The following is a 144,179-nucleotide window of genomic DNA, read 5'->3' as shown; positions in this document are numbered from 1 at the left end:
GCAACCTTGTTAGATCTCCCACTGTGACCTCTGGTGCTTCAACAACTTGTGATTTGATGCTAGCTGCTCAAAGAGCCAATCAAAAGCAAGCCAGCTGGACCCATAGTCTCTTCCAACACTGTATCCATATTTTCAGATACAATCCTCTTGTTCTATCCCCATTATTACCTTGTCTCTCCTTTTTGAAAGGCAATAAATAAGACTGTTCCTCTCTAATCTATTCCTCCCTCCCCAAGCCATGAAAAGAATGTATTAATATTGCTTTGATATCTCCATGGAATGTGGAATGCACATTCTAATGGGATTTTCTAAGCTTGGTGGGGGGAATATAAATGGGAGCAGACTCCAGGAGGATGGAATCTCTGTTCCCTCCAGGAGGCAAGAATGGAATTTCATTTGCACCACACTTTCATTCTATGATTTCTACCACTTCTGCCAGGGTTTTGTAGCCCAATATTAAATCATTTGTTCCTAACCACAGGCCAGTGTTAGTGTCTTCTAAATGACCTTGGGATAATTAAAAAGGAAATGCACTAAGCTTTCTTCTCTTTTTCTGGGAACTGGAAAAGGGGTGTCTATAGGCCAATGTAGATTATAGTTGTATAAAAATGATTAATATGGGTAAATCTTTATTATTTTATTAGGGGCAATTACCAGAAAAAATAATGACATCTTTTCTTAATAGGTATGTGTATGATGCTAATTACATAAATAGAATGAAAATTCAGATGAACTGTTTTTGTTTCTCTTTTGCCAAGTTTTTACATGTATTGTGAAAATGACACATAGGATGAGGATATATGTCACTGGAAGTGCCTTCATGGCATTCAAATGAAACGTTTGAAGTAGGAGCCGGCTGTGCATTTTGCTGGTTGGCCTGCCCTCACAATGTCACTAGAAACCACTCCCAATATAGGCTTGCAAGGTACCCACAGATGGTCAGCTGACTGGCCTGGCAATTTATGTCTCTGCCAGCTGGTTGCCACATGATCAGCAGGAGGGGACAGGCTGGGGGAAATGGGCATATGTGTGCCTGTAGCCTTGGTCAATGAAGTCCGTTGTGTGACCCAGAAGTGACAGTATTGTGGTAGGGCTGATTCTTTAACATTTGTCCCAAAACATCAAATTTTCACTGTATCTTGGGCTGAGTGTTACTGAATCAGCCCTGGCATGATGCTGATGAAATCAATTCTGAGTTATGCCGGAAGTGACATCATCAACCAGGCCATGTGCACATGCATGGGGGTAAGTACCCACCACCCCACCACATCCTGCCACTTGCCACAGGGGACATGGCAATCCTACCCCTATCAATCTCTAGAGAAGTTATGTACCTTTATCAAAAGTTCCCTTTTCATAAATTAATACACCTGGTCTACACATGGAACAGAATGAAGTAGAAGAGCTCTGAGGGACGGTATCACTTCCAACAGTACATGGGGAGGGTTATTTATTTATTTATTTATTTGCTGTCTGCCTTTCTCACTGAGATCCAAGATGGATTACACAGTGCAAGTGAAATACAATACAATCAACAGGTAGAACATTCACTGAACAACAGTTAGTACATTCAGTGAAAACAGATAAAATAGGGCACAGTAGCAGAAAGTTTGAAGATAAGCATAAAATCAAGCATAGAGATAACAAAAACAACAACATTCGATTTATATACTGCCCTTCAGGACAACTTAAGAGCAGTTTACAAAGTATGTCATTATTATCCCCATAACAATATCACCCTGTGAGGTGGGTGGGCATGAAGTATTTCTGAAAGTAATTGAAGTATTTCTGAAAGATGAAGTATTTCTGAAGCAACTCCATTTTTAATGCACCTCACCAAAAGAGTTGCTGCAATTTTTAAAAAAATGACATGTGGGAATAATATTCCACAGCTTTCTGCCTGCAAGGACTTATTCATGTTGTAGATCTTTGGAAAATGTAGTATTTCACCTACAATTTGGAGTGATATAAACTGTTCACTGCGTTTCCTGATGCTCACTTGTTTCTTTGGTCTTGGTGATCAGAGCCAAATAGTATTAAATGGAACATTTTTTAAAAAAAAACAGGGAATTTCATGTCCAGCTGACAATCTAAGTCATTATAAAAGACCAGGTCACAACGTTGTGATCTTGGCTGACCATTTACATAGACTTTCTTCTTTCTATTGGCTTCGAACCCATCCTCATTATTACCCCTTTTATACTTTATTTCTTTATTTGAAAAATGTGTACAGTCAGATCCGTTCCTTTCAACCACTTCTTTGCTTTGCAGTCAGTCAATTTGCAATGTAATCAGTTTGCTTTGCAATATAGCTGATTTAGCATCGCTAAAACACTCATTAAAATCACCATCATTGGAAGAAGCCTATTTTATACTATGGGACCTCTGAACATGCTTGAACATGCCAAATGATTTTGCAAAACTGGCCACAGAAAATGATAAACTGTGAAGAGTATAAAGGATAACTGCTGGGCTATGGATAAAGTTTTTAAAGGGAGTTTTCATGTAAGCTGATTTAGGAATTTTTATTAAAGCAATACAACTTGTAGTAGGCTAAAAGCGGGGATTTCCCCTTCCTCAGAACTATGAGCAAAAAACGCTCCCAGTCATCTTGGTAAATACAGCATTATTAGAAGAGGATAATGGGAGGTACCTCCTAGCCAGGAAATGCTGGACTTCAGATTGCTCTCATAGGCCTGGTGGCAGTCACAGTATCACCAAAACATGCACATAAGCTCCTTGTTAAATCAGACCTGGGAATTCACTGCAGTAGATCTCTGTAGTTGGGTAATAATAGTTTCAAAGCATGAATAAAACAAAACAGATTCAGAGCACCAAAGGCTGTGTTTTATTTGCCGGAGCCCGTCCCTGTTCCTTTGTGAATGTCAGTGGCACCTTTCCTAGTTATAATGAGCCAGCTCCTAAACTTCTTTTCAGATTTCTTCCTTAGGCAAATTGCTATGACGTCAATGAGTTATTTTTTTTCTCTTTAGGGAAAAAAACAGAACAAAGAACCAGGCATGTTGTCATTTTTGTGTCAATCAATAAGTAATTGTATCTCATTGAAACCTGTGCTAGTTGTTTGCAAAACACGTAGCAGATGTGGGTAAAGATGGCAATTGTATAATGGACAGAAATAGCTCTATAATGGATAGGCATATCTTCCATGCTGGGGTTGAGCTCTGAGGCAAACTACTGGAATAGAAAGTTTCATTGAGTAGCTGAAGAAAGCTGATTCAGCTTTTGGGACTCTTTCACTCAGACAGACCCCCTAGCTGTGGAGAACAGCTATGAGAGAGACTCAGTGGAAAAGAGAAGAAGGAAGCAAGGTGTGCAGATTACAGCCTGAAACACATGACTGCCCCACACGTTTACTAAATGTGAGAGGAGGGAGAATGGGAGTGGGCACGCTGGCCTGCCACCTGCTTCAGCATGATCACCTGGTTATCTGCAGGAGTGACCACGTACAGGAACTGCTCATGAGAATTCTCCCTCCTCATGATGAGGGAAGTTCCAAAACCAGCATCACAGAAAATGAGGAAGGAGAGTTCACACAGCCACTTCCTCTGCGTGGGCAACCCTGCAGACGACTGGGAAATTGCCCTGAGGCCTGGGGTGGGGCCAGTGCACTTGCTTCCACTCTCCCTCTCTGCATAGTCGATGAATGAATGGGGCTGTCATATCCCAAAAACTGAAGTTAGAGTTACATTATTTGGGGTTTGCTTTCTCCATTTGCAATGGCAAATTTGTCACAGGATTAAGTGGAGCTATAGATGGTTTGCGGGGTGGGGGGAAGAAAAAATAATGCCCAGTTTTACTCAGACTAGTATTTGTTTTTAATAAGTAATTCCAGCTTACCATGGTATAACGTCTCTGTGTAAAGGAATGCACACCTCTGAGTATGTTCATCATAATATTTTTTACTCACCAATAAATCACCACTGTCAAGCTCCTTTCTTTATCTTCCTGCCTCATAAAAAAAACAGGGATTAAAGGATTGAAGAGGCAGGTTTGAACTCCAAAATAAGTACATTACCACAACAAGCCAAAGGACTGAGAGGGTGTAATATCCAGGCAATCTTACTACTTTTCACAACACAAAAATAAGGTATTGGGAGGATCTAAATAAATCTGGCCAAGAATAACCAATTATCTAAATGCCTAGATCAAATACTCTGTATATGTGTAGCTTCTCCACAGTAATCACAAACATCTATCAACCTATCATTAGAAGATAATTTCTAGGCCTGAAGAAGTGATTTGCAGTCAGGTGTCATTTAGGAATCTCCTATTTTAGTAATTAAGGCATTGATTAATTAGTATCTCCTCACCCATCCACAGCTTTTCCAACACAGTACTGAATCCTCCCTACCTGTTTATGCAGAGCATATCCTAAGGAAAGCTGGATTAGATCTAGGAGAAGCTGGAGTAAAAATTGGTGGAAGGAAAATTAACAATTTTGAGATATGCAGATGATACTACATTACTGGCAGAAAATAGTGAAGACTTGAAACAACTACTGATGAAGGTTAAAGGAGAAAGTGCCAAAGCAGGATTACATCTAAACATCAAGAAGACAAAAATAATGACTACTGAGAAGTTACACAATTTTAAAGTTGACAATGAGGAAACTGAAATTGTCCAAGATTTTCTATTCCTTGGCTCAATCATCAACCAACAGGGAGTCTGCAACGAGGAAATCAGAAGGAGATTGAGACTTGGAAGAGCAGCTGTGAGGGAGCTAGACAAGATGCTTAAAGAGAAAGATGTCTCTCTGGGAACCAAGATCAAGATAATCCAAATAATGGTATTCCCCATTATGATGTATGGATGTGAAAGTTGGACAATGAAGAAAGCTGACAGGAAGAAAACTGATTCATTTGAAATGTGATGCTGGAGGAGAGTTCTATGAATACCATGGACAGCCAAAAAGACAAATAAGTGTGTACCAGATCAAATCAAGCCTGAATTCTCCCTAGAAGCTAAAATGACAAAACCGAGGCTATTGTACTTTGGTCACATTATGAGAAGATAAGATTCTCTGAAAAAGTCAATAATGCTAGGGAAACTAGAAGGTAGTAGGGAAAGAGGAAAACCTAAAACAAGATGGCTTGACTCAATAAAAGAAGTGATGTCTTCCAGTTTACAAGATCTAGGCAAGTCTGTTAATGATAGGACGTTTTGGAGGTCTTTCATTCATAAGGTTGCCATAGGTTGGAGGCGACTTGACAGCACATAAGACACACAACACTGAATCCTAACCTGTAGCTTTATGCCCTGCAACATCTCTTCAAAAAAGAATGTTAGGTGGTACATTAATGAAATCATATGCATGCTTGCCTATTTGTGTAAAATGGAGGTAGCCAGTATAAATTGGCAGTAGAAGGCAATAATTCACATTAAAAACTCACCTTCATTTTATACTTAGCACATAGTTATTAGTTAATGATCATATTTTTATTTTTCAGCAGGTAAACAGCCCATCTCTTCAAATCACGTGGTTGTGACTAGAGGTGGGCACGATCCAAAAAAAATTACTGATCAAGCCATTTGTGGATCCAGGCTGCCGCCGAACCCAGGTCACCGATTCTAACTGATCAAGTCCTGTTTCCAATCCGGAATTGGGAATCGGGGAGGCCAAAGCGGGAAGGCACCCCGCTGTTTCCAGCGATATCGGTGGTTGGAGGAACGGTGGTTGGTGGTAGCGGCCGCCAGGCCTGGCGGGCACGGGGAGGTGGCGATGAGCCGCCTCTCCTCAGGGAGGGAGGGGACGTTCACACACACACACACACACTTAGAGCAGAGGAGGGGGAGTTTTTAACCTGGCAACGAGCCACCTCCCCTCAGGGAGGGGACATTCACACCAGGGCCGGATCTACGGTTGCCAGCACCCAGGGCAACCGTAGTCAGGCTCTTGTGCGCGCGCGCTAATGGGTCGCCCCCCCCGCTCATGCAGCAAGCCGTCTGTGCCGGTGCGCTGCGGAGCTGGTGGCAGCGCGAGTGGCTCAGAGGCTGCCTGCACTGTTCACCTGCCCCGCAAGACAAGGGGCGGCCGGCTTCTCCGCATGCCTCTTGTCCTGGGGAAAGGCAAACGGCGCAGGCAGCCTCCCAGCCTCCCGCTCTGCCTTTTGCCTTTCCCCAGGACAAGGGGTGGCTGGCTTGCCCGCACGCCCCTTCTCCTGGTGAAAGGCGAATGGCGCGGGCAGCCTCCCAGCCTCCCGCGCTGCCTGTTGCCTTTCCCCAGGACAAGGGGTGGCTGGCTTGCCCGCGCGCCCCTTGTCCTGGGGAAAGACAAATGGCGCGGGCAGCCTCCCAGCCACCTGTGCTGCCTTTTGCAGAGAGTGACAGACAGAAAAACACCCATTCCTCCTACAAAGCCCCGTTTTTTAAAAAAGCAAAAAACCTTTGTGCCCATGGCTTCAGAACACCCCCTTCCCCCTCCCTCCCCTGGGTTGCTGCTCCATGGTTGGAAGGAAGCCTGCTAATCAAGGAAAGCTGGGCTTCCATTCGGTTTTCCAGAGTGACAGAAGGAGGGCAAACACAGCTCAGGCATTCCCCTGGCTCCGTTGCTAGGGGAAAAGATTATTGGCGCCTGAGTGTCTGGCTCTCTGATTAGATCACGATGGCCCCCCCGATCAAGCCCCCCCCCAAATGCTGGATCGGTTGCCGTGGATGGAACCGATTAGCTGAGTCCCGATGGCTCAAACGCCATTATCGGGGTTTTTTTCACATTGTGATTCCGATCGTGCCCATCTCTAGTTGTGACTACATATAGATTTTGTGTGATAGTATCTAGTGGAAGAACCATCATAAATAAATACTATTCAGTTTGATGCCACCAGACCCCGCCCCAGGACATTACTGGACCATCACCTGTGACATCATCATGAAGATTCACTCATCATGTCTCAAAGTTTAGAAACTATGAGGACTTGGCAACTCTAGGCCCACCCTTCAGTGTACTCATGCCCTTCACATAACATATCTACAGGACTGATCTGCTATATCTGTCATTCTACAAGGCAAATTTATATGAATAATTCTAGTGGTATGAAATGGTTTGCAGAGCAATGGTGTATCCTCCTCTACTATTTGACATACTTTTCCAAACTAGTATTCTGATTTGAAAACGTGAATGCATTTTCATTCTTCCCCCAGCCCTAATTTTCTTCAGCTCCAAGTTATTTGACTGCTAAAAACCTGAAGGTTTTTTCCTGTACGGCAATTATGAAGTATCTCTTTCCCCTCATTCTACCAATGGAAGATACGTAAAATGATGGCTGGCCATCTGAATGTTGTCTGTGTTTGGAGCTTCAGAAGTTGTTTGAAAACTTTAGAAGTACGCATATTTCTGAAGTTTTATTTCAGTGCTTGGCTATCTTTTATCCAGAAGTGCAGTGTTTACTTAAACACTACAAGTTCAGTGTTGCAGATTAACGAGCAGTGTCATAAATTAGAAGCTTTGGCTTTAAGCTGTTGCATTGAATGTTCTAATTAAAAACAGCTCCACAAATGTTTTGCTCTTCAGGACCAGTTTTACAAAAATATCTATATATTTCAAATAACAAAGCTCCCAAAGCAGCATTAGATGTACAAATGCTAAACCACAATGTATATTTTTCAAAAAAAATTGGTTTTTTTACCAACCAAACGTGGGGTGTTGGATTGTTGTTGCAATTATGCTTCCAAGAAGTTCTGTTTGCATTTCTGGAAAAGCTTGGTAGAACAATTATTTAGCAGAATAATTTAGTGCGTGGTCAAACAAATCTATTGATCAACTCATTTGGCTCCTTATACAAGGAGAGTTGCATCCATATTATCTATTAGAATATGCATTGCTCTCAGCAAAGAGGGACAGAAGAAATGATGTATACTCACAAGTAAACTGAGTATCATTCTGTATGGGTTGCTTGTACCTTCAGTCCCACTGATTTGAACTCATATCTTTGTGTCAACTAACTTCCCCCTGTGCTGTCGCATTTTGTATTGTCTTAAGTCTGGTGAAGGTAAGATCTATGGAGCAAACATTTTCTAATGCACAATAGAGTCCTGTACAATATGAGAAGAGCTCTCCCATTCATCCAATAGCCTTTACATGTACCTAAGACAATTGATGGATAGGTACATTGATAATTAAAGTACCTGTGAAGCTTATTTCCAGGATGGTTCTGCTTCCATATAATGATTAAACTATCAAAACCAGTTAAGTAAATACGATAATGCCATTCATGAGAGGATCAATTTGCAGCAGCAGCAGCAGCTGTCTCCCTGGGTGATTTAAAGTCTCTTCCATGCAGAACCCATCACTTGTCAGCCAGCCCAGAGTCCTCACAAGCTAATCTTATCCCCTTAGTTTTAAACTTGACGCATATATCATTTCTGTGCACCTTAGCATGGGGCAACCTAAAACTAACAAAGCAACACTGAAGCTAAATTTTCAGTAACTCACTGCTATGTAAAGCTCCAACTCTCGTATTCAAAGGAACTATTCAACATATGAAATTCACATGATAAATTCTCCCTAGGGTGATCTTATCTTGTTGAAATGTACTGTGTGGATCTGGTTGTTGTAATCTCAATGGAGAAGGAAGGCTGCTTTAGTGGAAATATATCTTGTGTCATGAACAGTTCAGTTATATATTTATACTCTATTTGACTGGTACATCTTATAATCTGTTGTAAAAGCCGCCCCCCCCCCCCCGGTAGACAAATATTAACTAATGTCATTACTCAAGTTCTTATTGAAAGGGAAGTGTCCTGAAATGAAGATTTGTGTTCATTAATTTTTAAAAAATAATTTTCAAAAGTCCACAGTATAAATGCAATTGTTACTTCAATTTTTAAAAAATGAGTCCATATTTCAAAAAGTCAAGGAAGAAAAGAAAGTCAGTTTCTGTGATGGATCCTGTCTCTGAGGCAATTAACTCATTCACAATGAGTATTCTAGTAGGCAAAGAAAGTACTCCTTGTACCAGATTTGGTGAAACATCCATTGGATCTACCCACAAATTACAAATGGTGTGAAAGGAACCAAAAGTTCTTCCGTTATCCCTTCTTTTGCTAGGCTATGTGTATGTGACAGGGGTGGGGTGGGGGGAATCAATGGACCTCACAATCTGGATAAAGGGCAAAGTGGAGGCAGGGCTTTTTTTCAGCTGGAACGTGGTGGAACGGAATTCCGGAACCTCTTGAAAATGGTCACATGGCTGATGGCCCCACCCCCTGATCTCCAGACAGAGAGGAGTTTAGATTGCCCTCTGCGCCACTCAGTGGTGCGGAGGGCACTCTAAACTCCCCTCTGTCTGGAGATCAGGGGGCGGGGCCACCAGCCATGTGACCATTTTCGCCGAGGGCAACCCACTGAGTTTCACCACCTCTTTTCCCAGACAAAAAGCCCTGAGTGAAGGTATGCCCTGGGATGGGGCAACTGGATTAGAGGCATCTGTCTTTTTGTAATACAGCATCCCCCTCTGTCATAATGGTATCTTGCAGTCCTTTAATACATTACATAAAAATAATCAAGGACACTCTTTTTCTTCTTCACTTGCAAATTATGTGTTAGGGGCTGGTACTGTGGATATTTTAAACTTTTATTTGGAGCAGTTAAATTTAATGAATAGCAAAATCCATGGTCATTCTCAGCTACTGCAGAAATGAGTTCCATACCAAGTTCTGCCAAAAACCTCACTTCAAGTTAGCTATAAATTCTTATGGTGAGGTTCTTGTTTCTGGTGGAGATTGGGAAAAAGATAGTTTTGACTAAATGATAAAGCCTAGTTTATGAGACAAGTTTATTACATTAAACCTGAAATCGGAGAAATCACTTTTATACATTTGCTGCTCTTCCCATATTTTCATTTTGTATTGTTTTATTGCTTGTTTTGGCCCCTCGCCAAAAGGCTGGATGAAAGTGGAGGATTTCAGGAGGCAAGCAAATATACTTTTGCCACCCAGAGAAACATGCCAGACAGCTTGGAACATGGAATGTATAAAGCAGGCTAAATCTTTCTCATAAACATTACTTTGTCAAGCAGGGAGCAAAAACCAATATCATCATCAGCAGATTGGTCAGCCTGTTTCTGGTGATCTGTTGACTTCTGCCACTGAATTTGGAATGGACTAGTGTACCGTTACGAGAGGGGCAATGGAAACACCATACAGGGCAGGGGTCATTCTGTAGAAAAAGAGCTGGAGGAACTCATTAGCATAGCTCATTAGCATAACTCATTAGCATATGCCACACCCCCTGACATCACCTATCCTGGCTGTTTTGGACCCAATCCTGGCCATTCAGGGCCAAAATTGGGCCCAAAATAGCAAAAAGGGGCTGAAAATGGCCAAAAAGGGGCCCAAAATGATCAGGATCAGGCTGCTGCTGAGTGGGAGAGTGATCCACCACCCATCAGAGGCCTGATCCGGGCCATTTTGGCCCCAATCCAGGCTGAAACGGGCCCAAAATGGCTGATTCAGGTGGGTGGGGCCACCTGACATGTGACCTCTTTGGGGAACTACTGGAACTGCATTTCTGCGCATTCCCCCTCGAAATGAGACCTGATACAGGGTATGGTTTCCTGTTCAGCAGCCAAATGCCTATATGGTGCTGATCCATCATTCTATTGACCTACATCTGATTTCTTATCTTCATCTACTTCTCTAAATGTTGGGCCAACTCGTTAATATCTCTTTTCAACATTTACTGAGTGAAATATTTCATATTTAAATGGTTTTATCTTAGGCTGGAGACTCAGGGCTAAAACATCCACGACACTCCGGGGTTCTTGAGAGTATCATCCCATTAAAAAAAAGATTAATGTTACTTATGGGAGTTCTAATTTGTGTTGGGTCATAATTAGGGAGAGATGGGGTTACAGTTTTACTGACTGAAATCAAGGGCCCTCCATGTTGTTATTAACTCTGAAAAGGAAAAGACAAGCAAAGACCTTTCATGACTTGGGTTGCCAGCCTCCAGATGGTTGCTGGAGATCTCCTGAAATTACAACTGATGTTCAGACTACAAAGATCAGTTACCATGGAGAAAATGGTTGCCTTGGAGAATGGATGCTATGGCATTATATTCCACAGAGGTCCTCCCTTCCCCTCCCCAAACCCTGCCCTCCCCAAGCTCCACGTGCAAATCTCCAGAAATTTCCCAACCTTATCCATGCCAATTACATCATGTGGGTTGTGGTGCTAAAGCTACATGGGTGGAGAAGGGTTTAATATTTAGAAATGTCACCTCATTTTTTAAAAAAGTATCCTATTTAAGCATTCAACAACATTCCTCATCTGCCTCTATTCTGCCCCTCTGATCTGAACTGGGGCCCTGAACTGCTGATATTTCTTTTTATGAAACATTTGTAAAAATCTTATTAAAGATCTTTCAGTGTGTTCTCTGGTTCAGCCATAACTATAGTTTTTTTCTTGCCAGATACCTGAAAATCTGAAAAAGAAATAACTTCTTGAAGTGTGTTCACATGTCCCACTTTCACCTCAGATAAACAGGTTCTTGCATTGTTTAGAAAGCCTGTAAAAGTTGTTTTTATTTATTTATTTATTTACTTCATTTATATCCTGCCTTTCTCCCCAGTGGGGACTCAAAGTGGCTCACATCATTCTCCTCTTCATTTTATCTTCACAACAACCCTGTGATGTAGGGTTGCCAGCTCTGGGTTGGGAAATTCCTGGGGATTTGGGGTGTGTGTGTGTGGAATCTGGGGAGGCTGGGGTTTGGGGAGGGGCCGAAGCTCAGCAGGTTATAATTTCATAGAGTCTACCCTGCAAAACAGCCATTTTCTCCAAGGAAACTGATCATTGTTGCCTGGAGACCAGTTCTAATTCCAGGAGACCTCCAGACCCAGCTGGAAGGTGGCAACCCTACTGTGAAGTGAATTAGGCTGAGAGACTGTGACTGGCCCAAGGTTACTCAGTGGGCTTCCATGGCAGAGCAAAGATTCGAACCTGGGTTTCCCAGTCTGACACTCTAACACTGCACCTCTCACACACTGCTTGACAAGATTTGATGCTGGGGCGGAAGAAAGCATTCCCCCTTCTCTCTCACACATCACTTTCAACTTAAAAAGAAATAAGATTGTCTTCAGCCTTACTTATGCTCTTAATCAATCCAGCAAAAATTAGGAATCCCCTGCTTCCCTTCAGAAATGGTAAAATTTTTTTAAAAATCCCCACCTAAGAAAGTATTTGATGGCAACCACTGTGGAGACATTGAGCCCCTGAGGACCAGAGATAGAAGGATGACAAGCCAACATTACACAGCAACTTTATTGTATCCTTTGCATTTCACTTATCAAGAGAACCCTGATTTAAGGCGGCAGTCAAATGAGAAACATACACCAAGTTTCAGTGGGTGTGGTGCAAATTAAAATGCCATCCTTTGTGAGACTTCAAAGATAACAACCCGTTCCCAGCCCACAAAAGCACAAAATGGAACATAAGACTGGGAGATCTCAGTAGGAAGCTCACTTGTGATTCTTGAGACAGATGGCTGGTGTGTACAAAATGGCCACTGCAGGAAAACCTGTGGTATTATACCCTTCTAAGTCTGTTGAAGTCAATGGGCTTTGAAGGGTATAACTCTTAGGATGGCTTTGTCAAGAATGTGACTAAGTATTTAAGGAAAGCACCTAAGGATTCAATAGGAAAACTGACTGAGCCCAGCTTATTGTCCAGTGCTCATGTGAGGTCTGAATTTTATTTACCACATGTTTTGAAGCTCTTTTCTGAATGGCAGGAGGATAGGAAGAGGAACTGCATGTAAAAAAGAACGAGACGTAATGTCTCCTATTGTAGGATGGCTGCTCACTGTCCCATATGTGGTATAACAGATAAAAGCCACTACCAAACCCATAACAAGCAAGCCCAACAGGGCGGTTTAAAAAACAAAAAAAGAACATTACCCAAATATATTATTGTTCAAGAGACGTTAGCTGCTCCCTTCGCTGAAATGATGTTTGACAGGTCAGTAAGGAGAAACAAAGGGCGAGTGCTTTTGAAAAGGACTCCAGACAATTTAATGCAAATAAAGACACAGAAAGATCAAAGCCCAAGAGCTGTATCCATTGCACAAGCTTTAGGAGTTTATGTTCTCTTTTCAGAACTCAAGCATGTGTGGCAGAGAGTGTGGTTAGGGCTTTTAAGAAAGGCTGAGGAATTTTTTCCAAATAGTCCTGCCATGGAAGACAGTTGCATGAAATCTGTTTTGAAGAAACCCAGACATTTCAGGGTCAAGCTACATATGACACTCAGTTGCATGTCATTCACCCTCCCGCATAAAAGGTTTATTTTTGGCTTTTTTTTTTTTTTACAAAAAGCAGCTGCAGGGCAGCAAATTACAAGGAAAATTGGTCCAGGGCAGGAGGAATATTCCCTACCTGAATACAGAAGTAAAATTTTTTAAAATCCCCTAGAAAATAAGAGTAGTAAGAGCAAAATTGGGAGGGCGGGGAGAGAGCTGTATTCATTTTTTATGCAGAATTGTGCTGAGAGATGCTGAGCCCCGTGAATGCCCCTCGACCCAACAGCTAGGGTGGGAAGGAGCGGTATATGCTAAAACCCATCACCAGCTTGTTCTCTGCTTGTGAGAAGACATATGTGAGCATCCATGTTTTCTTCCCTGAGGGAGAAAGGAAAGAACTTGGGGGAATTTAGTAGGGGGGGGGGGAATCTACCACAGTGATTATAAGCAGACAAACCAAAATCACTGCAGGTGAAAGGACTAAGAAGTCCTCCAGGCTTGCCTCCACGCTTACCCATAGGGTCGCCACTCGCCAGTCTTCTGGTGGGGCCTGGAGAACACCCAGAAATACATCCCATTGCTAGACTACAGAGATCAGTTCCCCTTAAGGAAACAGCTGCGTTGGAAGGTGGAATCTATGGCAACTTATCTCACTGAGATCCCTCCTCTTCCCAAATGCCACCATCTCCAGGCTTCACCCCAAAATCTCCAGAAATTTTCCAAACCGGAGTTGACAACCCTGCCTTCCACTGCTCATTGTTTTCCATCCACCAGGATCTAATTTCCAACTAACATATGCCTCGTTTCTATCGGTGTAAACCAGATATGTTTCCAAACTACCTCGAGGCTGTAGTGGCTTGAGCCCCATCTATTCTTTGTCCGGCGTATCTAAGCGTTTGATTAAGCCCCTCATTCCCTGGATGCAGCCTGCAGAAGGGTTTTTAGTGATGTTACAAGACATCTCCAGCAATTTCTCCCTGATATTTTTTGCTAGATCCGTGGCAGTACACACTAAGCTTTTGTTAGAGTCCTCAAACACAGGGATATTGATTGAAACAGGGTGGGGTGGAACTGATTAATGTTATGCAAGATACTCCATTAAAACTCCCCCCTCCCCAAATTGTACACTTATAGCCTAGAAGGAGACAGGAGGTTGGAAGGGGAAAAAACCTTTTTTTAGAAAAAGAAATATTCTACCATTAGAAAAGACCTAGTCTAGCTGCAGGAATCTCTCAACGCAAAAGGATACTTTCATGCGGGTATAACTAAATATATTATGTTAACTGTTCTTCACCAAGTGGTGAGATGTTCAAAAGATGTTGCATAGCTGTGCTTGTTCTCTTTGGGGGTGAGAGTCCTTGAGACTTATGCTATCTTTGAACTATTTACAAATTCACAAGTAGAGGAGAGGTAGCAGTGGATAGGCATTTCCATAGGGTAGCAGATATATTACCCCAGATCCCCCAGAGAGATCTACAGCCTCTCGGTGCTTTAGCCAATTCCCAGTAGTGGGTAGGGCCAACACAAGGCTGGTAACTGTAGGGAGATTTAGTCTGGCGGTCGTGACCTCACTGGTGATACAATTGCATCACCAGCAATGCACTGATGTCACTTCTCATGTGCTCAGAAGTGATGTCAGCACATTACCAGGGAAGTTTTAGCATTTGGACAAAAATGTACACTAGAACAAAACTTGTGTTAGTGCATCCTTGGTGATATGCAGACATCACTTCCAGATGGATGGGAAGTGATGTTAGCATGTTGAGATTAGAGATGGGCATGAACCTAAATATGAACCAAAAAAACCCACAAACCAGCCCGGTAAAGTTACTTTATCAAAGAAGAATACCAGTATCAAGACAGTCAGACAGGATCATTGGATGGCATGACTCAATGTAGCAAAGCAAGGTTAATCATAAGGCAAAGTCCCTGCCCCCTCCCCACCCCCAGTGGGAAAGAAAGTCTGTTAGGATTTTGGTGCACTGAGCCAGGGAGTCAGGGAAGAGGGGAGGAAGGAAAGGATGAGCTCTGCTCAGAGCCAAGCTACAAGTGACAAATTACACTTGCCTGGCAAGTGAACAGACTCACGTGTATTCCTCCCTGTTCACTTGCCATTCACTTGCACTCCAGTTGATCAAGTGGTGCGCAAGTGAATGGCAAGTGAACAGGGAGGAATACACGTGAGTCTGTTCACTTGCCAGGCAAGTGTAATTTGTCACTTGTAGCTTGTCCCTCAGTCTCTTAGGAGGTTGGTGCAATCTCTACTGGAACTTCAAGGCCACGTTCTCAGGCCTGCCAGGAAATTGTAACCAAAACACCTGCAAGATAAGCAGCTAGCAAGTAGCAACCATTCAGCAAAACAGGTTTCCCTCTGTGTGTTCTTAGAGGTACAGTACACACTGCAGCAAGAAATCCATAACACATGACAGATATGCTGGAGGCGTATCTGACAAGGTCTCTGGTGCAAAGGCAAAATAAGAGAGGGAATAAGGAGTCTCTTGGGAAACACAGGATCTCAAGAATTTGAATTTTAACTATGGCAGCACATTGTGCCCATGTGACATCACAATATATATATTTTTAGGGTGGTTGTGGATGATTTATCATCTGATGGTATTTTATTTATTTATTTATTTATTTTCGATTCTTATTCTTCCCTCCCCACATTTCCAGCAGGCTCAGGGCAGATTACAAAATAGATCAAGGTTAAAATATATAAAACAGTTGTTATAATTAACAATTCTAAAAACATCCAATTTACAGTTAAAATGCAATTATAGTTTTTCAAAAGCAAATACTGTAGGACCACGTACCATAGTGCTCTTTTCTGCATAGATATTTACAATCCTTCCAGGCACTAGGGATGCCTTCTGAGATCACATTATTTTAGAACAATTGGAAATGAAGCCTTTGATGGTGTTGCAGAAATATAATTTGGCAAGAAGAGGTGAAGATGAAGCTTTTGGGAACTCTTAACAATACTGTTGTAGCGTCTAGCTCCCATACATGACATCCCAGCACACCTTCAGACCACAGATAAAACAAAATTATTACAGATCTCCTTTCTATTAAATGATTGGCTGGAAAGGGTGATCCAGTGTTATTAATGATTGGTGCTTGGTCTTTGTGAGAAGGCTGGATAGATGACCTCTAAAACACCATCGTCTACAGCTCTATGATATCCATGAGTTAATAATACAGTTGCGGTCCAATGGCCCTGACCACCGTTGTTCACTTAACTAGTTAGATATAGTCATTTCTGGAAAAAGATCAACCATTCCAAGGATATACTCTGACACTCCACTGTAAGGTTCTTCTACTGCAACCACTTATTGACCCCAAAGTGGCCCACAATATTGTGCTGTAACACCTCCTTCCACCATCCAGATACTGTTATGGATGATATGGGCACTCCTTGTGGACACTTGCTCTCATGGATACTTGCATGCATTTTCCCTCTTTGAAAAAGGTAGATAATCACAGTAATTCCCCCCTCTCTTCTCTCCTATGTTTCTGTGTTTGGGAGACCTTAAATTCAAGATCCAACTCACTGTGACGTGATCTGAATGCACGCATATGGGAAAACTGGTTTGGATTTTAAAACTTTCCCAGACTTTCATAAGAAATCAGTGGTAGAGTTCAGACCCATAACCTTAATTTTTATTTATTTATTTAATTGTTTAATTCAATTTATATTCTGCCATCCCCACATCAGCAGGCTCAGGGAAAATTACAATCAGTATAGTAATTTAGAATACATATAAGTTTAAAACCGATAAAACCACATAAATATTTACAACACATAGCAGCAGTCTTCTCCAATAACCACCACCCAACCATCTCTAAAGTATTTAACAGACTGGGTAGGTAGGGGGGCATGTTTTCCTCTAGTCAGCCAGTGGGGAGGCCCAACCAGCATCAACCATATACCTGGTGGAACAGCTCCGTCTTGCAGGCCCGGTGGAAGGATAACAAATCTGGCCAGGCCCTAGTCTCTTTAGACAGAGTGTTCCACCAGGTTGGAGCCGGGACCGAAAAGGCCCTGGCCCTGGTTGATGCTAGGCGGGCCTCCCTGGGGCCAGGGACCATTAACAGCTGTTTGTTGCTGGATCGAAGCGTCCTCTGGGGCTCATATACGGAGAGGCGGTCCTGCAGACCATCTTGATACTGGTATTCTTCTTTAATAAAGTAACTTTAACTCATACACCTAAGTGATGCAGTGAAGTGCTTGGGGGGAAATACCTGGCAAGACCTGACAGTCCTGCCCAGATGAGCCTGATCTTGTCAGATCTCAGAAGCTAAGCCAGACTGGCCTTAGTTAGTAATTGGATGGGAGACCTCCCGCAAAGACCAGAGTTGTGGAGACAGGCAATGGCAAACCCTGGCAGGCAATAGTAAATGCCATGAAAAGCCTGCGAGGGATTGCCATAAGTCACCACCACTTGACGGGCAATCTCCACCACCACCACCTTTGTCCCATCAAGCAAAAAGGTGGGATCACAAAGTGACAAATGATAGCAGGACAGGACAACTGAGCAGTAGAGAAGTACTGACTTAGCAATGCCAATGTAAACTGAGATCTGATATTGTTGAACATGTCCATGCATGACTCTAATTTCTAAGCAGTTGGGCTGGAGTGGGAATCTAGGCATTCTTATACCCTCCCTGCCTGCGTCACTCAATGCAAATCTTAAAAAGCATCCTTAAATAAGGAAATTGCAAAAAGCTGTTTTATCAGCTATAAGGAGAGAATGCCAGAATCACACGGTCAGCAAAGTAAATGACTGTAAGAGATGTTGACAGAAGAGCTACTCAAGGCTGGTGTCTCCAATGAGGAAAAAAGTGAGAATGGGAAAGCTGTGCATGTTTCTGGAGGCATGCACTAAATTCTATGCAAAAATGGGACTGGAGCCCCATACTGCTGACATATTTATGGCTCTTCATTCACACATGTGTGGATATTGGCCCATAAAGGGAGACGGTATGTGTATGTACAATTAATCTGGCTTCTAGTAAACAAACAAATAAAGATTCCTGTGGTTTTCTCCCTTGGATGTGAGCTGTAGGAGTAGTGGTCAGTGAGGAGACTTTATCTGTTCAGTAATGGATAGTTGTCTCTCCCTTGCCAATAAATGTATCTCCTAGGAGGAGGAATTAACTCTGTTAGAAATGGAGAGTGTTGAGCCATTAAGTCAGCCCTTGCAATTTAAAATGGCCTATTTAGAGTATAAATGAGTTATAAGGCTTAAGGGAGGTTTCAGTGCATTTAGATATCATTTCCCATGTACTTTCAGCAGGGAAGTCGAGAAAGAACTCCCTTGTTTGTTTTCTCTCCATTTTGTCAACCTGAATCTCTTACAGGAGCCCCCGGACTGAGAAACAAGAGGTCACCCCAAGGACATACAGAAGAAAAGGAACAACTTTAGAAACATTTTTTAAAGAATGTCTTAAGACTTTCCTCAAAAAGGATTGCTTGGCCTCAAACACAGCAGGAGCATTTTAAAGTGTATCCGTGGAGTTCTTCTCACGCAGGCCAGAACCTTTTCTATATGGCAGCTATTTTCACATGATACGCTACTGGGAGAACCTCATTTCCCAGTGAGAGTAGTTCCTGATACGGCAGCAGCACCATATGCTTCCAAGCTGATGAACTGATGGATAGAAGGGTCCTGATGGAATCTGGGTCAAGGTTGGCCCTCTGTCAGGGATGAGATTATTATGAGCAGCAGCTAGGCAGAAGCCAGGACTGGGAGCTAGAAGCAATGAACAGGGGTAAAATAACCAGAAGATCAGAAGCTGAGACTATATCAAATCATAAGCCGGGAGCCATGGTCACAGAAAATCAGTTGCTAGAAGATCAGAAAGCTGTGATCTTGCCAGATTGTAAACCAAGAACTGAGATCATGACCATATGTCAGAGTGCTGGAAAGGACAGAAGTTGAGAATATGTCAGAGAGTAAGCCAAGAGAAAAGGTCACAAAGGAAGTAAGGGTTAGTGATTATGAATTCAGCATGAATTATGGAATATCAGGACAAGCGGGGATTCCCAGACTTCCTTGGCACTTCATAGCTGTTTTGTGCTTCAGGGGGCTCTATTGATGAACGAAGCCTTGGAGGGTTTTTAATGTTCCTATAGATCCTGGAGCTGACTCATTCATGGCCTCAGTGGGGTAGTAGAGTTCCTAATCCCACTTGCCAGTTCAAATCCTCTTCTTGATTGTGTCTTACTTGGAACTAATGACCCTGTGTCTTATGGAAGAGAGGAATGTATACATATATAAGACTTATACCAAATGAGACCATTGGTTCATCCAGTGTAGTATTGTCTCTGACAAGTGGTAAGATCTCAGGCAAAATAAGGTCTTTCTCAACACTTGTTATCCAAGATCCTTGAACTGGAAAGTGCTGTGGAATGAACCTGGGACCTTCTGCTTGCAAAGCATGTACTCTAATATAGCCCCTCCCAAAGTCACAAATGTAATTTCAATTCCAGCACCTGACTGATAGAGAGGACAAGAAAGAAATGTATTTAAAGTTGCTGATAAACAGGGCTTTTTTCCAGGTGGAACACGGTGGAACGAAGTTCCGGCACCTCTTGAAAATGGTCATATGGCCGGTGGCCCTGCCCCCTGATATCCAGACAGAAGGTAGTTTAGATCACCCTCCGCTCCACTGGTGGTGCGGAGGGTGATCTAAACTCCCCTCTGTCTGGAGATCAGGGGGCAGGGCACCGGCCATATGACCATTTTCACCGAGGGTGATTTAAACTTTTAAAAACTCCCCCTTTGTTCCAGCTGACCCAAAGTGACGTCATTGTGTGGTCCTGGGAATGTGCATACACTTTGCGCATGCGCATGTGGTACCAGGGGCACCACCTCCCACCAGGAGTTGCTCCCTGTGCTGGCAACCCACTGAGTTCCACCACCTCTTTTCCCAGAAAAAAAAGCCCTGCTGATAAGGTGCCTTCCATGAGGAGAAGTTCATCCATGTTATCATGGGAATTTGAAGCCTTGGAAATAATGTTTTATACTGGAAATGTAATATTTGACATTTAAGGGAAATGTACATGGAAAACAAATACTCAACACACAGCCACACGCCATGGTGATTATTATCATATTGGACGACTCATCCACAGATTGTTTATTTTAGGGGGAAGGTACAGAGATTTAGTCATATGCTGTTGTTGAACATTGAAGCCAGAGCGGAATAAATTCAATGTGTCTAAAATTGAGTGAAAACCGCACTGGCCAGCAATAACAGCAGAAAAGAATTACAATTGATTTGGGACAGCAGAACAGTGCAACCAAGTGCTTTAGGGAGGTGCTGTAATAACGATTCCCTATAGTTATGGACAAAATGGATCTCAACTGGAAAACATAAAATCTTTATTTTCTCCAGAAGTAAGCTGTATTTATGTGTAACATTTGACACGGAGTATATGATATGTTTAATTTGCCAGTGTTGGTTCAAAAGGCTGGTTTGTGGAATGTCCAACACCTTAGTTTGCCTCTGCTTCCACTGGAAAAAAAACAAACACCCTCACCTTCCATTGAAAAACCAAGCTTCTAGTTCTCATGGATCTTGAGAAAAACACTATCTATCTGCTCTGCTTCTGAAAACAGACTCATAATTCTGAGGCATAAACTTTGATCTCCTGAGCACAGTTCTCTAGAATCTAGCCACATTTAGTTGACACGTAACTCAGTAGTTTAGACATGCAACAGACTGAAGCGGTAATGAAATGGCAAAGTGCTGAAGTAATAGAATGCATAGGAGTTCAATTATTCGTTCCATTCAATTCCATTCCATTCCTACCCTGTCTTTATCCCCAATGGAAACCTGAAGTGGCTTATGGTAATTCTTCTCGCCTCCTTTCCCCCCTCACAACAACCCTGTGAGGTAGGTTGGGCTGAAGTTGTGTGACTAGCCCAAAGTAACCCAGCAAGCTTTTGTGCCCTAGGTCCCAGATCCTAGTCCAACATGAAGTTTCCCCACATGTAAGCAGAGGACTAGCATATCTTGTAAAAAGAACTAGGCTACTCTCCATAATTTTTCGCCTTGCCTAAGCTATGAAATGGAAGTGTGTTTGGCTGTGTAAATGGCAATTAGGAATAGGGGCTATGGGAGGTAAGCCATGTGAATTGGGGGGTTGGATGCATTATTCCTTATCTACACATCCTTTTTGCTGTTACCATTGTGTTCCATCTTCCTTTCCCCACATGACTGGGGCAGTTCTGTGTTTAAACACATGTGCTGTTACCAGAAAGGCTTCCCATGCTACAGGTGGGGCTTGGAGTTCTCCTGGAATTATGACTGATATCCAGACCACATTGTTCCGTTTCCGTGGAGGCTGGACTCTGCAGCATCACATCCCTGCCAAACTCCGTCCCCTCCTTAAACCCCACCATCCCCCAGGAATTCCACTACCTGGAGCTGGCAACCCTATTACCAGATCAGTGTGACCCTCAGAATCATTTGTGTGATATTTCAGGATTTTTTTTTTTTACTTTTTCTGGTGCAAGCAGTTTGTGTGCGTGTGTGTGTAGGGGGGGAGCAATAACAATAGGCTTCAAAAACACAGAAGAGAATGTGTTTGTTTAATTATGCACGCTTGGCTCTCTAGACCCTCATGCATTTGTGAAGCAGCCAGTAGTGAAGAATGAGTTGCCTGAACATGATAGAAATAATATCAGATTGTTTCCTCTTCCTAACTTTATAATCTGGAGTATTTGGAATTTGGCTCAGGCCAAAAACTTTCCCTAGCAGCCCAAGCATTTGTTGTTGATAGATACTTAGAAAACATTGTGATATACTTGCAGGTAGTTAACATGGGTAGAATGAAACATCTTGAGCAAATCAGGCATAGTGGAAAAAATATTTTGGGGAGAGTACAATGGTGATTTGAGGAATGACAGCATGACTATTGACAAAAAGCATCTTTTCTAAGGGCTGCAAATGGAATTATTTTTACATGAATGCATCCTGATAGCACAATAATATTTAGCCTATGTGTAGCTCTTTCAGTGTTCAACGTGCTCTACACACATGATGTAGTCCTTACAACAGCTTGGTACTGTAGGCCAGTATTACTATTCTTATTTTGCAGATGAGGGGAGGAATTGAAATTGAGAGAGAATGACTTGCCTAAGGCTACCTGTTGAACTCAGGGTAGAAATAAGATTCAAACTATGGTCTTCCTCAATCATAGCTTATAGTCAATATAGGAAGCTGTTGCTGTTAGTATTATATTTTTTAAAAATACTGCCTTTCCCCTCTTCTATTGTCTTTTTGAATTATCTTTCCTATACACATCCCTCCTTAAAATGTTTAATGTGACAGCTAGTTGCTTCGCTATCCACATGATTTGGCCCATGTTTAATGTCTTGTCTAGCTTTCAAAAGTTTATAACGCCTCCCAGTTTTCAGAGTTGCCAACTCCAACTTTAAAATTCCTGGAGATTTGAGGTGGTACCCAGGGAGGGTGAAGTTTGAGGGAAAGGGAGGAAGATTTGATGTTAATGGGAATGCAATGTCACTCTAGTACTTCTATTTCTCCTAGACTATATGGTCTAGTATATATATGGTATCGTCTTTGGTATACCATATGGTCTGCTCTCCAAAATTACCATTTCCTCCAGGGGAACTCATCTCTGTAGTCCGGAGACTAGTTGTAATTCTGGGAGAACTCTCTCTGTCTTGAAGTCAACAATCCTACTTGTTTGCATCATTGCATAATAATCTGCCAAAAGAGACACAGTAAAGTAGTTTTAAATGTGCTACTGGACTCTTTACTACAGTAGTGAGTGACACTAACTTTGGGGAAAATGCTTTGGATAGACTTGCCACCAAAATATTACCCAGAGAAAAATTCAAGTTACATTTGTAGGTTCTTCCGTCAAAACAATTGGGAAGTTTCAGAGGAAGCAAAAAGAGGTTTAATAAGATGTATTTGAGTGTATATTGTGTTTTACGCATCTGAAGGGTGTTGCCCAAAACCACTTGAAGTGCAATTCAATTAGGGATGCCATGAATTTTGCAGAAAACTTATTTGACTGTCAAGTTTTCTTGGTTCACTGTCTGCAGTCAAGGTGAGCTGATTCCCAGATTTGTTCAGCTCAGCAGCAATCGGCTTGAACAACTTGCAGACTGGTTTTCAGCTTAAACTGTGCTTGCTAGCATTCGGTCACTTGAACATATGAAGGCAGCCAGTCAGAGCAGTCTTTGTTCATGTTGCAATTGGCGGCCTTGTAGAAACTAGAAAGTGTCAGGATGGGCTTTTCTGAAACACACTGCCTTTCCCAGCATATTTCGAGTGTATTTCAAAATGTTCTTTGTCAATTTGGTATAGTGGTTAAGAGCAGTGGAACTCTAATCTGGAGAATCGGGTTTGATTCCCCACTCCTCCACTTGAAGCCAGCTGGGTGACCTTGGGTCAGTCACAACTTCTTGAGCTCTCTCAGGCCCACCCACCTCACAGGGTGATTGTCCTGAGGATAATGACAACACACTGGCCATTTCCACATGTCTTACCTGCCTGTGGAACATCGTGCAAAGGACCCGGAAGATAGCATCTTCTCGCACGAAATCGCACCAGGAAGACGCGATTTTGCAGTAAACTCCCAGATAACAGCATCTTCCTGTCGCAATTTCGCGCGAGAAGACGCTGTCTTCCGGGTCTTTCATGTGATGTTCTGCAGGCAGGTAAGACGTGTGGAAACGGCCACTTTGTAAATCTCACTGAGTGGGCATTAAGTTGTCCTAAAGGACAATTTAATAACTAAGTTATTATGTTATCATTTTGACCTTTTAACATTTATTTTTTAAGACATGAAAAACAAATGTATGTATAATGTATGTGTGTGGATACTGTAGCTGCCATGACGCTTTCCCATACTGCATGTGTGTGAAGCCCTTCTGATCCAAACACCCTAGCAGCCATTTGCCATTGCTAAAGAATACAGACATTTCCTGTAGCTTATATGCATGGTAATCGATGTAATGCTGTGTTTTAGCTGCAGAGCAAAGCCTTATGCAGAACTGACTGGGGTGGGACTGGGGGACAGTTCCACTAGGAATGTGTGAAACCTGTCATGCTGTATTGTGCTGGGAGGGAAAGAGTACAGCAACCCTTTGATCAGTTGCGAATTATTTGCAATCAGTTGAACCAATCATTGAAAAATCAGCTGCCTGATCCTAACTGTGACCAGAGTGCAATCGGAACCAAACCTAAATTTAATGTGAATCTGGAAGTTCTGAGAAGTTTTGAGGAAGGAGACTGAAAAAATTATATGACAGTAACAAAATTTCTCAGAATTTCTCAGAATTTCTCACATCACAGCCTGTAAAGTTTTGCATTTAACAAGACTTTTACATTATGGAAAGGGATCTAGTAATTTTATGGAAATGTTTTGGGCAAAAATTTCTAAGTAAATATTCCTTCCCCCCCCTACTGTATTTTAAAAGGAAAAGGTAAAGATAGTCCCCTGTGCAAGCAACCAAGTCATTACTGACCCATGGGGGGGATGTCACATCACAACGTTTTCTTGGCAGACTTTTTGTCAAGGGGTAGTTTGACATTGCCTTCCCCAGTCATCTACACTTTACCCCCAGGAAACTGGGTACTCATTTTACCGACCTTGGAAGGATGGAAGGCTGAGTCAACCTTGAGCCGGTGAACTGAACCCAGCTTCCACCAGGATCGAACTCAGGTCATGAGCAGAGCTTGGGCTGCAGTACTGCAGCTTACCACTCTGCTCTGTGGGGCTCTGTTCCTACTGTATTTTACTATACTGTTTTGTCCTAGAAAACTATTTTGAGCTCCTGACAATAAAGTGAGATAAGAATTCAGTAAACAGGTACATTTTTAAAACATAGTATGCAAGCCTATATCTGTGTAAATTATGGCCAACAAGCTACATGACAGGGCTCCTAGGATGATTTTATCAGTCCTGCAAGAGCTTGGGAGGTTCTACGGAAGCCCCTTCTCTTGCCAAAACAGTAACTTCTTCATGGGCGGTAACCTCCAACTCTTCATGAAACGTAGAGTGTATAACTGTGCAGAGTTACTCCGGATACTTAAGCTGAAGAAATTCAGAATAGGAGTGCACTGTAGCAGAGCAATTCTAACGATACATTCCTGGGAATAAGCCCCATTGAATAATATGGAAATTGCTTCTGAGTGGACCTATTTAGGATTGCTCCCTTAGCCTCTGAAAGGAAATGGCCCCAGCATTCCTGGCCACCACAATAGTTCTCTCCAAGGATGCCTAAATGAATACATCCTAAGCAGTTGTACTAAATTACATCCTCCCTGAGACTGAAGAAATTTTGGCCAAATTGTTAATGAAGATATTCAACATCTTTTTACTATGCAGAGGAAAGTTGGGGGGGGGGGCGTTTCTCTGAAGGAGGTCTATTTAACTGTGTAGGTCTGTGATTAAGAATGTCAGGGCATGCAATTTCCTGAGATAATACCTAACAAAATCATTAGCCTTGACTAAACACATATTTTTACCAAGTCACTGTTTTCTTTTAAAGCTGCTAATATGATTAACCACGTTCTTTGACATCCACTTGGATGCTACACCTTAGAACCCATTTTTCCTTACTAGTCATAAACATTTTGATGAAGATATTTCAAGGAAATGATTTACTTCATTTACAGAAGGCAGGCATTCCTAATTTGCTTTTCAGTTGGATGTCAGCAGTTAATTCCAGCCAAATGCATTATCTAGTTGTGTGCAAACATGAAACGAAATGACTAAGGCTTACACACTTTCTAGAAGATTTTTTTGCTGATACAAAACAACTGTGTACTGGGTCAGATGAACAGTGTGGAAAACTAGAGTCCAATCCCATTTCAACCAAGAAGTTCACTGTGTGACCTTTGTCAAGATTCTATTAGCCTGTCCTACCTCAAAGGGTTGTTGGTTTGAAGACAAAAAGGGTGAAGAAGAAAATGTGTGCCACTCTGAGGTACCTAGAGGAAGGGCTAGATAATTTATTTCTGGTGCATGGAATTATTCTTTGCCATTATGTGTTTAGTGTATTAGGACTTTCATATTTGCCCTAGAAACTGGCCTTGTTGAAACTGAAATACAATTATAAATGTCATGTCATATGTGAAAATCATGAATATTTCCAACCCGAGAATGTGCTGTTGAGAGATAAGAGTATTTTCAAAATTCTCATAGCAATTTTTTTCCCATTTGTAAAAAATAGTTACGTAAGCACGACTTCTAGAAACAGTAAAAAGATCCAGAGGTAATGCTTGTGTTGAAAAGGAGAGAGCACTGATGTCGCTAACCATTTTTGCATTATTTGTATTGTTGACCAATATACAGCTAAAGCCACAGGGGAAGGAAAAGAGACACTCCTATGGAGCAGCAAATCCATAACCCCAAATCAGATCTCCAGAGAGAAAAATCCTGCAACCCTATTCAAAGCAGTGCCTCCTTGAACACTTAGCAAACTAGCGCCTAGGCCCAGGCTTAACCTCTTGAAATTATGAACTACTAACTCATGGACAATGCGAAGGGAAAGTACAACCAAGTTATGCTGCATATTCAAAAAGCAATCTAAGGCTATTATTATAGGTGATAATTTTTCAGAGACCTGAGGCTGGTCCAGTGGAGCAACCGTTGCCTGTGATTACATGTTAGCTTAACCTATCCTCACATGATCTGTAGTCAAACAGGTGTTTTGATGTCCTACAAAACTCTGTAACACTTCTTTGGCCTGAAATTGTAAGGGAATAGATTGAAAATGAATGTGTGAATCCATGAACACTGATCGTTCTAGCATACCATATTATGACCATATATGACATTCTCTTTTGTTTTCCCAACTTCCACTTACCTTCACAAGCAGCCAAGGTAAGCTTCCCATATGGTATGAAATATTTGTATGAGGGAACAGCCTCCATTTTTAAAAAGGATGTATTTATTTAGAACATTTCTCTGCCATCTCTTCCAAGTCCTGCTTCAGGCAACTTACACAGTTAGCAGGGCTTTTTTTCTGGGAAAAGAGGTGGTGGAACTCAGTGGTGGAACTCAGGACCACACAATGATGTCACTTTGGGTCAGCTGGAACAAGGGGGGAGTTTTTTAAAGTTTAAATAGCCCTCAGCGAAAATGGTTACATGGCCTGTGGCCCCGCCCCCTGATCTCCAGACAGAGGAGATAAGGGGGCGGTGCCCCCAGCCCCTCTGTCTGGAGATCAGGGGGCGGGGCCACCAGCCATGTGACCATCTTCAAGAGGTGCTGGAACTCCGTTCCACCGCGTTCCTGCTGAAAAAAAGCCACGACTGTTAGACTTACAACAGTATAAAACAGTATAAAAACAAGCCGTTAAAAAGCTGTTTTAAAAAACAAGACTTTAGACATAAGCGGCATAAAAGCTCTCCATAAAACAGAAGAAGACCATTCAAAATGAAAAGATAAAACTGGGTAAAAAGAGCTGTTTTTACATATTTTACATATGAGCTGTTTTTACATATTTTACATGTTTTACATATGAGCCTGAAGGGAAAAGGTGTTTGAATTGTGCCCAGAAACCTAACCAGAGCAGATCTTTCAGCAGAATAGTGATACAGTTCCTCTAATTCACCCCTGACAGTAGCCTGGTTGCCACATTTTGGACCAATTTAAGCTTCTGAAGCACTTTCAAAAACAGCTCCATGCAGAGTGCATTACAGTAATGTAATTTCGATGAGCTCAGACCAGGAGCTGTGACCAGGATCACACATTATATAACCACATAATCTGATACATGTAAGCAGAACCTTCCACAATTATTTTAGATTTGGCCATCTCTATTAACAGGAGAGCTATTTCAGGGGAGATGCAAATAAATAAATAAAAATTGTGGGGCGGAAATAAGATTTACTACTAGCTTTAAAGAAGTGGTCTTTAATGTATGACAGATTAACAGTACAATCCTAAATAGCAATAACCATCTGAAGCTGTTGACGTCAATGGCGTTAGAATGATGTAACCTGATTTAGGATTGTATTGTCAGTAGTCAAACACAGTGTGTTTTATGAGCAGTTGTTGAGGTTACTTTCACTTTGAACATACATATAGGATGGCCTTATGCCAAATCAGACCACCGACCCATTAATCCCTAGGATTGAAAGGTCTTTTCATACATCAGACATTTGAGAACCTTCAACTAGATGCCAGCCCTTGAACCTAGAACTTTTGCTATGCAATGCAGGCAGGGCTTTTTTTCTGGGAAAAGAGGTGGTGGAACTCAGTGGGTTGCCCTTGGAGAAAATGGTCACATGGCTGGTGGCCCCGCCCCCTGATCTCCAGACAGAGGGGAGTTTAGATTGCCCTTCACACCATGGCGCGGAGGGCAATCTAAACTCCCCTCTGTCTGGAGATCAGGGGGCGGGGCCACCAGCCATGTGACCATTTTCAAGAGGTTCCCGAACTCCGTTCCACCGCGTTCCCACTGAAAAAAAGCCCTGAATGCATGTAATCAGCAACTGGGGCATGACTCCTCCCAAGAGCTACCTGACCTGAAGCCATGTTATTTCATTCACTTTACTTCATTCTAGACCTGTCCCTGTGTGGAGATAACATCCTACCTGTACAACTACAAAGAACTGCACTGATGAAGGACTGTGTACACCCTCACGTGACATAACATTCCTCATCATGTTATTCTGTGTTCATTCACACCAAACCCAACATTAATTCAGTCTGACAATGGCATGCAGATGGCTTTCTGCAGAAGAGTTTTGTTAAATTGTATGTTCTATGGTGTGTGTTTGTTTTTTTAAGAGTCTTTCCCCCCTTTAGCAACAACAGAAAGCCTTTCCTCCATCTGATACTAACGTTTGATGGTGGCTTAAGATCACATCATAAAAGTCAGGGTGGGCTCCACCAGAAAAAGTTGCATTTAGCAGAACATTTGCTATTGATATGTTGGGAAAGTGGCAGACTTGGGGGGATGGGGTGGAGTGACTGGAGAGGGCTTGCATGATCCATTAATAAGAAACAGTTTGGCACAGTCGATTACTAAAGCATGGCTAATCTTGACGCCAAAACCCGCACATTCTTTATTTTTGTTTCCCAGCTTTTTGGAGCTGGTACAATATAGAGGAACTGGGGAATTAAATCTTTGAAAGTAAATTTAGAGTTTAGAAACTCTGAAATGAAATTAAAAGCACAAGACAGTGAATTCCCATTGGATGTTATTTCAAATGGCAGGATGAAAATAGGAAGATGCTTGTCTTTGTGAGCAGAACATATTGGGTTGGATCCAGACAGCTTTTTAACTCCATCTCACTCAGTTCCCTAACTACTACAGGCCCTGTCCCACATGGCGTCTATCCATGCAGGTCCCTCAGCATAGCCAATTTGTTCAGGTAGTCAAAGGGTTAGGATTAACCCTTTTTCACCAATGGAAAAACTGGTTGAATACAACCCACCATGTTGTGAGAAAAGTAGAGGTAACCTGTGCTTAACTAGGAATTATTTATTGACAAGATGTAGTTAGAAGTTCCAAGGTAAACATTATACAGGTGCAGTCAAGTAACAAAACACTTATCTTTATCCAGCCTGTTTCTGGGGCTAGCTAACAAGTGAGTCCTTAGCTACTGCTGATATGAAGCACATTGATGAAGATGCAATAAGAAACAACAGAATATACACTTGAGGAAAAAAATAATTAAATCAGGAAGTTCTGGATTTTTTTGCATGCAGTTCCCCATCTTTCAAGGATTCATCTCTCCCCTTGCCTGGCTGCTTTCTGCCTTGTCTTGCAGGGCATTCTGCCTGTCTCCCAAAAGTTCTAGTAGCTTTCATTGTTGAAGAAACACTTTGCTAAAATTCGACTTCCAGTTTGGGATTAATGGCGATCTGAAGTAGCCTAGGGAGCTGAGCTATCCGAGATACTGTTTTTGGGAAGTGAGGCGCTCGAACACTTGCTACCATCCCCCCTTCAGGGAGAAGGGGTCTTGAACGCTACGTGGCCCCGAGAGTGTGTGATCTTGGTGATGGGGGGCGGGTTTCTGAATCAAGGATTCTCCCCACCACCTTGAGGTCCCCTCAGAGAAGGGTGAGCTATTAACTCTGCAGTACCTCTGGAGTCATTGAACTGGCATAATATCATCAGAAACCAAGCCTCAGTACCAGATTTGACCAACTAAAAACAGGAAACAGACAACCCAAGAAAGCAGCGTAAGGTAAAGATTGCTATCGGACTTTTGAACAGAAAAAGCAGAAAAAAGACCAGATATTAAAGTAATAAAAAGACTTAATTAAATAGAGGAAACAATAAGGAACAATATTTGAGTAAGAAATCCCTAATTTGGCAAGTTTTTAAGGACAAAAAGAGCGATACAAAGGATTGTTTACGCATAATTGCGGTTTGAAGAGAGATAACTGCGTGAGAGAGGAGGAGGCAGCTGGGAAATAGCGTTGAAACATCACGGGAGGAGATGAGATTGGGAGGGGAGGAGACAACGTCTGCCCAGAGAGGACAAAAATAAGCTGGAAACAGGAAGAACAGTGAAAAGAAAGAAGACCCGGAAGCAAAATAAAGTAAGCATCACGAGAAATTGGGACTAAAGGAACAGGAAATACGCCATTGTAGCTGAGGGAAGAAGCAATTCCAGTTACCATAGAGAAATTGTGCCCGACATTTTGAATCCAAATTGAAAAAAAATTCTTCTTTTATTGAAACCAGCAAAGTGAGTAATATTAAGGGGAAAACAATAAAAAATCAAAACGGATTTAAGAAAGAGAGCGGACACGTGGGTGGGCAGTAAGCCAAGTCCAAGTATGGCAAAAAAATTAGATAAAGAGTGGCAAGCCTCAGTAGACGTAGCGATTGAAGGACTGGAGAAGAAAGTTACAGAAGGTTATAAAGAACTGAACCAATCAATACAAAAGATCCATGAAACATTGGTAAAAGATTTGAAAGATGTAATTAAAACGGAGGTGGCAGAATTGGCTAAGAATATGGAGAGAATTAGAAATGAACTACAAGCAACAAACAATAAGGTGCAAGAAGTGGAACAGAAGACTAATGATTTAGCTACAAATGTGAAGATGGAAAATCAAGTGATGCAGGAGAGGATGGCAGCGATGGAATGTAAGGCAACGGAAAAACAACTAAGATTTAGGGGCGTTCCAGAATCGATGGTGCAAAATGTACAAGACCAAATGACGGATATCTTAGTAGAATTTCTGAATAAACAACCAGAAGAAATTACTGCAAATTTGGATCTAATATACAGGGTCAACTCTGCATATGCACAACAAAAGAACCTACCAAGAGACATTATTGTGCAGTTAATAACGAAAAGAATGAGAGAAGAGATTATCCACAGACATTTTGTGAATCTCCTATCACTGGAGGGAAGTAGGATCAAGATAATGAAAGAGGTACCTAGAAGAATTCTCCAAGAGAGGAAAAAATATAGAGAATTGACCCAGAAGTTGAGAGAGAAAGACATTAGATACAGATGGGAAATACCAGAAGGACTGAGCTTCTACTTTAATGGTTTGAGAGTCATAATTAAATCAAGACAGGAAATGGAGGAGTTTCTCTCTGAGAATGTAAATGACTTTTCTAGATCGGTAAGAAAATAGAATGATGGAGTACAAATTAATATCATGGAATGTAAATGGACTAAATTCGCCACAGAAGAGAAGAACTATTTTTCACTGGCTAAAAATAAATAAATAATATAATTTGTCTACAAGAAACACATATTAAAGATCAAGATGTCAATTTCTTAAAAAATAGACAATTAGGAAGAGAATTTATTGCATCGGCAAAACAAGAGGAGTAGTGATGTATATTAAAGAAGATTTGGATTCAAAATTAGTATTTCAAGATCAAAATGGGAGATATCTTGCTGTGGAAATCAATGTGTGTGATAAGAAGACTTTAATAATAGGTATATATGCACCCAATGGAGCTAAAGGCCAATTTTATAGGGAATTAATAGACAAATTAGATCAAGATGTATATGAACAGATTGTAATGATGGGAGACTTCAATGGGGTTGTAGATTTGCAATTGGATAGAAAAATAAGAGGAGGAAAACAGAAATCGGGGAAGCTACCAAAATCATTTTTTGAACTAGTAGAACAAGAAAAACTGGAGGATATTTGAAGAAAAAATCCTAAAGGCAAAGATTATACGTACTACTTGGCGAGACATCAATCATTTTCAAGAATTGATATGATTTGGAAAACCAAAGAATTGGCATTACGGACAAAAAAAGTGGAAATAATACCAAGGGTGAGCTCGGATCACAATCCATTGCTTTGGAAAGCTGCAATGGGACAGAAGAAATTACGATGGAGAATAAATGAAGACTTACTGCATAATCAAGAAAATATGGAATATCTACAGAAAGAAACAAAATATTTTTTTCAAACTAACAAAAATAATGAAGTCTCAATCCGGATGGTATGGGATACATACAAAGCAGTAATAAGGGGAATATTAATTACTTTAAACAACAGTGATAAAAAAGGAAGCAGGAGAAAGCTCAAGAAATTCAAGAGAAATTACATAAAAAAGAGCAAGAATTAAAGAAGAAACCAGTGAAAAAATCAATAGTACAAGAAATTAAAATATTGCAAGAACAAGTAAGAGCAATGGAAAATAAAGAATTAGAATGGAAATTGAGAACATTGCAACAAAAATCATTTGAAGGAGCGAATAAGCCTGGAAGGTATCTAGCCTGGCAACTAAAGAAAAAAAGAGAAAAGAAAATAATTAGCAGAATAATTGAAGAAGGGGAAGAAATTAAAGAACACTACAGAATTAAACGAGTGTTTTATAAATACTATGCAAAATTATTTCAAAGGAAAGCAATACCACAAGAGAATATAGATCAATATTTGCAAAGAATAAATTTACCAACCATATCAACTAGCATGAAAGAGAAGCTGAATGCTCCAATAACAGATGAAGAAATTGAACAAGCTATAGATGCGGCAAAGACTGGTAAGGCACCTGGACCGGATGGGATTACAGCAAAGTTTTATAAAGCAATGAAGAAAGACCTAGCTCCAGCCTTAAGAGTTGTAATGAATGATATACTGAAAGGAGAGGGCCTTCCAGATACGTGGAATGAGGCAAATAATACCTTGATACCAAAAGAGTCACAGGAACTGACTGATGTTAAAAATTACAGACCAATTTCGCTAATAAACAATGACTATAAAATATTGGCAAGAATACTAGCAGATAGACTTAAAATATGGTTAATGGATTTTGTAGGAGAAGATCAGGTGGGGTTTTTACCGAACAATTATTTATTTATTTATTTATTTATTCAATTTATAAACCGCCCATCCCAGGGGCTCTGGGCGGTGAACAGTTAAAATTGATAAAAACAAAAACTAAAATCAATATACAAATAATAAAACAAATTAACAAGGTGCAGTGGTGGGGAGAACCTTCCCCACCCCAAAGGTGGGAGGCCGACATGGCACCGCCCCCTTCAATCACCAAACGCCTGGCGGAACAGCTCTGTCTTACAGGCCCGGCGGAACGATAATATGTCCCGCTGGGCCCGGGTTTCCATTGACAGAGCGTTCCACCAGGCTGGGGCCAGGACTGAAAAAGCCCTGGCCCTGGTTGAAGCGAGGCGGGCTTCCTTAGGGCCGGGGACCACAAGTAAATATTTATTCGCTGATCGGAGCGATCTCCGGGGAACGTACAGGGAGAGGCGGTCCCGAAGATATGCCGGTCCCAACCCACTCAGGGCTTTAAAGGTAAGAACCAACACTTTGAACCTGATTCGGAATTCAACTGGAAGCCAGTGCAGCTGGCGCAGGACAGGTGTGATGTGTGACTGGTAAGGTACACCAGTCAGGACCCGTGCCGCCGCATTCTGGACCAGTTGTAGTTTCCGGATCAGGCCCAGGGGTAGCCCAGCGTAGAGTGAGTTACAGTAATCTAGCCTGGAGGTGACCGTTGCATGGATCACTGTAGCCAGGTCCTGGGGCGTCAGGTAGGGGGCAAGTTGCCTGATCTGACGAAGATGGAAAAATGCAGACTTGGCAACCGCCGTGACCTGGGCCTCCATCGATAGGGAGGCATCCAGGAACACACCCAGACTCTTTACCACTGGCAAAGTTGCCAGTGGTGTCCCATCCAGGGCAGGGAGCTGGATCCCAACATCTGGCAGCCCCCGTCCCAGCTGCAGGACCTCCGTCTTCACTGGGTTCAATTTCAGCCTGCTCTGTTTCAACCATGCCGTCACAGCCTCCAAAGCTCTGGCCAGATTGTCTGGGGCCGTGTCTGGCTGGCCGTCCATCAACAGAAAAAGTTGGGTGTCATCCGCGTATTGATGACAACCCAGCCCAAACCTCCGCACCAACTGGGCGAGGGGGCGCATATAGATGTTAAATAACATTGGGGAGAGTATCGCCCCTTGGGGAACCCCGCACACCAAAGGGTGACGGGCCGATAGATCTCCCCCGAGCGCCACCCTCTGTCCCCGACCCTGGAGAAAGGAGACCAGCCACTGTAAGACTGTCCCCCTAATCCCCACGTCGGCAAGGCGGCTGGCCAACAAATCATAGTCAACCGTGTCAAACGCTGCTGTGAGATCAAGTAACACAAGCAGCGCTGACCCGCCTCGATCCAGATGCCTACGAAGGTCGTCTGTGAGGGCAACCAAGGCTGTCTCCGTCCCATGGCCAGGACGGAAGCCAGACTGGAATGGGTCCAGGACTAGAGCATCATTCAGGAATTCCTGCAGTTCATTCCAGGGAGATGTTAACAATGGCCTCCAGATGGTCCCGTAGCCCCTCCGAGCTGGCCTTCACCAGCCAGGATGGGCAGGGGTCCAGAGGACAGGTGGTTGGCCTCATCCCCTGCAGGATCCTGTCAACATCGTCCTGGGAGAGCAGCCTGAAATGGTCTAATACGGACCCAGAAGACGGCCAAGGGGTCTCCAGTTCCCTTACAGTATCAACAGTGGGTGGCAGGCCACGGCGAAGGGACAAGATTTTACCCGCAAAATAGCTCGCAAAAGCCTCGCAGCCAATAGTTGAATTAAGAATTTGGTGGTCTCCCTGAGAGAGGGAGACCAAGGACCGAACTGTTTGAAATAATTGAGCCGGGCGTGAGCTAGCGGATGCAATGGAAGCAGCAAAGAAATCCCTCTTTGCTGCTTTCACTGCCACCTCATAGGCTTTCATAAACGTCCTATAAGATGTTCTTGCCTCTTCGTCGCGCCCCCGCCTCCACACTCGCTCTAGTCGTCTCAGAGACCGCTTCATCTGGCGAAGCTCCTCGGTAAACCAAGGAGCTACCCGTTTGCGGGCTCGGAGAGGACGGCAGGGGGCAATAGCGTCGATGGCTTCGGAAAGACGGCCATGCCAATCATCCACCAGCTCATCTAACGTACTGCCAGGGGGCATCGGATCCCGCAGAGCCGCCTGGAATCCAATTGGATCCATAAGCCTCCGCGGGCGAGCGTAAATCCGCTCACCGCCCACCCGGGAAAGGAGCGGCATGCTCAGACGAGCCTTCAGAACAAAGTGATCTGACCATGGCACTGCATCATAGGCATCCAGGACCACCATCATCCCCGCCCCAAAAATCAAATCCAGCGTGTGACCTGCTTGATGCGTGGGAGCCGAAACAAACTGGGAGAGTCCTAGGGCCGCCATGGAGGACACCAGGTCAATGGCCTGCATGGAGGCATCGTCGTCAGCATGGACGTTGAAATCCCCAAGAACCAAAAGTTTCGGGAATTCCAAGGCCCAGCTGGCCACCGCCTCCAAGAGACCAGACAGGGAAGATGCAGGTGCAGTAGGCGGTCGGTACACCACGCATATTGCCAACCTCTCCTCGGCGTCCAACACTAGGCCCACACAATCAATGCCAGTAATTTTTGGGGTGGGGAGTGGTCTGAAGGAGAAAGACTCCCGAATGAGCAAAGCCACGCCTCCCCCCCGACCACTTGTCCGGGACTGGTGGAGGACCGTATAACCTGGGGGGGCTAGTTCTTTCAAAGCGACCGTCTCGCCCTCCCTCACCCATGTCTCGGTCACGCAAGCCAGGTCCACATTCAATGCTGCAAGATAATCTTGCAGCGTTTTGGTCTTATTATTTATGGACCTGGCATTGCACAGCGCCAGTGTCGGAGAGTGGTTTAATATCCTAGCCCCACAACAGGTATATCTTGGGATGGGACGCAGATTGGAAGGGCACCGAGCCCTACCATGTCTCAATGCCCTTCCCTTCCATAATCTGCTCCCACCACCATACCTCCCGCGTCCCCGGATCACTGGGATCCCCGACCCCAAGCCGGCCTCCTCACCAATGATCATAGTGCTAACCCACCACCCTCACAAAATCAACAGCCCACCAACTATCACAGACTAAGCTATCAAACATACACAAAACCCCAATACCCTACCAAATTAACAACATAGACTACAGTAACTAACACACACAGTATAAAAACAATAAACAGTAACAAGGCGAGCAGTCCCCTAGCAGCAGTCTTATAGGCTGGAGCAACAAGGGGCGGGGCCGGGCAGATGGAAAGCCCAGCCCTTGATGGAGCAGCTCCCTTGGCAGCAGCAGCAGCAGCAGCAGTGCAGGCTACAACAACCTTTGTAGGCTGGAGCAACAAGGGGCGGGGCCAGGCAGATGGAAAGCCCAGCCCTTGATGGAAACAGCTCCCTTGGCAGCAGCGGCAGCAGCAGCAGTGCAGGCTACAACAACCTTTGTAGGCTGGAGCAACAAGGGGCGGGGCCAGGCAGATGGAAAGCCCAGCCCTTGATGGAAACAGCTCCCTTGGCAGCAGCAGCAGCAGCAGCAGTGCAGGCTACAACAACCTTTGTAGGCTGGAGCAACAAGGGGCGGGGCCAGGCAGATGGAAAGCCCAGCCCTTGATGGAAGCAGCTCCCTTGGCAGCAGCGGCAGCAGCAGCAGTGCAGGCTACAACAACCTTTGTAGGCTGGAGCAACAAGGGGCGGGGCCAGGCAGATGGAAAGCCCAGCCCTTGATGGAAACAGCTCCCTTGGCAGCAGCAGCAGCAGCAGCAGTGCAGGCTACAACAACCTTTGTAGGCTGGAGCAACAAGGGGCGGGGCCAGGCAGATGGAAAGCCCAGCCCTTGATGGAAGCAGCTCCCTTGGCAGCAGCGGCAGCAGCAGCAGTGCAGGCTACAACAACCTTTGTAGGCTGGAGCAACAAGGGGCGGGGCCAGGCAGATGGAAAGCCCAGCCCTTGATGGAAACAGCTCCCTTGGCAGCAGCGGCAGCAGCAGCAGTGCAGGCTACAACAACCTTTGTAGGCTGGAGCAACAAGGGGCGGGGCCAGGCAGATGGAAAGCCCAGCCCTTGATGGAAACAGCTCCCTTGGCAATATGACAATATGAGAGTGGTTATAAATGCCATTGAATATTATGACAAGCGTCCAGACAAAGAAGTTGGGGTTTTTTTTGCGGATGCAGAGAAAGCCTTTGACAACTTGAATTGGGATTTTATGTTTGCATCGATGGAAAAGATGGATTTAAGTAAAGAGTTTATAGAAGCTGTAAAAACAATTTATAAGAACCAAAGAGCAGCAATTTGTGTTAACCTGACGGAGAAATTTGAAATAAGGAAAGGAACAAGACAAGGTTGTCCACTGTCGCCGCTGTTATTTGTAATGGTCTTAGAAATATTATTGAGACAGATAAGAGAAGATGAAAATATAAAAGGGATTAAATTAAAGGGGTCTTCATACAAGCTAAGAGCTTTTCCAGATGATGTGAGGTTTATAGTTGAAGACCCAGTACAAATTCTGCCAAGACTGTTAGCAAAGATCAAAGAGTTTGGAAATTTAGCAGGCTTTTATATAAATAAAAAGAAGTCGAAAATAATAACAAAAAATATGACAAAGAAGAAGTAAAAAGAATTGATGGAAGTAACAGATTGCGAAGTGGTACAATTTGGAAGGCTATAACAAACTTTTTGGATGGCATGCATACTTATGGTATGATAAGTATAAAATGGACGCAATGTTCCAGCACCATTACTTGAGAAGAAATTTACTGTCAACTTGGTTAAAATCCAAAAAATTTATAGAGCAAGAGAAACCAATGTGGATTGTTCCTGCAGAAGTAATTAACCCAAATTTGGAATATAAAGGAGATGAATGGCTTACTTATAAAGAATTATTAAAAACTGAAAACAATGAGTTGAAACTTAAATTGAATGAAGAATTACCATTTAAATACGGTTGGCTGCAGTATCGACAAATTAAAGACTTATTTGAATTAGATCAAAGGAAGGCAGGCTTCAGAAATAAAAACCCAGAATTAGAAGAACTTTTATTGGGGGATAATAATAAAATAATTTCTAAAATGTATAAATTATTGTTAAAATGGTATACTGAAGATGAGACGATTAAGGTTCAAATGGTAAAATGGGCAATTAATTGTAATAATGAGATTATGATGGATGCATGGGAACAGTTGTGGAAAAATACTCTAAACATTTCAACTTGTACTAGTATCAAAGAGAATGGTTATAAAATGATATATAGATGGTATTTAACACCGAAAAAGTTAGCCATTGCTAATAAGCAGCTATCCAATAAGTGCTGGAAATGTAAAGAGCATGAAGGCTCTCTATTTCATATGTGGTGGACTTGCGATAAGGCTAGAGACTATTGGACTAAAATATGTACTGAAATGTCTTTAATACTCCAAAATAAAGTAGTTAAGAATCCAGAAATGTTATTGTTATCCTTGCATTTAGAGGACATTGATAGAAGGGATAGAGTAATACTGTACTATATGATAATGGCAAAGAGACCACACAATACCAGGCAACCACTGTAGCAAATGTAAATATATTCCTATCCGCATATAAAAGTGCAAAGTGCAAAGTGCGATGTGTTCAAATATACAATACAGGAATACACAGTACAATTATATACAGCACATATATCATTCAACCAAGTCTTTACAGTCCGTATAGTTCCTTGCTTTCATTTAAAGTGCAACATGCAAAAATTTTTATACGGAAGCCCATGGAGAGAATCGTGGAAGATGTTCTAACATTCCCAGTCCCAAAATTCAAGATTTGTCCAACAACGCCGACGGGGATGTGCAGGCAATTGTCATTAACCCGTTTCATGAGAGAAAGCTCACTTCATCTTGGGCATGAAAAAATTCAGACTGGATACAAGAAAATTGTAAGAACCAAACTCATTCTCTGGGGGCTTGAGAAGAAGGTGGTGTTACCTCCGTCCTGGGGGGCGTCCTGGCTTAAGAGCTCTCACCTGCAGGGCAGTGCTGCACCCTGTTGCAACTCAAGGTCCTTACGTCGTTGTTTGAGGGCCTGAAGCCTTGCACTTCGCCTCCTTTCCTGTGCAGCAAGACGCTGTCTCCCTCTGCGCTGCCTATCAGGATCAGGGGAGCTGGGTGGAGATTCTGCCCTGGACTCAGGAGCTGGTGCAGGTAAGGGAACAGCCTCTGTCCCTGAGTCTGCCCTGGATTCCTCAACCTGCTCTGGCAAGGGTTCCTGCTGCTCCATTCCCTGCTGGTCTTCCAAGCAGCTGCCTCTGGAGGGGCTTGGAATAGTCCCACTCCTGTCGTCCTCCCGGAGGTCTTCATCCTCTGAAGACTCAGAGGCCACAACTCTTCCAGGTTTTCAACTGAAATGATATCAGAGCATTGGCAAAGCCATTTTTATCCCCCAATTTCTTCCTGCCACCACATTTATTGGGCAATTAGGTGTGGTAATGAGGGATTGCCCTCAGCTACCCAACAGCAGACAACCCGAAACTTTGTTCATCTGAAGATGCCTCCCTTTAAATAGGTAAGATCGTTGCCTGCATCCATTCTCTGTTGTGACTCCCAGTCAGTGTAATGATCTTCCTGACATCAGGAAGTAACATATTCCTCTATCATTCCGCAGAATGTGCAAAATAGAATTGTTTAGGAAGGCATTTTTATAAAGGGAATAGGGTTGTACCTGGAGGGTGCAGTAAATGGCATTGCTCAAGGGGTACTTTTTAAAATAAAGGGAATAAAGTTGTAGTTTATTGCACTGCACTGTTTATAGTATATAATTTTGGTTTGTACTATAATGTTTTCTAATTTTTGTAATCCAGTTGTAGAATTATTTATGTTGGTTTCTTTAATGGATTTTTTTCTATTATCTATTTCTCCTTGAGTCGAAGGAAGGAAGGAAGGAAGGAAGGAAGGAAGGAAGGAAGGAAGGAAGGAAGGAAGGAAGGAAGCAAGACTGCCCGATTTCGTGATGCATTTTATTCATGCTTTCAATGTACTATCAGAGATAATCCACCAGTTTAGCTCACATCCTCCTTACATATTGCGATCACAAGAGCCCAAGTTTAGCAGACTGTTTATCTGGATTGGAACAGTTGAAATATGTCCATCTCTAGCAGTGTCCCCACCAACCCATCTATGGTTTCATCCTCCAGGTGGGGACTAGAGTTCTGGAATGATGACTGACCTTCAGATTACTGAGATCACTTCCCCTGGAGGAAATGACAGCTTTGGATGGCAGGCTGCATGGCATCACTTCTTTGTTGAGCCCCCGCCCCCCCCCATACACACACACACCTCCACCCTCCCCAGACACTGCCCCAAATCTCTAGGAATTTCCCAAGCCAGAGTTGGCAATCCTAACCACATCTGATAGTGCCATGACCATGCAGCTAGGGTTGCCAGCTCCATCTTGGGAAACTCCTGGAGATTTGGGGGCATTTCCTGGTGAGAGCAGAATTCAGGAAAAGGAAGGTGGTCAGCAGGGTGGCGATGCCGTAGATTCCACCCTCCAAAGCTGCTGTTTCCTCCTGGGGAGCTAATCTCTTTAAGTCTACAGATCAGTTGTAAGAGTTTCTGACTTTATGCAAGTCTCACCAAGCCTTCCTATTGAACATTGAATGAATCCATCAAAAGCAGGAGGTTTCAGGATTCTGAATGAATGGAATCACAACCCATTGATTTTAAATTTTGTCAGCAAGTCTTATTATTACCTCTAAAATTAGTGCATTGATTGGCCTATAAGTAGAAAGGCTATCGGTCCTGTAAATATTGGTGTCCTGTATGAATTGTAACACAAATATCTCACTTTGCTTTTCTGTGGCGTTTTGCAGTGCAGTCCTATGCAAGGTAACCCATGCTTAGACTAAAGAGAACTTCTGTGTAGGATCACACTGTAGAGGCCTACTAATATCACTGGCTCTTTGGCAGATTTCCTGCTTCTATGTTGCTTTAAAATGTTCTTATTGTTCATTTATGTTTGTAGCGGGTTACGCCAAAATTCCCTCTTGACCTACATTATTATTAGTGTTTTAAAAACTTATTTAACTTTTCAGAGTTTATGTTCCCTTCTGCTTTCCTCATTTGGATTTTTTTTTTAAAAAAAATTGCTCCCCAAACTTCTAGTAACACTTCAATTTGCTCCTAAACCACATCTTTCTAGACCCTACTCATATGGGCCATTTCCCTAAACAGGCAATTCAGTCAGTCTTCCCTGATGTATAATTCATTTTATTTTTTTTAGGGAACTGTGAAGAGCAATAAGCAAGAAAACATGGAAAGCTGAACTAGAAGAAGTGTGCAGAAATGTATGGGGGCGGGCGGGCAGGGGAGCAAGTAGGATATTGCAGTAATATTGTTCTCTGAGGACCCAAATCACTGCCTGACTCTTTAAGACCCTGGGCAGGAGATCTAAGGTGCATTACTAAGGTCAACGGCTGCATCGTATCATCTAAAAACTAAATGGTTGCATCTCAGTACAGGCGAGCTCATTCCTACTGATTTCAGTTGGACAAAGACAAGAAGCACTTGCAAGTGAGTCCCACTTAATTAAATGCTTCCATGTTTACAATTAGGGTTGAAATGATCTCCTATTGAACTGGTTTGTAAGCAACCTTCAGTGTTAGTATGCCAATTTAAATAGTTTGTGGATTCTGTTTGTAATCATGGTGAACAGTCGCTGAACTATTCCCTTTTAGTAAAAGGACACTGTGGCGTTAGGCCATTCATGATATCTGATATTTGAATGTCATCTATAGACAAGCCACCATTGTGAATGCATTAGGTACAGCTGGGAGATCAATTGGCATACAGAGAGATACATCCATCAGTGGCTACTAGCCAGAACTGGTAAATTGAACCCAGGGCAGAATGAAGGCTTACTGATACCCTAAACAATCTCAAGTTTAAGAGGCCCCCAAAACATTATTGTAAACAATAACTAAGTAATTTCAGTAATTTTCTTCTATTTAAAGTCCTCTCATAATCTGAGGCCCTAAACTAGTTAGTTAGCCTGTACATAAATTCAGGTGGGTAGCCATATTGGTCTGTAGTAAATGAATACAGTTTGAGACCAATAGCACCTTGTTAACAACAACAACAACATTCAATTTATATACTACTCTTCAAGACAACTTAACACCTACTCAGAGTGGTTTACAAAGTTTGTTATCATTATCCTCATGACAATCACCCTGTGAGGTGGGTGAGGCTGAGAGAGCTCCAAGAAGCTGTGACTGACCCAAGATCACCCAGCTGGCTTCAACTGGAGGAATGGGGAATCAAACCTGGCTCTCCAGATTAGAGTCCTGCCGCTCTTTCTTAACCACTGCACCAAACTGGTTCTCTTTAAGATGCTACTGGACTCAAACCTTGCTTAGTTTGTGCCTAAGCTCAGTTTTCCAGAGGCCTTCGAAGAGCATCTGGTGGTTGGCCACTGTGGGAAACAGGATGTTAGACAGGTCGACTCTGATCCAGCAGGGCTCTTCCTACATGCTTATGTACATTTTTGTTCTCTAGCCATACTCTTTGCTTGGTCCATTATTATTATAGACAACTTGGGAATGGCTTAATGATACCAATATTTCCCAGTAAGTAATTAAATAAACTGCCAAAACATCCCTGCAAGAGAATGCTAAAAAGGATGTTTCTTACTATCTTTGGTTTATAAGAGTTGCTGCATAGGATGGTAGAAATTCATTGCAGCTGGATAGGTGAAATTGTAAAAAAGCCTCAGTATTATCAAACAATAGACCTTTATTTTCAGTAATGTCTTTCATTCCATCAGTGCCTCCAAACTTCCCACAGAAATTAAAAACAGATTTCGTTTATGTAAAGGGGAATAACAGTATAGAATCTGAACATGATCTCCTACCTGTCTGAATTGGGAATGGCTACATTTGAATGATCTGAGTTTCTAAAGGTAAGACAGTTGAAATTAGATCAGATCTACACATGAATCAGAATAAGGTGGTAGAATGGAATGTATGGACAATGCATACTACATATGAATGTTCTCAACTGATTAAAAAAAAACCCTTTCATAAAGTAGAAAACTAGCATGTCAAGGAGAGGACTATACTGAACTCTGTCCCCTAAGCTAGTTTTCTACATGCAAAAAAAAACCCACAAAGAGGAGAGTTGTGGTACCATAAAAACTAGAGAGTCATCAAAATATGAGATTGGGAGGGACACAGCATGCTTAATCAGATGTATGCAATGAATTTTCAGTCAGGTAATATTTTTATATTTTTATATATTTATATATTTTAATATAAATATTAAAAAAGTGAATAAAATGTCAAGACCAGACTGCTATAATGCACTTTTCATAGGTGTCCCCTCAAAGACAACTTGGAGACTCCAGGTGGGGCAAAACACCACAGTTCAGTTATTATTATTATTGCTTCCATGCTACAGTCGCTCCATTGGCTGTCTATCAGTTACTGGGCTCACATCAAGTTATTGGCTATCACATGCAAAGCCCTTTATGGCCTCGGTCCCTCAGATCTGCAGGACTGCCTCTCTCCCTATTCTCTGTAGTGGCAGCTTTGCTCATCTGAGCAGGGCCTTCTCCAGGTGCCACCCTAAATATTGGCAAAATCCACAACTTCCTGCCTGCAGATATGCATTCTCTGTGGTGGCTACCACCTTATGGAATGGCCTGCCTGCTGGGCAGAATTTGAGCCAGTTGCACCTCAGAGACAAACAAGATTTTCAGGGTATAAGCTTTCAGGAGTCAGAGCTCCCTTCTTCAGATACCAAGTCTCTATCAGTGGCTCTCAATACTGTAGTTGACTATTGTCATGTGGCGTACAGGATGCATTCCTAGGCTTCCCTCTGAGATTTTCTTTTTCGGTCTTTGCTTCTCACTGCTGCAGCTTGCATCTGGCTAAGATTTGCTGGTAAAGTTTTCAGCTGTTTCTGGGTAGAAGGCAATATTGTCAACGTTCATTCTGATCTAATCTCTCTACAATCCTGGAAATTCAGAATGCCATCCCTCCTTCAGAAATACTTAGAAAGCAATACTTTGAAAAGTCATTTTTTACAGATGGTCTCGTGTTATTCCGAGGAATTCACCCTCCAGGGCAGGAAATCATTTCTAGAGGAAAAAGAATTTTAAGGCTCAAGGACTCCACTTAATCCACTGTATAATTTACATCCGGCTGCAGAAGAATGCGCGTACCTATTGGAAGCACCAAGGCAGGTGATCAGAAGTGATTAACGTGTTCCACTTCTCACGCTTCTCAGAATTGTGGGTCTTTGTCCTAAAAGCGTATGCTGAGGGGGATATAAAGGGTCCAGGATCATTTCATCCAGTCCGTTTCCTTTAAAATAGCATACCTTCATCTCTCAGGTATGAACACCGTGTGAGTGAGTGAGTGAGTGAGTGAGTGAGTGAGTGAGTGAGTGAGTGAGTGAGTGTGTGTGTGTGTGTGTGTGTGTGTGTGTGTGTGTGTGTGTGTGAGAGAGAGAGAGAGAGAGAGAGAGAGAGAGAGAGATCGATCCTTTGGTTGATCATTAATTATCATCTCAGCATGATCTTTCTTGCAAGGGCCCCCACAATAGTGATCCAGACCCCATACTTGACATTTGTGAGGCCCTATACTTAGACATGGTCCATTACAATGACAACTACGTTTTTCAGCCCTCTCAAATCCTTTAGTCACAGTGTTTGGCCAATGCCCATGTCTACTTTATCTCAAGTCGCTTGACAGTTCTTAGAAATAATTTTAATTTTCTTCCCTTGGAGGACAGAACTACAAAAAAAAGTCTATGAGTTGGATCTAGACTTTGGCAATTTCTCCTGATACTTCCTTTCAACTTCAGACCCCCTCATGTCATCCCTCATAGTTCACTATCCCCCAGAAGCAGCATTTCATGGCGATTAGTGGTCTGGATTCGGAGGAGGAGGCAGGGAAGTTCCATTCTATCATTAGAAAATTTAGCCTGGGTCCAACCCTCATTCTAGAATGAGTTTATAACATCCAATCCAATGTTGTAACTCTCATATGAAAGTGTATTTCCAAATATTAATTGGTCTGCTTTTCATCATGTATAACTATACCAATATGTTTTAATTCTGTTTTCTGAATATTTGATGGATATCTCACCTTATTAGTATTTATAAATTTCCTTTTCAAAGTGAAGGGTTTTTAAGTGTTATGTTTCTGTTTGGGCAAACTTGCTTCATTTAATATTGCTTTAATTTGGCTCTACAAATGGAAATTATTATAATCCAAGCAACTTTTTTTAAAAAAAGACATTTTGGAGGATCCATGCTTGGAGCAGTATTCAAAAAATTGTCCCAGAAATGTTCGTTCACTCTTGACCTGGTCTGAATCAAGTGTTTTAAAGATTTTCATCGGTCAACATTAGTACTGGCCAACATTAGTTGAGAATGCCTCTCTTTTGGTTTACTATTTGTACAAATACTTCTACTAAAATCTTAGTTCTGTCCATAAATGGATGAAGCTAAAGTATTTTTGAGTATTCTGAGTTACTCCATTCTAAACCCATTGATTTCAATTGGCTTACCCTGGAGTAACTCTGCTTATAATTGCACTGTATATCATAACTGCTTTGACTAAATAGGATCAGCAGGTGCCATGAGTACAACTGCTTGTAAAGTCCTAGTGCTGGTCCAAGTTACTGACATGCTGAACATTATACCGTGTAGCCAACACTGGTTGAAAGTGCAGGGCAAAGTTATTATGTGGCATTGTTAAGACAAGATGGAAGTTTGTGGCATACTATAGTATGTATACTAGATTGCAAAGGTTGCCTATGTCTGAAATAATATTACTCAGCTGCACCAATAGTTTACTGCACAATCAGCCCCCAAAACATTTGACAAGGATGTTCTGAAAAAGGGAAGGGCCATATCTAGTTAATGGAGCCTATGCAGAAGGTTCAGTTCTCTGCAACTTCCATTAAAAGCACTCAGATAGCAAAAGCAGACGGAGAATTTTCCCTCTGTGGCCTTGAAAAGCTGCTGCCATTCAGAGAGGTCAATATTTTACAGCCAGGACCAAATGTCTAATTTAGTGTAAGATAGCTTCTTGTTGTCATGTATGTTCATGTGGAAAAATTCCCTAGAAGATCCAGAAGATACAGAAAACAAGAGTAGATTTGGGTTTAAAGGGCTTGGAAATTTGCATGAGATCAAGTAACCAAAGAAGCACACTTGGATGGACAGAACAAATGTGTACACCCTATGTGTACATGGGTAAAATATAGGGTTTCCAACTATGGGTTTGGAACTCCCTGGAGATTTGGGAGATGGAGCCCTGAGATGGTGGGGTTTGAGGAGGGGAGGGACCTCATTGGGACATTGGGACATAGGATCCTCCCTCCAAAGCAGCCATTTTCTGCAGGGGAGCTGTTCTCTGTTGTCTGGAGATGGGTTGTAATTCCAGGAGATCTCCAGGCCCCACCTGGAGGCTGGCAACCCTAGTAAAGCAGGCTCTATAGGCCCCCATGTGTACAGAATAACGAGTCAAAAATGGTGAAAGCACAGTCTCCAGACTTGGGTATCTGTGGCTTAATCTTGATAACTGAATCTACTGGTGCTGATAACATTTCGTTATGTGTGTATTTTGCATATGTCATTGTTTAAATTATGCAACATTGGTTGTCGTATAAATAAGGAGCTAAGGAAACAGGCATACTTCTACAAGGACTCAAGGAAGAGTGACCAAACCCACTTTTCAATTGCAAAGTGAAAAGACAAGCTTATCTCTTTACTCCACCTGTCAAGAAGAGGCAGGCCAGACCTCAGCTCCAAATCCTGGGAGATATGACAAAGCAACCTCACCCCCTCCAAAAGTTCAACCACAAATTGTCTCATAAAATACTTTACCATTTTACTCTGCCTGACTATCAGGTGGCAAATCTGGTATTACTACTTCAGGGTTAAACCAGATGGATCCTTGTATTAAATAGCTATCATAATTCAGTTCTTCCAGGAAATACTATGGAGTGTTGGCCTTGCAAAAATGCCATAAACAAAAGGTGGATTCTTTTGCAGCTGAGAAGATGAGAAAAGTCAGTGTTTAAATAAAGATTGATTCAGCATTGATTAAATCGTTGGAGGACATGGTCACACCTGGAGAACTGATTGGATCTTGATTAGGTTTCTAATCAGCAATAGGATTAGCGATACGAACAGCTTCTTTTCTGTAGGTTTATCTCCTGGAGAGTTCACACATCTATGACTCATGATTAAGATGCATTTCAGTAATGGCTGTATGGGCTAACCTGCTGCAAAATGAAGGGTAAACGTGTAAGGAGTGTGATATATATGCAAATGTTGACTTTGGAGACAGTAGATAAATGATTTGGGGGAAACGTTATTCATCCATGCAAATTACTTGAAGCTGTTTTCCAGTCTCAACAACCTTGTCCAGGAGGTTAGGCTGAAACTGAATAGGTTTCATGGCTGATGGGGATATGAACTCCATTATTCTCGGTCCTGCTCCGATGCTATCCTTCTCCCTTTCTTCCTGTGACTCCTGAGTTCTGCTTCCACACATAGTGGCTAGGTGGGTCTGATCCATTAACAGGCAGTCCAATATGATTATGGAAAAGAGGCAAATGATTATTTCCCCCCCTCCCAACTCATTCCCAATTAATATTCTCACCTGTACAGATCAAGTTGGGCAAATGATACAAAGCAGATAGGAGAGCATCTCTGATGAGAACAGAAATTGGGTGCTTCTCTTTGCAAATGTTTGTGTTTCTGATTCTGAACTTCTACTTCAGTTGCTCGTGGCCACAAGAGCATATAATCAAGAATTTCTCTTAAGTTGTTTCCTTTGTTCTTCTAGGGATATATCCATAGCCATTCCAGGGGTCTGGCTCCCTCTTCTATACCCCTATCCCTCAATCATATGTGACTGCCTTATACTGGGTCAAAGCATTGGTGCAGCTAGCTGCTGTGACTTGGCAGCAATGCTTACTTCCATTAAATGTAATGGAATCTTTCTGTGTAAATATGCTCAGGATTACTTTGCCCCTCTTTTAGCTCTTTTCCATATAGGTGTGAACAGAGCAGGCTGAGTAAGCAAGAAGCAAACTTTGTATTGTCGAAGGCTTTCACGGCCGGAGAACGATGGTTGTTGGGGGTTTTCCGGGCTGTAGCAAACTTTCTTCAGTCAATTAGCAAAGAGCCCAGTAGCACTTTTAAGACTAACCAACTTTATTGTAGCATAAGCTTTCGAGAGCCACAGCTCTTTTTGTCAGACGCATGGAGGGTATGAAGAAACTGGCCAGAGATATACAGGTGGGGAGGGAAGAGGGGAGAGGGTGCAGGTAGTAAGGGCCATGTAAATGTAAATAAGTTCATGAAAGAGGTGGAATGCACAATCCCGGCTGGGTGTGACCCCTCCCCTCCATGGCAGAATCTGAATAGAATGCCTGAAGGCAGTTTCTTTGGGTAATGAGATAACCATTCATAGTCTCTATTCAATCCACTCACTGACTTTCTTCAGTCAATTTTGCTACTACAGACTAACATGGCTAACTCCTCTGGATCTTCAGTCAATGAGTGTCAAGGTACTAAGCACCCCATTGGCTTAGGGCTACTACATTTCATTTTGTTTAAATGGCCTAATGTACATATTAGACTAACATGCTGTTAGATTTTTTGCTAATTCACAATAACTAATGTGGAAAACATTTGTATATGGCCCCATCAGTTTAGGACACGGGACTGCCATTTGCTCTTCTCATTGTCATTCCACACCCTCAGTTAAGCCAGGTGTAAACGACCTACGAGGAAATGAATTGTAAGCCAGCGAGGTTTCTTTCTCAACTGTGGCCACTCTCTTCAATGAAATGCTTCCCCATCACAACCCTCTTGAGAGAAATTACTCTCAGGGTGCACATTTTCTGTCAGTCGGAGCCCCTTCCTCTCACTTCCAAACACAGCAGGATTACTTGGAAGTTAGTCGTGCTGAAAAGTTTGGGAAGGAAGTTTTTTTTTCCTTAGTGCTCATATTCCTCTCCCTTCCTGTTGGAAAAAGCCCATCAATTTCATAGCCTGTCTTTGAGCATTTCCCCTTTTCTACCAGAACACTGATTGATTCGTTTCAGCTTTCCTGAAGATGGAGCTTTGGAAATCTTAGTGCTTTGCCTTTTGGAAACCCAGCCCGCTTGATAGTCTCTTGGGTGAAATTTAAACTATCGTAATGTAGTTGTGTGTGCGTCTTCCTCAGCATTAGGTTGACTTGTGTGTAGCTCAGCTCTAATGCAACCAGTGTGGTTAGGGCAGGGAAGTTCAGATCAGATGGAGATTAGCACACAGTTCATAAACCTATTTCCTTTGAAGTCCCATTGATTTCAATAGAACATACTACCAGGTAAGTCTCTGTTCACACCCCAACCTTAACTTTCCACTGACTTCAGTGGACTTTACTTCACTCTGCCATCAGTGAGCAAGATCCAAGTTCAATAGTAGCTTAAAGACCAACTAGATTCCCAAGGTATGGCTTTTGAGAGTCAAAGCTCCCTTCCTCAGATGCCACACTCTGGAAATCTAGTTGGTCTTTATGGCACTAGTGCACCTGGATTCTACTGCAAACCAACAGGGCTACCCACCTGAAACTATTTGCCACCAGTGAATCTGTAACCAGGTACTCTTCCACCTGCCTTGATCCAGACCCACTGACCCCCCCCCCCCAAAACCAATGAATTTTGTCCTTTAAAAATTCTCTGATCCAAACATTGACAGAAAAAGGAGATTGAAAATGAAACCAATAAATGTGCCGGAACTGAATACCCATCCTCAGAAGTTCCATTGAGATAAAAGGAATTTATTCCCCACTCAAATGGGCACATCAAGCCATCTTGTCCTGAGTTAGGCTATTGCCCTGTTACGATCACTGTGGTCCATTCTAACTGACCGCAACTCTCCAGGGTCTCAGGTTTCCTGTGTGTGTTATGTGCCGTCAAGTCACCTCCAACCTATGGTAACCCTGTGAATGAAAGACCTCCAGAATGTCCTATCATTAACAGACTTGTTCATATCCTGCAAACTGGAGGACGTCGCTTCTTTTATACAGTCAAGCCATCTTGTTTTAGATCTTCCTCTTTTCCCTACTGCCTTCCATTTTTCCTAGCATTATTGACTTTCCAAATAATCTTGTCGTCTCATGATGTGACCAAAGTTCGATAGCCTCAGTCGTGTCATTTTAACTTCTAGGGAGAATTCAGGCTACCTGATATTTTTGAATGGAGATTGGGGAAGGGGGGGCGAGGTTGCATGCAAAACCGATTCTCTGGGGCACCCTAATCACAGCACAATGGAGAGAAAAACTGGGGCCACCGCTCAGCCTCCCTGAGCCTCACTACTTCGAAATCATGGTCTTTCTATTCCCCCGCGGGCAGCTACTCTGGGATCTCCCCATCCGCGCCGTCTTTCCTAGCAGCATTTCCACGTGGCTTGCGCTCATTACCAGCCCCAGGGACCGATGCTTTGGAGACTTTTGGCGGGGGGGGGGGGTACGCGGGTTGCCGGCTCCCCCCTCCCTCCTCATTCCTTTTTGGGGAGGGAGATGCGGCTCTTCTCCCACCGTCCGATCGGGAGGTCCGGGCGAAGGAGCCTGGAAAGATTCTCGTGCGATCATCAAAGCAAAGCACCAGAATCTAGGAGACTCCTCCGAAGCGAATCTGTTTACAGGAAGGGAAAGAAATCGACAAGAGGAGCCCTTCGCTTCCCATCGGCAACCGCCAAGGGAAACGGGTTGCAGCGAGCGGGCAGGACGAGGAATGCAAGCCCGCTCGCTTCCCTCCCCTCTTGCCCCCTTCCTCCCTCCCCAGCAGCGGAGTAGATTAACAGTTGAAGCATAAACATTTCACACAAGGGGCTGGGGAAGGGGTGCTAGATGTAAAAGAATACAGACAGTTCCAGGAGGAAGCACCTGAGGCAATGCAAAAGGGACTCCCAGCATAAATAAATCTATTCATTTGCAGGGGCAGTGAAGTAACTGCATAGGATTCGGGACTCAGCCGCGCTGGTCTGCCGTAAAAGAGCAAGATTCGGGTCCAGTTGCACTTTAGAGAGACCAACTACATTTCCAGGTAGATTTGCTGGAAACCTAGTTGGTCTCCAAGGCGCGACTGGACTCGACTCTTGCTCTGCATAGGATTGCGCTGCGAGTCAGATTCTTCTGCAGCATATAATCGGGGAGGGGAGGGCGAGGGGGAGATGCTACGGCCGTCAGGCCAGACAGCCAAGCGAGGAGCTCGTCCCATTCTGCGACGCACAATAGAAGCAAGATCCGGACAAGAAGCAAGATCCAGACACTTTTTGGGTGCGGCAGGCCACTCCCAAGCGGTGCCAAACAAGTGTGTACTCAGGAGGACAATGACCTTCTCAGCCGAGTAGCCATGCCAGAGAAGGAGTAGCCGCGCCACAGCAATCCCGTGGCGAGTGACTCCATTAAGTCTACTGATTTCAGTATGCTCCGATTGGAGTAATCCTGCACAGGTTTGCACTTTCAGTCTGTTGTAGCAAAAAGGAACAGGAGCCTGGTGGCTCGGTAAAGACTAACGCGTTGCTGTTTTCTACGGCGCTACCCACGTCTAGCCTTTATAGTCTGTGTACTTGGGGAAAGTCATCTTTTTAGCCCAGGGGCTGTGGCTCAGCGATAAAGCCTCTGCTCGGCATCAGAAGGTCCCAGCCAGGTTCAAGCCTCTGGTTTATAGGCTCTGGTTAAGTGCGTGATGCAAAAGACTTCTTCTACCCAGGACCCTGGAGAGTGGCTGCCAGTCAGACTGCACGATACTGATTGTAGTGGACCAATGACCTGACTAGCAGCCCTGTCCTTAAGTCACAGTGAACTCACCTACAACCTTGCATGTACATGTGAACATCTGTTTGCAAGCAAGGGCCAAGCTGTGTTCCCTTTGCAAAAGAAACCAGGGACCAACGGTTGCATAAATGTGGGGTTTACATGCAACATGAGAATTGCTCAAGTATAAGGCGGCTTCGTGGGTTTAGCACGGACTAGATGCATACAGGCGTCATGACTGTTTTAGCCCAATGTACCAGTAACAAAGGAAGCACGTTGCACTCACTGGGACTACTCTGGTGCTTACCTGCGTGCAACATCACAGCTTTTGCCAACCCCTAACCATCCCGCCCAACCCGCATGTGAAAAAGAACGTGCCTCTGAGCGGCTACAGACTCCCAGTTCCGCTCCCAGATCAAGAGGGAACTGACTTCCAGGCAAGCCGCGGCCGCAGCGTCTGAGAAGCCCAGTGGCCCCAAAAGTTAGTTTCGGCGAGGGCTGGCAGCCCGGAGAGCCGGGCTGCCAACCCGGATCTTTTAGTTGAGCGCAGTCGAAATCGGTGGATCCGAACCAGGGGAAGGTTCTGTTCAAGCTCCCGAGACTAGACCTGCTTCCTATATATTCCTATATTGACGCAGGAGCTCCGCTGGTTTCAGTATACCTGGAAGAAGCCGATTTCTGTTGGTCACAATGGCCGTTGTTTTAGGTGGGTCTGCAGTAGGACGGCAGGACTGGACTGGAGTTCGGGGCACCAGCAAGATTCGAGAGTCAGAGCTCCCTTCTTCATATACCCTTCAGGTATCCTTCTACTTGAAGAAGGGAACTTTGATTCTCGAAAGCTCATTCCCTGAAAATCTTGTTGGCCTCTGTTCAGGTGGTGCCACTGAATTCAAAGCCTCGTGTCTATTCCGTATTTCGCATCCTTGTGCCAACCGAGTTGCCGCGAGCAAGTGCGCCTGAGACACAGAGAGGCTTCAGGGCGCCAGGCACATGGTCCTTTTGACCAAAATGGTCCTTTATTGACCAAAATCGTATGTCCAATACTCGCCAGCTTTCAGAGTGACACAGAGCTCTGGGCGCAGACTGGAAAAGCGGTGCGTGTGTGTGTGTGGGGGGGGGGATGTGTGTGTGCACACATCCAGTAGTTCAGACCGACCTTCGTGCGTCCTCTTCTCTTTTGTTTCTGGACTTGAATTTCTAAAAAAAGTGAACCGAATGCCTTTTAACGCGGCCCGTCCTGGACCCTCGAGCGTGGAATCTCCTTACAGCAGCCGGAGTTGTTAAGTGGCAAGAAATGGAAGTCGGTGGCCCGGTTGACCGAGGTCTTGGGGGGCCAGCATGGCAAATCATACCGATGCTTTGGCCGTGTCTGTTTCGGAGAAAATGCGTGTTTAATAATAATAATAATAATAATAATAATAATAATAATAATAATAATAATAATAATAATAAATGGACTGTGATGATTAATGATACTAATGACACTCCCAGACCTATGTGAGCAGCTACCGAGGAGGGAGAAGCACTCTGGGCACGCTCAGAGTCCCCCTTTCCCAGGGCACAGCCGGCTCCAGAGCGGATACTGGGGCTCCCCCTCGTCTCCCAGCAGGGAAGGCCGCCGGGTGGGAACTGGGAGGAGAAGTGGGGAGTGGGCGAGTGAATGAGTCAGCTTCCCTCGCTGTCACTCCGCAGCTTTGGGGGGCGGAGGAAAGCGCGCTCCACCGGGGGAAGCTATAAAAGCGAAGGGGGCAGAAGGAGAGGCGAGTCGAGCGAGGCTGTCGCGGACTGAACGATCGACGGACAGACAGACGACGCGGACGGGAAGGTGCCTGGCCGGGCGGGGAGCTGGCTGGCTGGCTGGGTTTGTGGCTTGCCTCCCGTCGGGATGTCCGGGGCCAGCTAACTGAAGGGAAGGAAGAGGAAGAAGGAAGAGGGGGTCGCGAAAAGAAAGAAAGGAAGAAAGAAAGAGAAAAAGAAAGAAGCCAGAGCAGCGCTCGCCAGCCCAGTCGTTGCTCGGAGGGAATCCGGTTCGCGTTTGCCCCGCTGGCTGCTGCCGCGGCTCCGGAGGAGGCAGGGGCCGACCCCGGACCGCCTCGCTCTCCAGCCCCCGCAGAGCTTGGCGGGCGGGGGGTCCTCCCGGGCTCCCGCCGGCGCTCCCCGCACGGAGCGCTCGCCCGGCCGCTTCCCTTCCGCGCCCGGGAGGCTCCCCGCATGGCACCCTGGAGACTTTGACCGGCTCCTCTGGGCCTCGCTCCCGCCCGCCCTCCGTCTTGGCAAGCAGCCCCGGGAGCCGCCGCTCTCGCCCGCCCGCCGCCCCGCAGCAGCGCTTCGTGCCGGGCGAGGCGATCATGCGGAGCGGGAAGAACGCCGCCGCCCGCCCGCTCCTCTTCCTGGCCGCGCTGCTGGTGGCGGAGAGCTCCCAGCTGGACGGCACCAAGGTGAACTCCATCAAGGCCACCCTCATGGGCGAGGCGCCCACGCAGCCCACCAACCGCTCGGCCGCCCTGCCCCACGCGCTGCCCCCGGGCGCCGGCAAGAAGGGCAAAGTCCTGGGCCAGGGCGGCAAGGCGCTGAAGCATTTCCACCGGCAAGGCGAGGTAGGCAGCTGCGCCGCGAACCCCTCTGCCCTGCCCTGCCCTCCCCTGCCCTCCCCTGCCCTGCTCTCCGCTTGCCGCCTGGGGCACGGCTTTCTCTGTACAACCCCTGCCCAAGAAGAGTCCAGGACCCCCTTCCCAAGAGCACAAGCTAGGGCCGCGCTTCTGGCAAATAGACGAAAGAGGCACCCATTCTCCGGCCCTTTGCTGACGCGGGCATGCAGGGCTCAGCTGAACTGCCTCTAAACATGGAAGTTCTTTCATTCTACAGTCTCTGAGCTGTAGCAAAGTAGCATCAATTGTAGCAGAAAGGAGTGTTGCTCAGTCCACACAGCCCTTAGCTCGCTGGATCTATCTATCTATCTATCTATCTATCTATCTATCTATCTATCTATCTATCTATCTATCTATCTATCTATCTATCTATCTATCTATCTATCTATCTATCTATCTATCTATCTATCTATCTATCTATCTATCTATCTATCTATCTATCTATCCATCCATCCATCCATCCATCCATCCATCCATCCATCCATCCATCCATCCATCCATCCATCCATCCATCCATCCATCCATCCATCCATCCATCCATCCATCCATCCATCCATCCATCCATCCATCCATCCATCCATGAGGGAATATAGCCGGGTGTTTTTTCCCCCTCGATGGGGACCCAAATAGTTTACAGTGCCATTCTTCCCTCCTTTTTATCCTCACAACAAGCCTGTAAGGCAGCTTAGGCTGTGAGTGAATGGCTCAAGGTTGCCCAGTGAACTTCCATGGCAGAGGGGGGATTTGAACTGGGGTCTTCCTGATCCTAGTGCGACGCTCTACTTAACACTGGCAATTCTCTTTCTCTCTGCTTCTAATACACACACTGGACATGGTAGCAGTAACACAGAAGTGATGGCTATTAAGTAGTTGAACGATCATGTTGAATCATCCTGCTATTTGCTATGTGGCGGAAGCCCTTCCAGTTTGATGAGAAGGTGCCAAAATGCAAAGTTCAGAGCAAAACCACAATATTGGCAGTGAATAAAAAGCGAGGACTGACTTCCAAGCACACTTACTTGGAAGTAAGCTCACTGGAAATCAATGGGAAATCCTTCCAAACAGATGTGCAAGGTTTGCGTTTCAGATTAGAGAAGCAGTTGTTGCCGTCCCAGTTGCGGATAATGTAGCAATGCTGACTCTGAGCTTGGGGACCAATAACTGAAGGCTTGGAGTCCAAATCCTGTCCTCCCTGCTGCTCCTACCCGCATGAAGTTCAGGGAAGGGGAAGGAAGGAGGTGCTGCAGTTTGTTCGTTAATAATGTTTCTATCTCTGTCTTCCTTCTGGCTGTGCAGAAAACTTGAACAGGCAGTTTTTAACTAACGGAATTTGTTTCCAGCACTCCATCTACTGGAATAAATCCTGTTAGTCTTTCGGGTGCCACCAGACTCCCGTTTCATTTCGCTGCAAGAGACTAGCATGATGAGACGACCCCTCTTGGACAGACATGCTGATTAGATTAAGTTGACCTGGCCTCTTTGTTTAGTCTTGTTGTGTTCTCTGCTGGAGGGTCATAGGTGTATTGCAGTCTAAGAGTTATGCTCAGGAAGTTAGGGATTGTTTTTCCCCGAAGGAATATTCCCACCTCCACTGATAGCCTCTGTCACACTTTGGGCTGGATCCGCATATCTGTTCCCTTAAGGACGGCGCCTTCCTCCAAGCACGAAGAGCCTTCCTGTGACGCAAGAGGCTATTAGTGGAACAGATCTGTGGGACACAACCTGATGCTATGGGCAAGTTGCAGACGCAAAAGATTCCACATTGACTGGGCAAATAATAAGGAGGCTGTTTCTTAACCGGCATCTTTCAAAAAAGAGAAGGAATCTTTAAAACGATTGGTTTGTGCCTTGTTAACCAACTTCACAGCGACTTCTTAATAAAAGGATTTTATTAATTTATTCACAGCAAAAACCATTTGCTGTGAAGGATACCCTGCCCAAAGCGAGCGGGGACTCTGTACTGTTTTACATGTAAAACCCATGTATCTATCTGGGAAAGGGCTGTGGCTCAGTGGTAGAGCATCTGCTTGGCATGCAAAAGGTCCCAAGTTCAATCCCCAACATCTCTAGTTTAACGATCAGGCAGTAGGTAATATGAAAGGCCTCTGCCTGAGACCCTGGAGAGCTGCTGCCAGTTAGAGACGATGATACTAACTTCGATTGGCCATGGGTCTGATTCAGTATAAGGCAGCCTCACGTGCTTGCCATGAACCCTTTCCCACTTCCATTAATCTTAAACCCATCACATCGAGAAAAGGGAACTTTCTGCATAGATTTAATAGCAGGTGATTCTTTAGTTGAGGCTATGAAATCTGCAGTCATCCAAAATTCAGCTCCTTTCACTGATAACGGAAATGATGTGATAACACTCTTGAGCAATTAAAGTTTCAGAAACCTTGTATTTAAAACTGTTGTTCTATGAAGACAGGGAACACTTGTCATTAACAGGGATAGTTACAGGATGAGGGAGAGCAATATTCTGTATCCCAAACAAGTGAGGAAAGGTAATGCTAGAATTTAGTTCAGAGCAATGTACAACTAACAGGCACAAGTCAATTAAATCACACTTGTGATTCTTTTCTGTGATTCTCTGATGGTAAATAGTGAATTAGATATATTTTGATGACTTGCCAAACCTTGGTATTATCCCAGCAAATATGTGGTGCATTGAAGGGAGATTTCTTTAGCACCCCAAAGGATCCAACAGATTAAGTAAAAGGAGATCATGCTTATGCTGCCATAATATCATTGGCTAACCTCGCCTTTCTTCTCCCATTTCCATCTCCTTCCCTTACACCATGCTGCCCCGTGTGGTTGGAATGATCACCTTTTTATTTATCAAATGACCTGTGAACACTGGAAGCTGTATTGTACTGAACTGACTGCTCCATTTCATCTGGTATTGCCTACTATGACTGGCAACTTCCTGAGATTCCTCTCTCCAAGAACGTTTCCTTTCTATTCTTACTTGTTATTCTTGCTCCGTAATCACTTTTCAGGAACGCCTTTCCTGAGATTCCATCCTAGCCCCCTTCTGCTTCTGTTGGGTCAGCTAGTAGGTGATATAAAAGACCTGTATCTGAGTCCCTGGGGAGGTGCTGTCAGTCAGTGGAGTTAATGCTACTTGATAGACGAACGGTCTGACCCAGATTCATGCATTCATGTGTTTGTCTAATATTCTGTTATTTCACCACTACTTGTGTCAGTTTCTAATTTTCTGTTATCCTTGTTTTCTACACTTAATGTACATTGAGTATAAGGCACGCTACATGCTCCATATTGCCTATAAAGTTGACATCATGTAATTATAGGGTGGTGGTAGAAGTTGTGATGCAAGCAGCATTCCCGAATGTTGTTTTTCTTTTTGTATACTCACCAACATTCCCCTTTCCATAAATCAATAGCCAGGATATCATTGATTAAACTATAAATGGGTCTGGTAAAGAGATACATTGTATGCTATAGGTGATCTCAGAGATTTCTGGAGTTTGAAAACTCACTTGCTACTAGGGTCTTGCCTTTAAGGAATAACCATTTGTGTAAGCCAGCTTTAATACACAGAATTACTAAATGTGATGCATTGTGTTATGACAATACGGTGATGGCAAAGATATCATCTGCTAGTTATCGATTCAGTGGGTCTGCTCTGAGAAATGCTACTGAAGTCAGTAGCACTTACATAGAGATGGGATTGTACTTAGCGGCTAGGAACCTTACAATTTGTATCTCATTGTAAGCAATATGAATAATACCATTTGTTCATTCCTCTCAATCAAACAATGAGACTGCTCTGGAGAATTATCCCTACAAGCTTCTGGGGTGTAACCATCTTCTTGACCTCCTCAATCGATCAGAGTTCCTGGCCTTACAATATTAACACAACAAGGAAAAAGTATTCAATCTCACCTCTGCTCAGACATTCCTGTCTTTCCACATGGAAGACTTCTTTTTGCAGAGGAAAAACACTTGTCATTAACCTGCAGTCTGAAAGAGAACGACCCTCCTCTCCATTAAATTGGCCCTTAGAAAATGCTGTGGCAATCGGAAGTTCTTCCAATGTGAAATGTTGAATGAGGTTCAAAAACAGGTCCTTAAAAGATGGGGAACCATGAGGAATTTGAGAAACAAAGGTTGATGAGGAAATTTCATTTTCCTCTAATCCAAATCTCCCTTTCCAACATACCATACTCTTTTAGGGCAGGGCTTTAAGCAATTTCCCCATTCCTGTGTTTCCTTTCCCACTTCAGCTGATGCTCGATTTTTCTCAGTATTCAGTGCTTGCTAGCACCTGTTCAGTCTTCATCAGACTTTTCCTTTGAGTTTTCTTTCAGTTTACAAAGTCATGTTTTTCTGCATACCCAGGGAATGTTATGAGAATGTAGAAGCTCCTTCCTGGTCTGAAGAATGCCCCGTTTCAATGCCTTACTGACAGAAACTTAACCAAGAAACTTGGTATTAGAGGAAACAAACTCTGTGTGGGAGGATTAACAGCTTGTAAATTCCCCCTCTCTCATACACTTCTAATCTCCCTTAAGAGTTGAACAGGCCAGTTTCTCCAACCGTCCCTTAACTGATTCCTATTTGCCCTCAATATTCCATGCAGTTTAAGGCATGCTTAGTCCTCATCAGGCCTTTGGGGAGTTAATTTATAGAACCATATTTTTTTCTGCATATCCCTTGTCTGTGAATGGCTATCTTAATTTTGTGATTTACATAGAGATCCGCCATTTTACTATACTGATCTTGATTGTGTGTGTAAAGTGCTGTCAAGCCATAGATGATTTATGGCCACCCCATAAGGTTTTTAAGGCAAGAGACAAAGAGAGGTGGTTTGCCATCGCCTGCCTCTGCATAGTGACCCTAGATTTCCATAGTGTCAAAATTGGGCTAGCCTGGGTTTGTCCAGATCTTGATTTTTCAAAGGTGCCTGACATCTTTCCACTGCTCACTTGAAAACAGAAAGAGGGGTTTATTGCCAAGAAACAGTACTTCTAAGGATCAGAAACAAAGGAAGTTGCTTGTGGCAATAGGAAATCCTTGGAGACACATGCCCCATAGGAAACACATAAACATCCATGGGAAGCTTTTGAGCTTGCCATCTTATATTACAGCCAGAATACTTAGGACAAGTGATGTGATTTTCCTTCAGTTGCTCCAGTTGATCCTCCTTGAAATCAGTACAGCTTTAATGTTGTTTCCATGCCGCTGGGCCCTCTTCTGCTGATAGCACATCCTGTTGATCTTTGTGGCTTCAAAGCTGGAAAGTGGCTGTTTAAGAACCATGGCTTCAAATATTCTCAACACTCAGTACATGACATTTTAATAATTTTGTTTTAAATGGACCTTTATTAGATTAGTAGCTTTCCTCAACCTGTTTAGACTGGAAGACATTGTTTGTGGAATACAAGACCTTGTTTGTTAAAAAGAGCCCGTCTTTCTACTTCTTTCATTTTGTGTGTTTTTCGGCTTTAGGAGAATTTATTTATTTAGTAGTGTTACAATATTCAAGATTGCCTGCTTTACAATGAGAGACAATGACCTTGGATACGAATGAGAGCCTGGCAGTAGATTAAAGTTTGGCTTGCCATTAGAAAACTGCACCTTTATAGATTGGAAGGGGTCTTACAGCCCACCTAGTCCAACCTCCTTCTGAACACAGAAAATCCAAAGCTAGGGCACCTCTGATGGAAGGCTGTCCTGTTCCTGTTTCAAGATCTCCACGGAGGGATAATGCCCCCCCCCCGACAATTGATTCTAGATTACATTATTAAAAATCAAGCTGGTCGGCACAAGATAATATTATACAGTATATGTTGGGGATAGGCTGAAGAATCTGCATGCCTGCAAAACACTTCTTTGGTAGATGTCGCTTGTGTGAAACTTGGTGTGTGTGTGTGATCTGCTGTTGATAAAGCAGGATAAGACATAATCTGTACTGCGTTCCATGATCTCATGTCTTGTACTCCTCTTACATGCTGGTGGGCGGGCCATTCTACACATTTTGCCGCAAGAAACCCAGGCTTCCTTCAGAGTTTGTACTCAACACCCTAGTCAACACTGCATGCAGCCATTTTTAATTGTAAATTTTGGAGTGTTAAACGGTCTCATAAAAACAGGGATTGGAATGATTCATCAGCAACAGACTAAGTTGCTCTAATAGCTGCTGCCCTTTCATTTCATTCACCTCCTGTCCATTAGGAGGAGGAGGGAGGATAGAGAGTCCGCAGGGACATTATCTCCTACTGCATCACTAACCTTAAAAGTAAAGTCAGAGTCTCTTGTTACCCTATTTAGATGGGATCAGAAATCAGGACATCCCCATTTAAAGCAACATGACAGTTTGGCCATAGGTAGGGTCCCAGCTGGCTAGGAGGAAGGAAAACACCCTGTCCTGTCCCTTTAATAGATACTTCAGCTCCCACTCTCCTGACTTTCTACAAACTACGCAAAACTGAGTTACTCAGGAGGGCTTTCTATTGAGATTATATGGCCATGTCATAGGAAATACCTCAAAGAGATGCATTGGTAAGGGATAGAGACGAGGTTATACTATGCTATTGCCTGATGTAGATATGTTCCTGCTGGGTAGTTTCCACATTGATAAAGATGTTAAGTTAATTAGTTATGCTTTGTTTCAGAAAGGTTTCGTATCTGTGCTCGGCTTTATGCTTCTTTTCAAATTTCCTGCTGCCACATCCTATTGTATCTGTTCATTGAATGTCCTAATTGTGGATCCTATTGGATTTTGCTCAATGAATGAACTAGCTGTAGATTATATTATATTCACTTACATTGGGTAATCCACCCTACGTCTCATTGAGAAAGGTAGACAGACAGACAGACAGCTAATTTCTGATGTTGATGTAAGGCATAACTACACAATAAGCCTACCCTGACCTGGATTACCCAGGGAAGCCCACTCTCTTTAGATCTTGCAAGCTAAGCAAGGTCGACCTCGGTTAGTAATTGGATAGGAGACCTCTAAAGAAGACCAGGATTGCAGAGGCAGTCAATGGCAAACCACCTCTGTTAGTCTCTTGCCAAGAAAACTCCACCGGAGTCAGCTATGACTCGAGGGCATGCTCCACCATCACCACACAATAAGCCCATCATGTGCCGAGTCTGATGGCTCACAGTCAGAGATACATCAGGAGAAGTTACTTCAAAAAGTGTTCGGTTGCTTGGCAGTTTGTGACCGGGCTGTCAGGCATACATTTAAAAGCATTTACTCGCTTGGCATTGCAGGGTGGGAGAAGGAGCTTCTGGTTTTCCTCTCCATTTTGCGCTGGCCAAAGCAGGAAAGCACGGTGGAGAGGGAATCCAGAAGCTCCTTCTCCTGCCTTGCAATACCAAGCGAGTAAATGTATGCCTGACAGCCCGGTCACACATCCATGATCCAACATGTGTTGGGCATATTCTATAGCTTGGCCCTTAGGGTTGTTACAAAACTGTCTGAATTTTTCCTCCACATTATTTACATACTGGAGAAAGCTCCTCCGTCTGAACTTCTGGTTGTTGTGTGGCTATTACAAGTGCAGGATGCATTAAAAGAAAAGAAGGCCAGGGAGTCTTGATACTGAGCATATGAGGTGAGAACTTGAATGCTGAGCATCTGAGATTGAAACACATTGGTGCATCTAGCCCAGTATAATCTACTCAGGGCCAAGCTACACATGACGAAAGACACTTGCCTGGCAAGTGGATTGAATGGAGGGCAAGTGAACAGGGAGAAATACACTTGCTGTTCAAGTGTCATTTGTCACTTGTAGCTTGGCCCTCAGATTAACGAGTGGCACTCTGGCAGTAGGTTCTATGCAGTGTTACCCCAGTTTCAGACTAATGAAAGGGGGAGGGTGATTTTTGCCATCCCCCCACCTGCTGCTGACCCCTTTATGCTGTTCTTGGCTGTCTTCCAGGAGAACTATTTGGGGGTTATTTGGTGTTGCAACAGGAGCACAGAGGTGCAGCATTCCTACTTTGTCAATGCAAATACCTTCCACTAGAAGACATTCACTGCAGGATCCAATCCACTAAATTCCATGGGCTTCGACTGGAGTCACCCTGCACTGTGGAGTAGCAGGCACTACTGAGCTTTTTCAATTTGAGAAGCCAGGAACTGAACTTATCACATTCTGTTTGCAAAATATGTGCTCTGCTGCTGAACCACACTCATTTCCTTTGCTGGGATTGCAAGTAGTAAATAAGTTCATAGTATTAAAGAGGTGATGGACTCCCATTGAGACAGATAGAAGCTGGAAAAGTAGCTCCCTCATTTATTACTTTTGCTTAGGAGGTTTTCTCTATCATCCATTGATCTCTACAACCTCCTGGAAACTAAAGGCTTTAAAGCAGCAACCCATAGGTCTAAGAAGCAGCATATAAAGCTAGAGGCCAACACTGGGCAAATGGCATAATTTAGAGTCTCTCTATAAAAGACATCTTACACAAGGACTCTCAAGTGGAAGATCTTACACTTGTTCTCCCATTGTGGATACACAATGTTACACTTGTTCTCCCATTGTGGATACACATGTACTGCTAGGGAGACAGAGTACACTTGGATATAAGACCACACAGAAAATAAGTGACTTGAGCGTCCCCATGTAAGATGTCTTGTGCAGAGAGACTCTTAGAGAGGTTCCCATAACTAAATGTACAACCTTTCTCTTTCCATATAGGCCTCCATGTTGGAAGCAACACAAGTTTATCTCCTGCTGTCTCTGCCCTTTTTTGAGCATCCATTGATGTCAATGGGCTCAGAAGGGTGTAACTGTGCTAAAGATTTCACTGAGCAAGATCCTTTACCAGAGTGGGGGCAAGCTCAGTCTGCAAATGCTCCCCAACTGCTTCCTGTTTACCAGGGACTTCACCCTGTGCCTGTTTTTGCAGTTTGGGGAGATGTAAGCAGTCTTTAAGGTATATATATTTAATTGCACACACATGAACATTAAGCTACTATGGGATCTGTCATAACTCATAAGTAGGTCAGTTGGGAAGTAACCCATTGAGTTAAATAGGATTTATCCCCAGCTAAGCATGCAAAGGCTTGCAACCTATGTCATGCAAAGCCTGCCATTTGCAACACATTGCAGGACATTTGATAAGAGAGTGTGGCATAATTATGGGCAAATCCACATGCCCTCAGAGCATCCTGGCGTTGCTCTAAATGTTCGCTAAACACCCGGAAGTATAGCATCTTCCTAGTGTGATTTCTAAAATCGCTCTAGAAAGACGCTATACTTCCGGGTGTTTAGCAAACATTTAGCGCAATGCTGGGATGTGCCAAGGGCGTGTGGATTTGCCCTAAGTTTATCTAGTTTATATTTAATCAACAAGAATGAACATCTCCTTAGCTTTAAATAACAACAACAACAACAACAACAACAACAACAACCATTCAATTTACATACCACCCTTCAGGACAATTTAATGCCCACTCAGAGTGGTTTACAAACTATGTTATTATTATCCCCACAACAATAATCTACCTGTGAGGTGGTGGGGCTGAGAGAGCTGCTAAAAGCTGTGACTGACCCAAGGTCACCCAGTTGGCTTCAAGTGGAGGATTGGGGAATCAAACCCGGCTCTCCAGATTAGAGTCTTCCTGCTCTTTAACCACTACACCAATGACTTTTAGTAACTTGCTCAGGCACTGGTCCTTGGTCTGAGTACAGGAGGAATATAAACATGTATCCATTTCATTTGTGCAATATTAGTGTGGGGGTGACTTTTATGGATCCTGGCTTCCCAGTATGTCGAGGCAGTCTAATGTAGGGTTATCCTGCTCCAGACATTCTCAGAATGTCATTCAAAGTGATAGATTCTGCCCTCACTAAATTGTCTTCAATTTAGGACATTTTAAAAACCCCACTCCAAATATGTGACTACATATTTGAAAATGGAGGGGGGGGGACTCTTTTGGAGCCACCCTGAGAATATGAAATGCTGTTGCAAAATTAGCTCAAAGTAAGGAGAACGCTGTGCCATGAACTTTCCTTATGGTGACCTTGGGCCATTCACTCTCTTTCTCTCAGCCCAATTTATCAAAAGGGTTGTTGTAAAGATACAATGGAGGAGTGGTGAAGGACGTATGCTACCTCTCTTAGTTGATTTAGAAAATTTCTATGCCATCCAGAGAACCTGTTCAAGACATTTTACAACTAAAACATAATAAAAACATAAAACACCATAAAAGTTCATAACAATTAATAAATTATTAAACATATAGCATTAAAACCTCAGCATTAAAAACCCAGCCAGAGCATTAAAAAACACATTAAACACTGAGCAGTTAAAATGAACCTCATAAAACAATTTGCATTCTAGAAGCTGATTTAAGTTTCCTGAAGGAAGGACCAAATAAAAATGTACTTAATAAATAAATTCAAAGAAATTATAACATTCAATTTATATTCCACCCTTCAGAACAACTTAACATCCACTCAGAGCTGTTTACAAAGTATGTTATTATTATCCCCACTACAAACACCCTGTGAGGTGGGTGAGGCTGAGAGAGCTCCTAGAAGCTGTGACTGACCCAAGGTCACCCAGCTGGGGTCAAGTTGAAGAGGGGGGAATCAAACCCGTTTCTCCAGATTAGAGTCCCGCACTCTTAAACACTACATCAAAGTGGCCCTGTAGATGCATAAACACCAGAATGGGCAAAAAGATGTTAACTGAGGGGCGGAGTAGGGAGACACTAACTATGGAAAATGGAAAGGTGGCATAAAGATCTATTTAATACATGTTTTTATTTTATCCATGTCATATATTTATCCATTCACTCGTAGGACTGCAACGTTCTAAGGAAGCTGTGCAGTTGGTGAATTTAAACCTGACTCTTTTTGTTTCTCAAACTCATACCAGCTTTTCCTGAAATAAATGTTACGCTTTTGTGACATCTTCAGAAGAATCACTGGATGGAATTTCATACCAGTGAGCAAATAAAAGTGCACAACGTTGAATAATTGACCGCAGTGTCCCGAGGCTCTGGCAGTAATAAGCCTTCTTAAATGCCAGACATGTTGACTACAGCATCTCAAATAATTAGCAACCCGGAGAATACCAAAGACGTTAACACAGAACGAAGGCAGTTCTGTAAACCAGAAGCAATTACCATTTTCAATGAACAGTGGGAGCTATTCGCCATTGTGCTTCACTTTATAAAATCTAGGTGTTTATTACAAAAAAATATGTTCCTATTGCCTCTTCCCTTTCTCTTTCTCTCTCTGTTAGAAAAAGCAGGCACTGGTGACTGCACCTTCTCATATGGAGCCACCTTTGATTTATTGCATTTTTAATATGCTAACTTGAAAGGGGAAAATGCCACGATGTCTTTTATTATCTCTTCTGTAATAAGCACCAGCCTCTAGTCATTATCGGAGCTTTTCGTACTTGGCTGAACCATCGACGAAACCTACTAGGACGGGATGATGTTTGATTGGATGGTCTTGTAATTCAAACCAGTAATACAGGGGAAAGAATGAAGGATTGGCAGGATAATAATTCCTCCTTTAAAGCAGAACTCCATTTTAAGAATGTAAGGCCCCAGCAGCAAAAGAAAGATAGTTTTGTGACAGTTTCCCCCACCCCTGGATCCATATTTTGAATCAGAGCCAGTCATGAAGGTATACTGAAGGCTGGTACTTAGGGCAGCTGTCTTGAACAAACAGTGTGATCCTACACTAGGACTGCCAAGTCCCCCCCTGCTGCCTGCCAGCTGATAGTTTAAAGGGACCTGCCACTTGCAAGCAGCAGGAAAGGGCCCTTTAAACTATCAAATGCCCCTTTCTCTGCCATTGCTAAATGGCCAGAAAGGGGCATTTAAACCCCACGAACTGGTTCGTGAACTTGCCCCAGTTCGTGGGGGTTCCTGGTGTGTGAAAATGCCACGAACCAGGAACCCCATGGTTCTTTTTTTTTTTTTTGTGGTTCGTGCCAACCCATGTCTACTGCCAACTCAGGGCTGGGAAATTCCTGAAGATTTGGGGTGGAGCCTCAAGAGAGTAGTGTTTGGGGAAGGAGGGATATAATGCCATAGAGTCTACCCTCCACTGCAGCCATTGTCTCCAGGGGAACAGGAATAATTCTGGATATAATTCGAGGTTGGCAACTGTATCTCATGCAGTTATTCCTGTCTACGAACATTGGCTTCAATTGGCTTAACCTGAAATCAGTCTGCATAGGATTGAATTGTATAGGATTGCACTGCCAGGCTGCATCCACAGATCACAGGAGCTCATGAAGCTGCATTATGCATCGGTCCATCAAGGTCAATATTGTCTATTCAAACTGACAGTGGCTCTTCAGCATCTTAGACAGAGGTCTTTCAGATCACCTGCTCCTTGAGCCTTTTAACTGGAGATGCAGGGGACTGAATCTTGAGCTGTCTGCATGCCAATCAAATGCTGAGCCACAGCCCCTCCCACATCATTGGGTCTGGTGCTAACATTTATGATACCGTAATTATCTGTGACTGTATTTTCCTTTGTGGACAAAACAACCCAGATGGAAAAATGGCTTGACTGCAATGGCCAGTGATGCATGGATGCAACTCCATGGAAAAATATTTATAGTTATTGCCAAGCAAAGGCCGTTAGCACAAAGTGTGATTTGCCAGTCATCGTGCCTTTGAAACAAAAAGCTTGCATGCACAATTGCTAGGAACAAGATGGTGAAAAGTGGACTAAAAATTCTTTGTTGATGAGATTAAAATGATACAAGACCATCCTACTAGAACAGGAAGTCACTACATTCAAACCAGACCATATGTTTGTATATGCATCAAAAGCATGGAATTTGGTTGCAAAGCTGGGATTTTAAAATCTGAATAATAAATGCTTCCACTCCATCCCAGTGACAGGATGTGATATTCCTGCTTTTGAAACGTAGGCTTTGGTTCTCCAGGCTGAGTGAGCTGAAGGAATCTCTTCTGCAGTACCACAGATAGACTGAGCCCTGTAGTGAGGCATCCTCTCAGAACAATCAGATTAAACGGGTGGACTTTTATTTTCTAATTATCTAGAAGAAGGAGTTGGAAGTTAAGAGATAAGGAAACTGTAGATGGAGAGAATATGAATTGAGCTTTGACGTCACTCTGCTCCATGGCATCAGCAGATAATACTGTGATACTGATATTGCAAACTTTCTTGAGGTTCACATCTGGATCTGTATGCGCCCTTCTCTTACAAGTCTTGCTCTGGAGTCTGGGTGACCATTTCCTTTAGAACATGGGCTGCGCTGTCCACAGTGTGGCTGTGAGGGGAATAGCAACAAATATTTGAGAAGAGACAACTAGAAGGTCTATGAGAGCCAGTTTCGTGTAGTGGTTAGGAGCAGCAGGACTCTATCTGGGGAACTGGGTTTGATTCCCCTCCTGAAGATCGCTGGGTAACCCTGGGTTAGTTACAGCTCTTCCAGAGCTCTCTCAGCCCCACCTACCTCACAGGGTGATTGTTGTGGGATAATAATGACATACTTTGTAAACTGCTCTGAGTTAGTGTTAAGTTGTCCTGAAGGGCAGCATACAAATCGAATGTTATTATTATAACAGGACCATTAGCTGTGTGTGGTTTAACAGAATTATTTTAGTGCTGCGCTGTATTTGTATTTCTAAATCTTTATATTGTATTTATTGTGTTTTAACTGTGAATTTTAATGTGCATAAATGTAATCTGCCCTGAGCCTGCCAATGTAGGGAAGGCAGAATAGAAATCGAAACAAACAAACAAAACAAACAAACAAATGACGTGCAACACCCCCTTTGGGGCACAAACGATTATTTAGTATGATGGAAAACCTTCAGCCATTCAGTGAGATGTCCTATCACATGACTTACTCAACGAATAAGAAACTTCCAGTTCCGACCCATGAACAATGCCATATAACAGTGAGTTTACTATCCGCTTATGGGCTGGACATTTTGTCATCCCAGGTTTTTGAGGAACTCATGGCAGTAACAAATAAAATTATGAAGATCAGGAAGGATTACTTCATGAAGAATCGGGGGACTTCATTTGCAACAATATTATTCACAAAGAAATAATTTAACCAGACCAGTGCTATTCTGAGAGGATCTGTGCTGTACTCTATGTAGGGCTCGTGTTCGTGCAGAATCTATGGAGTCCTCTCCCCCCCACACTAGTGGCCCCCATTGTCCCCAAAGGGAGCAACAAAGTAGAACTGGCCACACGCCCTCTTTTTACAGTTCCCAAAGCAAAACCTAGTGATTTTTTTGTTTTGTGCCTCATATGCATCTTGTTAAGGGTAACGTGTTCACTGAGGCAGAACAGCTGTCTGTCAAAAGTTAGGTTAAAAATTCACTCTATATTAAAAGTTTCATTGGAAGGACTATGCTTCTTAACTCAGTAAAAATGTTTTTGCTATTGTTTGAATTAATACAGTGCTTCCAAAATGCTTTTTAGGAGTGCTTGTAAAATTTTGGGCTTGCCCCCCCCCCCAGTTTGCTATCTTCCAGAACTTCCCTTGCAAGGAAATGGCTTTTTAACTAAAAGAATCCTCTTGAAATATTATTTTTTTTCCAAGGGGGTCCCTACCACAGCAGCTGCAACAAATTGCAAGTGAACTTTAGTCTCAATTGGATCCTTAGACTTAAAAGTACAATGGACCAAGTAAATATAACCTATAGGACAACGGGAATCGGATCTTATGACATGGAATTCTACCAGCAAAACAGAACAACAACCATTATATACATATTTATCATTGGCTGTCTGACGCCAGGAGGTTGGAGAAATTGCTTCCCTCAGCTGAATTCTGTTTTAACTTCTCTTTTGAACTTTTCCTGTAAGATTTGCCTGGAGTTGTAGTCCTGATAACTTTTTGTTTTTGCCTTAAATGCTCCGATTCCTCTTTGAACAAAAAAGTACAGAACGAAGGAGCGGTTGCACTTTCAGATTAGCATATAGGTCAGTCACACTGGTTTAAGTCAAAGGATTTACTGTGCTTTTGACATGCATACCAGGCCACAAAGCCATTTAAATGTTTAGAATAATAGCTTCTCAGAGTGCAGGTTGGCCAAAAAGGCAGGCTTAATTCTCACACACATGGCAGATGGGGTGAGGAAGTCTGCTGGACTTCAGATGGCAGGTGAGGATTCAATTGAAATGAAGGTTCAAAGCCCACCACTGCCACTTTGTTAACAAATATAAGGAGATAGCTATGAATTGTAAATCCGGTCACTAAAAGAAGGTCCCAGCTTAGCCCTCTGTCCTCCCTCTGAATGGTTTCCTTGCAGGAGAAGCAATGATTGGACCAGTGCTAGAAGTATTTGAGTTATACTGGTTTTTGTCTATAGACTGTGGCTGCTTTTACATGGTAGGAGGAGAGCAGAATGGAGGTACACAAGGCAGGGGGTGGCACCTACACTCCCTATCCTTGTCCCTGTCCCCTTCTCCTTTGTTACAGAAGTGCTACACAATGGGAATCTTGCCCCTCCTATGGCCAGGCAATTCCCTTTCCCCCTTAACAGCTGATCTACACCCCACAGCTGAGCTCAGCTCTTACATTAAAACACCCTTAAAGGGCTGAAAGAGGGAGGGAGAACGGAGTCCAGTCCCAGCATGTTGGAATTGGAGCTTAGCTTCACCCCAGTCCCTGGGTTGGCTGTGCACAGAGCTTCCACGCAAATGCTTGCCCTCAGACACATCACCGTTTCCTCTTTGGGCCAGAGCAGAGGAGGTTTTTTTTTTAAAAAAAAAATCTGTTCAGCTCACAGTCTCACAGGACTCATGCATCATGCTCAGAATGAGCACAACTCCATGTGAGACCTCCCCAAAAACTGCAGTTGTTGATGGGAGGAGATACAAAACTCTGGCCAAATCCACACTTCCTTTTCGTTTCCGCGCCTTTTTCACAAGCAGTGCGCTGTTCATGCAGATACTGACACACTTTCCCATTCCGCGTGTTCCCTGCCATCACTGCGCCACAATTGCGCCTTCCTTCCAAACCACGTAATAATGACAGAAAACCGTTTTCTCCCCGCCTTTTTTTTTTTTTTTTGCACAGTGCAGAAAGGTCGGTATATTGGTAAACCAACTGTAGTGAGCAGCGGTTTGCACAGGAAAAGAAACGGTCACCGGCACACGCGCATGTCACACGGGGACCATTTCCCTACTGTGTACTGCCATTTTTAAGAGTGCGAGGCGCCAAGCCGAGCAATCCTGTATTTCCCACAATGATCATCTCCAGTAAACAGCAGGTGCGGAAAACAAATATATTCCTGAAAGCTTAGGATGCAGGTGGGAGATTCTACCATGTGTGAAAGACAGAATGCATCATCTCGTGGTGTCGTGTGGCTGTGCTGCGAAGCATGCCAACCACAATCTGAGCCATCATCACAAATATCACACTCTGAGCATCCATGTTGTTAACTACTAAAAGCAGAAAACCACTCTGAGCAGCAGAATTTCCGGACAATGCCTTTAATGTGACAATCTAATTTCAAATTTGCCCGCCATACCAACCAGTCAATTATTAGAAAGTGGTCTGTGACAAGCAAAAAATGAGCCAATCAAAGATGAGGGGGAGGGTACATTGCCATTTCTTAAAAGTCGGAATATCGGTATATCGGAAAATTGACCTTTTTTTAAAAAAAAAAGGAAGTGATGTGCGCTGTCAATTCTGACGGCGGAGGATGGAACCGCCCAGTGTAATGCTTTACTCAGTGGCGTATGGAGAAATGATTGCGCCATGAAGACGCACTGGAAGGGTGAATGTGATGATGCACAGCATGGTAGCGGAATGAACCTGATTGCCATGACTGCGCAAGATAAGCAGATGGTGAGTGAGTGTGGATTCAGCCTCTGTGTAGAAGGCCTGCATGATCGTTAATGTTAGTATTATATAATGAAAGCCCAAGACCTTCAGATGAACAGTTGGAGCCATCATGCTAAAAGGGTGGCTGTGTGGTAGGTAAGGTTGCCATCCTCCTGGTGGGTCTGAGAATTATAACCAGGGCTTTTTTTCCAGGGGGAACATGGGGGGACGGAGTTCTGGAACCTCTTGAAAATAGTCACATGGCTGGTGGCCTCTCCCCCTGATCTCCAGACAGGGGGGAGTTTAGATCTCAACTCCCCTCTGTCTGGAGATCAGGGGGCAGGGCCACCAGCCATGTGACAATTTTCTCTGAGGGCAACCCACTGAGTTCCACCACCTCTTTTCCCAGAAAAAAAGCCCTGGTTATAACTGATGTCCAGACTATAGGGATCAGTTCTCCAGGAGTAAGTGGAAGTTTTGGAGAGTGAACTGTATGGAATCACATTCCTGCCGAGCTTCTACCTTCCCCAGGCTTCACCCCCAAATCTTCAGGAATTTCTCAACCCAGAGTTGGCAACCTTGGTGGTAGGTGGTCACCTTTTTTTTTTTAAAAGTTCTGAGTTTTGAATAGCTCTGAAAAAACATTTGTGTATATTGCTGTATCCTTCCACTGCTTTGTTTAGGGCTGTTAGATAAATCCAGGGCTCCTGCACCTTTCATGTCAACATAGAAGAAAAATCCCACTCAATGCAATTCTCCTGTGCTGCAATTAAGCTGATTTTAGTGACACCCAGTGCTTTTTTTCTGGGGGTACGCAGGGGCAAGCATACCCCTAAACATGTTGTGAATCTAACGGGAGAAAGTACAAATTTTGAAATGTTGCAATTCCCACTAAACCAACTCCAAACATATTATGGATATTTATGTGATTTGTTAAGTTTTATGTAGTGTATGTTGGCAACAAAGATATTTAGTTATATTTAAACTCACTAGGAGCGCTGTTTGTCGTACAAAAAATAGAACGTCTTTGAGCATCGAACACGCCACCGAGATCGCTGGCATAATCGGTGATCGTTAGGGTGCAGACAAATACAAACAAGTCTTCTCTAAGCCATTTGGAGCTCTGGTAGTTGGAATCCAGAGCGGTGATTGGTCAGTCTTGTTGCTACCTCCGATAGCGGTGACCAATTTGTGCAAAGAAGTGTAAAGTGAATGATGACTCTGTAAAAACAAAAGATGCGACAACGGTGTTGTGTGATACAGCATCTGCTGTAGACCACGTGGAGAGTGGGCACACGGCCCCATCTTCTGTTGACCACATGAAGAGTGAGCATGTTCTTGGTAATTTTGTCCATTGACTGCATTTATTTTTTCCGATTTGAACTATAAAATGGTGATTTTCTTGAGTTAAACTGAGAGGACTCCTAAACATTTTTTTAGAAAAAAAGCACTGGTGACATCTTTGGCACCACAGCCACTGTTCCCTTCATGCTACCTTCTAGCTGCCAGAACATGCCTGCGTGGAGGACAACAACATGTGCAGGGCTCCATGTTCAAGTGCTCAAAATGTTTCACTCAAGCAGTGCATGCAAAAAGTTGATGCTTGTGCTGCTTGGCACCTGATGTCAGCTGGCCTGTGACCCATATAAAACGTCTGTAGTTTTCATTCTGGAGGTTACCATGAAAGCGTGTTATGTGTGGCTTGTAAATTGGATTCCCTGTAAAGTCCACGTTTAATGAGACTGTAACTGTGTTTAATGTTTTCTCAATAGCGACTCCAGGGAACTTGTTTCCTGGTTGAGGGGGTGGAAAATAAATGTTTTAAATAAACTAATACTGAGTTGTTTCAACTTTCCTAGTTTAATTGGTATTGAAAGGGAGTCCAGGAAAGTCCAAATGATATATAATCCTAAATGTTCTGAGACAAAGGTGTTAAAAGGCACAAGTGAGGAGAGAGGCTTATCATATTTTGAGCCTGTTCATTTGGTGTGTGGAAATAGTTCCCTTGGAAAGTATGCGCATCAAAAAGGTCAAGTTTTACTATTTCAAAAGGGCACCAGTCTTTTGGGATTCACACTGTACTGGCAGTGAGGGCTAGCTGGCTTCCTTGAGTGCTTAGCTCTGTGGTACAGGACTGTACTCTCAATTTGATTGCTCTGTGTAGATGGCCACCTAGTAAATCCTGCCGTCTAATTAATCTTCATGTTAATGCTTTTAAGTACAGATCAGTTTTTAGCTGCTTTGTGTTGTAATAACAGCTGCAGCAGGTTCTCTAAACCCCCAGTTTTCATTTTAAAAGGTAAGTCTCTAGCTCCTTCTGTTGCATAGATATGCCTTTCCCCTTATATCTCCACAATGGAAGGAGCTAGAGACTTTTTTTTAAAATGAAAGCTGGGGATCCAGAGAACCTGCTGCATCTATTTTTTCAACATTAGGTCATTATAATGTTATGAAATTGTTGATTTTTTAAAAAGTTTGAAAGTGAAACCAGGAGGGGGAAGGTAGGTGGAAGGAGGGAGGAGTGGTTTGACTATAACAATCCATCTCCAGAAAGTTGGTTAGAGGCGGGTGGGAGTGGGGTGGGAGTGGGAGTGGGCAGGACAAACGAAACTGGAAGAAACATTCCACATAAGGAACAAAGGGGATTTGGAATTGGTGTAAAAAAAAAAAAGATCAGGGTAAAAGTGGTCTCAAGAGAACTGGAAAAAAACAGGGAAAAACAAAACAAAACAAAAAGCCCAAAGTTAAAACTAAAGGCAAAGAAATGTGTGTGGAAATCAGGGGATAAATCGAAACTGTATGGGGTGACAACTGACCAAAAAAACCCTGTGCAGAAAGCCCTAAATTTAGTGTGCTTTGCCTGGGGAATTTTAGAAACTATACTCTTACCTCTAAAGTTAAACTGAAGATTAAAGTAACAACATTTTTAAGTACATGTATTTGCTGGGAAATTACAGAAATTCTAAGGAAGGAAAAGGTCAGTTTGGTATCTGTTTAGTATCTTTGTGTCTTCAACTTGGGTATTTAGAGGATAACAATTGTATATGAGATTAGTATCACTGAATGAAGGGTTAGGCTTCCTGAGTAACTTGCCATGCCATCCTAAATAGAGTTTACACTCTTCTGAACCCATTGATTCCAATGAACTTAGAAGGAGGCAACTCTGTTTAGGTTGGCACTGTTGGTCTCATCATGTTTTAAAAAAGACACCAGGGTGACTAAAGGCTTGTCACATAGCCAGGAGAACCCAAATGACGGAGAAGGGCTCAGGTAAGCCTGGTCATGTTGCCTGTAAGGAAAATGTTTGATGGTAGCAACCAACTGAGATTTTGGATTTCATTTTCTTTTTAAAATTTCATTTACATTGTATTGAATGTTGTTGTTTTTAGCTATGTTGTGATTTTCTGTAAAAAATACATTGGATGAATGCTATTTTGAAAGTATGTCTGAAAAGTGGTGCATAAATAATGCATAACTAATGAAAAAACATCCAAGTTTGGATGTACATACAATATTCAAGGGTAGTCCAACATTTATCCATCTTTTCTTGCCCTTTGCCTTTTCTTTCCCCTCATCCTTGTAATTCTCTCTGTAAAATGGCAGCTGAAGGCAGCTTACAAGAATACTACCAATGTGAGATTAGAAGTTTAATTGTATATGGCCAAAGCTCGTCACAATACAGAGTTAAGAACAGTAAAAGTAGAAATTTAACATACAGACATAAAATACAGTTATTAAAACAGCAAAATAAAAGACAATTAAAATAGAACCTTAGTAGATCCAGTTGTTCAGACCAGTATTAAAATACATTTGTCACTAGCAGAGTATCCTTGTTTGCCTTAGCTGCAAAAAAGATTAGGGCCAAGATTGTTTCTTCAGAAAATTAATTTTCTTCATAACTATCTGGTCTTACCTCAGATGCTGATAATCGTACTGTATTTTAATACTACCAATGTTCTGAGGCACTTGTTGCCATCACTGGTTACGAAGTCACTTGGGTTGCAGGGAAAATTTCACAAAACCATCTGTCCTTAGGGAAACTTGCTGTGACTTTCCCCTCTTTACCAAATGGCTATGAAAACAGCTATGTGTTTCTCACCCTTGTCTGTCTGTGGTGTGCAGTGGAATGAATTCCGGGCATCCTTCGCCTTTTGGTAGAGCAGAATGATCAAAATGTACCCTGTAGCTTTTATACGGAAATTTCAGCCCTTTATCTACTGACCCTGGATGGCTGCCAACAGCCAACTGCTGGTCAGAGAACTGTAGCCATCGTTCGGTAGCTGTGAAGATCAGTGGTGCATGGCTGGTCTGCGAGACAACTGCTGCGTAGGATGCATTTCATCTGCATGAAGCATTCCTTTCACCAGCAACCCATGATCCTTTATTCTTGCCCTGATCTAATGCTTTCTATATAAAACTGGACAGGGATGCAAGGATGTTACAAGCAGTGTTGTGGCTTCCCTCCCCCCTCCCTTTAATGAATCCCTTCCTAGCCTTGCTGATGTTAAAAAGACAAACGGGTGCCTCATGTGTTCTGCAGCTGGAACAGCGGTGCCAATTCAGACAGGCAGCTCCTCGCGTCTGTTTTGATTTTAGCTTTCCAGAAGCTCCGGCACCGTGTTGTTCTCCAGAGGAGCATCTAAGTGGTTTCCCATTGACCATGAATATGGTGCTAGTGGTGGAAAGCAGTGTGTGAGGTGGGACTCCCTAATTTAGGATGAGTCAGGCCTTTTGAATACAAGACACAGTCTGTGGCCAAATGTCTGGTTTTGATTTCCTTTCTTTTGTCGCATAGCATCTCCTTGGCTCACCTTTCAGCAATCAACATTGTAGCTGCATGATAGGAAGGGCAGGATGCTAACAAAGAAATGCAGTGTTCAGAGGTATCATTTCCATGGGAAGATGTCAGAGGAATATCATGAATAGAAAGACATTTGCGCCTCACTTACTGATTGACTCAGCGGGTATCAATAGTTTTAAAGCACTTCCCCAAATGTCAGACAGCTGAAATTTGGCGCACATGTACTTCAAGGCACTGTCATTATTAGAAAAGTCTGAACATGGAGTGTTTTTATATCCAGCTGTGGAGACGTGTGATGTCAAGGCTCTCCAGCGAGAGGGCAAGCCAGGCAGCGCTGTGCCTGGAATTTTCTTCATCCACTGAAATCAATTTTGGAAGAGTAAATTGCAGTGGTAAGTAGAGATGGGCATGATCAGCATTACGATCGAAAAACCCCCACGATAATGGCGATTGCGAGATCGTGACCCAGCGGATCGTGATCAGCCAAGGCCAATGATCCGGTGATCGGGAGAGGCCTGGATCGGGGAGATCGGGCTCGGATCGGGGATCCAGACACTCAGGTGCCAGCAATCTATTCCCCTGGCAACGGAGCCAGGAGAATGCCTGAGCTCTGTTTGCCCTCCTTCTGTCGCCCTGGAAACCCGAATGGAAGCCCAGCTTTCCTTGATCAGCAGGGCTTCCTTCCAACCACGGAGCAGCAAAGCAGTCAAAAGTTGGGAGAAGACACCAAGGGGAGGGAGGGGGAAGGGGGTGTTCTGTAGCCACGGGAACTCCAATCTCATCCATGCAAACCCTGATAGGCAGCTCTGATGGCCAAACACAGACCTCCTGTGTTGCTGAATGGGACTTGAGGGGAGGCGGCTTGTCGCCACCTCCCCGTACCCACCAGCCCCGGCGGCTGCCGGCACCACCCACCTTCCCACATAATACCAGCATGCCCTGCTTTGGCCTCCACGATCCACGGCTCAGGAACGGGAGATGATCGGCATGGATCATTAATTCAGGATCGGCGGCGGCGCCGATCCACAATCCGCTGGATTGTTAAAATTTTTTAGATCGTGCCCATCTCTAGTGGTAAGGAATGTAAATCAGAAAACAGGACATGCCACTCTTGCACGGGAATGTAAGAATTTGTTGATTGATATATGTTGTCCATTCTTTTGCAGCAAGTTTGGCAGCAGCGTACATTGTTCTCCACTCCTCCATTGTTAAGTCTGCACAACAACCCTGTGAGGTAGGTAAGGCTGAGAGAGAATGATTGGTTCAAAGACACCCAGAGAACTTCACAGCAGGTGGGGATTTGAACCTGGGTCTCCCAAATCCTAGTCAGACTCTCTGACCATTACATGGCACTGGCTCCACCCCACTGCTATTAAATACATTTTTTCATTTACTTAAACAATCATCATATTGGTGGAATGAGGATTTCCAGAGGTGATAATTTTTTAAATGGCCATTGTTAATTACTGAAAAAAGTACAAAACTAGGAAGTAGGAAAGGTGAAGGAGACGAGCAAAAACTAACATTCTCCCCCCCCCCCCCACACACACACCGCCCCTGATATTGAGAATAGGTCTTACGTAATGTGTTAATGATGTCAGGCTCATATACAATTCTGATCCTTACACCACCCCTGTGAAAAAAGTTCCCATACCTTCATGCAAATAATCTTTCCCCCCTTATTGGAGCTAAAGTGTTCAATCCAACCAGGATTTCAACTGATGAAAGAGGGAGGCTCAGCCAAAAGGTTATGCTGGAGATCATGAGAAATGCATGGACAAAAAGCCATTTTTGCCAAGGAGAATTGGGTGAGATTAAGTGATAAAGTTGGTTCTGACCCATAATTTCCAAGCATATCAAGCAATAACATTACTGGTTAGAGATTATTGATTTAGACTTATTTTTAAAAGAGGGAAGAAGGGGAACTGAATTGGGGAATTGCATCCTTTCCTTTGCCCTTATATAAATATACACACACACACACACCCCTCTCTTTGAGGTCAGTCTGTATACATAACGGCTGAACATTCAGGCCCTGAAGCAGGTCTGGCAACCCACAGGAATAAAACTTAGTGCATTTAGATTGTTTTCTAAACTTTCCCCAAAGTATTCATTCAAGTTTTTTTTACTGTTATAGTTGCTGGCTGACTATTCTTTTGGTAGGCTAATAGCCCAGCTTGCTTGGCCAGGATTTCATTAATGGGATCTGCTTGTTAGAGATGGTTTCCTGAGTGATGAGCAATATCTTTCTGCATTTGAATGATTTACCCATCAGAGTTTGGAGAAGATAATTCCCCACCAGCTGAAGGGAAGCCAGGTGTGTACGCAGGTGCATTTGAAGAAACAGCAGTTCCCAGTTTTGGAACAGACAGAGAGAGACAGAGAAGATAGAATGAGTAAGCTGTGATTTGGTTGAACATTTTGGGTGAAGGCCAGGGTCTCTCTGGAGATCCGATAGATGATAGCAGATCGGTTGCCTCACAGGAGAGCCTTTTTTTGTGTGCGTATATAAAACAAATATGACAAAAATGCCATAAGTCTGCACTGCTGTCTCTAGCAAAGCAAATTAAACTGTAGTGCTACCCCGGAAGTTCTCACTGCTGAGAGAAGTCGGGGAGCACATAGCAGAGCACTGCAGTGTTCATTTTGGAAACAGTATACTTTGCATTGAAGAGGATCTAGTCAGAGTTGTCATCACAAAATTACCTAGAGCAAAATTTGAAATAAATGTAGAAGTTTTTCCTTAAGCAGAAGTCCTCAGGAATTTTCACAGGAGGCTTTGATAAGAGTCAGTATCCAGGGTAAAGGAGATACAATTTTCATGCAACATTGTATCATAAGCATAGATCGTATATAAGAGACAAAATCTCTTTTCAGATATTCTGAGTAGAATGAATATTGCTTGGGTCGGAGGGTGAATGTGTGTAGCAACATTCGGTCCCTGACCATTGGAACTTATGCATAGTCTGCATGTATACATGCACTGTCTCCATGCAATTGGGAGCCCTGTTTTGTCAAGAGTGCATCCTACTTGTGTGCAATATGACCTCATATAGGAGTCTGCGTAATGTGGAGAGTCAAGTCCAAACTGGCCACTGGAACCAGAATGTGATGTGGAACAGATGCGCTCAGATAATTTATTCTTGGTGTCACATTACAGGATTCGAGCCTGAGTCACACCTGCATTTTACAGCATGCACTTTCTAGCCATAATGTGGGCAGAGTCATTGGTGCAAAGAGGCTTTCTGCATTAATTTGGATGTTCTAATGTAATCGTTCCAAAAAAGGAAGGCAGGGTGGAAACCACCATTTCTTCCTCCAGGCAAACAGCTCGCCTGGTAAATGGCCCTCCGCTCATATGGTGTCGTTTTCAAATGGCTACAATGCGTTCTACCCCCAGAAAGCTGTGAACTGAGCCTGCATATGTGAAGCTGGTAAGAAATTTTTACCCGTTTCACAATAGTTAGTGATTCTGGTTATTTTTTGCCACATTCCAGTGATATGCAATCTGGCACACTGGTTTGATTCTTCTTTGTAGGCACTTGATGTGCCACCCTGATTTTGCTCATGTCTCTGGTCCAGACTATGCGAGTTGGTTGGAGGAGGTAGGGTAATGAAGCTGGGCTCCTGCCTTGAGCAAGGATGCTGGACTGAATGATTCAGGTTCCCTCCCTGGACTATTATTTCACATTTTTTGAATTAAAGCTGCTAGAGCAAGCACACAGGAAGCTTAAGAATGCTAATAAAAGGTTACTATGGATTTGAAGTAGACCTTTGTCCACTTTGATGTTGAATCAGAAAGGTCTGGCTTTCTGTGCTGGGTGAAAACAAGTGCTTGCATATGGTCTGAAAAAATATTCATTCTCTTCATTCCCTCCCACAGCTGCAGTTTCCTGTTACAAGTTATGATTTAATAAACTTATTCAATAATTTAAGAAATCATTTTCTCTTCTACCCTTCCCCTTCCAGCTGGAGCCATGATTAATACATATGTTAATTTTCTCTTGAAAAAAAGTAATTGCCATTCCCACTAGAATCTCTCTCCCCTCCCTCAGCCTCCCAGCTGCAGAATTCCAGACCCATGGCATTTTTTCCTTCCAGCTTTTATTTACAGAAATACTTTGCCGAGAAACCAAAATGCTCCAAGCATCTCTCCCAAGGTAACTGTTGCTGCGTCCTCAAATCTGTTTCAAAGGTCTTCCAAAGGGACCAGGCTGTGAGAGGTCCGGCAGTAATAGTTGCTCAAAAGGATCCCTTGAGGAAGAGCTAAGGAGCTCAAGTATAAGGAATAGTCCTCTGTCACAAACTCATAAGAAAGATGGGCAAAGTTTCATTCACACATGCCTATGAGGATTTCTGTTCTCCAGTTGGGGCCTGAAGTGTCCAGTTCCCCTGGAGAAAATGGCTGCTTCAGAGGCTCCCCCCCTCCCCAAACTCTGCCCCCCCCCCAGACTCTGTCCCCAATCTCCAGGAATTTCTCTACCCACAGTTGCCAATCCTAATATATATGCATTTTGATATTTGGAAGACATTGAACCAACTGGGGTCTCTTTCCAAAATCATGGTTTAGGGCATTGCCTGACCTCCTTCTGTTTGTGAAGGTCTTCTATATTGCCTTGAGTGTGTTCAGAACTCTGTGACTTGATAGGTAACATGCCTCTTAAAATGTTTTCTGTGGATAATTCTTCATAATTATCTTTTCTGACCCAAAGATAAATATTCATGTCAGGGAAAGGAGGTCAAATGTATTTATTAATAAAAATTCATATCCCTAGGGCTTGTGGTAACAATGAATTAAGCAGCAAACATAAAATACTCGTTAAAATCCACTTATTATCCAATTAAACATCCAAAGCATAATAAATCTTAAAATCTGTTCTCTTCTGGCTTAAGACCGGTTTCTCAAAATAGGCCAAAGCATTAGGCAGATTGAGGTGGCTGTCTCAGAAGACACATTTTTAAACACCATTAAGTTATAACAAAATGGCAAGTGTTTGATTTATTTTTCTGTGTTATCTGAGAAATATTTGGATTTTCTGCCTGAAGCCCATTCTGGACAAGATAACAGGATCTCCATTATTAGATTTCCCACATTTAAAAAAGAGAAAAAAACATGATAATACGTTTTCACATAAATGCCACTATGGGGCTTTGAACCATTTCCCATTCCCAATGTAAATCACTTTCTCTCCCAAGTTGCCCTGTAGATGAAGAAATAAAGGTGCCATATGGAAAAGGTTGAAAGCACGCTAGCCTTTCTCACTTTGCATTTCTGATCTGAATTGCCCATATACTGTATGACTGCTAGTTTTAAACTTTTTTCTTCAAGTGAGACCTCTCATCAAGAAGTACCACTGTATTATCTAGTTTGGCCCATTGTTGCTGTAATGTCATGAGCCGTTTTTGCCCAGAGGAAGTACTGTTACCTGGATTGGTTTCTTTGCAAGTAGGGGGAATTAGCGGCAAGGAAGACAGCTATGCAAGAGGGGTAACTGCAGGATAACTCCACCAATATTTATGGGGTCCTCTCCCCAAGGAAGCAAAGGAGGCTCTGATCTTGAATAAAAGAGTATCTTTATTGAAGTGGAAAAACTCTTTCTCTCTCTCTCACTCTCTCTCACTCTCACTCTCACTCACTCACTCTCACTCTCACACAAGATGCCTAGGAAAAGCAGTGGGGGAAGTGGACTAGATTTAAAGGATTTCAGGGTGATAATTACCTATACGAAGAGCAGAGTAGTCCATGGAGGAAGAACTTTAAACATTCAGCATTATCAGCCAGGAGAAAGAAAGAGAGAGAGAGAGAGAGAGAGAGAGAGAGAGAGTCTTGGAAAGTGACCCTTAGGGAGCAGCACTTGGATCCAGAAAGCATGCACAGTTTGAATGGGGCAAAAGCCCTGGTTCTTATAGGCCAAAACGTGGCCTGAAGCTGGGGAGCCCCCTCAGCCATTGAGACAAAGACTGTAACGGTAATCTCCGGGGAATGACAAAGGTTTGATTACTTTGATTACTTGCTGCCGGGGTGTGTAAAAAGAAATGCAAAGTCTCTCCTGCTGCCTTACAAAGGGGCAGTTTGCTAATGAATCTCCTTGGAGCTGGGTTGATGAATTTAGATGTGAAAATGCATGTTCCCAGAGACAAATTAATCAATATTGGTTGACTGATCCTCAATCTTAAGGTGGGAATTTCATCATAGGAGGACGGTATCGGAATGTGCTAAGTGGAGTGACTCAGTGAGACCCTTTCTTATCACAGCTCACGCCCCAGCAGCTGGGGAGGCAGTAAATCAAATCACCTCAGTCCTCTTCATTAGCATGAACATTCCTTTTATGCCTTAATCTCCAGCAAGATCAGGCTGCATTACTCCAGGGGCCCTATGATTTTCATACCACAGGCAGCTATTAAACAGCTATTAAATATGGTGGATGCCGGGGCTGACTGCTTACAGTACAAAGCCAAAAAGAGAAGGACTATAGACAGTATCAACAGATACTGCAAATGATGGGACAAAAACAATATAATAGATAAACTTATGTCACAATGAAACCATTAGCCTTTAAGGTGCCGCAACATTCCTTTTTCATTTATTCCAACAGATTAACATGCATCCAAAGATTTGAGAGGGGCAGTTATGGAGTTAACCTGTGACCTTATATATTCACAAGAAAACATGAAATCTGAATTCTTTTTATCTCTGTAACTTAACCTGAAGTCAGGGCCGGAGAAGACGTTAATGTTCTGTTTATAAATTCATCCTCATGAAAGCTATGTTGGTAACAAATTTGTTTGAGAATAAACCCTTGACGGTCCATCAGTGTATTGAACAACTGCTTGAACAATTTTCTTCTGTGTAACTAAAAGCTTGATTATAAATACATGTATGTTCACTGCTTTCTTTAGTGTTGATTACTGAACTGCAGTGAAAAGCATTGTGCTTCTGGCAAGGAGATAGGAAAAGTATATGATGTTAGACCTATACCCATTTGCATGTGCAAATCATCACTCGATATTACAGTTGTCAATTGAAGAATGCACATCTGTGAACCAGTTCTAAGCAATTTTGCATTTTGGCGACAATGGTGTTTGTTTCCAAATACAGATCTTTTCCTACTGCATTATTTCACCCATCTTAGAAGTGTCACATTAAGTACTGAATGGAGCAGACTGCTGTATTTTTCCCACCAATGCCGGACCTTTCTGTTTTGACAGGAGGGAGATTCATTAGTGGAAATCTGTTTCCACTGGCAGATGCCTCTGTCTCTGCATTGGGACAAATGACTATTTCCATCTCATAATTACCACCCCATCTGTTCCCCCCCAACAAGATTTTTTTTGCTGTTTTTTAAAACTGCAGTTCCTCTTAAATTTGTAGATTGACTTTTCTCCAGCTGTCCCTATTTACCAGGGACAGTTCTATTTTATGTTCCACAATAAAACATTTTTATCCCTTTTTTGTATTTTGGGGATGCCTTGTTAAAATTTTGTTTCTAGAGTTCTTAGAATTGTTCTTCAGAGTTCTGCTTCCTCTGCAGAATGATGCAATCTCCTTTGATCCCTACAGTGGGGCACAAATGAAGATGAGGGTGCAAGTAGAAGGTATAGGGTGGTTGGTATGAGACTGTAATGTATGCTATTTTAAATCCATTTATTCTAGAAACTCATTTTCTCTAGAAACCCTGAATTGTCACTGGGTCCAGCAAAAAATATATCCAGTTTATGAAAGATTTATGCACATTTTAAAAACAAGTTTGGACAATATTCAGCTCAAGTCATGATTTAGTACTTTAAAGTTCTATTAATTGTATTTATTTATTTCTATGCTGCTTCTGCAGAGAATGTAGTCTAGGCAGCTTATAGCCTAAAACATAATCAAAACAAAAACATCATAAAATGATTAAAAACCTCTCAAATATTAAAATTCACCATTAAAAATCCAGTCAGATCACATCTGGTACATTTTTAAACCTCTTCCATTCATTGGGACTTGCAGTTATTTTTCTGGGATGGATCATACCATTTTTTTTTCTTTCACTCTAGAAAATATTAAGAGTAATGAATGAATAAAGCCTCATGCTGGAGAATGGCAGAAATAATCTCTGAAATGACCCTGTTTTAAACTATTGTATTAAGCATATAACATTTAATATTTTAACTTTTTAGATAGGACATAGGCTAACTGATGACACTTTCATGTTGCTTTTTGTATATTCTGAGAACTTGCAGTAGGTAGTTATTCCTTTCAGAATTCAGATTATAAGATTCATTACCAAGCAGCTGCATGGAAGAGCTGGAGTCTCCCAATGCTTCTTCGGAATTTAAGGAAATACACAGAAGGTGTCTGTGCCACCCTCCCCGCCTTTAAATCATGCCAGCTAGCCTGTTCCTGGGCAAGCCTCATGGGTTTTAGCATGGTCTTCTATCACTTGTGCATTTTCATATCGCAGCTAGGGGGTGCACATGCCAAAACTTAACAGCGAAACCCATGCTTAGAGCAACTGGAAACTGAAAAGGAAAGGGCGACCAAAGGGAAAGCTTTCTGCTTCTAAGTATTCTGAATTAAGGAACCATGGGCGACAGCTTTTCCATTGCTCCATTAATGAATAGTCTGTTAACAGTCACCAGAACACCCTCTGGGGCCTCCTTCACACTATCCAGAAAAATATCTTATGGGAAAAAAGTATGACACTGCTAGAGAAGATAGGTTAATATTTGGTATTCACGACCTCAATATGTATTTCTGCCTTCTCGCCATGCTTCATAAAAAGATTACTGAATTCATAACTACAAGTCATCAATACACTGGCCAAACCCATGACCCTGCAGTCTTGTCCCACCCTTTCAGCAGTCCAGGAGAAGAGACATTGTGGCAATTGTCTTAGTTCTTTGCTAGATTTATTATTTTATTTATTTATACTTCACCTTTTTCCTGTATGGGTACCCAAAGTGGCTTATATGGGTCTCTCCTTTGTTCTATCCTCACAATAAGCCTGAGGCAGTGTGACTGACCAATGTCATCCGGTGAGCTTCCATGTATTTTTAGCCCTTCTGTCTTCTGTAGAGCTCAAGGTGGTGCATGCAGGGCCGGCTCCAGTGTCGCCAGCACCTGAGGCAGCTTAATGGCTGCCTCTGTGCGCGTGTGCGCAAGCGCGCGCATGCTGGGCTGCGTGATGACATCACTGCTTGTGATGTCATCATGCAGGGCTGGTGCATGCGTGGGGGGCCTTCCAGCCCTCCCGTTCAGTTGCTTTGCGGGGTAAGCGTAGCTGGCCACCCTGGCCAGCGGCTGCGCCTGGCCTGCAGAGCAACTGAGCAGGAGGCTGCCCACTCAGCTGCCCCACGCTGCCACTGCCAGCACATGCTCCTGGCCGGCGGTGGTGGCAGCAGCTCCGTGGCACGTTCCCCTGCCCCTGGGCTGGCGCTCTCCAGCACCTTAGTGCCCTGAGGCAGCTGCTGGGTTGGCCTCAATGGGCGGGCCGGCCCTTGGTGCATGTAGGGTCTGCAGGAGGTTTTCCATCCAGGCAATGACCAGACTTGGCCAGGTTGTTGCACCATGTGCCTTTCAGCTGCACCTGGGGACCAGTGCTCAGCTTTACATGTTTGTTTATTTATTTGTGTTATTTATAGTCTGTCTTTCCCACTGAGATTCAAGGTGGATTACAGAGTGAGTCAGTACAGTAAATATCAAAGATATTTCAATAAACATGTAATGGGTATAAACATGCAAATTTGCAAAGTTTTACAAACCAGCAGAAATCCAGTACAGAGCTGAAGAAAAGCTGGGACAGAGCATAAGCAATTCTACAACTGACATGTTAAACAACACAGGCACTACCCAGCAGGATTATACTTATTGCAATTGTAGTAGCATCTATGGTTCCTCAATATGTACAGCAATAGTTGTAAAGTCTGTGCTCTGTCCCTATCCCTTTAGTGATGGGTTCCGTATCTCTTTACTGTTGGACCTCTTGAGACCACTTCTTTACAGTTCAGCCCTCCTTTCTGAGTAAAAAGTCCTCTTGAATAATTCGGTTGTGTATAGTTTATCTTGTACCACTCCAAATGTCCAGGAATTTTCCAACCCAGAGTTGGTAACCATATTGATGCCCCTGGCTCTAGTGGGTGGGCTGTGGTGAGCCTGCTCCTTCCATCTGGGGTGAGGAGGCAGGCCCACCTTCCCTCCCCCTCTATCATGGGATGTAACCTTTTTTTCTGGGAAGTTTTGGACTCCCAAGGCCGGGAGACTGGGAGCTTTCCTAACCTGAGGCATAAAGTAGGGGCCACCAAAGAGAATGCACATGTACGGGCAGCTGTACAATGTTGCTGCAATCTAATTAGTATCTTGACTCTCAGACAGTGCAATGTTCATCTAACAAATTTTCTGAGGGCATTGAAGAAATGATAAGTCTCCCGTCTCCACCCAAATCACTCTATATACATACTACAGTTGCAGTAAGAACAACAAAAGGGTAGGAACAGCTGAACCAGGTGTTGTTTACTTGTATACTAGTTACCTAGTATCAGCCTTTGCATCTGCTTAAGCTACGGAAAGTTTCATGTTCAATAAGCTCTTGCAACTTTTCTGTAATATGCATTACAACGGAACAATCTGTTTCCCTGCTCTGATAGTGGTGTGCATTGGTTTAGTCTCATCTTTGCTATTTAGTTTTATCTGTTAGTTAGAATTATAGACTGCATGAGTTCCCTTGTCTTGAATCCAGTTTCTCCCATCCCTGTATCTCCTTGCTAACAAATGGATGCTGCTTTTCTTTAGCCTGCATGCTTTTGCAACCTGATTTTTCCTGGAGCATTTATAACTAATTGTTCTAAAGGCTGGGCATTGCCTGGGGTGCTGAACAGTTCCACATTTATTGCAAATCTTGTCTGTCTCCAACAAACAAGGACTCCGAAATGACAGAAATATGCGAGATAGGGTTTGTTCTCATAGATATGTTCTGGTAATGACTTCCTCCACTGCAAGCTGCCTTTTCTTGGTGCAAGAAGGTTCTTGGGCTAAAAGTGGGCAAGTTGTTTATAGCTATGTTACTCCTAAAGTAACATTATGACCTGGAAAATCTGCTTCCTCTTTCTTATTTTGTAACATTTGGCCCGATGAAGAGTTCTGGCGGACTCAGAAGCTTGCACACAGCTGAGTGTCATCGAGGTGGAACTAATACAAGGTGTTATATGGCTTGTGAATGCCTCTTGCATCAGGATCTGTGCATCATGGTTAGTGGAACAGAAGTGTGGGCTCTAGCCCATAAAAGAAACAATGGTGGGAGCCGCACATTGCTGCATTCTCTTCTGCATTGCAGTTTGGATGGAAACTCACACCCATATCCACAGTTTTATGTGCAATGGGCAATGAGATATAGGATGTCTTGTGTCCATGCTGGCTTTTCAGTGCACTGGCATGTGGGCATTGTAAAATTTGCACATATAGTTTCTCCTGGACGTCCCCAAGCAGAAATCTCTGCATGGGTCTTCTTTGATGAATCTAAAGTATGTAAACCTTCATGATGCATATACAACTTAGGAGACTTTCTTTCAAATGCCTCATCGCCAGAAGCATCCTGAGTTGTGTAGATACATCACAAACTCATTAAAACCACTTCTTGCTGATTTTGTCATGCAAAAATGGAATGTGTTAATCAGTGCCATGAAGCTACAAGCACAGTCCAGTTCATAGCTCCGAGCTACAAGCACAATCTAGTTTGAAAGACAGAATCTTTCCCATCATTTAGTACCTCCTCTCCTTAAGGCTTCATCATTCTCGAAGCTGCGAACAGTGTTTATGTAAGCGGAAAGGTTCATACTTGCTGACCAATTGTTTTCCTTGTCTTTTGAGTTCAGTCAGGTTTTAAGTCAGAGTGGCCCCCTCCAGCCTGCAAACATTTTCCATCAACAATTTTGATCTAAAACCAACATCTAAATAAATAATAATTTCCCAGGCTGAAAAAAAGTCTGTACCCCCAACATTGACAAAGCCATTCCATAGTCTTTAAAAAATGCTTAATGAGATGGTCTTTCATTTGAAAATTAGATCCAGATTTTCGCTTGCCGAGAGGTCTAACTGTGCTATGTCAAATTCTGGGCTATGCTTCGCAACGAGCATTTGCCTCAAGGTGATATTTGGTGTACCGCATGGACAAAAATAAAAGGGAAGAAAATGCTTCACTCCCCCTACCCCAAACCTAAGCCCAATTTGTTTGTGAGTGTATAGTGGAGCCTTTGCAAAACTGTGGTGCAAGGGGTGGGGGAAGAAGTGACTGTCAGTTGGTTGCGAATGATATAATTCAGCACAGATTTATTTGAAAAGATGTTTTTGAAACTGAAGAATTCATTCTTTTGAAAAATGAATTGTGCTCCGATTGCAAAATATTCATCACGGATTGCAAGTTTTATCAAATCAAGCATTCCTGTCTCCCTATAACTCATATTCATCTTTCCTTTCCTATTTTAATGTCATACAAATTCATTTTGTATGTGTGATTCCAACTGACTTCTTGGCATCTCTGTAAGCAAATTCAATCCCAGTTGTAGAAGTGATTGATAACATAGGTGAGATAAGGTCAGAACTTTCAAAGCTCATTGAGGTCAATTGAATATTAAGCACGTTCTCATCTATTGTTCATCTGGACTCAAGAATTCTTAACTTTGCCAGAATTGAGGCCTCAGTTGTTCATATTTTGAGTTACCAACTGGCCTGGAAAAAAATGTCATGTCCCTTTAATAGAGGCTTAATGTGTGATAATGGCCAACTAAAGCTTTTCATGGGATGGAGGTAAATGACATCACTTGGTCAATAACATCCTATTAAGCATGTGTTAAAGAGATGGGACATTTTTCCTCCAGGTTTCTTGGCAATCCTATTCATATCAGTAACTTTCCTAATAACTGTTTGGGTTCTTGTCTTATAAAACCATGCATGTTTAAAAGATATCAGAGATAGATGAATATTTCTCTGAAAATTGTCTTTATAAAAGTACTTTTTGAAGTAGATGACAAAAGTTGGTTGCTGTGATGGTCCATAGAATTTTTTTTAAAAAAAACATGTATCATTTTTGTTCAAAGACCAACAAAATAACACAACACGTTGTGCTACCTTTTGAGTTCTCCAGAACTCTTTCTTTAGACAGGATGTTTTTTTTTAAAGGTGGGGGCATGATGCTGAAGTCTCTTTGTATGTATCTTATGTAGGCTACTTAGCCAACTTCAATGGTCACATGGTGTGACAAGTGCAACCTGATATACCAGCTAACTTCACCCTACTCTGTGCCCGTTGAATTCAGCTAAGCATCCTACATATGATGCCATCAGAGAAGCCTCAGCAGCATGGCCTGAAGGCTGTGTTTCTCTTCCCTCACCTTTTTAAAAAAAACATCCAGCCTGATTAAGAGTTCTGGAAAACTGAAAGCTTGCACAATATGTTGCGTTATTTCTGTTGGTCTTAACTGTGTTGCTTTGATTTTGTTTGTGGATTTCACTTTTCAGAAATTATGGATTAAAAAACCGAAGTGTCATAAGAAGGATCTCCGATAGTTGGCACCCTGGCTAGTTTTTTCAGACCGATTTCCCTGCTAGACTAGTAACTGTAGGCACAGAAGGTGCTATGTGGTTCAGGTGCCTGGAGCACTGCCTCCAACATCTGGATGTTGTACATGTAATTCCAGTGCCTGGTTTTACGATGATACACACAATTATGAACAGATGATCGGAGTGCTCTTCCCTCGTGTGTGGCTCTGCACACATAATGTAGGAGCTGGATGAATCCCTTTGGTATTATCTCTCTTGAGCTTGCAAGCAAGTATTGAAACTAGGACTTCTCAGGAAGCTTTCCTGGAAAGGCTTGTACCATAGCTTTAGCAATAGGGGGAATACATCTGCAAGTGAACGACATCAGATTTTACTATAGCCAAATCTGAAAAGGCCGTTGCACTTCCACCCCGAACTCTGATATGCATACAAGAAATTGCAATAGGTTAAGACAGATCGTTCACACATTTAGTGCAATGTTGTCTAATCTGACTGGCATGGACGTGTCCAGGTTTCTGACAGAAGAAGGACTTTTCTAGCATCTCCTTTCTGGAGCTTGTTTTAAAGAAGAGGTTGGAGAGGAAAAGTGCATCCCTCTGTGACTTTGCACAGGCTCCAGATCTCGTTTAAACTCCTGCAACCTGGGCAAACCAGCGATGCATGCGTAGTTGCACACCAGAGACCCATAAGCTTTCCAGGTATTGTGCCGGCATGCCATCTTAAGCCCACATAGCTGTGGATTAGATGCAGAGGAGTTAGCCGTGTTAGTCTGTAGTAGCAAAATCAAAAAGAGTCCAGTAGCTCCTTTAAGACTAACCAACTTTACTGTAGCATAAGCTTTCGAGAATCACAGTTCTCTTCATCAGATGCATGGAGGGCAAGAAGAAACTGGTCAGATATATAGGTGGAGAGGGGAGGGAGGAGATGCAAACAGTAGCTTCTGATATGGAGATCAGTTTGCTTCTGTTAAGGAAGTCAGTTACTTCTGATAATGAGATAACCATTCATAGTCTCTATTCAATCCCAGCCTGAGTCAAATTTACATATGAATCCCAATTCAGCAGCTTCCCGTTGGATTTTGTTTTTGAAAGGTTTCTGTTGAACTACAGTTACCTTTAAGTCCTTGATGGAATGTCCTGGTAGATTGAAGTGTTCTCCCACTGGTTTCTGGATGTTGCCATGTGGCGGCAGGTGTCTAAATGCACCTGACCTGCCTAAACAAAAGCCCCTGATTGCCCAGCTTAATTGAACAACTTCAGATCACCATTTTTCCAGACCGGAAGAGGAACACGTCAGTTAAATCGACATAAATTTGATATATTTGAAATGTATGTGTCCCTGTGGATTGATATTTTTCATTGTTGCATTGCAAGTGATGGGCTACATAGGAAGACCAATTTTGTATCACTTGTTTTGCACTGGAGAGAACTCAGTAAAAAGTGTTGGCTATTCCGCTTCTTACATTTCTGACAACCCTGGAATGTTGACTGCTGTGTTTTGTATTAGACAACACATATGTGCACTGTAAGAAACAGGACAGTTTTCAGAAGTAGATGATTCAGTGGAAAGGCAGGAAATGGTCATCAAAACTCATATTTTGGAACTGAAAATAGAACTGGCAGCTTTTGTCTTGGATAAACTGTTGTCTATTCAAAGAAGATTTGGAGGTAGAATAGCCACTTTCAAGTGTTGCAGTCCTGTCAGTTTTTAATATTCTTAAAGTTTAGAAAGCCTTAATGAGACAGTGTCAATGCTTTTCCTAGTTGCTATATTCAAGAAATTGTCATTGGTTTCGTGTTTTCTCATTATCACAGCAATGACAATTCTGCATTCATTCAATATCTGGATTCTCTTGATACTATAACTCAAACAACTGTTGTAATCTCAAATCTTGTAACATCATCTTTCTTACTTGCTCTTTGCAAGTTTCCACTGCAGCTCTCTTCTGTTCCACTGAAAGTCAGAAGAAAATAACTTTACAGCTAAGTACAAAGCCCGTGGTACAGTGTGACTTCAAGCAGAATGTACATGCACAACATTTCAAGCCTAAATTAAACCTATCAATTGAAGAAAGAAAAAAAAAACAGGTCAGGGCACAAAAATGGTGGAAATTAATGAATTCTACAGAAATTTCTGCAGAAATCTGTTCCTTCAAGCCTAAAAATATTGGAATTGTCAGTTGAATTTCGTCTCTGCATGTTGTTCATTCTTACTCAGAAATTAGACAATATCTGTTGAGATAGATGCTGATCAGTAGACAACGTAATCCTGATGCATGACTAAAGGGGGAAAAAAACTTTATAAAAAGAACATGATCAAGATAACCATGAAAAAGACTATAATGATGGTGAAAGGAAAGAAACAATGCTTATTTTCTCAGAGAAGCCTAATATCCCTCAGAGAAGCCTAATATTGCTGACCAAGTTCATGAACCAGTCAAAGCGTGGCACTTTATAGTTTCAGTTAGTTCAGTGGGAGAATTAAGCATGTGTAGAGATTAGGGTGTCAGACTAGGATCTAGGAGATCCAGGTTCTAATCCCCACTCTGCCATGGGAGCTCTCTGGGTGACTACGGGCCAGTCACTCTCCCTCTCTCAGCCTGACCTACTTCCCATACTTGTTGTGATGTTAAAATGGAGGCGGGGATGATGATGCTGTAAGCCACTTTGGGTTCCCATTGGAAGAAAATCAGGGCATTAAACCAATAAACAAACTTGGACCAATATTCCAAATGACTCTCAGAGATTTACTGGGAATTTGGATTGAAGTCTTTCTTCTCTCTTTCTGAGCCACCTTTCTGAGTTAGTGTCGTCGCTGAATGACTTCTCTATAAAGTTGGAAATGCTTATGGTGGCTCACTATTGACCTCCAGGAAGGTGGTGAACATGCTGTCTTGGGGACTGCCTTTGCAAACAACTTATATTGTAACTGGCTATAAGGCCTTTGATATTTGAAAGCTATATTTTAATATGAATGAAATATGCTAAGGTATGTTTATAGCAGTGGTTCTGGCGGCACTTGGCTAAGTTGCCCTGATGTCACAGGGAGAGGGACGTGCAAAATGGTTGTTGTCTGTCATTGGTTTGAGTTGCTCAAGTCCTGAAGAGACAACAGAAAAGTAGAAGGGCAAGAAGAAAGGGCAGCCTTAGAAAGTAGACAGACAAGAAAAAAGAACAAGGAGTAGGAAACAAGTTGGGAAAATAGGAGGTATGCTGGACTGAAGTAGAGAAGACCAGAAGAAAGTATCTGGAGAAAGAACAGAGTTAGAAGGTGAACGATCCAGAGGAGTTAGCCATATTAGTCTGTACGTCACAAAATAGTAAAGAGTCCAGTAGCATCTGATGAAGAGAACTGTGGTTCTTGAAAGCTTATGCTACAATAAAGTTGGTTAGTCTTAAAGGTGCTACTGGACTCTAGAAGGTGAATGGATAGACAAGAGCTGTGCACATGAATTAAAGTGGTGCAGAAGGTTGTTCCCATCTCAATTTGAAATAATCAGCTAAATATTTGGATTGCAGGCCATAGTGATACATTTTGGTAGATCATACTAGGTTGTGATACATCATGCTAAAATGTTTTGTTAGAATGGATGCTTTTGCATCCTGTAAAAGAGAACATTGCAACAGAGGTGGTGCATATGCTCTTCGTAGGTTTTGAAATTGTTTGTTTTAATCAGGTCTTGTTCCTAATGGGTCTGGCACCAGCATTCAGGGTGCAGCTGCTTTTGAAAAGGGCAGATACTTTAAAAAGACGTGAAGAAGCTTCTCCTTGTTTCTCACAAATGAATCTAGTTGCACAGGCATGTTGTTAACGTTTGAAATTTCAAATAAGAATAGCTCTGAGTCTATCTTTGAAAGGATATTGGGAACGTGATGCTTCTCCTGGGGGAACTGGGGCCAGTTTAGTTAATGTGGGGTACAGAAGGAAGTCCTGACCTTTAACAAGGACACTTTAAAATCCTTTTGCCAGCCAACTAGTTTTCTCCCGTCTCACCTACTTAAATTTTCAAAAAGAGGCTTTTTATGTACAAAATGTGCTCTGGATCATACTTGTTCTTGAGCACTCCTGACAGCTTTCAGAGATTGCCGGTGAGTCCCTAAAGATATGTAATTCTAGAAACAGCAGCCTGATGCTAAACATCCCCACCTGTTCTCCATTATCTTCCTTCAAAAGAAAACAATGTTTGGCTAAAGTTACAAACTAATGGAACCCATTTTCACTAAATAGGTGCATTTGGTCATATGTAATTTGGTAGCTCGTAAAAAGAAAAATACATAGAAAATGGCTCTGAACAGAGGAGAGGAAATGAAATGAAAATTCTCCTAAGGCTGTGATCCTCATCACACTTTCCTTGGGAGTAAGTCTCATTGAAGTCCACAGTAGATCCTAAGAAGAACATGATTGGTGGACTACAAGTGAAACCAAATAATCTGCATCTCATACGTAGAGCAGCAATAGAATGTATTGACTGCAAGTTCCCATTGCTGGTTTTGGCTGCAATCCTAAACACTGTTGCTTGGGATAAAATCCCATTAAACTCCATGATATTCATCTGAGTAAACATGAATAGGATTGCACAGTCTAAAACATACATTTTACACATGTACACAATATCAATATGAGTCCTTTCCCCTATGCTAACCAGCACAAAATAATTCTGGATATCTGCAGAGAAAACCAAAGAGAAGCTGCTGGACAAAGGACATTCCTCCTAGTTTTCCATGTAGTATGAAGTTTTCACATTTCCTGGGAAACTTTCTTATCTAGAACCCTTCTTGGGTGACAGGGCAAGCAGACATCAACCATAAGGAAGATGAACAAGGGCGCTCCCCTTCAAATTGTCTACAAAAAGTAATCTCATGGTAGAAGAAAACATTGTGGAAATCTATTCTCGCTAATATAGACCACAGGAGGCTGTAGCTCAGTGCTGTAGCTCAATGCTTCAAAGAGCATACTTGGCAAGTATCCAGTCCCTAACATCACCACTTATACAGATCCTAAGCAGAGGACCCAGAGTCAACTGCCAGGCAGAACAGATGACACTGCTTTGGATAGACTATTGGTCTAGTGCAATGAAAGGCAAGTCTCTGTGTCCAAAACACAAAACAATAGTCATTTCTTTCACTTTAGTGCTTACATAAATCAAAGATCCATCTAGTCTGGCATCCTCTTTTCCATAATAGTTAGCTGGATGCTTCTAATAAGTCTACAAGCGGGGCATGAAGTTAATAGCGTTCTCCCACTGCATCTACTAACAACTATTATCCGATCATTCATTACTTTCTATAAGAAGTCACCAGTTGCGTGATGTGCCATTCTAAAGGATTCAATTGTTTTCCTGCGTAGGTGCTGAAGAATTTCCTCTCCAAGGACTATGTCTATTGCACTTTAGGAGAGGAGCTATGGTACACTGGTACAGCAGTTGCTTTACGGGCAGAACGTCCCAGGTTCAGTCTCCAGCATCTCTTCCTATAAGCTCATGTCGTAGGTAGAAATGGGCACAAACAGCAATACGAACAAAAAAAAGCCACGAACAGCCCAATCTGCTGTTCGCGAACAAGCTGTTCATGAGACCTCATTCTAAACGAACAGGTGGTCATTGCAAGCTTCATTCGTTGCTGTTCATCAAGCCAAACAGTCTGGCACCTGCAATCAATTCCCTTGGCAACTTAGGCAGGGATTGTCTGAACTCTTTCTGAACTCCTGCAGTTGCCCTGAAAACCCCAATCTAAGCCCAATTTAGCTTGATAGGCAGGTCTGCCTTTCAAGTGTGGTGCTCCAAATTTGTTACAACAAGGGAGCAAAGACCAGGGGGGAGGGGGCTCCCAGCTCTGACTTTGCAGACAGTGAAGAGACAGTTGCTGTTGGCATTTTGATAGAGAGAGTGCATTGGAGCTTGAATTTTCTTTGTGTATGGTGGGTAGGGATCTACTCCTTTAAGTTCCAGGGCTGCTGCCAGGCTCTGGGCCAAGCTATTATTTATTACTGGTACCTTTCCTGGTGCCTGCTCAGGTCAGGTTTCTGGGAGTGGTGCAGTAGGGAGCTTGACTTGGAAGATGGCTGGAGGAGAGCCTGCTAGCCCCCACGAACAGCCAACCACGAACATGTTCATGAACAGGAACATGTTCATGGTTGTTCGTGAGTCCCTGTTCGTGGCTGGCAATGAAGAATGAACATCATGTTCATTTTTTTTCTGTTCATGACCATCTCTAGTCGTAGGTGATGTAAAAGATCTTTACTTGATACCTTAGAGAGCTTCTATCCATCTCAGAAGGCAATACTGTTCTTAATAGACCAATGATATGACTTGGTATAAGGCAGCTTTTATTATAATGTATATTAATTTTTTTAAATTCCCATTAGCCAACTGTTGGCTGAAAAGCAGAATTGAAAATATAATAAATCCATCCAATAAAAATCACTCCATATTATTAAAAAGGTTCCCATTGATTGGTTTGAATCAAGACCGCAATGTGTACTTTTGCTTCTGAACAGCTTATTTTTCAGACTTCTCCTTGAGTCATTGTTATCTGTCACATTCAAGTAAGTCAGCCCTGCTGTATTTGATATTAGCACTAGGCAACAGTTTCATGGCCCACTGAGTAATCTGTTATTCATGTGAATAGCCTTTAAAGTAAATCATTACAAACCCATTAACTATCCTATTGAAGCCAATGGGACTGGTCTCATTAGGAACGGATCGTGACTGCTTAGCCTTTTCCAGCTCAAAGTAAGTTAATGTTGTACATTTTGGCATGGGGAGGTCCTTTGTTAGTTAGCTACAACATTTCCATTCATTGACATCACTTTCTTCCCAATTGGACCAGTAACAGAAGTTCTTGTACAATATATTAGTTTCCAGAGTTTCAGTAAGTATCCAAGAACTCTGAATTGTGTTACAGTTTATTCAGAAACAAGCAAAAAGAAACCTGAGCCTAACAGATTCTCATTAAAATCATGGTTTATCACTTTTGTTTGGGGCTTTTCCAAAGACATTCTTAAACTACATTTGATATAACCGATAGAGACGTCACTGTGTATTCCTCCATGATGGTGTAACATGCAAGCATTTCAGTGTGTGCATGTGAATACCAGGCCGGTCCACCAGGCCGGTGCTGGCCCCAGCCTGGTGGAATGCTCTGTCTTACGAGACAAGGGCCTGGCAAGATTTGCTTGCATTTCGCCGGGCCTGTAAGACAGAGTTATTCCGCCAGGCATATGGCTGACACTGGGCGGTGCCCCCCCCCGTGGAGGGGGGGGGGTTAAACCATCGCCCCTATGCGAACACAGATGCATGTATGAACCGCTGTGCAGTATGAACCGTAACATTTAATGCTTTTAAATGTTTTTAAATGTATTATTTAAAGCTTTTAAATGTTTTAATGGTGGGTGATGTTTGTATTTTGTTATCCGCCCTGAGCCTGCGAAAGCGGGGAGGGCGGAATATAAATTTAATAAATTAAATTAAATTAATAAAATGCTATGCAGCTGAAGTGAAAATGTCAAGCAGGCATTTATTTGTTGGAATGGATTGAGATCTCAATCAATCTTTTCAGACATTACAATAACACATACCTAGAACCTACTACCTGTTCATAGTGGTATGATGCACTACCCACAATTCTATCGCTCTGCATAGGTGCCATATTGTATAAACAACAGGAGTGTGCACCAAGAAAATTTTTGTTATAATTTCTGATCCAGACTTCAGGTTGGGGATTTTTACTAAGGCTGCTTATTTCCAGGTAGAATATTAACAGTTCGGGAGTCAAATCCATGTGGTTTTCTTCAGGACAATTATTTTCAATGAGGAATCTATTCAAGGGTCTGGGGCAACTGTTTATAAAGATAGTAGCATCAAATCTGCAGAGAAAACAGTTCTCCCTCTAATCTAAAGACTCAAAAGTTTCAAGCAGATTGAACAAAGGGAGTTGATTTTGCAGATCCCCAATGTAGGTCTCTCTCGGTTCAGTCACACGTATTTCTATCGACTTCTAAAATGGCAGCAGCCTAACAGGAAAGCTCCAGATTGGCATCAATTTTTTTTAAAAACCCTGTCTGCATAATTGCATTTTCCTATTCATACAGTGACTGACAATAATTTTTTTACCTTTCTGCTGAAAACTCTCTGTTTCCCATACTTCCTTGTTGTGGTCTGTTTGCCTAACAAAGTCAGGAAGGAAACAGCAGCATTTCCATTATTCCCTATGGGGGACTTTGGTTGGGAGTGATTACAGCCTGTCTACTGAAGACCACCCAAGTTTCAAGCAGATTGGACCAAGTATTTCAATTCTACGGCCACTTTCTAGGATCCCCCTACTTTCATAGGGGAATCCCCAGAAAGAAAGGGAGGAAGAGAAGGCAGCTCTCTGCAGATTGTGATTGGCTAGAGTTTCCAGGTCCCTATACCCTCCCAGTGGAAGGGTGGGATGTGGGACTTGCCCGTTTTAGCTTCCTCCGGGAAGTGACATCATCACGCTGGCCACGGGCATGCTCCTGCACTTTGCATGGGTTTAATTCTGACTCATTTGGGGTCAGCAAAGTGCAGGAGCATGCCCACAGCCAGCACAACGACTTCACTTCAGCAAGTGATGTTGCGCTCCACTGGGAGCATTCCTGGTGTGAGTTTTCCCAGGTTGCCTGCTGGTGGTAGGCAATCACCAGGGGATTTGCCACCTACTGCCAATTGCCAGTGATTGGCAGGCAACTGGGCAAACCACTGAATGATTGGCTAGGATTGGCTGGGAGCGCTTTGCGTTCCTCCCTTGCAAGGATCCAATTAGAAGGGAAAAATTGTCCAGGAAATCAGTAGAATTTTTTTCTAAAATGCTCATGCTGCATGGCTGGTAAGCACCGGAACATGGAGGGGGGGGGACACACAGATCTTTTGGGGGAGGGGGTTTCATAATTCGCAAGAATTTGGGGGTTCTGTTGCCAGTGTGAAAAATCAAGGTAATGATTCAAAATAGTGATTTCTTTGTATTTCTTCAGCTTGGGAATTTTGTTATGCACACACCTAATGAATATTTACCACATGTGTATATTTTTAATATGCACAAAGTGACTACTGGATTTTTCAGGGTTTTCAGGTTTTCATGTGTACTGTGGCTGTATAGGCATAGAAAATAAGTGTTATCCTTCTTCAAACAACACAATGACTGCCCATGTCAGGACGCTTCTGGATAATATGCCCTTCTATAATATGCAGTTGCTAGGAAAACCCAGACTCAAATCTTTAATAACCTGCATATCAAATTTGGCCCTCAACCCAGATCTCACAGATACTAGTCCAACACAATAACCCCTACACCATCTGATATAGCTCTGTGAACTGTATATCATATCATTACCTTTTATTTTGCACAATATAGACACTGGGGTGCACTTATAAACATTGAAAGTGTGAGAGGGAATATTTAAGGTGTTCTCCTTTTGAAAATCGTGGTTCCAAGCTGCTTACCCTTGAGAACAGAAGCCACAAAGGACTGATCGGAATAGGAAATGGGGGATTAATTTCCTCCCAGTTAATTCTGCTGATTGAAACTCAACCTCTCCCCAAGTTTTTATGGGATCACATAGGAATAAAGATGGAGAGAGAGCTAAAATCACACCCACCCACCCCAATTTGAATGGGACTTATGGTAGGTACCAGGAGCATTCATTCATGAATCTCCCAATCATGAGATAATGCTCCACTTGCAAAAGCTTTCCCTTGGGAGAGGGGACTCTTCCTCTGCCCCTTTCCCTCAGAACAATTGGTTAGCATGGAAATCAGTATTGAAAAGTTATCACAGGTTACACTGGTCTCTTGCTTCATCTTGTATTAAATCCACTGAGTTTGGATGTCGTTTCCCAACGATCCAAAGTTAGATTGGAGGATTTTGTAGAAATTCCAGCTGGTCCAAAATGCAACAATGGTGTTGACAGGTAAGCCCTGCAGCCGTAACCATTTTAAAATATCATATATGGCTTCCACTTGGTTTCCAGGCACATTTCGGGGAGGAGGTTTTAATGTAGAAAGCCCTAGAATTTGGGACCAAGATGACTGAAGAACCACCAGCTCCCATATAGTACTACCTCCTTACAAATATCTTCATCAGAGGCTTTACTCTGGCTACTCCTATCTGATTAATGGAGATGGGTGCTCACCCAAGAAAAAGGTGCTATGATGATGCAATAGCCTTTCCCAAGAGCATCACCTGGCGAGAATTCTTGCTAGCGCTAGATGAAAACATTTAGTGCTAGATGAAGACATTTTTCATTCCAGTCTGTTCTGGTCAATGTTTTTATGCTACATTTGACTAGTTATGGTTTGCTGTTCCTATGATGGAAGGAAAGGTGCTAAGAGGGTTGTTACAGTTTGGCAACTCCTGCAGTTTTATTGTATTTTATTGAAGATTTGTTGTGTTTTATGACAGAGTTTTTATTACTGTTTTAATTATAATTTATTTATATGGCCGCTGCTGTCTTTAGTTATGATTTCATGAGATTATTTTTATTGTGTTTTTATTACAGTTTTAATTAGAGTTTATTTACATGGCTGCTGCTGTTTTTATTTAAGGCTGCTGTTGTCTTTAGTTAAGGTTTTATGAGATGTATTTTTATTGTATTATATTTTCTGACTGTTAGCTGCTTGGGACATTTTAATGGATGGTAGGGTTAAAAAAAAACCCTTTGAATACATTAATAAAATACATCAGCAAAGTTCATGTGAATTTTGCCACTGACTTCAAAGCAAACAATCTTTCACTCAATGTGTAACATGCACAAAGTGAGATGGATGTTTTAGAATGAAGTAAATTGTTGCTAATGAATCATGATATCTGACACGCAGTGCTGAAAAAGGATTTATGGGTGTGTTTCCCAGCAGCAGCGGCTTCCTGTATTAGAAAGTCTGACTTCGTAGCCGCCATTCCCTTTCATTCTACCATCCCAGGAGTATAAAATTTGGAATTAGCAGAGTTGGGAAGGAAGCGATCAACTACACTTATGCCTGGGGCACTGCAAGTGAGAAGTGTGTATTTCTCTGGGGTTTACGTTCCTTGACAATGTTCAGCATTGGCAAGAAGTTTATAATCAGTTGCATCAACTTTTATGACCTTTCATAATACAGGGCAATTATTCATTGGAAGTAGGGTTTAAAAAGAGTGCTGTTTGGTACTGACTCTTCTCCAACACCAAGATGACACCAGTCAGGGTTATAGTTACATTGAATAACTTACATTCTTGCCTGAAAATTGAGACAAGCCTCGTGGGTTTCAGCTCAGTATTCTTGCTGATCATATTTGTTGATATGATTTGGGTAATTATCATCATTCTTCATCTCCAATGTCTAGGTCTGGAATGCGTGAAAACATTTGCCTGTTTATTACTAAACAAAGGAAGGGCATGTTTTAATGTGCATTAGGATATCAGTAACCTCATCATGGCTTTCTATCCCACACCCCTCTCCTGTAGAGCCCTTTGACATGTACAGCCCTATATATATCTTTGTTACGGGCACCATCACAGACTTACGTGAAATTCTGTAGAATGTGCTCTCTGGAGTGTGAAGAAGTAGTGTGTTATTAGGGAATACAAAATGTGCCTGTTTCCTTCTTCATATGAAAAATAAGTAACTGAGCATATTGGAAGCATCATGGATACTGCTTGCCCCCATTAGTGGCTGACAGTATGTGTGGCTGTAATGTCTGAAAAGGGCTCTTTAGATCTATGTAGATTTGAAGGGTACTATCTCCTTCCAAACAATATATTTTCAGTTAGTATCAGCACACAGTTATGTTATGGAGGCCAGGTCTCCCAGTTTAGAGGGAGATCTCCATCTGGACAGCAAGAGAAAAATGCTGGGGGAAATGGGGGCAATTGACATTGTGCTGATGTGTGACATTATTACCCTGGGCAATACTCTAGCATTCACCCAAAATGCTATGGTTACACCACAGAGTTTGGGGTGAATGCCCGAGTACCACCCCTACACAGTAACAACAGTTCCAGGTTACATCAGAAATGATGTCACCACATCGCCAACAATGTCACAATGTTGCCGCTGAGGGCCTCCCCCGTAATTCCCTTGGGCTGGCAACCCTAACTTATGTACCAGAATTATTTCCCTTTTCTTTTTGCAAACTAGTTCATTTTTCTCCTTCCCTTTCTCCAAGGAGCCCAGAGCAGTGCACATGGTTCTCCCTTCCTCATGTTAATAATAATAACATTCAATTTATATACCACCCTTCAGTGCAACTTAATGCCCACTCAGAGCGGTTTACAAAGTATGTCACTATTATCCCCACAACAAAACACCCTGTGAGGTGGGTGGGGCTGAGAGAACTTCTAGAAGCTGTGACTGACCCAAGGTCACCCAGCTGGCTTCAAGTGGAGGAGTGGGGAATCGAACCTGGCTCTCCAGATTAGAGTCCCACGCTCTTAACCACTACACCAAACTGGCTCTCTTCTCAACAACCCTGTGAGATAGGTTAGATCAAGAGATACTATTTGGCTCAAGGTCACTCACGAGCTTTGTGGCAGATTGAGGATTTGAACTCAAGCCTCCTATATCCTCACCCAACACTTTAGATACTACACTACACTGGCTCTAACATTATAACAGAGATCAAATCTCCTGGGAATTAGTTCATTGGTAACAATAACTGCATATGCACAACCTTAGTTCTATATGTACATTCAATATATCAGATGAAAACCACACACTAAACATTCCTTCTGTACTGAAAAGATGATAAAAATCCACCCTTTATTTGCTATGATTTTGAAAATGGCAGCATGATAACATTTCCAACATGGACCATTGTGTGTATGTCTGTGATCCCATTCTCCTGGTGAGGTCAGCAGATCCTACATTCCTAGCCTCTGCGTTCCACCACCTCTCACCTGGCCGGTGGTGGGAAAAATCACAGGAATGGGTCAGGAACCCCACCCTCAGAATATGCTCCCATTCACTCCAGAATGCTTCCGCATCATGCCAGGGGGCTGATTTGGTAAAAATCGGCCTTCAACACTAGATTGGGGGCCAATTCTTACATCATTGCCCCCTGGCACAACCTGTCGTTTCCATGTTGCGATGGGAACAATGTCGTTCCTGGTGCAATGTGGAAGCATTCTGGAGTATGCGGGAACAGTCCATGTGTATGTGGTAAGTTCTCCCCATGCACCCCTTTCCTCAACCCCCCGAACTCTGGTTTGAGCCCCCAGGGACCTGGCAACTCTAGGACAGATGGACAGATGGATGGATAGATTGTCCCAACTGGAACTGTGGGGAAATAAGGGAGCTCAAGCAAAGATGTGATACCATACAATCCACCCTCTGAAGCTGCCATTTTTTCTTGGCAAACTGATACCTGTAGTCCGGAGAGCCACCGTAATTCTGTGAGAACTCCTGGTACCACCTGGAGTTTGACAACTATACTCTCTAGGATCCCAAAATTATTTGTTTTCTGCTACTGTGATGCCTCAAAACAGCTTAAATACACATAGACAAACATACACAATATAAAGATATATCAACCAATGAGTCCCCCATACCCGCTCAAAGCAGGGGATAAGAAACACAGCTACCCAGACTGATGATGTTTCTGCACACTATATGCCTAATTTGTAACACTACAATAAGCTGGTTGTAATATCAGGTATGGTTTGTGTTGTGTTAGAGAAGTTGTTGCATGTAAAAGAAAGAAAGAAATTAAGAGAGTTGGTACAATATGACCACAGTTATTGTTTCCCTGCAGCTTTAGCATGTATTCCATTTAAATGAAATTAATCACAATAATTTTTCATTGGCTACAAAGGAACAGCAGCATAGCTGAGTTCTTACAAGCAGTTGTGTTTCTGGGGTGGAAATTGTACACAATGGGAAAAATGACAATTGGGCCACCCACTTGACAATGAGGGTGACCAGTGTGAAAAAGGAGCAAATCCTTAATGGATATTTATTCTACAAAGAAACAAACTAGTCAGATGTTGTGCCAAGCCCAGAGGACTTAACGTTTTTTGTTTTGTTTTGTTTTTTAAAAAACAACTTAGTGTTGATTAGTTTCCAAGACATCCAAAAGGAAAGATGAAGTTCCTGACTGAAACATTCAAACAATATTGTTTCAAGCAAGCTAGGATGTTAAAACAGATCAAAAGGCAATTGTGAAAGAGCAGGAAAAAGACTAAGATGTCAGGAGTAGAGCATGATGGGGGGGACATCCATTGCCACAGAAATAATATTGAGCCCGCTTGCGGGGAGGGTGAGATATAAATATAAATATAAATATAAATATAAATATAAATATAAATATAAATATAAATATAAATATAAATATAAATATAAATATAAATATAAATATAAATATGTTGTCACAAGCAAACATTTATGCAATTATACATTTTAATATATTTCATTTAGTTACATGTCTAAGCCACACACCCCAGAAGCCTAAGGATGAGTAATAATACTTAGAAACGATTTACATTACAAAATCAGGAAAATGGCCATTAAAATTAGTTATGCTTCAGCACACACCGGTTAGGCTCATATCTTGCGTGCTGTTCCTGAGCAAGAAGCTAATTGTTCAGTATGGTGTTCAAGCAAATTCGGATGTATGATTTGTGCTTTCTTACATGATTAGATGGCTTTTCACAGCACTATTGCACTTATCTGCCGCCATTTCCAGTCTTTAAAAAGCACATGATGAGATAGTTTGGTGTAGTGGTTAAGAGCGGCAGGACTCTAATGGGGAGAACCGGGTTTGATTCCCCACTCTTCCACTTGAAGCCAGCTGGGTGACCTTGGGTCAGTCACAGCTGTCTTAGAGCTCTCTCAGCCCCACCCACCTCACAGGGTGATTGTTGTGCGGATAATAATAACACTTTGTAAACCACTCTGAATGTGGTATTAAGTTGTCCTGAAGGGTGGTATATAAATCGAATGTTGATGATGATGAAGAAAAATTGAGATTTGTTTTTTTTAAGTTTACTACTTAGGTGTCTCTCTGTACCTTTGGTATTTGCCCATGATTCTATCTAATCTTGAAATCAGTCCTTGCAATCACGTGTCAAATAGGTGCTGCTTACTAAAAAGGCACAAAAGCAGGCAATGCATTCTGTCTAGTGTCAATAATTTAAAAGCTGCATCCAACTGCCCAGGTGCAAAGATGGGATCAACTGCAAGTGATTCCATACGTTACAATACAAGTTGGTCAGTTTAATTACCTTGCTAAGAAAGAAGTTGCAAACTGCAATGACCTTGGCCTGTAGCCCAACAGCTACCATGTATGGTGCCATGGAACATGGAGGTGATCTTATGTGGAGCATACCACATGTAATCAAGGGAGTATGAACCAAATAAGTTTATCTGGCAATCATGATTATGTCACAGTTTGCAATTTGCCTAGTTAAAGTTCAAAATACCGAAATAGTTCATTGAATTAATATTACCCCAAACTAACTTTTATTTGTTATATGTATAGCCCATACTTCATGGTAGTGTACGTACAGATTATCTCATTTTCTGTTCACAACAAACCTGTGAATCACATTTGTCTGACAGTGTGTAATATTGCTGAGTAATCCAGCAAGCATCATCGTTGAGCAGGCACTTGAATTCAGGCTCCTCTAGTCCAAGGCTATCCACTCAAACTTTGTCAGGAGTGACACATTGTGAGAGACCCACCAAGAGCACTTCTCCACATGATTTTATAGTGCATAGTTGGCTGGTGTATCCAACAGCCACAGCACACATTACTGTCACATAAGAATTTTGTGTTGTTGGAGTGAACATCAGTATTTGAGCACATATTACATTTGCAAGCGGCAGGGGCGGGGGGACGCATTGCTGCCTGCTCCACTTCTGATCCCGGCATGGGCTTTCTGTCATGGCATGCTCTCTGGAGATCTGGCTGCCTCATCTGGGCTTGAAGAGTTAGATCCAAAGCTGACATTATCAAAAAGGTACATTGAATTTGTTATTAGTGATGGATATAGATTTGAAGAAAAGGGATGGGCTTTGCCTCCTACTCTGTGCCTGATTCCATCTGGGTGAACGGAGGGCGGACATTGCCTCCTGCTCCACGCCTGCTCCAGGCTGGGTGGAGGGGGAGGGCATTGCCTCATGCTCTGCTCCTGATCTCTGCTGGGTGAAGTTGTGGATGGATATTACCACCTGCTCTGTGCCTGATCCAGGCTAGGTGAAGGGGGATGGGCATTGCCTCATGCTCTGCTCCTGATCCCAGCCAGGTGAAGGGGGCGGGCATTGCTACCTGTTCTGCTCCTGATCCTGGCAGGGTGAAGGGGGGCAAACATTGATACCTGCTCCAGGTCTGATCCCAGCTGAGTGAAGTCAGGGGTGGGCATTGCCAGTGGCTCCACTCCTGATCTTGGCCAGGTGAAGGGGGGAGTGGGCATTGAGAAATGCTGTGCTCCTGATCTGAGCTGGGTGAAGAGGGGATGGTCATTTCCACCTGTTCTGCTCCTGACCCCAGCTGGGTGAATGTGGGGGGTGGGCATTGCCACCTGCTCCCCTCCTGATCCCAGCTGGGTGAAGGGCAGGCGGGCATTGCCACCTTCTCCTTTCCTGATCCCAACTGGGTGAAGGTGGAGGACAGGCATTGCTCCCTTTCTGCTCCTCATCCAATCTGGGTGAAGGTGGGGGGTGGGCATTGCCACCTACTGCACTCCTGATCCCAGCTGGTGAAGGCAGGGGCGGGCATTGCCACCTGCTCCGCTCCTGATCCCAGCTGGGTGAAGTTGGGGAGCGGGCATTGCCACCTGCTCCAGTCCTGATCCCAGTTGGGTGAAGGTAGAGGGTGGGCATTGCCACCTGCTCTGCTCCTGATTCCAGCTGGGTGAAGGCAGGGGGGAGAGGCATTGCTGCCTACTCCACTTCTGATCCCAGCATGGGCTTTCTGTCATGGCACGCTCTCTGGAGATCTGGCTGCTTCATCTGGGCTTCCCTCCACAGCATTGCCCTCTGGTGGTGCACCAGGGTAGGAAGTGAGTTGTCTTGAATACGCTTAGCCTTTTATATAGTAGGATACATATATATACTAAACACACACCCTATATTAGCTCTCTAAACTGGAATTAATTTTGTGAGCTCCTAATACGTGGTGCAAAGTGTATTCTTTTGCTTTCTTCCCTGGTCATCATCTTTTCCAAAGTAAATAAAAGTGTCAGAGTGCCTTCACAGTGTTGAAAAATGAAGTGTTAGATTATTAATGACAGGCTGGAACAGTACAAACAGTACCAACACCATCCCGTAAAGTATCCTTGCAGTTCTCTGTATTCCTGTGAAAGAACCAGGTCGAGAGTTTGGCCTCCTCATTAAAAGAGATAGTTGACTTTTTCTTAATAAATGACATGGATTTCATTACCAGGAAAGCTAAATGTACCCAGCCATGGCGACTAATATGTCAGTAAAACATTGCTGTCCAAGACTTATCTCCTGAGTGCTCATTTTTAGGCTTATTTACTCTTCCTTAACAACTCCTTAGCTTAATAATATGCTTTTGTTTTCATACAAGACAAAGAGTTTGGGTAAGATATAAAAGATAATAGTTGAATTAGTACTGATCTAACATCCTAAATGGATATGTACCAGGATGAACCTGTTAGCACCCCCCACTGATTTTTTTTTTTTTTGGCAAGATGACATCTTTAGGCAGAGTTAATCTGCACCTAATTTTTGGCCCATCTTTGCTAATATGTGGTGTTCACAATATCTAATTTACATATGCACAGAGAGCTAACTTAATCAGTAGTTAGCCAATGGTTAGTCCATGAGTGCATCACATCTCCAAATCATATCAGCATAGAACCAATTACTTTATAATTCTGAGATATGTTTAAAAGAAAATCACACAACTCATTAGCAGTGACCCCCTTACACACTACCACCCGCTATAAACCTTCATGCACAAGTCTGGGACTTCACAGGCAGTTAAGGGCAGTCACAATACGCCACCTATCAAGTCCCTAATTATCAGGGAGACACCCCTAACTAGACATGGGCATGAATGGGAAAAAAAACGAACAAGCTGTTCATTGTTCGTTGCCATCCATGAACAACAAACAGTAACGAACATGACCCTGTTCACAAACATGTTCATTGTTGTTCATGGCCCCTTAAAGATCCCTTTAAACTATCAGCTGGCAGGTGGCAGGGGGAATTCCCCCCTGCCACCTGCCAGCTGATAGTTTAAAGGGCCCTTTCCTGCCATGTGCAAGGGGCAGGGTCCTTTAAACACCCCACAAACTGACCTTCCCAATGTCCAATACCCACCAAATTTGCAGGGGACACAGTCCTCACTGTCCTCTGAAGATCCCCCAAGTTTCAGATAGATTACATCCTGGGAAAGACATAATCCATGTGTGTCCCCCCACCTTTTGCTGTCATTTTCTCTTCACAGTGGCAAAAACGAAACTGCCTGTTGGAAGGCAGCTACTTTGAGGGGTTACAAACTGACCTTCCCAATGTCCAATACCCACCAAATTTGCATGGGACATAGTCCTCACTGTCCTCTGAAGACCTCCCAATTTTTAGAGAGATTGCACCCCGGGAAAGGCATGATCCATGGGTCTCCCCCTTTGTTGTCATTTTCTCTTCACAGTGGCAAAAACTGGACTCCCTGCTGGAAGCTACTTAGAAGGGTTAAGCCAGAAGGAAAGCCAGAAGGAGTTCAGACAGAGTTCAGTCCCTGCCATTGCCAGGGGAATTGATTGAAAGGCCCCAGACTGTCTGGCTTGATGAACAGCTGACGAAGGCAACGAATGAGGCTTGCAACGGCCACTTGTTCATTTAGAATGGAGCCTCATGAACGGCTTGTTCGTGAACCGATGAACGGGCTGTTCATGGTTTTTTCCGTTCGTAATGCTGTTCGTGTCCATGTCTACCCCTAACCCAAATCCACAAAGGGTTCCTTCTCTCCTCTTCCCATGGACTTCACCAGACAGGCAGCCAGCTCCCTATATTCACGACCCTTCACCCAGCTACTGCCCAGGGCTACTGGGAAAAAAGTAACTCAGTGCTTACTTGCTCTATTGCCACCATTTAATTAATCAGGCCCATTGCTTGAGATCAGAATGTTTGATGTTCGTGTGTGTGTGTGTGTGTGTGTGTGTGTTATGACTCCTCAGCCAACAACTTCAAGTCAGCCAGGGTTAAACCAGAAACAAGAATAACTTTTATTTACAAGATGTATATATATATATAACACTACAGTGAATTGTTCAAACACATAGATACTCTGTTGTTAAGAGCTGAACTTATAACCCCACACTCTTATAACAGTGGATCGTTATGATGTATGAGAACAGGTGTCCACAGCCCGCTATATCTCTGCTGCATCCCTTCAGCCTAAAGCACCCACGCAGCCACACACACACATTAACTGCCTCGTCACGTTAGCATACTCTTAACTTTGGTTCCTCGCCACTGTTAGGGCTGAAAGGATACACAGCGAGGTGTTCATGATGGTTGTGTCTCAGCTGTGAAGCATTCTTCTCCCAGAGACTTGAAACTTGAGTCTGGTATGGACATCTACATAAAGCAGCAAAAAATTCAGTTGACTTTCGGTAGCCAGAGATTGTACATTGAGATGTAATATTTGTAGTTTTTTCTCCTTTATTGCGTTGATACCAAAAAACATAAAAATACATTTAAAAAGCAATAACATAATCTTTTGATTATACTACTGACTATAATCATCCAATTTCCTGAAACTATAAGGTTTTGTTAAATATATTATCCCTGCTCTCTAAGATTTAGTGAGTGGTCGGGTTGCCAGGTCCCCTCACCCTCCCGTTCGGAGAAGAGAACTCAACTTTTTTCTTTCCTTGCATGTGAGCTTTGCGCATGTGAGCTCCTGGTGCAGCCCAATGACATCACTTTGGGAGTGACATCGCACAGGCCATGGGAGCGTGTTCTGGAGGCCTGTTCCCCACCTTTCCCCCCCACTGGCATGTTGAGTAGTAGCAGGGGGAAGAGGGTGGGAGCAGGGGGATCCCCTGCCCCCACTGGGGGACCTGGCAGCCCTAGTCGGTGGTAAATAAATGAATAAGTGAAAAGTCAGAAAACAGTTTTGTGTATTTACTTTTGGAATCAGGGAGAGCCTTGGAAATATTTCTTTTTATTTATATACTGATTTTAATTCAATAAATCCCCAAGCTAGCTTACACAATATTAAAATAACAACAGCCGTGACAAAACTAACAACACTACACATAATAACAGGGCATAAGACCAATCTGGGGTGGGTGCTCGAGTGACAGGATTTGGGAGACCTCGGTTCAGTTCCCTGCTCTGCCATGGAAGCTCACTGGGTGACCTTAGGCCAGTCATACACTCTCAGCCTAGCTTACCACGCAGGGTTGTTGTGAGGACAAAATGGAGGAGAAGAGAATGATGTAAGCTGCTTTGGATCCCCACTGGGGAGAAAAGCAGTAAATGAGGTAAAATAAAAAATAAAAATAAACAGCAGATAAAGAATTAAAATGTATAGGCGGCCAAAGGAAAACAATTGAACAAAAAAGGCTGTATAAAAGAAGTGTATTTTGACCACCTTCCTAGAGGCTGCTAAAGATGGAGCCAGACAGCCTCTCAGGAAAGCGCCCCATGACGTTAATGCAACCACTGAAAATATCCTGTTACATGTTGACTCTTGAGAAAAGCGTGGTATGAAAAACAAGCAGTCCAGCACCTTGAGGAAGGCAGTTCAGTTATTTTGGCCCAAACTCTTTAGGCCTTTAAAACCAACATGAAAATTACACCTGGAAAAGGACTGATAGACAATGTGGATGGATCAGAATAGGTATAATATGACGAGCCACAGACAAGTGCAATTGGTACTAACTGAAGACAGCCCATAAGGAGTCTCTACACCAGGAGTTGTCAACTTTGCCAAACCTTCTTAACTCTAAGAAAACATGAGACCCACTGAACTGCAAGCATGTGATACCATGGCCACATGACAAGAAGAGGAGGTTCTGGTATGATATCTCACTGATGTCTATGACAGGAATATTGTCAGCACATCAAGACAGCCAGAGACAAGAAGCTCAAGCCAAGAACCAGGAGGTTCACTGTAGTAAGGAAGAAACTAAGAGTCAAAGCCATGGAAGAATCCCCCCCTCCCCTCACTGTTGCATGAGCTCATCTATGTGTCCTTCTGCTCATGCATGCAGAGAGAGGCAGGAAGTGTGGCGTTCTCCATACATGTACATCAGCAGCAACTCCTTTCAAAAAACAGTAAAACCTTCAGGGGGCTCGTCACCTAGCAGGTGGGGCTCTGTGTCCCACCTGAGGGTCCTGTCTCATGGGTGGAAGACCACTGCTAGTCTAGACGATTGAATTCACTAATGACTTTGTAATTCATATGTGACTGAGGTGGAAAAACATCCAGGTTTGAATAGCAAAATAACATGAAATATCCTCCATCAGGAATGTATTTGAAAAGTAAAGTGTGAATCAGGTTTAGATACAATTCAATGAACAGATTTCTTTTAAAGGAAGACAGGTACCTCTATAATACTAGGTAAGGCAAAGGTAGTCCCCTGTGCAAGCACCGAGTCATTACTGACCCTTGGGGGAACGTCGCATCACGACGTTTTCTTGGCAGACTTTTTTTTTATGGGGTGGTTTCCATTGCCTTCCCCAGTCATCTACACTTTACTCCCAGGAAACTGGGTACTCATTTTACTGACCTCAGAAGGATGTAAGGCTGAGTCAACCTTGAGCCGGGCTTCTGTCAGGATTGAACTCAGCTTGTGAACAGAGCTTGGGCTGCAGTACTGCACTCTGCACTACAGGGTTCTACCTCTATAATACTAAGGGAAAGAAAATGGCCAAGATCAAACAAATGCTACTATGCCCTGTGCAAAGACCTACCTGTTAAATAAACGATCATGTAAGGGTTATTCCACAAGCCTAAAAGGGGTACCAACTGGATGCACAAGTGTTTTCAGGGCCAGATTAAAGGACACAGGGCAAAGTACACTGAGCCATATATTTGTATACTCATGTTATACTTCCCTATCTTTGTATGCATTTTCATACAAAGGTAGGCACTATGGGTTGCCAACTGCCTGGATTTTTTTTAAAAAAACCTTTTCCTTTTAATAGAGGCTTAATGGGATGTTATTTACCAGGTCATGTTATGTATCTTCACGCCATGAAAAACTGCAGATTTTTCTCCAGGCCTATTGGCAGTCCTATTCCTAGCAGACTGTCAAGCCACCCCTACCCTTAGGAAGTATCTTCTAATGTTCTACCAAAATCTACCCCCCTGTAGCTTAAGCCCGTTTGATCTAGTAGCAGAGGACAAGTATTTGCTTTGTTTCATGTGCAAGTATTTGAAGTATTGGGCAAATGACAGGTGCATCCCGTACTTTGATAAACTTTTAGATAACAGAACACAACAGAGGTCCCAGTTTGGCTAGGATCTTGCCTGTTGGGCATTTAGCATGACAGATAATAAGTCGTCCTCCATATCCAAGACAGATAAGTCGTCCTCCAAATCTGGCACAGGGCCTATAACCAGCTGCTTGCATGTTTCTCATGTGTGATGGACTACGTGTGGGATTCAGACTATCACCTACATGATTTCAACGTAAGGAATTCACTCAGCTTTCCCAAAAAGAGATAAAAACCCACCAGAAATATTTTGTGGTTTCATTATTCTTGTATTTTTTGGAAAGCTGCTGTTCTCCATAGCAGCAAACAGTCTGCAGAAAATCCAGAAGGATCTACGTCTGGGACAGATGATAAATAACTAGGCAGAGATGAAACCAAAAAACAAACTAGCAGACAGAGGGTGGGAAGGAGAGAGCAGACATGAAAGACAAGCAAGATCCTTTTGAAAAAGCTGGATGAGGAACAAAGTGCATTAACAATCTTTGCCTTTCAAGGGATCTTTAGTGAGGCACTCAGATATGACATCAAATCAAGTGATAAAGCCTTCTTGTCACAGGGATATTTGTCATGGCTGTCAAAACACTGCAGATTGTCGCTGTCTAGACCCTTGTGACCATGCTTGTGTGCCGTGCTGGTGGCAGTAGTTCTTCTGCCAGCATGAATCATTTTGACAAGCACTGACAATGCCAAAAAGATTGGGACCGATGTGGGGCTCTGAATGGGTCTACCTGTCATTTTCCTTCAAAGCAGCTGGGGGGATTTCAGTCGGAGCGGCAACATTTAACCCTTTCCCTATGTCATTTTTTGTAATCTCAGTTTACTCTACTCAGCTTCTATTTGACCCAGGGAGCAAAACACACAGGGGATTGTCTTTTGCTTAACATCTAGAAAACAATAGCGCCTAGGAAAGGGTAATGGTGGTGGTGGTCACTTGCATCAGGAAACTGGTGCAAAGATGCCCCCACTCCTGTACCAGGGCCCTCATTGGCATCCCTTTCTCCAAACTGTGGCTGCTTTCAAGTCTAAGTACCTAACTGTGGGGGAAGCCCTGTTTGACAGATCTATATAGCTATACTTTTTTATCTCACCCTTTCTCAAGGAGCTCAGAGCAGCATACACAGCTTTCTCTTCCCCATCTTATCTTCATAACAACTCTGTGTTATAGGTGTCTTAGCCTACTAAAAGAGTGCCCAGTGAGCTTCCATGGTGGTGGTGGTGGAAAGTGTGTCAAGTTGTAACTGACTTATGGCAACCCCTGCTGGGGTTTTCAAGTCAAGAGACTAACAGAGATGGTTTGCCATTGCCTGCCTCTGCATAGAGAACATGGTCTTCCTTGGAGGTTTCTCGCCTAATTACTAACCAAGGCTGACCATGCTCAGCTTCTGAGATCTGATGAGATTGGGTTTGCCTGGGCTATCTGGGTCAGGGCTTGTTCAGAAATTAGACAGCAGTTAATCAGATATAACATTTTCCATTTTGGTATCGTAGAACACTCTTCCAAATCACATTTGTTAACATCTTTTAGGTACTGGGTAAAATTTGTCCTACTTAGCTGCTTGCTTTTGAACACATACAGATTACTGGTGACAGCTTCTTTTAACATACTGAGTTCTGCTGCTGGATTCTTAAATATGTTTTAATCTGTTGTTATATAGTGCTTTTGTCTTGTTGATGTTATGTTTTTAACTATTAGCCACTTTGAAAGGAGTGGTAGATACTTTCTCAATAAATTGCCTCTTCCTAGTGGTGAACTGTGAAGCCTGTCAGTTCGAAAATGTGCTTACCTAGTTACCAAGTAGTAACTGGGGAAATGCTGCCCAGACATAACATCCTTCCAAAGGATGTTCGCCAAGAAGAGATCTACAAAATATTTCACCTGATCCTATATGATTCTTAATTCTTCTGAGTGTGTTTGTTTTGCAAAAGACTGTGTATAAATTGAAGGACCCACTATTTTCTTTGTTGGGAAAACCTATATGTACGTGTAGTATTGTCATTACATGTTATATGTCCCCCAGTGGGACAAACAGGGTGTCCTCAAGGCTGTTTCAGGTTGGGGAACTTGCCCATGATCCTAATTGCACCATGTGCACCTGGGAAACATGACCCAGACCATGTCTGTCAATTAGTCCCAGGGTGGAAACCAAGAATAGTGTATTGTGCAGTTCATGAAGGATCAAATGGCCAAAAGTTGACAGCCTCACTTTAACCCTATATCCCTATTTCCCTTTAAAAAATAAACAAGTAGCTATCCTTACAGATCGCTATTGGGCATATGGGCAAAGGCAGTCTTTTTTGTATGACTGTAGTGAGAGGACACTGATTGGAATCAAGTCCCTCAACTTCATTGCATCGTAAGGTTGTTAAGATGATCAATAGCCTGTTTTTTTTTCTTCTAGCTGTAGAACCAAGTTGACAGCTAACGCCGAGTATTCATTTTTATAGTATATGTAATGCAAGCCTCAGTGCTTGATGGAGTTTGTTAATTTCCAGCCTCCTCCTGAATAAACCTGTCTCCATTTGGTTTTTCCTCTTGTCCTTTGGAATTAGGTCACAGTAACAGATATAGGCATTCAAGTAATTATCGCATATGGCTAAAAAAAAAGTTAAGCGAACCACAGTGGTTTTCTTTCAGTTACTGACCCACAACAGAAGTATGTTAGTTCCCTATACCCAAAACAGGAAATAACTGCAGTATATCAGAAACAGTGTTGTCTTATGGGAGGAATAAATGTCCGCTAGAGACAACGCTGAGATCATCAAACTCATTCTCGCCTGTTACTTAATCAACATTTTAACTCAGGTCTCCAGAGTCCCTTAAGCACCACCTGCTCTTCTTTTTAAAAATAAAATGCTAATTCACTATTACTTTTCTTTTATCACTTTAGGCAAACTGTTACATTGAAATAAACACCATAGGATTCAGATCCTGCTAAAGAGATGTAGAAATAAAAAAACTGAAAATAGACTAAACATAAAGAATGAAGTTTCCCAAAGATATACCACATGAGTTATAAGAGCATATGGAGGCCATATTCCTCAGTGTATATAAATGAGGACAATTTGCATGTACCTGCCTGCAATACAATGTACCTAATTTTGCTACTGCTAGCCATGGAGTAGTAAGGATTAAGAAACTAGCCAGTACTCTAGGGACAATCATCTTTGCAAATCTTGCTCCATCCCCTCTGAGCTTCAAAAGAACAATGTGTACATTCACCTGATTGCCTGATGGAGCCAAAGTATGCATGGTACACACTCCAAACATATTAAGTACTCTGAAGGAGAGATGGGTACAAACCAGAAAAAATGAACCATGTGATTCGTGGTTCATCACGTTTCATGAACCACAAACCACAAACTTTCACAAATCAGTTCATTTTGGTTTGTGAAAATGTCACTTCCAAGCCTGCAAATAACCACTTCCGGGTCAGCAGAAGGTCACTTCTGGGTCAGCTGCAGGAAGTCCATCCCCTGTTGCCTAGGAAACTGATTGATCAGCACCAGGCTGTCTGCAGCGATGAACTGAAAAACGAACCAAACAGACCAGCCTAAAGTTCATGGCGGTTCGTCAGAAATGGGATCTGACAAACCACTGGTTCACGAACCATGAACCAAACTGGTTCATCATGAATTTCGGTTTGTATTTCGGTTCATGCCCATCTCTACTCTGAAGTATGCCTGTACTCTGTAGAATTGGTTTGTCAGATCTTTGAAGCAGAGGTATTATTGACATTGGGCTTAATGAATGGTCACAGAATCCCAGAGTGGCACACAAGAGACTGGTTTATTTTGAAAGCCACTGTAAACAACACCCAGTGGGTCCTCATAGAACCTTTAATTCTCTAAAGAGAGGACTATACAACTGCAGATACTTAGTTTTTAGTCAACTTAAATGAAATTAGGTTTTTTACCAATGTTTACATGTAAGATACTTAAACCTTGTATTGTTATAAATGAAACATATGTTGCAATTTACAAAAAAACAAAAACAAGTCACAAGTTTGGTTTATGTTAAACATGTTAACTATATGTTAGCATCCTCTTTAATAATACACTGCTAGGCCAATTGTCCAACTATTACAAAGACCCCCAAAATGAGAAGACTAGCTTTGAAATATGGATGGCTTTCCTTGCCATTTAACCCTATACTGTTTCCTCCTTCATTCCCCTATTTCTGTAGATTCCCAACATCCTCATATCACAGCAAACAAAACCCCAGAATCCCATTACTGTTACATAGTGCATGAACTCTGGGAATCTTCACTGTAGGAAGCCATCTTATTTTATTATTTATTTATTTACTTCATTTATGTCCCACTTTTCTCCACTCTGGACACCCAAAGACGCTTACATCCTTCTCCTCCCCTCCGTTTTATCCTCACAACAACTTTGTGAGGTAGGGAAGACTGAGAATCTGTGCAAGTGGTCCAAGTGTTTACATGTAAGATACTTAAACCTTGAATTATCATAAATGAAAAATATGCCCCTAGGTATGCAGCCAGCATGTACTTGACATTGTAAAATGCTCTTCACAGCTGATCTTCCTTTTCTGTTCAGGTCACATGGCATGCAGATTTTGGAAATATCTGTGGAAGATCAAATTCTTGGGGTAAATAGATATTTGTGAGAGGGAAATCCAACTCCATAGTTAAGGGTTACAAGTTCTGGTAGTGAGAACATATAAGCTTTTGAGCTGTATGAAGGTCTTCAACAAATCTGAGTGCTGTTATTGTTAGTATCTGAAAATGGGAAATAGGTTGGTTCGTTTTAATGCAGAACTTGTTGCTTGCATCCAGGACTTCTGGCTTTTCCTTATGACTTTATAATTTCCCTTGACAGACCCCTTAGAATTACAACGAAGATACTATTTTGGGAGGCTCTTTGTATGTTGAACACCCTGGCCTCTTTATGACTTGGCGGGCACACTGTGTGTTCCTTGAAGAAAGATTCAAGAATTCCACATGCCGTGGCACAGAATGAGAGAAACACTCCCCAGAGAATCCCTGAAAGCATTTACTTTGTATCTCTCTACTTTAAAAAAATCAGATGTTGAAGCCCTCTCTATTTTGCTCTAACACAAAGAGTGCTTGTAACGCACTCCGAACCATAAACAGTCTTAGTGAAACAAGACATAGAAGTGGGTTCAGGGTGAATACATATATCATACTAAATTTATTTCTTTAGCCAGAAAGTTGGTGCACCATTTTCAGCTTTGCAGGAAATAAATATGGTTGACTGGATGAGGTGGAGCAGGAAATGCTATATTATTGTTATTGTTGTTGCTGCTGTTATTATTATTATTATTATTGTTATCATTCCTCTTTTTTCTCTAATTGGGACCCAAAGTGACATATTACATAGTTCTCCCTGCCTCCACTTTATCCTCACAAAAACTCTATGAGGTAGGTTAGACTGATGTCTCCTCCCCCTGTCTGAATTGGACTAGCCCAATGAACCCGTAGAAGGGTTGCATCTGGCCCCGTTTTGCCTCATGCAGTGAGTGGGGAGGCCATAACCAGCTTGCTGGGCAGGCAGGTTGCCTCTCTCTCCCACCTTTGGGGGAGTGAGGATGCAGTGGGCCAGGGGGTGGGGTGGGTCATGTAGACTACCCCTCCCTGCTTCTTTTGGAGGAGCATTTCGGGAGCAGGTCAGGAGGCAGGCCCTTTTCCAAGGCCATTTCCCCCTTCCAGTTCACCTCTGTGTGACAGAGTGGGGATCTGAGTCTCGTTGTTCGAGGCTATGGCCCTGCATTTGAACTGCTACGCTGTGCTAGATCTCTATGCAAATAATACTATTATGATTTAAGTGGTTCATTTTTAATGGCCCCCTAGTCTGAGGCTACAAGACTGCTACCTACAGTCTCACAAAATTTATAAATAAAATTGAATAATCATGCACAAACATCACTCTAGTTAATCCCCACTAATTTAATTTATGTAGCAAATAAAATACTATAGGGGCTGGAAAATTTTGCTTTCAGGAATTTTATAATGCCTGGCCAGGCACGGTGAATACCTCTTTACTGGGTGGGGCAAAGCCACTTGTGCACAGGAATGTGTACACCTTGTGACCCTTCTCTCTGTGTTACCTGGGTCTTAATAAACCACTGGATCAGGGTATGGTTGGGCAGGTGGGATGCTGCTATTTTCCGAGCTTTGAGCAACATGTCTTTAAACAAAATCCAGCTGTTAATTCAAATTATGATTTGTTTCAAGAAGAGCCTCTTTCCTGTGCTTTCACAAATTAATATTGATTAGGTGATCAGTGCTGGACAACAGGGCAGTTCTCTAATTCATAGCTTTGTGTGTGGGGGGGGGAGAATCACTTTTGCATGATTTACGTGTTTTGATGGCTTAACTGTGCTTTATGGACTGGTTTCTTCTACTGCACACTAATACCAAGACACTTCATGAGACACAGGAAAACTTTATCACAGGAATTAAGTTATTCCCAGTAGTTCAAGGCAGGACCAAACAACAGCTGGTTCTCTTAAATTCAGTCTCTTTAGGCAGATTGTTGGAATATTGACCAAACTCCACCCAGTCGAAAGAAATGATAAGGCCACAGAATGACACATGCTGATAAATCCCTGAAATGGAAAGTTAAAATCTTTCTTTTCCTCTCTTTCTCTCAAAAAGAGACTCTTGAAGCAACTTCCAATTTTAAAGTGAAAAAGCTGCAACACTTGAGATGACACATGAAAGCCCTTCATTGTGTACATTTTGAGATGATTGTTCTGGGCCTTGTCTGTACACCCCAGTAGTGTTTCCTGCTCTCCTAAAATTAAGAAGCACCCCACTGGGATTCTCACAAGCTAGAGGGTTCTCTCGTGCCAAGTTTGTGAGATCAAAGGCGCTGCAGTCAATTCAGAGAAGTGTTTCAACTTTATAATGTTTTGCCAAGCCATGGATCTTTGGTAGGGGGAAAGATTTATGTGAGAATATTAAGACATTGCTATCTCCAGATTCCGAGGAGCAGAAACACTAGAGCTTAACTGATTATTGCCAGAGAAGTCAAGTTATCATCATGTTTATAAACATCCAGCTATGGATGAAAATGGTCTTTTTAATTATCATAGGAAACATTTTATCCATTCCGAATTTATTTCACTGGAAGGATCCCAGAAGTCATTCATGGGGTTCAGGTAACCAACAAGATGGAGTGAATCCGTAGCACTGGGGTAGCTGGATCACAGTGGCAGATGTCATCTCTGACCCCCTAGTCACATGGACAGAATCATGAAGCTCATTGGCTGACTCGGCCAGTCACACTCTCTCAGTCTAGCCTACTTTACAGGCTTGTTATGAGGATAAAACGGGGAGGGGGAAATCATGTATGTCACTCTGAGTGCCTTGGAATGAGAGTGGGATGAATTGTGGTAGATAGATCAGGGATTACCAAACTATTTCTGAGTAATGAAGACTATCCTGAGCTACCCCCTCCACCATACCCATCATATTGCCAAATTTTGTTCTATCCTAGAGACAGAACATGGCCCATGAGGAGCACCAGAAATGACGTTATGAGCTGTGCTGCACAGAGAACAATCCTAGGAAATAAACACTGTTTTGTATTTCAAAGACCTAGAGCAATTATTTTGTAATTTTTGCCTGGGTCTTTTAGGGGCTGCATATTCTGCATCAGCAGGTTAGCTACCAGTAAATCAGAGCTTGCCTGTTGGAAACCTTTGAGATAGACAAAAAAATGTTGAAGACGTGCTTTATGAAAGCTAGTCTGAGGCCACAATGCAAAAGGCTGTGAGTGGAATTTTAAAAATGCCTACACAGTTCCCAGCATAGGTGTACAACTTTTCACATGAGTCGCTGTGCTCTGTGATGTACATAGAGGAACAATTAGTTATGCAAATCAGCTTGTGTCTAAAGCAAAGATTCTTTGGAACTGTTTTTCCCCCCTCACTCAGTGTTCTCATATAAGCTGCTTGTGAACAATAGCTACTCGGCATGTAAAAATGTACAACACGTTCTTTGAAGCATTGCCAGTATAATATTTTTGGTTTTTAAAATATTTATTGAACCTCAGGCTATTGGTAGATGAAACTATTTTGAAAAGGAAACGGCAACTAAATATAGGACTTTGGGGGAAATGGCCTCAAAATGTCAACATTTTTCCAGGAGATCTTTTTTTCCCCAGCAACGGTTTTTCCGAGTGTCATACTAAGCTCCTCAATTTAAAATTATAAGGATTTAAAAACATGTGGTGAAAACCTTGAATGAACTAATAGAAGATAACATATATTTGCTTATGCGACTGAAAGGGAAATTTAATAAGCACTAATCATATACAGCAACGAGCCCCATGGTGCAGAGTGGTAAGCTGCAGTACTGCAGCCCAAGCTCTGCTCATGACCTGAGTTCGATCCCGGTGGAAGCTGGGTTCAGGTAGCCGGCTCAAGGTTGACTCAGCCTTCCATCCTTCCGAGGTCGGTAAAATGAGTACCCAGTTTCCTGGGGGTAAAGTGTAGATGACTGGGGAAGGCAATGGCAAACCAACCCATAAAAAGTCTGCCAAGAAAATGTTGTGACGTCCCCCCATGGGTCAGTCATGACTCGGTTCTTGCACAGGGGACTACCTTTGCCTTTTTAATCATATACAGCAGTACTAAGGGACAGTAACTGCCTCTAGTATAACAACAACTGCAGTTATATACCACTCTTCTAGACTGATCAGCGTGGAGAACAATTAGTGTTATTATCATCCCCACAATATAGCTGGGGAGCTGGGGCTGAGAGGAATGGCTTACCCAAGGCCACCTACTGAGCTCATGGCAGTAGTGGGATCTGAACCAGTAGAGTGCTGATCTGCAGCTGAACCGCTTAACCACTGGGCTACAGCAGCTCTGAATTAGTTTCCCATAGTAAAATTTATAAAAGGGCTTGTGAGGGACTATTGCTCTTCTTCTTAATGGATCTATAAACAGTGTGTGCACATGCATTCACACATCCCTATGTACAAAAGTAACCATCATGATACACTTGTTTGGTGCTTAATGTTCCCTGCAAAATATCATAGCCTGCCAACACATAAAAAGAATGGCTTGCATTCTACACACAAGAGGGAGGTGGGTAATTTCACTCAGTTCCTTACTGCAGCCCCCTGATACATTTTATTTACAATGTCCCCAGATCCTCAGTAGAGTATCGTCAGTAGGTTTGCCAACTCCAGCTTGGGAAATCCTTGGTGATTGAAGGGCGATGCCTGGGGACGGTGAAGTTTTAACCTGGTATCTGAAGGAGAACAGGGTGGGGGACTAGCTACACTTTCTGGGTCTGAGAGTTCTGGGCATGACATTTGAGAAACCCTTTATATACCCCAGTTTTATTGAATTTTTTTTAATTTCACTTCATTTATACCCAACTTTTCTCCCCAATGGAGACCCAAAGCAGTTTACATCATTCTCCTATTGAAAGACTGAGATACTGTGTTATATTTGTAGTACATAAATGATTAGATTATGTGACTATCCAATAACTAAAACAACATACATTTGGAAATATTCATCATCATCTGGCTATGTATCTAGCCAAGTTCTTAGATCTTCCCCTTTCTCCAGGGCCATGCTTTTTTTACACTAAATCTTGATCTTATGGGAGTGATGGCTGGCTTCTCTTATTCGTTGTTTTAATGATTTATGATTTTCTCTCATTTGGTTTTAAATTGTGTTATGACTCTCCTTGGGGGACAGATGTGGTTAAAAGGGAGTCAGAAAAATACCAAATAAGTAAAAAGTTTTGTAGCATCTTTCATTTCAAGAGCTCTGTTTTAGCTAGTCGAATGTCATTTTTTTCCAATGTGCTACAATAAAATATGGTACTTGCTAGAGATGCTTCTTCCATTGTCACTTGCTGTCTCTGTCCTCTTCCACATAGTGGGCTCATGAAGCTGCCTTATACTAATTCAGACACTCTTGGTCTGTCAAGGTCAGTGTTTTCTGCTCTGACTGGCACCAGCCCTCCAGTGTTCAGGTAGAGATCTTTCATATCCTCTGCTACCTGATCTCTTTAACAGGCACCTGAACCTGAAACCTCCTGCATGCAACACAGATACTCTGACACCGGGTCACATCCCATTCCTGGTACCATCAAGGAGCAATGGCCTAGGAATCCTAAGTCTAACCTTATCTTGAAGAAGATTGATCATGGCTGCTACAATATAAATAGCTGTTACCTCCTGGCATTTGAATGTGACTCAAGCATCTCTTAAATTGTTAAAGGGATACTTATTAGGGCACTTATTATTTATTCAAGCAGGTCTCTGGAGAAACAGAACACACATTTTGTAAATGAATAAATTGTTACATTTCTTCTTTCTCCCCAATGGGGACCAAAAGCGGTCCACATCATTCTCCTCTCTTCCATTTGATCTTCACAACGACTCTGTGAAGTAGGAGCTGGCCCAAGCTTCCATGGCAAAGTGGGGATTTGAACTTGGGTGTTCCAGATCCTAGTCCAACACTCTAACCACTACACCACACTGGCTCTTGTTGACACCATTGTACTGAAAGCTGGCCAAGTATAAATCAGTAGAGGAACATTTGAGGAACATGAGACTTTTACAATATCAAATTCCAGATGAACTAATGCAAAATCTATTTTTAGCTTTCACTGATTTATTAATTGATGAGTTGATTCAAAAGCCACTTGACAATAAATATTCCACTCGATTATCAAGTTGTCCTTTATCCATCAATTAGAACAAACTTGAGGGTCGCCACCAGGTGCCTTGTGGGCCTTGTCACCAATACAAACAATAGTCCACCTGATCTTGCATTTCTTCTCCAACACATGCAACTGTGCAGATCAGGAGCGCATGATCACGTTGATATGCTTGATATGTCCACTCACATATCATGTGAGTTGAGCAAGACATGGATTTTCCGTGGGTCCCCCATATCACTGCATATCACTGCTTTTAATTGCTAGCCACCTTGGTTGCAAACAACCAACAGATCCGGGAATATACAATTAATAATCAATTCATTTTTCTTTATGGACACTATAATAGTGCAAAGGTGCAGATGTGCAAAGTGCAAAAATAATGTACAATAAATATAATAAATACAATAAGATCTCTTGTTTCTTCTGTCCAAGTGGCCACAAAGTAATAGCAATGTCCAAAGGATTCACCAGTGATACAAGCGCATGCATGATGCGGTATCCCTATAGAGACCTGCTGCATTGACTCAGCAAAATGGTCTAGCCAGCCATCTCTGCATCCTGTGCTTTCAGAGCTATCTTCAAATGACACACCAAGTCCAGAATTAATTGTGCCCAGGAAGAAGGAATTCCCGAAACGGGAATTGTATAAGATGCACGCATAATCCCGTCAGCACAGTTGGACTTCTCTTCAACTTGGACTGGGGTCACCGCCCATCTAGTACTGTGACTCTCTGCCTAGTCCCCATTGTGGGTTTTCATGTTATTCCCTTTGGACATTGCTATTACTTTGTGACCACTTGGACAGAAGAAACAAGAGATCTTATTGTATTTATTATATTTATTGTACATTATTTTTGCACTTTGCACATCTGCACCTTTGCACTATTATAGTGTCCATAAAGAAAAATGAATTGATTATTAATTGTATATTCCCGGATCTGTTGGTTGTTTGTAGTCTTCACTATCCGGGCGTTTCCCTTGTTTTGCTTATTAAGCCACCTTGGTTGGGCAAAAAGGCAGGATATAAATTCTGTGCACTCCTGATACATGCTGTTGGCAGGCTTCCAGTTTGTGTGAATGTCAGGGCCGGCGCGCCCATGGAGGCCAGGTAGGCGGTGGCCTCGGGTGCGTGGGCACTGGAGGGGCGCTGGAGGGGGTGTTGGGGGCAGAGGCGCGCGCAGCGAAGCTGGCATGACAGGGCCGCCTGTAGCTACTGCTGCAGCCAGCCAGCCAGCCAGCCAGCCCCTTGCTGCTGCCGCTGCTGCCACCGCCACACACCTCAGCCGGGCGCAGCCTCTGTGCGCCGCTCGAGCAGCGGCTCGCGGCTTCTGCGCCCAGCTGGGGCGCGCGGCGGCGGCAGCACGGAGCTGGCTGGCTGGCTGCAGCAGCGGCTGTAGCCAGCCACGCCAGCTCAGCTGCGCGCTCCTCCGCCCCAGCCGGGCGCAGAAGCCATGAGCTGCTGCTGGGGCGGCGCACGGAGCAGCCTCCGCGCGCCGCTACAGCAGCAGCCCGCAGCTTCTGCACTCGGCTGGGGCATGTGGCGGCGGCGGCACGGGGCTGCCTGCCTGGCTACAGCTACTGCTGCAGCCAGCCACGCCAGCTCAGCTGCGTGCTCCTCCGCCCCAGCCGAACGCAGAAGCTGTGAGCTGCTGCTGGGACAGCGCATGGATCAGCCTCCACGCGCTGCTCCAGCAGCAGCCCGCAGCTTCTGCGCTCGGCGGTCCGCGCGCAGCCCAGCCCCCCTGTGGTGCGTGATGACGTCTGCGATGACGTCATCACGCCTCCCGTGGGGCGCGTGCGCGCCCGCCGCCGCAGGCGCTGAAACCTCTGGCGCCGGCCCTGGTGAATGTCATGGCTTAAAAGAATTTGGTTATTCTTTAACTTACAGAATAAAGTGGAAAGCTCCATGGTATCAGCTGTAATTACTGAGCCATAAATCCAGGATCTGAGGTGTCATATAACATTTCCTATCTGAAAATTTTTCAAGTCTGTCAGTTCCCTCGGCTGTACTTCCATTTTTCTTCCTTTCTTTTGTTTTGTAATTGGCAAGGTGTGTTAACTAATACTGTTTCCCCCTCTTCTCTTCTCCTAGGCTTACCCTTGCACCAATGACAAGGAATGTGAAGTTGGGAAATACTGCCATAGTCCTCATCAAGCCACTTCTGCCTGCATGATTTGTAGGAGGAAAAAGAAGCGTTGTCACAGAGATGGCATGTGCTGCCCGGGAAACCGCTGCAATAATGGTATTTGAGTTACTGTCTTTTAAAAAACCTAAATGGCTAGTTGTGTTTTGGTGGAATTTCACTTGGTCCTCTAAGTACTTTTTCTGAATTGCCCGGGCAAGAAAGTACAGCATAAGAAGAATAGAAGGAATCAAGGTATCAGCTTAATCAAATCTCGATCAGAGGATGAGAGGCATTTTACTATCCCCTCTGTAAAAACACTGGGCTTCAATAACCTTCTGGTTCATTCAGTGGGACTCTCATAATAGTCACTGCACTTCCATTTAACTTGGAAAGTCTGATCACTACAAAAATGAGGAAACAAGACAGTTGCATGTCTCTCCCTCAAAACAAGATAGGAACTTCGTGTGTCTATCCTTCAAAATATGGAATTCAAAGTATATTCCAGGATGATTAAGATACTTCCATACCACCCACAAAGCTGAAATCTGGAACACCTATAGGCTTGGAACCAACCAAAACTTTCCAGAAATAACAGGATTTCTATCTGCATAACACAACTTCCTCTCCCTCTCCCACTGCAATTCAAAACTTTCACCCCCCCCTCCCCCCATGCTGCTACTAGGGAATGGAAAAACCCAGAAATAGCTGGAAAGAGTTATAGGTCTACTGCAGGAATGGGGAACTGGTGAAAATGTTTTAGGGAGGATCCAAGATGTAGTCTGATGGACAGTGTTATATTTCTCATTCACCAGTCCCCCATTCCTGCACACACCAACATAGTTGCTCACAGCTCAGACAGCTACAAATGGATATATTTGTAGTCCCAGGCCCTTGCTTACTAAAAAAAAAAAAAAAGTATCAAGGGGCAGTATTGGTACATCTCTTTCACCAATTTCAGGGGAGGACACGATGCATACTTATGAATGTTTAAGCTATTTTCACACTAGCCAGAAAGGTGAGATGTGATATGCAAGTAGCAACCCTATTTATTTTACATGTAACAGTCAACACTGAGGCCACTGCAGCACCAAGCAAAATGTATTTCTTATTGTGGTGAATGGGATTTGACAATGGGTGTTTGCTGGGTTACAAAATGTACAAGTGAAAATTAAGGCCTTCCTATACTGGATTTCATATCAAGCCAGTTATCGGTTTGCAATAAAGCTGTTGTTAAGGTTGCCAGCCTCCAAGTAAGGCTGGGTATCTTCTAGAATTACAACAGATCTCCAGATTACATAGATATATAATCCCTAAAGGAAATGGCAACTTTGGACAGTGGACTCAATGGCATCACATCCCTGCTGAGATCTAGGGTCATCAAGCATGGCCTGGCAACCAGCAAGACACTTGGGGATCAACACAGGAGGGACAGCTGTCGATGACAATGTGACATCATGCCTCTCTAAGAATCACCAGAAACTCTATGGTAAAACCAAGACAGAACTAATGTCACTTCTGAGTTTTCCTCAGAATTGATGTCACACTGTTGGACTGACAGCCATTTTTAAAACGATTTCTCTTGCCACCGCTTTGAACAGTGATGGGAAATGGGAGCCAGGGATGGTGGATTCCCTGCCCTTGATAAAGGTCTGGCAGCTCTCTTCCTTCCCCAAATTGCCCCCTCCCCAGGCTGCATCCCCAAATCTCCAGGAATTTCCCAAGCTGGACTTGGCAGCCCTAGATGGTATAGCACAGTGACTAATGTCTACTTCTTAGTGAGGTGAGTAACCTGATTCTGGTTGCAATGGTTGTGCTGCTTGCCAGTGGAGGACCCACATGATTCAATGGGATGGATCCAACCAGTGTTTCCATTTATGAAAAGGAAGGGAGGGTCTCCTTTGAGCACTCAAAAGAGCTATGTTGGAGGTTATGAGGTCTGTATGTCATATAGGAGGTGTAATATGGAGGAGAATTCAATAAGATTGAGTGAAAAAATTGAGGGGATCCATCTTAATACTTCACCATTCTAATTAACACCTTGCATACATTCCACTACATGTCAAGGAGAAGACAAGGCTTCTTTCTAGTTTTCTGTGAGGGTGGGCATTTTTTATGTATGACACCCACTTGAAGTCCGAAGTGTTACAGTCCAGAAATAATACTACCGCAGTGAGAACTATATATCTAATGGTACAGCAGAGTTACACCTCATTTATGGCATGTGTTCCCTGTAGACAACTTTCTCAGCCTCACCCCCCCCCCCACACACACCTTTACAACAAGGGGATAGTAATATTGGCCCAATTTAAACCTGGCATTAGGATTTATTGAAATCAAATATAAAATGGACTCCTTCATTTTCTCTCAGCGCACTCTTTCTTAGTGAATATTACGCCTACTGTCATATTGTTCTCATACGACCTATCTTTTCTCATTTTACTTGTCTCCCTAGGTATCTGCATACCAGTGACTGAAAGCATTCTCACACCACATATCCCAGCCCTAGAAGTACCCCGCAACAAGAAAAATAATCACTATCCCAGCAAGGACTTGGGCTGGCAGAATTTAGGGAAAGCGCAGTCCAAGTTGACACACATAAAAGGTAGGAGTGGATTATCAATCTCTTGTATTTTGATTGCCTTTGAAAAGGGAGCAGGTAAAGTGCTTTTAGAAAGTCAGTTCCTTCCTTCCTTACTTTTCACTCTTCTACAAATTACTCAAGGTGACATAAAAACAACAATATAAATGAAATTTAAGCCCTTTTAGAAAATGGTCAAAGCAGTCTAAAAATATAAAATACATAAACCCAACTGAAACCAAATATATAAAATTAGCTTGCAGCAAGAGAGTCTGTATCCCAAATGCATCAAAAACAATACAGTAAAGTAGCAGGATAAAAAGGTGTGGTGGACCATATAATAAAATCACAGAATTGAGTTCCACTCTCTCAAAAAGTCCTCCAGAAAGAAAACCAACCTCCAAAATGGCAGCAGAGAGAGGATTGATCAGGCTTCCTGGACAAGGAATCCCAAAACCTGGTTGAAATGACCCACTCTGGCTTAAGGTCAGTTCATAGAAGAGAATGGGAGGCAGCCCTCAGACACCGTGGTCCAAGGCTGTTTAATACTTTTTAGAAGGCAACACAGCAATTGAATTTGGGCCAAGAGAGAACTTTAGCTAGTGTGGTATAGTGGTAAGAGTGTTAGTCTAGGATCTGGGAGACATGTTTGAATGTCCACTCTCCTGTGGAAGACTGCTGGGTGACTTGGAGCAGTCACTCTCTCTCAGCCTAACCTACCTTATAGAGTTGTTGTGAGGATAAAATGATATTGCTAGTGTTATGGGAGGTTATGAGAGGTTATAGGAAGGTAGGGGGTGAAGACATGGTGGGGGAGCTGATGTTATAGGTATGATGATATCACTTCCAGGAAAAACATGGAAGTGATAGCAGGTAGTGGCAGCGGGAGCTTGGCAGCCCTATGTTCTAAGCCACTTTGGATCCCAATTTTGGAGAAAAGTGGGGTATAAATAAATAAATAATAAAGATCACAGCTAGTGCAATTGATGCAAAACTGGAGGCTAATGATCTCCCCAGTGAGTTCCTGCCAGCATTCTAGCTGCTGCATTCTGCACTAGCTAGCTTTGGACCATTTTCAGACGCAGTTCCTTACACAGCATGCAACGGTAGCTTAATTTGGATGTTACCATAGAATGTGAAACGAGGCCTGTTCTGCTGTTTCTGGGAACTAATATGAATCATATCAGCTCAGCCTCTACAAGCTAGGAATAGCAATAATCAGGGCTCATTTCGAGGGGGAATGCGCAGGAACGCAGTTCCAGCAGTTCCCCAAAGAGGTCACGTCAGGTGGCCCTGCCCAGCTGACTCTCGGCCATTTTGGGCCCATTTCAGCCTGGATTGGGGCCGAAATGGCCCAGATCGGGCCTCTCACAGGTGGTAGATCACTCTCCCACTCAGCAGCGGCCCAATCCTGACCATTTTGGGCCTCTTTTCGGCCATTTTCAGCCCCTTTTTGCCCTTTTGGGCCCAATTTTGGCCCTGAATGGCCAGGATTGGGTCCAAAACAGCCAGGATAGGTGATGTCAGGGGGCGTGGCATATGCAAATCAGTTATGCCCTTGACACACTTCTGGTGATGGCAAGGGGCATAGCATATGCTAATGAGTTATGCTAATGAGTTATGCTAATGAGTCCCTCCAGCTCTTTTTCTACGAAATGACCCCTGGCAATAATGTACTTATTACATGCAAAGAAAGCCAAGAAATGCATGTCATTTTGCACTCCAAGGCCACAATGATGGGTAGGTTTAACGGAGAGCAAGTTCCATTGAACCTAGTTGGACTTAATTCTGAGTAAACATGAATAGGATTGGACTGTACAAGAAATGTATGTAATACTAACATGTATCTTACGGTAAAATATGTAATATAGTTTTAGACCAATGTGTTAAAGCACTGTTCGATGTAGACGTACAGCCAAATCAGAGGCAGATTTACTCAGAAGTAAATTTTGCTGAATTCAGTGAGTTTTTTTAATTAGAAAGAGAGAAAATATGTAAATAGCAAGAGTATACAAATAATTCCAAAACAGAAACATGCAGGCGACACAAAAAATATAGAACACCTCTCCCCTCCTTTTTAATTCCAGTTCAACACTTCTTTTCTTAAAAATTCCAGGAGAAAGTTTCTGTTCCAAAATGCAATCAAAGGAGACCATTGCTGAACAAAACAGTTTTGAACTTGTATCTTCTTTGATGGCTCATGCTTTGTCATAGAAATTTCATCCATGAGCATAATGAACTATAGCTTTCTATATCAAATTTTCACTTTAGGTAACAACAACATTCAGTTTATATACTGCCCTTCAGAACAACTTAACACCCACTCAGAGTGGTTTACAAAGTATGTTATTATTATCCCCACAACAACCATGTGAGGTGGGTGATCTCCTAGAAGCTGTGACTCACCCAAGGTCACCCAGCTGGCTTCAAGTGGAGGAGTGGGGAATCAAACCCATTTCTCCAAGTTAGAGGCCTGTCGCTCTTAACCACTACACCAAACTAGCTCTCTTTTGTTTGTTTCCAGTTTTCTGCAAGTATTATTCTGGCTGACAGTAGTAAATATAATATGATACCTTTTTTTTGAAGTTGTTGTAAATTGTATCCAAATAAATATATTATTGGTAACTGTGGCAATTCTTTGCCCATAATATCTTGTACCCCTTTCTGTATATTTTTACAGAAGTCTAATACTACAATCCCACCACACGTGAAAAATTGGTACCAATTTGCTTCTCTCATCTCCAGCACATACTTAATACATTTATAGTCATTTTTGATAGACTCCACTTGAAGCCAGCTGGGTGACCTTGGGCTAGTCACAGTTCTCTGGAGCTCTCTCAGCCCCACCCACCTCACATGGTGCTTTGTTGTGGGGATAATAATGACATACTTTGTAAACTGCTCTGAGTGGGCGTTAAGTTGTCCTGAAGGGTGGTATATGAATTGAATGTTGTTGTTGTTGTTGTTGTTGTTGTTGTTGTTATAAAGGGTACAATATCATCTATAATTGCTTTTAAATTCATAGTAATTTAATCCCAAATCAATATGCACAAAAGTGAAAGTAAACTATTCTCTTTTCATTGGAATCAGAAGTTTACGTATTGGCTGCTTCCACACATGTTGGATAATCCACTTTCAATACTCTTTAGTGAACATTTGAAACTGATTTTCCATGTGTGGAACAAAAAATCCACTTCTAAAGGATTACGAAAGTGCATTGAAAGTGCATTATTCAACGTGTGTGGAAATGGCCATTGTCACTGATTCAGTGGCAACTGATGGCATAATTTTATCACACTTTTCTCTCCTTTGTTAAAAACTATTTTTGTGCAGAAAACATCTACCTCTAGAAAGTGAGAAATTTGTCAGCTATACTGTCTTGGGCTCATACACCTGTTAATCTTCCAATTTAATCCAATATTAAATTGTTGAAGTAGAATTTATCAAGACATTCAGTACTGTCTCTGCCTCACCACTAGGTCTTAACAAGGACTTTGAATTTTTCACTCTCTATAAGTGCTAAGATCTTGCATATTCCATCCCTTACAACTGTATATCTCTGTAACTTCCTAACTGGATCTGATAATGATATTTCAGCCGGCGCTTTCCTAGATCTGATTTTATGCTTATCTTACGTTGTCTATCAGCAGCTGAGAGTGGTCTTCATCTAGCAGAGTCTTCGCTCATTTTATTGGATTTTGTTTTAATCTGGCTTCTCTTTGTAACATCTCCTCCTCCCCATGAATTTCTGTTGTTTGAAGTTTTTACTGCATCAGCCTACTTATGGATATATGAAATCAGAATAAGGAAAACCAACATCATATCAGCTCAGGATTCCTACAGGATTTACAGGATTCCTATAAATCCAATAAACACCTGTTTTTCCACTTTGCTTCTTGCGTGCGAATGCAGGAAGTGAATGGGAAGTCAGAGAGTGTTGCCTAGATCCTCATCCAGTTTTTCCTCTTGTGATAAAGAACTCATGCTGTGAAGCACAAGAGACGGTCTTGCACCAATTGGAGAGGGAGGGGCTGGGTGAGGGATCTGGGACAGAAGCAGGGGCCACCCATTCTCCTTCACGGCTCATTGCACTGCCTGCCCTTCTCCTGAGGTAGGGGGAAAGGGCTCTTTTAAGCCTGTGAGAATCTTCCAGATATGGATCATATCCATGGTGTGCTATACTAATGCCAGCAGTAAGACTTCAGAAACATGCATTTATTTGTGTGTTTAAATCAGGGCTTTTTTTTCAGCAGGAACATGGTGGAATGCAGTTCCAGCACCTCTTGAAAGTAATCATGTGTCTGGTGGCCCCAGCCCCTGATCCTGTTTCCTCCCCGCACATAGCCCAAGGCACCTGGCTCTTTTGTGGCACACTGAGCCTCAGTGTGGGCCCTGCACCCCAGCTTGCCAGGGATGGGCTGCCTCTATCGCCACATCCTTGAGTGCTTCCCCCCAGCTGGAGGCAGGAGGTCTCAGGAGCACATGCTGCCAGGGGTGCCACCTCCTGCTGGGAGTTGCCCTGGGTGCTGGCAACCCACGCTATGCCACTGAGTTCCACCACCTCTTTTCCCAGAAAAAAAAGCCCTGGTTTAAATTATTTATGTACCTTTCCCAGCCTTGAGGGAGGAGCCGTGGCCCACCGGTAGAACGTCTGCTTTGTGTGCAGAAGGCCCCACATTCGATCCCTGACATCTCCACTTAACAGGACCAGATAGTAAGTGATGTGAAAAAACTCTGAGACCCTGGAGAGACAAGTAGACCCCCCCCCCCAGTAGGCAAGACTGAAAGACCAATGGTCTGATTCAGTATAAAGCCAGTTCATGTGAATTTATTTTTTAAAAATGGGATGGCTTACAGTCTTGTAAAGGAATCCCTTTTACATTGCCTAAATATCAAACTATAACATGAAGAACTGGAACAGCAAGACCAGAAAGGTGATGATGGGGATCCTTCTCTGATCTTCTCTTCTCTGATCTTTCTAAATAATACCATTGAGCAAGTATTTGTTTATCCAGGATTCTTAGAAAGTCTCTGTTTAATTCATTCCTTTTCTTCCCCTGTGCATTAAGTGCTATGGTATCCTCTTTTTTTAGGTCACGAAGGAGACCCGTGTTTAAGGTCCTCTGACTGTACTGAGGGGTTCTGTTGTGCACGTCATTTCTGGACCAAAATTTGTAAGCCTGTTTTGCACCAGGGGGAGGTGTGCACCAAACAGCGCAAGAAAGGATCCCATGGCTTGGAGATTTTCCAGCGATGTGACTGTGCCAAAGGTTTGTCATGCAAAATCTGGAAAGATGCCACCTACTCTTCCAAAGCAAGACTTCATGTCTGCCAGAAGATCTGATGATGCAGAGTCTATAACCAGCAGGCCACAAACTCTACATACTGAGCGCAGTGCAGCATGGTGGACCATAAGGATTGTGTAAATAAGAGCAGAATGACCAAAGTGGCAACTTTGGCAGGAATAAGCATCATCCCAGACTGAATGACATTTCTGCCCTGGAGAGGAATGCCAAGGCAGCCGGAATGTCTAAATTATTTCAGTGTCATTCTGCCAATGGTGCCAACTCTTTGTGGAAAAGTACAGTGCCAATGACAGTTGAACTTTACCATGCTACATGCATGACCTGTGACTTCTCAACAAGTTGTCTGCATTAGTTGTGGGTAGCTTCTCCCAGTATGATTGTAAAATAACTGCTCTACTACGTGTGTACAAGACAAAGCAGTGCTTTGCTGATGGACATTTCTATCAACGCATTCTTGGATAAAAGAGAACTCCACAGCAAACAGTAAAAGAGAACTCCATAGCAAACAGAACATATTTGGAGGGAAAAGTTATTGTGAATGTCGTAACCTGTTAACTTTACTTGTTAACAATTCAAGGCTTTCATATGAATCAGAAACTGATGTCCAGCCAAACAGGAGTGCTAAATTTTGCAGGCTGCTGAGTGGGTGGGAGGGAATAAACAGTTAATATTTTTTAAGGAAGTTCACCTTGAAGATAGGCATTGAGCAGGGGTGATAGTCTATGTGGTTTAGCTTCACAGATCGATGGAGTGTTTTGATCAGAATGGTGTCCTCTTTATATAACACAGCACATGTTTTTGTATGAGTCTCAGTTTACTGCTAGCAAATTTGAAGCTGAGAGATAAACAGAGCTGTTCCTGGATGCTCTCAGAACGGAATAGGATGTTGAGCTGCTAGTTGTGAATGTCAAGATGCTGGGAATTGCCTGGTAAATTCTTGTGTACTTTTGTCTCAAAGGGAGACAACCTTGTCCGTTGGCTGTATAGCAATTAAAGACTGTGCCAAGAGGGCTGTTCAGCATAAATCAAGGATTGGAGACACTAAAGATGGAAGCATCAAGGTGCCAGTGGCAAGAGAACCCATAAAATAAAAGCTGCCATGAACATGGACACATGATCAGTTATTCATAAAGGACATCATATGAGGAAACATAACAGCACAGACTGGCAAAAGAGCAAGTTCTTACTTCAAATGAGTGTTAACCATGTGGATAGTATCAGCTGCTTCCATTGAATGTAGTGGACAACAACGATTTCTTAATTGCCGCAGCAGTATTAATAGAATGATACATATGAATGATGAATTCTGCTATCTGGTTTATTTCTCTCCCAGCACCCCTGCATTTTCTCTTACTATACTCACTTATCTTTTCAAATGTGTTATTTGTTATTTAGCAGAAGAGGCTAGGGAAAGAATGGAGGGGTAGGATCGCCCCAGGCAATATGGTTGACAGGCTGAGAGAAAGTGTGTACCTGTTTCTTTGTTTTACTTTGTGCCATTCCTAAGGGGTATTCCGATGATAAGTTTTTCCCACCACCCTGTGTGATTAAACCTATGTTGAAATGAGCCATCTTAAAAGAATCTAAAATAAATAGGATCTCTGGCCACTATGCTTCCCTCAACCCCTTCTTTGAAGCTTTCTGTTGCTACTTCATGTTTGTGAGTTCTGCAAATTATGGCTTATTTGTAACTCAAGCCTGGAAATCATATATGAGTTATCATGTCATTAAGGATTCACAGATTTTAAAATTATCTAAGGACTTGTCTACACTACAACTGAAAACTGATTCTGAGCCAGTTGAAATGCCACGCTAGAAACTAGTTCAAAGAGGATACCAACATTTTTCTAAGTCTCTCAATTCCTCTCCCTGCCTTAACACTCCAAGAAAGAATGTAAAGAAATCTAGAAAAGTTAAATAGTTTTAAAGTGCAGAGTGCATGTATACAATTAATGCTGTACTTTGTACCAGTATCCACTCACCTACATCAGTCTTAACGCTCAGAATATCTTGCATTATCCAGACATAAAGTAGACATCCAAATGCAAATACAAAGCCCGAACAGGCATTTAATAAAAGGCAGACACTTTCAGGAGATAGATTTTTTTAGCAGAAGATTTGCTCAAGCCTTTCTATGTTGGTGGTTCCTTCCACTCAGAATCTTTCCCCAAGCTGCTTTTATCCAGCAAAGGTCCAGAGGTGAAGAAAAGTACCCTTGAAAATTTACAAATGGAATACTACTGGGTGGGAGGAGCAGTTGGAGCAGGGTGAGCAAAAATCTATCTAGTATAGGAAGGAACAACCCCTCCTCCACACTCCTGCACCTCTTCCATCCAAAACTGCAGCCTCTCAGGGTGGTTTTTCATTTTTTTAAAACTGTGAGAGCTCCTTTGTGAGCATTTGCATGTAATAGATTGTGTGTCCCCCTCACCTCCACCATTACTACATGCCATCTTGGAGCTGAGGACTCTGTTTCATTTTTTTCTTTTGAAAACAATTATACAGAGGGGCTTATGTAACCTTTAAAATTCAAAGGTTCGATTCTGCATCCCACTGTGCCCAGCCTGAATAAGGCATCATTTCTACTAGAGATTTTACCCTTTGCTGAAGTGAATGGCATCCACATATCTCACCCTAATCCTTTTACCTCTGTGAGATGACAGGAAGGAGTCCCTCAGCGCAGCCAGCAGTTGCAAACTAAGAACTCCCACTCGTTCAAAGGTTATTGGATGGCTTCTGCATGCCCTTCCCTTATTTTCCTGCAAGATCTAGTATTTGAAATAATTTATTTACAGGAAATGTTTAATGAGATGTATTTTCTTATAGAAGATATTTCGTACAGAAAGCTTTGTAGCAAACTATACTTGCAACTTGTTGACTTTGTAATTTAGAAAGAAATGTATAATAAGATTAAATATATGAAGTGACCCTTTTCACATTTGTTTTTGTATGGTTGCCTGATTTCGTTACAGGTCAAAGATATCCCACAATAAGTGAGCTACATAAGGGGAGTGCTTAATCTCATCCAAACACCAAGAGCTTCATCTGTGGACACTATGGATGTCCAAAATCCTTTGAAATACTAAGAATTGCTCTATAGACATCCACGGGAAAAACTAAGGGCTGAGTGAGAACTGATGAGGTTTTAGAGATGGCTAAAACCCTCACCCAGTAGGGGAAAAAATGCTAATACTATTTCATCTAAGTATTCCTTTCTCAATTCATCTGAAGGAATTTCCTAACCCTTCTTCTCAAGATTGAAACAGAGACCTTTATCACACAAAAATGCATGGTTAATTGTACTACCAGTGAGCTTGTGTTTGTCACAATTTGAAGATATCTCTGTATTTAATTTATTTTTATACCTTTTTACATTTCTACCCTGACATTCTGAAAGGTTCTCAGTGGATAACAACATTTTGAAATATATTGTTGAAGGTTTTCACGGCCGGAGAACATTAGTTGTTGTAGATTTTCCAGGCCATATGGCCGTGGTCTTGGCATTGTAGTTCCTGACGTTTCGTCAGCAGCTGTGACTGGCATCTTCACAGGTGTAGTACCGAAAGACAGAGATCTCTCAGTGTCAATGTGTGGAGAAGATGTTAGCAGGTAATTTATATCTACTCAGGAAGGTGGGTTTGGGCTGAGTCATCCTGTAAGAGTTTCCCAGGGTGTGGAATGCTAATGAGGGGAAGCTTCACTGTATCTTGATGATGTTCTTTTGCATATGTATTGGTGGTTGACATGCTAATCTTATCTGCAAGGCTATAAATTACCTGCTACCATCTTCTCCACACATTGACACTGAGAGATCTCTGTCTTTCGGTGCTACACCTCTGAAGATGCCAGTCACAGCTGCTGGTGAAACGTCAGGAACTACAATGCCAAGATCACAGCCATACCGCCTGGAAAATCTACAACTAACATTTTGAAAGTTTTTTTCTCTCACTTGCCCATCTGCATTCTTGCTCACTTACTATTCAGCAAAGACTAGGGCACTTGAAACTCAGACATGATGGTGTCTGGTTCACTATATACGCCTAATTTCCAGAATTGCAGATGATCATTCCTGAAAATTGATGCTATAAAAATTGTTCATCTCCATTAAGTTTGCTGAATTGAGTATATCATTTCCACACACGTTGAATAATGCACTTTCAATGCACTTTTGTAATCCTTTAGAAGTGGATTTTTTGTTCCACACATGGAAAATCAGTTTCAAATGTTCACTAAAGAGCATTGAAAGTGGATTATCCAACGTGTGTGGAAGCAGCCCATATGTAAGTAATCGTGGAGTCAATAAATCCACTTACAAAATATCAGTTTTGCATCATACAGTATTTTTAACTTGATAATCAATAAATGTTCACTTGATTACTTTATAGATACTGCCCCATTAAACAAAACAAAAGAATACATAAAGAAATTAAATAAATGTTGAAGTGTGCATACAAATCTACCTAGAAACGAGCTTTTTTTGCTGTTTCAACCTGGTTTCCCTGTGACTTTGCTCTTCAAATAGCATGCCTATTTGCTCTGAATCCAATGCTGATTTCTTCCTTCTTTTTACTCTTCCTTATTTGTTCTAGCAGGTGTCTCCATTTTAAAAACAATGTAACCACTATGCCCATTTACCAATTTTAAATCCATTTTTGAAAAACTTGGGAAACCGCTGTGAGAAAGGATGGAAGGCAGTTCTATTGCTATCAGCACATTGCACAAACTCTTGGACTGGAAACAGGAAAACTGTATTTCCCTCAAGGAAGAAGATTATAAATCTGATAAAAACAGAGAGTACACATGTCAATAGTGGGCTCTGTAGAGTGGGCTTTACAATGGCTCAAAAGGAGTAAGAATAAGGCTTACCTAGGAACCATTCCAGGGAATTCTGGTTCAGCCTAGGAGTTTTTCTCTTTCTTTGAATACATTGTATTTTTAATGTCTCTTTTTAAGCTGCTTTGAGTCCCCAGTGGGGAGAAAAGCAGGACAGAACTACTTAAATAGATACTAATCAGATGCTTAAATAAATAAGTCTCTTCATCCATCCCCTGTACAGAGCCTAAGTTAAAGTAATACATTCTCCCAAAAGCTCCTGTAATGTGTCATAGACAAAGAGCAACAGAGTAGCAGCCTTGTTTTCCCCAACCAATGTTGACTTTGTTCTCTTTTCCCCCCCTCAGTCACTAAGGGATGGGAACAAAGTGTAAATAAGGGCCATTCTAGACACAACAGTGGCCTCCATCTGGATTCATTCATTTCTCTGGCCATTCATGTGCAAAGCTGGGGGAGATGTGGGAGAGGGAAGCATTTTTTCCCCATGCTGCTTTGTTTCTGGTATTGATACTGTACAAGCATAAGAATGCAAATAATAGGGTGGGGCAGAGATGTACACACTCCTTTTTCTGGCAAAGAGATGCATCTGATGAAGAGAACTATGGTTCTTGAAAGCTTATGCTACAGTAAAGTTGGTTAGTCTTAAAGGTGCTACTGGACTCTCTGCCATTTTGCTACTACAGACTAACACGGCTAACTCCTCTGGATGTTAGCCCTCCCCATGTTCCCCTCCCCATGTTTTCCTCATGATGAGTCTCCTGTTTGCTGTACCATAAACTTCTGAGTCAGAGTTGGTCCACCTTGGGACCTTAAATTGGGCGGAAAGGAGGCACAGATTTTTTGAAAATACAATAATTACATATGAACTATTTTCCATGACTTCAGTCCATTGTATGTTTGTTTGCAAGAGCAGTGCTCCCCTCCACACACGAGGCAGTGAACATTAAAACATTTCAAACATTAAAAAGCATTTAAAATACATGCACTCACGCATACACACACACTAAATACATACACAGACTCACATTCTAGGTATATCTTAAAAAGTGAACTGTGACTCGCGAAAGCTCATACCCTACTACAAATTTTGTTAGATTTATTGGTGCTACAGGACTCTTGCTGCTTTCTAGTGCCATGATATGCCATCCTAAGCAGGCTCACACTCTTCTAAGCCCCTTGACTTTAACAGACCTACTATGGGTATGGTTGTGGATTTTCCGGGCTGTATAGCTGTGGTCTTGGCATTGTAGTTCCTGATGTTTCACCAGCAGCTATGACTGGCATCTTCAGAGGTGTAGCACCGAAAGACAGAGATCTCTCAGTGTCACAGTGTGGAAAAGAAGTTGGCAGGTAATTTATATCTACTCAGGAAGGTAGGGTTGGGCTGAGTTATCCTGTAAGAGTTTCCCAGGGTGTGGAATGCTAATGGAGGGAGGCTTCACTGTATCCTGAGGAGGTTCTTTTGCATATGGATTGGTGCTTGATGTGCTAATCTTCTCTGCAGGGCTATTGTCGGATATAGAGTATTTTGTTAGCCTGGTATTTTTCAGGCTTTCAGTGAAGCCTCCCTCCATTAGCATTCCACACCCTGGGAAACTCTTACAGAATGACTCAGCACAACCCTACCTTCCTGAGTAGATGTAAATTACCTGCCAACTTCTTTTCCACACTGTGACACTGAGAGATCTCAGTCTTTTGGTGCTACACCTCTGAAGATGCCAGTCACAGCTGCTGGTGAAACGTCAGGAACTACAATGCCAAGACCACGGCTATACAGCCTGGAAAATCCACAACAACCATCGTTCTCCGGCCATGAAAGCCTTTGACAATACTACTATGGGTATGGTTACTTTTTTTCAACCATTTGCTTCCATTAGTTTTATGATTATGATGCCCGTTCTATTTTATTTTTGCCACAAACTTCATAGGTTTTGCTTCAATTCATATCATACCAATTACACTGGACATGTAGAAGAGATCTCTTTGCTCTTGCCGTAAAAGATAATTCATCGAACACCTTTAAAATGAATTTAGTTTAAATTGAACATTTGAACTTATAACCTTACTGCAGAGAAAATGGAGGCTTTGGGTTGCTTCAATCATTACAACAGACTGTTAACCCCCTGGTGGTTAATATATTTTCTATCCAAACACTAAGTGCTTTGTGAATAACAGCCACCCCACACATTACAAAAATCCTATGTGAAAAGTCATTTCCATGTCGGAAATTGCACAAATCCCCCATGTAGATCATCACATGTGACAATCATGCACACATGTAAATTGCTGCATGTACACACTGTGATTTACAAACATGTAAAACATGATGATATACATGTGGGATTTGTGCAACTTCCTAGATGACTTTTTGTAATGTGTGAACTGGCCCTAAGCCACTACCAGAAAGACATGCTTTTAATCACTTACTACAACCAGTCTTGCTTTTGCGATATATTTAAGTTGAATAGCTTAGTCCTAGGCTCATAAGGATAAACTGGAGGAGAATGATGTAAGCTACCTTTGGTCCCCAATGGGGAGTAAGGAAGGGTGTAAATGAAGTAAATAAATAAATGAATAAATAATAAATGCACATACGTCCTACTGAGAGCAATGGAGCTACTCCTAAGTAAGAGTGTAAAAGATTGCATTATCAGTCCCTCTGAAACCTTTTGAACAGAGACAAATCCTTTAAAAGGCTACAATCGTATGCACTCTAACTTAGAAGAAAGCCCCACTGGTATAAATGGGACTTATCAGCTCCGGCTGCATATGAATATCCCATTCCATTGCTTTAAGTGAAACAACTGTGTTGGATCACATTCAACCTGCAAAGCACTCAAAGGGAACAGACATGAGTGTGCCAGTTTCTGATGGACTGTGCTCCAGAGAAGGCTGAGAGGAGAAATGGGACTGAAAGCATTTTCAAAAATGGACAAATATATACCATGAAATGTTAGGTATAAAATAAACAACAACAAGAATTTCCAAAGCAGACATGAGCTGCAGGTTTTTATGAATTTTATAAAGTAAAAATCAAAGCAATCCGAAAGTTCCAGGAGTGAATATTGAGAGTGCCACATTGAATAAACAATTTTGTTCCTTGATGAGCTCAACCTAGAATCATTTCCCTTGGGATCAGGCAAAATTGATTCAAAGTCACTTCCCAACATTCTGTCTTCTGCTGTGACCAAAAATCCATGAAGGGCCTATGCAGATGAAGGAGGCCAATTGGTTCTGCTGATTCTCATACTCCAAAGTTTTTTTAAAAACTGTCAGAGACTTGTAAGCACCTATTGCCAACTCCTTTGAAGAGGAGTCTTCAGTGGCCGACTCTGACATTTTGCTAGTTTTTTTTTTTTTGCAACGAAAGCCTTTCTTATCCATTCTGACTTAGATGCCAAATTGACAGCTGATCCACCTCCTGAGGTGTCAGATGTACTTGCTTGTCTACGTTGCCTGGGTCATTTCAGTATGGACAGCCTTATCTGACATTAAATGGATTCTTGGCGGTGTGAATCTGCAGTCTTTCTGTCTAATTATATCTTGCCAAGATAAAGTGACAATTCCTTTGATCAGGATTGTTAACACTTCTCTGGGGGAGAGGGTTTTCTAATGAACTTTACTAAAGTTTTCTAATAGCTTTACTAAATAAACTTTCTTTGATAGAGGAGTCTAATTATAGGCTAGTACAAGTTTCAAATCTCCCTTACTTGGGAAAGATGATTGAACATATATTGGAAGAATAGTTCTAGAATATGTTCTGAGTGACACATCCTGCTTTAACATTTTTTCAGTCCTGGTTCCAGAGATGAACACCCGTTAATAGTACTTTGATGATGTACACCTTAAGGGTAATGCTTTTGTGTTAACCCTACTAGACTGAGTTGCAGTTTTCAATATGAGAGCTGCTGTAGCTGAGTAGTTAAGTGGTTAGGTTGTGACTTGGCACTCTGCTGGTTCAAATCCCACTATTGCTGAGAGTGCCTTGGGTAAGCCACAACTCTCAGCCCCAGCTCCCCAGCTGTATTGTGGGGATAATAATAACACTGACTGTATTCACTGCTCTGAGTGGGGCACTAATCTGTCTAGAAGAGCAGTATGTAAGTGCAGTTATCATTATCGGTATCGGTATCGGTATTAGTATTAATAATAATATGGTCAGTAAGACACTAATCCATCTAGAAGGGTGGTATATAAGTGCAGTTATTATTATTGTTATTAATAATAATATGGTCAGTAAGACTAATAGGAATGAGCCCTGTGGTGCAGAGTGGTAACCTGCAGTACTGCAGCCCAAGCTTTGTTCATGCCCTGAGTTTGATCCTGGCGGAAGCTGGGTTCAAGTAACCAGCTCAAGGTTGACTCAGCCTTCCATCCTTCCAAGGTCGGTAAAATGAGTACCCAGTTTCCTGGGGGTAAAGTGTAGATGACTGGGGAAGGCAATGGCAAACAATCCCGTAAAAAGTCTGCAAAGAAAACGTTGTGATGTGACATCCCTCCATGGGTCAGTAATGACTCGGTGTTTGCACAGGGGACTACCTTTACCTTTAAGACTAATAGGAAGAGGGAATTTGGAATCTCAGATATAGGTTTATATTTATTTCAGTCCTTTTTTTCAGATAGTGTAGAAAGTTACCATAGGAGAAATGGCCTCTTCAGTCTAGAAGTATCCCAGATAAGATAATCTGCTGTTTGGGAATCGGGAAAGATGATACCCAGCTCTACATCTCTTTAACAAAACCTCAATATGGTGCAGGCTCCAACCTAGACATGCTGAAAACTGAATCCAGGCAGGATGGAGATGATGCTGGTATGGAAGGTAGAGATCATATTATAGGAATTAGAATTATTCAGGTTGAACAGGATAAAAATGACATGTATGAGATATTGTAAAGCTCTGCTCATGACATCCCCCCATGAGTCAATAATGACTTGGTGCTTTACCTATGAGATGTTGTAAAGAACTGAAAGATGCTTCATGATCCAGCTTTATTACTGGAGAAGAAGGTTGGGATGTTTGCATGATGTGCCTTTTGCTACTTTTATGTGACATATAAGTTGTTACCCTTTTTAGATTCTGCTGACTTAGCAGATGCGTTGATGCATCTGTAATCTCTCATTTGGATCACTACAATAGATGGTTTATGGAGCTTCCCTTGAAGGTATATAAAAAAAATTCTACTGCATCAAAATGTGACAGTTTGCCTGTTAACAGGGGTGTCATGCTATGAGCACAGCTTGCCAGTCTTAAAACAGTTTTGCTAGTTGTTTGTGTGTTTCCAAGCTCAACTGAAGCTGGTGGTGATTCTTACCTTTAAAGACCATCACAGATGGGGAACTGCATTCTTGAGAGACTCCCTCATCTTTATATTCCTGCTCACTAATTTAGGACAATAGGTGGTTCCAACAGTTGGCCACAATAAAGACTTGTTGCTTAACCATGGGGCCCCCAACACCATGGAATAGCTTGATAGAGAGAGTCCAGCATGCTACCTCCCTTCCGCCATTTCAATGGGCTTAGGTGCTTTGAACAGACTTAGAAAAGTGCGGTATAAATGTGTAAATCCACAAATAAGTGCACAGGAACAGGTTTATTTCCCATTGGCTGGGGGAACTGGAGGGCTATTAAGCAAGTTTTGCCGCCCCTGCTTGCCTTGAATGCAATCTTTCCAGGATTTGGGGGCAGTGGGTGTATTGTCCAACCTGGAATACTGATTTGACTCGGGGAGAAATGATTTGGCTGCTTTGTTTTTTTAAAAAGGACATTTTTGCTTGGTGACATTTCCACTTAAAGAATAAAAGCTTCTTTCTAAACTGGAGAACATGGTTTTGAAAATCAGTAACAGCTGGTGCCCACCCACCCCTTTGAGTAATAATGCTCCAGATTCCATCCATAAAATCTGCACAGCTTTGTCCACCAATGATCATCTACAAAGATTCTTCTTTAGCTTCTATGACCACATACATGGCAGGGGCTAAGAAAGTATGTTATTTATTTATGGAAAGTGTTTATACTAAGTTAAGTAGGTAAAGAATTCTTAACTTAAAAACCATAGTTTTTATGCAACTCCTATGTTTCTGTCTGTAGGCTTGGCAGCAGTTCTATAGATGTGGCATTATGAGGACATCACTGCTTTTTTCATAAATTTCTCGGAAGCCCCACATG

At 42.7% G+C, this 144,179-nt stretch overlaps 1 protein-coding gene across 1 annotated transcript; it reads left to right on the top strand.

Moving 5' to 3' along the window:
• The first annotated feature begins 54,119 nt into the window (after positions 1 to 54,119).
• On the top strand, positions 54,120 to 136,112 carry DKK2 (dickkopf WNT signaling pathway inhibitor 2). Its single transcript, XM_054990075.1, has 4 exons — positions 54,120 to 54,925; positions 125,263 to 125,413; positions 127,749 to 127,898; positions 132,968 to 136,112. Exons 1-4 carry the CDS (start codon positions 54,677 to 54,679, stop codon positions 133,216 to 133,218), a joined length of 801 nt encoding a protein of 266 aa, XP_054846050.1. The 5' UTR covers positions 54,120 to 54,676; the 3' UTR covers positions 133,219 to 136,112.
• Positions 136,113 to 144,179: the final 8,067 nt, after the last annotated feature.

This window comes from Eublepharis macularius, chromosome 10, assembly GCF_028583425.1.
Source record: "Eublepharis macularius isolate TG4126 chromosome 10, MPM_Emac_v1.0, whole genome shotgun sequence".
Taxonomy (NCBI): Eukaryota; Metazoa; Chordata; class Lepidosauria; order Squamata; family Eublepharidae; genus Eublepharis; species Eublepharis macularius.
Note: the sequence above shows the minus strand (reverse complement) of the source record. Positions and strands in the feature narration are given on the sequence as shown.

Excerpts from the sequence above, each read along its gene's own strand:
- DKK2 (XM_054990075.1), top strand. The coding sequence starts at position 54,677 with ATGCGGAGCGGGAAGAACGCCGCCGCCCGCCCGCTCCTCTTCCTGGCC. Across the intron at positions 125,414-127,748 it reads GGGAAACCGCTGCAATAATG|GTATCTGCATACCAGTGACT; the intron begins GTATTTGAGTTA and ends TTGTCTCCCTAG. Across the intron at positions 127,899-132,967 it reads CAAGTTGACACACATAAAAG|GTCACGAAGGAGACCCGTGT; the intron begins GTAGGAGTGGAT and ends CTCTTTTTTTAG.